Source organism: Synchiropus splendidus, chromosome 10 (assembly GCF_027744825.2).
Source record: "Synchiropus splendidus isolate RoL2022-P1 chromosome 10, RoL_Sspl_1.0, whole genome shotgun sequence".
In the NCBI taxonomy this organism is placed as follows: domain Eukaryota; kingdom Metazoa; phylum Chordata; class Actinopteri; order Syngnathiformes; family Callionymidae; genus Synchiropus; species Synchiropus splendidus.
Window position 1 is genome coordinate 1,233,255 of NC_071343.1, and position 110,718 is coordinate 1,343,972.

The 110,718-nt window shown below is 55.3% G+C and overlaps 4 protein-coding genes and 1 long non-coding RNA gene across 5 annotated transcripts; 2 read left to right on the plus strand and 3 right to left on the minus strand.

Moving 5' to 3' along the window:
• Positions 1-533: 533 nt before the first annotated feature.
• igsf3 (immunoglobulin superfamily, member 3) lies at positions 534-66,671 on the minus strand. Its single transcript, XM_053876147.1, has 9 exons — positions 66,168-66,671; positions 43,291-43,674; positions 27,586-28,005; positions 22,914-23,300; positions 18,789-19,196; positions 15,493-15,912; positions 6,224-6,631; positions 4,856-5,284; positions 534-3,330 (listed from the first exon to the last, which is right to left on the minus strand). The coding sequence occupies exons 1-9, from the start codon at positions 66,205-66,207 to the stop codon at positions 3,080-3,082; spliced, it is 3,147 nt and encodes a 1,048-aa protein (XP_053732122.1). The 5' UTR covers positions 66,208-66,671; the 3' UTR covers positions 534-3,079.
• Positions 66,672-85,525: 18,854 nt separating this feature from the next.
• Positions 85,526-95,679, minus strand: LOC128766158 (immunoglobulin superfamily member 2-like). The gene is given in 9 exon segments (XM_053877571.1): positions 85,526-88,795; positions 90,055-90,441; positions 90,515-90,886; positions 90,953-91,321; positions 91,388-91,750; positions 91,813-92,211; positions 93,452-93,859; positions 93,927-94,301; positions 95,148-95,679. Coding segments are annotated over 9 exon segments (2,904 nt in total). The 5' UTR covers positions 95,203-95,679; the 3' UTR covers positions 85,526-88,619.
• Positions 95,680-96,102: 423 nt separating this feature from the next.
• Positions 96,103-101,765, plus strand: klhl6 (kelch-like family member 6). Its single transcript, XM_053877572.1, has 7 exons — positions 96,103-96,644; positions 96,702-96,867; positions 97,891-98,340; positions 98,423-98,738; positions 98,882-99,084; positions 99,293-99,506; positions 100,688-101,765. The coding sequence occupies exons 1-7, from the start codon at positions 96,424-96,426 to the stop codon at positions 100,711-100,713; spliced, it is 1,596 nt and encodes a 531-aa protein (XP_053733547.1). The 5' UTR covers positions 96,103-96,423; the 3' UTR covers positions 100,714-101,765.
• LOC128766160 (uncharacterized) lies at positions 96,757-103,610 on the minus strand. The gene is made up of 3 exons (XR_008415968.1): positions 103,387-103,610; positions 97,125-101,779; positions 96,757-97,046 (listed from the first exon to the last, which is right to left on the minus strand). It is a non-coding gene; the product is annotated as an uncharacterized LOC128766160 (long non-coding RNA).
• Positions 103,611-104,016: 406 nt separating this feature from the next.
• Positions 104,017-109,203, plus strand: LOC128766050 (uncharacterized). Its single transcript, XM_053877397.1, has 9 exons — positions 104,017-104,255; positions 105,942-106,241; positions 106,564-106,809; positions 106,868-106,966; positions 107,122-107,235; positions 107,877-107,951; positions 108,027-108,272; positions 108,462-108,710; positions 108,785-109,203. The coding sequence occupies exons 1-9, from the start codon at positions 104,210-104,212 to the stop codon at positions 108,898-108,900; spliced, it is 1,491 nt and encodes a 496-aa protein (XP_053733372.1). The 5' UTR covers positions 104,017-104,209; the 3' UTR covers positions 108,901-109,203.
• The last annotated feature ends 1,515 nt before the right edge of the window (positions 109,204-110,718 follow it).

Genomic DNA, 110,718 nt, shown 5'->3' on the forward strand with positions numbered 1-110,718 from the left:
GCTCCCGCCCTGCGCGCTCTGGGCGGGAGGTGGCGCCCCCTGGCGGCCCTCAGAGGAAACAGCAGCAGAACACGTCCTTACCCTCCGCCGAGGCTGGATTCGAACCCGTGACACCGACAGCCATCGACTGGTCACATTGGTCTTAAAAATAGTTGCTCGTGACGACAGATTCATATTTCCCACAGTCACGAGTGAAAAACCGTCTATATCTCCCTCCAGTGTTTCCATAGCAACGGACCTGACTGTGGTCCTCCTCTCCACTAAGATCTGCCTCCAAACTCCAAACCATCTCCCTCTGAGAGTCTCATTTCTGACCTGACGACAGCCTCAGCATCTCTGACTCCTGAGTCTGTGACCATCGGAGCAATAGTTCTGATGACGCTCTGAGGTCACGGTGGCCTCCACCCAGGAGCACTCGTCGCTCCACCTCTCACCTCGGGCTTGGCGCCTCTCCTCCTCCTCCTCGTGTCTGGGACTCAGGAGCGTGTGACAGAGGAGGACCTGGGCGAGGACCTGGGCGAGGACGGGTGCAGCTGCCGACGAACCGCTCTTCCTCCGACAACACACCCCTGTGTCTGTTCCCAGGTCAGAGGTCAGGCTCCATCGCCCGACAGCCTGCAGCGCCACGACCTTGAGCGAGGTCACCATCATGTTTCTGCTGCTATTTTTGTTCCCTCTGAAACATGAGCGGCGATTTAACACACGCCAGCTCTGACTGTGTGTGTGTGTGTGCGGGGGCCAAGTCTTGACCTACTTGTGAGGACGTTTTGGGCCTGTCCCCACAAGGGTTAGAGGGTTAAACACCTCCGTAAAAGTAGAGTCCTGGCTCAGGTGAGTCATGTGTTTTGGATCATCACTTTAGGGGGAGAGGTCCCCACAAAGACAGCAATGTGTGTGCGTACCCTCACTTGTGGGGACCAATTCTTTGACAAAACACTGTCCTTGTGAGGACCTTTTGCCTTTGTGAAAGCATTTGGCCGGACCCCACAAGGCTAAGACTCAACTTGAGGGTTGAACCTTACAAACTAATTGGGTTCCAGTCTGGTCCAGGTGAGCCATGTGTTTAGGGGGAGAGATGAATTGTGGCAATAAAAACGTACAATTCATCTCTGAAAAAAATCACAAAGAAGGATTCTTCTTGAACTGCACTTTCTTGCACATTGTTCTCAGGGTTTCTAAGCTCTTTAGTGTAGATTTTTTATGCACTTTTTATTGTGATATGTTGAGTACAGAGGATGTTACGAACATGTTGGGATTAAGAACGTTTTTCTGAGTCTGGGGAAAGGGTGATGCCATGAGTGGTCCCCACAGAGATACCAACGTGTGTGTGTGTGTGTGGCTAGAGCGGCATCCATGATGGGACAAATGAAAAAAGTGAAATTCTCTCGATAAGGCTGGACACACAGTGAGTTTTGGGCGCGTGAGTCTGAAAATGGACAGGACTCCATCTGAGCTGTGAGTGAACCAAGCCCATCCATCCATCCAGTGCTGCACCTGAAGCTCCAGGTTTCACCTCTGCTCTGCCAGTGAAGCACCAGCCTGTTTTGAAGGTATTTTATTGCAATAAACTGACGATAGCAAAGTGCCTCTTCAATGGTCACAACTATTGGACACAACAGAAGAAGAAAACTGAGTCATGATCATATAAAAATACATCAAACATCACCACAAACTACCGTACAGCTAGTCTGGAGGCGGCACATGCATCATCAGAGTCCGGCAGCCGGCGCCTCCCGGCCGGAGGTTTTCATATCGGCTCTGAGGGCCAGCGTCAGCAGGGAGGAGGCCGCGGGCAGAGCCGCCAGAGCGCCAGGTCCGGACCTGCAGCTCCACTCTGATCACCCCAGGCCCCATGATGCACTGCAGCAGTGGCTCTGACAGACAGTCACACACGTCTGGAATATTCAGATGCTTCAGTGTCTTCAGTCATGCAGGGAGACTTCACGCTCGGACGTCAGCTCTTCACTCCAACGTCTGAGTTGGTCTGGAGACGTGGCTCCTCAGGAGGAGGCACATGACGCCGCCCAGTCTCGGGTCACAGAAACACGCGGTTCAACGCCTCCGACTCGGCGTCTTCTCCACACCGAAGGTAAAATATATTTTGTTGACGTGTTGCACATTTACAAACCGTTACAAACTTCTAAACTACACTGAAGAGCTTCTGAAGTTTGTCTAGTGTTTTTACAAAGTGTGTCTCTAGAGAGACTGGGTTTTTAAGGTCCAGATCTGAGGACCTTCACGCGGCTGCTCCTCATCCAGGGAGTCCAGCAGGTGTCCGAGTCCCCTCAGACTCTCCATGGGGACCAGCTGAGGCTGCGGTGGTTCTGGTCCCAGAGGAGCTCGGCTCCATGTTGAGGACTCTCCTCTTCCTGCAGCTGTGGAGCTCCACATGAGCACAGGAAGGTTGGTGGCCTCTCAGTGTTGAGATGTTTGTTGGAGGTGTGAAGACGACACCACTGAGGAGGTGGAACAAGACAGAATCCAAATCCGCTTGGCGGTCCTTCACCACCATCTTCTCACAAATCCATGTTTTCATGGAGGAGAACCATTCAAACAAAGGTGTGGGAGGTGGAGAGGGAGGACAGGAGGCACCCCCTGCTGGTCTCCTCGTGCTGCAGGGGTCAGCCAGCCTCCTGCCTCTGCCCAGGCCTCCACACCGTCTCATTTACAGTAAGATTTACAGTGTTTGGACACAGACCATCTGAAACTGGCATCTCCACGACGACGTGCAGTTGCCTGGCAACACACATCTCTGACAGCAGGAGAAAAAAAAAAAAAAAACAGTACAAAGCTGCGCAAAGTCGTATAAAACAATAAATAAAAAACCTGGAGAGGAAAGGCTGTTGGTGCCGCGGGTCCAGCCGCTCCTCTCCAGGCCCCAGGGCCCACACCGGCTCCAACACGCTCGGGCCCCCGAGTCTTTTCTCTGGTGAGTCCCGGCGTCGCCATGGCGACCGGCAGAGGAGGCAGGAGGAGGAGCCTGCTGCGGAGGAAAACAGAGGGTGGCAGAGGTGAGAGGTGAGGTGACGCGACCAACACAGAACAGGCAGTCTCCGGGCTCCAGGGGCCCCGGCCGGGTCTAGTCGACCGAGCCGGGGTGCAGGCTGAGGGCGGGGGGGTCCAGGCAGGTGGGGGAGTAGCTGAGGTGCGGCTCCTTGATCCACAGCAGCGGCGCCCCGTTCTTGCCCTCCTGGCTGCGGCTGCTGCTGCGGCTCCTGTAGCGCAGCGTCAGCAGCGCGATGAGCAGGACGGCGAAGATGGGGAAGGGGTAGAAGAAGACGAAGTAGAAGAGGGCCACGTTGGAGCAGACCACCGACTGGACCGTGGGAGCTGCGGGCACAGAGACGGCGGGTCAGCACAGACTCCACGGGACCCTCCTCTGACCGCGGGACGGTCTGGGGAGGGGGAACCAAACCGCTTCTGAGGTACAGCTAAACCTCCGGTGTCCCTCAAGGCTCAGTCCCAGGCCCCATCTTCACGTCTGTCATCAATTCAAAACAGTGTGGAAGAGCCGCAGTGTTAGCATGTATCCAGTTAGTCACAGTTACAGGCAGCTACGGTCCATTCAGCCTGATCTGAAACGCACTTCTGGGGACGCTTACAACCTGGTCAACTCTGGTGAAGATTCAGTCACATGACCTGCTAATGGAGTTCAGAGTGGCTGAAGGTCAGCCATGTTTGTTCAGCGTGATTCCAATGTGTCCAAACAAGTCTGACGGAGGGGTCACATGGACGCGGGCGGCAAGGAGTGAAGGACGCGACGACCTTGAGAGAGGTCACGCCCCTCGTGAGCCCGGCGCCGTTCTCTGGACTTCCCTCGCCACCAATGATGCAACTCCTCATCCCAGCAGAAACGTGTCTCACATCAAACGCTACAAACTCCTCATGAATCATTTCTCAGAGACGCGATGTGCCGAGCAGAAAACAGGTTGAAATAAATCACCGAGAGACGAGAGAGCAACCAGCTCCATCAGGCTGAAGAGAGAAATGCACGTCACTAAGAGACATGAGGAAGAAATTCAGCTCAATACGCCGAGGAAAAACTGATGATCAAACCAAAAGGATTTTTAAAACGGCAACACAAGAAAAAGTTCCGACACAAACAAGTGTCTGCAACTGGAGAGTGAGTCTGGGAGGGGTTTTAAACGGCAGCTTCAGCAGCAGAAGCAACAAACCCGTCCGCAGCTTCCTGGCTGGATCCCAGCCCGGCGGCTGCGGAGGTCAGGCGGCGGCCGAGGCCCCTCCCTCTCTGCCTCCCTGCCTCCCGGCTCTCAGCCGCTTGTTATCCGCCGGCGGAGAGTGAGCGGAGGAACTGGCCGGAACGAGATGTGTCATGTTCTGGCTGGAGCCGGCTTCATCCCGCTGTAAGAACTTGATCCTCTCTGTGAAACACGGGGAGCGTGGTATCATGATTTGGACCGGCCTCGCTGCTCAGGGCCGCCGCGGCTCTAAGTCCTGACCTTAATCCTGCAGACATGCTGCGCAGGGACCTGAAGCAGAACAGGCTGAGCTGGAGCCGTGTCCCCGGGAGGGACGGCCCCAGACGCCCCCAGGGCCCACGCCGACCCGGCGAGCTGAGGAGTGGAGCTTCTGTTGGGAGGACGGCCGCCGCGACCGGGACGCTAGCTCGCCGTCACCAGCGGCTAACGCCGATGTCCAGTGTCGGGCGCGAGTGTCGGTTCTGAACCACTGAGCTGAGAGTGAAACAAAACTGTGCCACAGTAGCACGACCCCAGGGCTCACCAGTGGGAGGAGCTACAACACACATGCTCGAAATACGCCGCGTATTCACAGGAGGACCCGACTCTTTTGGTCACATGACTGACGGAAGCGGAACAAGACAGGAAAGACTCACCCTGCTGCACCACGGTGACGACGGTGAGTCCGGAGTCGTTGGCGGCCAGGCGGTACCAGGCGTTCCTGGGGTTGAGCAGCCACTCCTCCACGTGGCAGTAGTAGCGGCCCGAGTCGGTGGCTCGGGCTCCCTGGAGGGTCAGACTGTACTGGTCCGAGCTCGTCCTCTGGAAGAGCAGCCGGGAGTCGGGACCCGCCTCTTCTCTGGGGCTGCAGTTTCCGTTGCCGAATATGGCGTCGTGTCCGATGGAGAAGACGCACTCGCGCTGGCCGAGCTCCTCGCCGTCGTCCTCGCCGCGCTCCACGTACCAGGACACGGAGAAGCGCGAGTCCCTGGAGGACTGGGAGGGGATGCTGCAGCCCAGCCGGATGGACGCGGCCTCTGCGACCGTCACGTTGGACTCCAGCTCGTCCACCTGCAGCCGCACATCTGCGGCGGGAACATGAGAGACCAGCGTGAGCCACACACTCGCCGACACCCGGGAACACACTCCTCTGCCGTGTGTGGTGCAGCTCGCACACGGCCACAGGACCCCAGGGAGCAGACTCTGCAGCCGGTCACTGCCGAGGGCTGGAGCCGTATCGGCCTGTATCGGCCGCTCCGTCGCTTCAGGGGCCAAACAGCGGCGCGGCCGAGGGCCGGACTTGGTGAGGAAACTGTGACGCGAGTATCTGTCCAGAGCCCTGACCTTCTCGTGTTCTGTCTGGACACTTGCTAGCATGAGTCCAGGAGAGCGACACCTGCTGGCCGTGGGTGGGATATCACCCCAGGAGTCACAGGGGGTTGGCTAGTTTAATGAGTTTCAGTTTTTGAACAATACTTGGTTTTATTGTGTGAGTTTTTGCTCATTGTTTTTGTGTTTTTTTCCCTTCAGTATGGGGACTGAAGATCGAAATGGGTCACAAAAATAGTCATAAGAACTGAACAAAAGACAAAACAAAAGCATCAAGTTGCAAATGCAACTTTTTTTTAAATAAACAAAGACGAAAACGAAGGACAATTTTGCCATCATTTTAGTTTGTTTTGATCAGTTTTGTAAACAGACAATCCAGTTTCAGTTAGTGATTGTTTTATGAAAACTTTTTTCGTTTTTTAATTTTTATTTCACTGAATGACAATGATTTCCAATTCTAGTTTTTCAAAATAAGTGAATGAGTTGCGCACTCTGTTTAAAGAGTGAGCTAAACTTGGGGCATGAATGGTGACTTTTAACCCCTGACGTGACCTTCCAGTTTGAAGCTCAACTGTTTGACACTTCCACCCTTTTGCTTCCTCTCAGCGCTCGACAGCGACGGCGGACCCGGCAGTCGCGCCGCTGGCTCAGGACGTCTGAGGCGCGGAAGTGCCGACCCGGCGTCTCCCACTCACCGGGCCGTTTGACCAGGACTTGAGTGAGGCCCGAGCGCTCCCGGGCCAGGCGATACCAGTCTCCGTCGGGGTCGCTCAGCCACTCCTCCACCAGGCAGTAGTAGGCGCCGGAGTCGCCGCTCTCCGCTCGGTTGAGGGTCAGCACGAAGAGGCGAGGCGAGAGCCGCTCCGCCTGCAGGCGCCGCCGCAGCCGCTCCTCCTCGGCGTAGGCGCCGTACTCGAAGGCGCCGCTGCGCTCGATCCTCAGCAGCAGCTCGTCCTCCGAGCCGCCGGCCCGTCGCACGAACCACAGCACGGCGTGCTGGGAGTCCTTGCTGGTCTGCGAGGAGATGGAGCAGTTGATCCTGACGCGGCTGTCCTCCAGGTGCACCTGCGACTGGTTGCTCTTCTGCACGCGCAGCTTGCTCTCTGCAGGGACAAGAGGAGACGGTGAGACCACCACACAGGGAGGGGGCAGAAGAGCTGGGGTGGAGGGAGAATACGGCGAAGGAACACAGCTTCAGGGATGTGCTGAGATCATGTGGGATGGTGTGCAGAGGAGCTGCAGTGAAGGAGGTGAGGACAGAGGGCAGGACATTAGAAGGAAAGCTGAGAGACCAGGTGGGGTGGGGGGTCAAGGACAGGAGGCTGTGATGGAGGGGTACATCAGGAGCGACCGCCGCCCCCCGAAACACGGGGTCAGCTGGGCAAAACTCCACCCGTCACTCCTCACCTCACCACAGTCACCTGCTCGGCATCAAGTGGACGACCAGTGTCCAGAGCCTCATTTGAGGTGACACCACACCAGAGCATGAGGGCGGCTCAGTGAGTGGCTCACTGTTGGGGCCGGCGTCACATGTCACAACAAAGGGACGCTGTTGAAGTGCGACCATCGCTGAGACACTTGACACGACGATGGAGCTCCACCTCCCGCGGTGCTCCGTGTTTCACTCCACTGTCATCACGCCGCTGATTCCGACTCGCCACGTGGAGTCCGTCTCCATTTGATGGGAAAAGAAGCAAGACAATCTGGAGCCGCCAAGCTCACAGGAGCTCCACACACATCCAGCTCCAGGGTTGAGTCCAGTTAGGAGCTCATGAAAGCCCAGTTTCCCAACATGGCAGCCTCTGCTGCCGATCTTGATGTGAGGTTCCCCCAGGCTCCTCAGCCGGGTCGCTCCTCTTCCCTCCTGCTTGAGATCTCTCCACACGTCAGCATCAGGTCACAGCCACTGAGCACCAGCAGGCTGACCTCCGCGTGGCTGATTCAGAAGTTGTGTCTGAGCTGGAAGGAGAGCATCTGTCCAACCTGCAGCTGAACCTCTCCAGAACGTTCCAGGATCTGCTCCCCAAATCTGTGCCAGTCAACCTGCCAGGATCAACCTCCCTCACCACGTCAACACAGCAGCCGTACTGAGAAGTTCCCGTCATTATTTCAGGCCATTTGCAGGGTTTTCACAGGCTGAAGCTCAGTGGAAGACTGGAGAACACAGGACCAAACCCAGGTGACCTGAAACCCAGGCCTAATGACACGGACGGGCCTCCACATGAGACCCGGGCGGGTCAGCGGGCCCTCTGAACACCTGAGCCAACACGACTCTTCGGAAGTGAGGAGGAAGCGGGTCCAAACTCCACCACCGTCTTCAGCTCCCGACAACATCTCAGAGCGAGAAACCTCAAAGAAGGCGAGCGGTGAGAGAACAACTCCACCAGCAGAGCCGAGCGTCCGATCATCTGAAGTCGGCTGAGCACGTGAGGAATAATTCATGAGGAGAGGAGGCCTGGCGAGGCGCGGCGTCTCCCCGCGGAGCCTTTAACCCCACAAATCCCGAGCAGCCGTTCTCTGTGCCGCAGTTACAGCGTACACAAATCCACACAACACAGCTGCTAATTGGCTGAGAGACGGCGGCTCCCCACGTGTGGCCAATTTGTCTGGTCTAATATCAGGAGGAAGAAAGAGCGGCGAACAACATCGGGGGTTTGATAAGGAAGAAAGAGGGAAAAGTGCACCCCAAACGCGGCGGCGAGGAGCTTCACAGCCGCGCAGAGGAAAACACACACACACACACCCTTGTGAGGATGTCGGGGAACTTCAAAGAGCAGGCGACGCGTCCAAGTCTTCAGAGGAGGATACAGGCGTCTGCCTCAATCAAAGAGTCTTCCTCTTTATTCCTTCACTGAGAAGGAATTCAATCGGCCGCGCTGTTTAAAACCATTTCTCCATGTGGCGCCACCATGCTCCCGGAAGGCCTGGTCGCCTGGGCCAAGCTGCCCTGCCCTGACCGACCGCTCCCGGCCACTTCCTGCGTCCAGGACGGAGCCGCACTGCTGATGGAGTCCATGGCCACTCGGGAGAGACCTGCGTGGACTGAGGAGAATCATTTGGAAGAGCTGGACCTCTCAGAGACAGGTTCCTGAGGAAAGGTCTCCAAAGTGGATCGACTCTAACCGAAGCGTTTCCTTCCATCCATCAACCTTCCTTGGAAGGAGCTTCCTCTGATGCCAGGACGAGGGTGAGGGGAGGTGGTGGAGTCTGCTGCAGACTGTGGCCCTGCCTTCCCTTGGAGACACAGGAGCGCCTCGGGTTTTACAAGTGAAGATGTGGAGACAGATTGACGGCAATATTCCGTCACTCCAGAGGCAGGTGACGTCCTGCTGCTCCGGTGTTGCTGTGACTTTGTGGAGGTGGGAAGGTGTGAGGTGGACCTCTGAAGAACAAGTCCCTCTTCCAGGGCCGTCATGTGAGCGCTGGCCTGAAGGGGGCTCCACCACATTAACAGATGCTTTCACGGTCACCCCCAGCAGCTGCGGCGCTTCAGAAGGAGAGAAGGGGGGCGTGGAGGGAGTGGGGGCGCAGCAGGCGGCCGCTCTGCAGCGCCGGGGACTTATGGTCTTAATGTTGGATGCTTTAGCATTAGCCTAGCCGCGGGGTAATCTGCGGCCCGACCACAGGCGTGTGCCAAGACGGAGCGGCTTAGACACGTCCTGATCTGGAGCGGGCTCGCGCTCAGCGGGAAACTGGGCCAGGACGGGAACAAACAGAGAGTCCAGAGAGAGTGGAGCTCTGGAGGAGGCGTCGCACCGCGGCGGGAAGACGAGCTGAAGGTGAGAGACCAGCAGGAAGATCAAGGCCGAAGCCCAGGCGCGAGCTCGACTGCAGAACCTCTGGCACCGGGCTGGAATCAGAGCACGAACCGGACAGCTGTCACCAGCGAAGCAGCAACGTTGGAACGTAAAGGATTTATGACTCATTTCATTATGTTTATGGACAAAACGTGTGAATAGAAACCATGAGGTGAACACCCATCCAGGACTGGACTTCCTCAGCTCCCCTGCCCTCGGGCAGCAGGGGACGCGCCGGTGCCCGCCCGCCCGCCCGCTCCGGCCTCCTCTGGTCCCGCGCCTGACAGTGACGGGGGCCAGGCGGGTGAGTCCAACTGCCCTCTGCTGGCCGGCGCAGGGGACAGCAGCAGGTGGACGCAGCAGACGCCCGTGCTCCAAAGGTGTCGGCTAACAAGCGTCACACGCTGGGGCTCATTAGAACACTGAGCAGAGCGGAGGTCCAGGAGGCAGCTGGCCAGCGTGTTCTGAAGGCGCCTCCGCTCCGCCACCATTAGCCGCTGATTTACATGGGCGGCAGCGCCACGCCGCTCGCTTTGACTTACGACTTCAATTATAGCAGCTGCTGCAGGAGGCACGCCGCACACACGCTCAGGCTCGCACGCGCATGCGCACGAGCCGCCGAGACACACCGCAGAGGTCCTCATTGTGCCGGCAGATTGGTGGGACACAAACGAGGCCCAAATTGGATTTGACAGAGAAGCGTGCCGGCGCCGGCGTCTGGGAGAATAAGAGGCTTCGCTGGCGAGGGGGAGACTCTTGACCTTGAGATCAAATACAAGCCTTTATCAAATTGTTTTCTGCCTGTCTGCGGCCACGGCAGGCGTCCTGTGCTCCAGCAGGAACACGGGCTGGACCTGCGCCGGGTCACGCACCAGGACCCGGCTGCTGCTCCACTGACTGGGCAGAGGAAACACCAGAGCGATATTGAACCACTCAACTTGGACTTTGACTTGGAACTCTAACACCACCTGGGAACCTACTGGTCCAGCGAGCCAGTACAATCCAGCTGTACATGCACACAGAGGAGGATGTTCCAGCACACCTGCAGTGAGAAGCCCCTCCCCCTCCTCAGCGGATACCCAGGTGTTGTGTGACAGGGTTCTGAGAGCACCATGGCAGAGAAGCTCCTCCTCCTGCTGCTGAAGAGCGAGAGGAAGCTCACCACACAAGGGAGGCTTTGAAGGTCTTCTTCTGTAACCACGTCTGTTTGGGACCAATGGTTCCACAGACCCCTCATGTCAGTCCAGATCCAGGCTTTCATTTTGGCCACACACACATCCTCTCCTGGCCATCACCCTTTCCCCAGCCTCCCCGCTCAACACATGGCTCACCTGAACCAGACTGGAACCCAGTTAGAATCAGGCAGTTATCTTGAAGTTCCAACCCTCAAAGTGCGACTTAACATAGTGAGGAGCAGCCCAAATCTCTCAAACCAGTTCTCACAAAGCACACAGTGGCTTGTCTCTGCGCAAGTTAAAACAGAAGAGAAACTAAACTGCGGCGTGATGTGCAGTAAGGTTTCACGTGACCGAGAACAGAGCCTTGAGGAACCCCACATGAGGTGGACAATGCAGGTGTCCAGTGAGGGGAAAGGTTGATCTGAAGATGAGCAGGATGAAGCATCACCGAAGTGTCTCGGCTGAGGAACCTGGCCAGGAGAAGCCACTGCCTCCTGAAGGTTCCTCAAGAAACAGAGCCTGAGGAACGGACCCGACGGTCACAGGTGAGAAACACAACGTGGAGAGGACCGGAGCGGTCGCCAAGAGTGCGGCGAGATGCTCGTCCACACGCCTGCACCGCTAACAGCAGGAGGCGCTCTGTCGACAGCTGATGTTATGAGGCGGAGGAGGAGAGGAATTATGAAATATTGAAAACGCTCACGAGTGAAGCAGCTGTGGGTGTGGAGCGGGAAAACAGGCTGGAAAGTGAGAGTGAAGGGGAAGAAGACGTCAGCGGGGACGGACGCTGAGAGAGGGAGACGGAGCGAGGACGAGCCTGGAGTCCACACCAGCGACTCACGAGTCCAACCCGACCCACTCCAACACTGCAGCTCAGCCTGCGTTTCCACAGCACTGTACTTGTAGATTCATCTATTGTTATGGTTATTGTGATGAGGAATGCCGGCGGGCAGAGGAGTCTTGCTGCTCGGCTCATTACCGGTTCATTTCACTTATTAAACATGACGCAGTCGGAGGTATGATCAGAGACACCCACCATCACAGTCACGGGAGCTGCAGTTACAGCAGTCCACCAGCAGGGGCAGCTTTGTCTCCACTCATCATTTTCAATAGAAACGGTTTGAGTTGAAGAAACTTGGACCCAATATCAAGTGTATTTCAAGCACCAAGCAAATCAAACCGGAATTCACCGCCCCACTTGAAACTCGAACATTTTTTGTGCCTGGTGTGAGAGAGAAACAGTCCGAAGTGTTCTGCATTCCTTCGACTCGGTGGGCCTCAGCTGCTCCCCACAGCCAGTACAAACAGGAGCGTGTGCAGCACAGGAAGCTCACAGCTCCTGTCAGGCTGCAAAGTGCTTCACAACCGCCTGACCCCAGGTCCAGTTCTGTGGAGGCAACTGGGGAACCACGTTGGTTCGAGCCTGCTCCTGCGTGGACCGGCTCCAGGGAACACGTGCGCACGCACGCACGCAGCTAACAAGCCGCAGTGACGCTCTAATTCAAAGCCAGGAAAGAGGAAGGCGCTGGAGTGAGACACAACATGGTGTGTTTGATCATGTGAGGAGGCAGCGAGCGCTCGCAGGTGAGGGATGATGAAGAGCGGCTCTAAGTGGGACGCCCCCCCATCCCCTCCCTTCCTCTAACCGAGCCAATAACCAGACGGCCTTAATATCCCGCTCCTCCTGCCAGGACCAGCCGCTCTAATGTGCGCCCTGAAATGATGAGAAAAATGTATCCAACTCCCCAAATCATCATTAATCTAAACTGCATTTCCATTAGGGGAGATTCAGCATAATTAGTTTTGTGTGCGCGGGCCAGTGTGTGTGTGTGTGTGGAGCTGCAGTTATGAGAGGATGATATGAGAGCGAGGCTTCCTCCCTGCTGATCTGCCACGCTGAACATGTGTCGGCCATTACTGCGTCTCCGTCAGGAGCAAGTTAATAAAGCTGCGAGCGTGAAGCAGCCGCGCGCCGGACCTGACCCCCAGAGGCAGCGCTCGCTGGTCACATGACCGCAGTGCAGGTTGGCCTCCTCCTCCGCACAAACAAAGTTGCGTGCAGTAACAAGCTCCGGTGACGTGACCCGCGGGAGGCGATCTGCGAGAGGAAGTGGGACAGGCACCTCGCGCGCCTGACCAGCGGCTCCAGCCATCTTTCATCAACATCTGCTCTGCTGAGCCGCAGTCTCTTCCAGGATCCTCTCTCACTGGCTGCATGTTTGTGGGGACAAGAAACAGTCCTCGCCACCTTCGTCATGAAGCCTCCTCCTCCTCATCTCCAACATCTCTCCTGCCTCTGATAGCCTCCATCACACTCGTGTCCTCCCCTTCACTTCTCTTTCTCACACATGTTCTGCAGAGTAGTATCACTATATCATCAGAAAACATCAAGGCCCACGGGGCTAAATCATCCATCAAACTCCACTGACTGGTGAGTGAGGGGTCCTGTGGTTTTCATTGGTCAGTTCGCCTCATATGATGTTGCTGTTTATTGGCATGAACTGACTTAACCCAGTCTGGAGGCGTCCCATCGCGCACTGACGGGCCCACTGGCCTGTTAAAAGCTGCCTCCTGTCCTGACTCTTTCACCCATCTACATGGATGTCACATGGTCATAATGTTAAAATCAAATGTGCGGCAGCCTGTCTATGGTTTTGCACGGAAACAACGGGGCTTCCATTGGAAGGACTTTTCTGGTGTTTTCTAAGCAGCTCACGTTGGAGCAACAGGAGGCCTGTGAGGGCCACTCCCAGGGTAAAATTGGACCTGCAGTGGTGGGCCGCCAAAACATCCATCCGGAGGGCTGCAAATGGCCCACAGGCTGCAGGTTCGAGGCCCCCGATCCTCACCATGAGAGCACTTGGATCCTTCTGAAGTGTATCTGCTCCGACCTTGAGGACGGTGAGATGAAGTGTCCACCTCCTCCCTCGCTCCTCCACTCACCAGCCTCTGACCTTCAGATCCTCGTGTGCCTCTTCTGCGGGACAAGAATGACCACTCCAGGCCTCTTGAGTCTGGAGACAGCAGCAAGGTCGCTGAGGTTCTGGAGAGGTTCTGTGAGTGTCCTTGACTGCTCTGGCTCCGAGGATCAGGATGGCACTTCCAGCCTTCCTCCGGGCACTCGAGTTTCCTCCCACAGTCCAGCCGCCGCTCTGCCCCCGTGGAGCTGGGACTGACTGGTGGGGATGAATTTGAAGCACCTGTTCACACGTGGCTGACTGGAGGAGGAGTCTTCAGGTTCAGCAGGCTTCACTCCCTGGAGGAGGACCAGGCTCCTGCTCAGCGAGCCAAGCGCTGGCACACGTGTGTCGCGGATGTTGAGGAGCCACAGCAGAGCTTCAATGATGCACATGGTCAGATGCCTCACCACACACACCTCCGGCACACGTGCTGATGAGAAGTGTGCGTCATGCTCGGGCTGAAGGAGTCAACTTCCACCCCGAAGGGCCAGTGGAGAGCTCTGCTTCAGTCGAGAAGGTCGCAGAAGAAATCCGAGGAAGAAGCTGCTTCTGTGAGTCGAGTGTGTTCCTCTGTTTACATTTGTCTGAGTTTGGCCGCCGAGTGAGAGGACGGTCATGTGACCACTTCTCTGACGCACTCGTCCTACACAGATCTGCTGTCGATAACAACAACTGGCTCCTGGAAATATCTCCTCCGCCCACCAGAGTCTCCTGCGGCGGAAAAACTCGGAGGAGCCGCTGAAGATGCTCTGTCTCCACTGCTCCTGCTCCCATTCATTCTTCCTTCACCTGAGGTTTGGACAGGATCCATTCAGAGATCGGACCTGGACCACAAACGCGCCAGAGAAATCCATCGTCATCACATTGAACAGTCAGATGTTTCCATCTGGAGCTTCACAGGTCCTCAGGTGTTTTTAACATGAGCCAAAGGGAAGAGCAGCTGAACGCTGGGCAGCTTCAGGAGAAGGTTTATTCACAGGTGAAGCGTGGCAGAGTCGGTTTCATGTTGGGAAGTTTGGAGACGCGACAAGAAGCTTGAGGTTGAGGAGCTCCAACACCTGGCGCTGGCTCCGCTAGCCTCAGTGTTAGCATAGCAGCCACAGGGCAGGTCGACACTCTCTGGTTAAACTCCCAAGTTTCTGAATAAAGTTAAATCCTCAGGAGACTATGTTATCTATGCAGCACAAGAACGACAGATGTGGAGTACAGAGTTGTGCTTTTGATCACCGGCATGACCGGTTGCTAACGTGGAGCTAATGTCGCCTCCCTACATGCTAGCCGAGTCCAGCTACTGGCTACATGTTAGCAGTCAAATTTCTCAACTGTTTGTGTCATCAGGTGGTCTCCAGAAGGACTCATGAATTCCAGAGAAGGTCAGCAGTATTGCTGATAGGGAAACCCATTCTGAAGATGAAAAGCAGCATCTGAGTGAAACAGCCAGCTAACACACCCAGGAGCGTCGCTCCGCAGCAGATACAAGCTCCACCAGTGAGACTCGCACAGCGCCGCCTCTCAGACGCGCAGGAATCACTTCAGCGTCTGTGAAACTGCTTCAGAGAAGCAAGTTCTTTCAACAACGATGCAGAAACTGAAGCTGAGCTGAAACAAGGTGGTGGCAGCAGCGTTTGTCTTGTGTCGTCGTGGGCTGGGATTGTGTGTTTGTTGTCATGGTTTCAGCCGCTAACAAGCCTGTTTGCCTGCCTCTGTGTGTGTGTGTGTGTGTGTGTGTGTGTGCAGGAAGAAAGTTCAAGGACAGATCCGTCTCTTTACTGCCTCACTAAACCAGTGTCTCTTTTCCACCTCTTCCACTTTGTTTGGCTTCCTGTGGGATAGTTAGCCGTCCCTGCTCTGCCCTCCATTAGCAGCCGCACGCGCGCGCACACGCACTCACTCTCACACACACACACACACACACACATGCCAATTAGAGGCCATGGCGCAGACCGTGAGCAATTAGAGCCCCAGACATCCTCCCAGCTCTGGTGTGTGTGCGTGCGTGTGCATGTGTGCGTCGGCGCATCTCTCTCACCTGGCTGCACCACGCTGATGCCCAGCAGGTTGGAGGTGCGGTTGGCGACTCTGCTCCAGCTGTTGTCGTAGTTCCTCCTCCACAGGACGGCGGTGCACTGGTACTTCCCGGCCTCACGCTGCCCGGCCCGGGTCACCGACAGTCGGAAGTTGGTGTTGGAGTGCGAGCGGTCCACGGTGGTGCGGGTGCCCAGGCCCAGCCGCTGCTCCCCCCACTGCAGCGTGCCCTCGCGGGTGAAGGTGACCAGGTCTCGGAACTCGCCCTCCTCCTCCGCGTCCGAGTCGGCCGGCATGAAGCGCCAGGTGACGGAGGCCGGCACTCGAGGGTTGTGCCGCGGCTTGACCAGGCACAACAGGTCGAAGGAGTCTCCGAAGGTGACGGAGGGCGTGCGGGACGAGGCGGACACCATGAAGGACGACTCTGGAGGGAGGAGGAGACGTGAGGATGTTAGAAGACACCTCTGCATTTCAACTCTTCTGCAGCACCGCTGTCAAATTCAAGGCCCGCGGGCCCATTTCAGGCCACCAAGTCATTTTCTGTGGCCTGCAAGTGTTTAACGTGTGACAGACAATGGAACGCATGATGGCACCGTGACCCACAGTGGTCGCCGGCTCAAGCTTCACCAGTGTCAACCACAAATCCAGAAACGGACCATCAAGAAGAGTGTGACTCCTGCTGTGAGGCGCAGTCAACTCCCGTCACACCGAACCCCAGGACTCCAGCCAGGAGGGTTGCTGCACCTCAGGTGGAGGCTGGAGGGACCAGACGACACCAAGATGGCGCTTCCTTCCTTCCAGACATGGCTGATGTTGAAGCCTCTCTTCTCCACACGTTCTCGGGGGATCAGGTGCAGCAGAGCGGTCTGATTCTGGTGGCTTCATGAGACGTCAGCTGGCTTCCATCCTTTCACAGATCAAGATGATCTTCACATCCATCTTGGATCTCTTGCTACACCAGTTGTGAGAGGCCAGCAGGTCGCAGGCCCAGTCCAGTTCTTATGGTGCAATATTGAAGCGTCCAGCAGAGGCATCATATCTGGAGCGGCTCCGCCCCATGGCCTCCCCCCACTGCTCGCCAGGTCCGCTGGACTTCTGGTGTCACGCTGCCTGCCTGCTGGAGCAGTTCTAACCAGAGCTCCTGTGTCTGTGGAAGCACTGAAGAAGCTGCTCACATGTGAGCTACTCAGCCAGCACATCCCACTGCATGACAGCGAGAAAGATGGTGATGGAGCCAACAGCCCTTAGGGGACACGAGGATCGATCCCCCGCTCTGGGACGCCAGAGCCCAGCCTCCATCTGAGGAGAGGCTGCTGAACCACTGTTTCAGGGAGACTTCCTCTGCCTCTGACGGCACAGCTCCTCCTCCATCCATCACCCCGTCTTCCTCCGTCACGGCTGCTGTCCTTCAGCCGCCCGAGCTCCTCATAACTCTCCCCTCACTCTCTGCGCCCCCCCCACGCTACTGTTCAAGGCAGCGTCCGGTACCACGAGAGTGCCGGTCACTCCAGGGAGAGGGGACGGAGGGGTGGAGGGAGGGAACCTCGCAGGACGTCACCTCCCTTCCCCTCCCCCCACAGCTCCCGCTAAGAGGCCATTAGGAGGGAGGCTGTGAAGTGAATTAGGATACAGTAACCATGTGTAGCATCCAGACCATTAGCTCTCTGAGGAGAACCTCATTTCCTGGATCCTCAGCAGGATTTGTGGCCTCCCACATTGTTTCCACATGTCATGGAAACGGTGCATTTACTGGACAGTATTGATATGGTTGGAATTGCTTGGGCTACTAATGACGGAGAAGTGGTGAGTGAAGGTGTAGAGTGCGTGAGAAAGAGAGGAGTTACAGGTGGAGGTCAATGGCGGGAGTCAAGCAGGAAGTGGGGCCTGAGCAGATACGGAACTCATTAGAGGGTCCAGGGTCAGACGGAGGAGGCTGGAAAGTACCATCTCCTCCAGGAAGGAACTGGTCTTTATAAGAGCTACCTGGATCTGGAGGAGGGGCGCGTGCCGTGTGACCGTTGCCATGGTTACGAGGGAGCCCGCGACCGGCACTGGTGTCAATGGCTGAGGACCAATCAGATGAGGACGGAGCCCACGTGGAGAAGACCTCAGATAGGTTTTTGACCAATGCTAAGGCTCAGTCAGGTGCAGCTGCTGAGCCAGAATTCTGTGTGTTAGACTCCTCCGTCAGGGGATACGTTTCCTGGATCTAACTCCTGGAAGTCATTCTCACGTGTGAACGGATGCGCGGAGATACATGGGAGGTGTGTTTCCAACAATGGATACATTCAAAATACTGGAGTGAAAAAGGCGCTTCATCTATTCAGTTGAGCATCGACAGAGAAGAGTGTCTGTCCATCTGTTGTGACGATGAACTCATGGAATCCACCTTGGATCCCTTTAGTTCAGTCTGACTCTCTCTCCTGTTAGCTAGCTAGTCGGCTAACACCCCTGAGCTCTGAATCACAACAAGCATCCTGCTCCAGCTGTTGCCTTCCATTGTGAAGTTGACCAACAACCCACCTCCTCCCCAGCTCCCAGCCCTCTCTCCTGGCAGGAGACAGAGCCACGAGAGTCTGGGCCCGCGGGCCGGATGTGGCTCTGCCAGTCACCACGCCTACTACGAGTCCCATACTGCACTGCCACCAGTGAAGCTCCTGCAGACGCAGACACTGTTGCTCCCACAGGGAACGGAGGCTTTGTTTTTGACTGACAGCTGCGATCCAAATGACCCGAGGCCTCGCCCTCCGTGCTCCACCTCAGTGCTTCAGGGTGAGAGGACGGAATAAACCTGCCAACAGCCAAATTCAATGACGACACTCCAAGACAGTTCGAGCCACGAACAAAAGGCTGGGATGGATGGGACGTCTGAATGTAAAGATTGAATCTAGGGAGCAGTGAGCCACACACACGGCAGCCATGATGAAGCAGTGAGGCAGAGCAGTCGCGGAGTTGAGCTGGTGATGTTCAACTGCGGCTGCCTGGACTTTACAAATGGCCAGTACAAACTGCCTCTTCTCCACTGCAGCAGCGCTCGGAGCCGCTAATCCGCTGTGTGTGTGTGTGTGTGTGTGTGTGTGTGTGTGTGTGTGTGCGTGTGTGGACGGCGGCTCCTCGCTGCTCCGCTCCACTGGCTTCCAAAGGATGTTCTGCTTAGCTCTGACAGCAGAGAAGCTCAGATTGCTGCTGCACTTCCATCCCAACAGCTCTGCAGCCGCCGGTGGGCGTGGCACGAGCACGGCAGCCGTTCGCCTCCCGGGGGCGCTGCATCACACCCCACCCAGGCAGACGCCAACTCACCCACGGTCTTCACGGTGATGCTCTTGGAAGCGGACCTCTCTCCGATGGTCTCCCAGTTGAGTTCGGGCTCAGTACCGGTCTGCAGCCACTCGGTGGCGACGCAGCGGTACTGGCCTTCGTCCGCAGGCAAGGCATTGTAGAGGGAGAGCGTGAAGGTGTCCGGCCTGCTCTTCTCCACCCGCACCTCGCCGTAGCTGGAGCGCTCCCTGTAGGCGGGGCTGTGCCACACGGTGCCGTCCCGCTCCAGCCGGGCCAGCTCCTGAGGCGGGCCGCTCGACGGCTTGTCCCACCACTGCCAGGCCACCGACACGGGACCGGTGGTGCTGTGAACCAGGCAGCTCAGCTGCACCACCTCGCCCTCCACCACCTCGGAGGAGTTGCTGGACAGCAGCACCGTGATGTTGCTCTCTGTGAAGCACAAAGCAGAGATGGAGGTCAGAACCGAAATAGCAGCTCATCCTACCGGAGTGGAGTCAAACGTTGAACTCCCTCATCTGAGAGGGAAGCAGCCACGTGACGCCTTCCCAGGGACGTGACACAATCCTGAGCAAGTGCTTCTGTCGGTCCACTTTCACAAGTCTCCCTCAGACAAGGCCTCAGCAGAGAGTTGACTCAGAGCAGCAAGCAGCTCTCACTTCACATACACAATTGATATAGGGCACGTTCAACAGCGCAGCATGAGAACACCAGGTCTGTCATGTCAAGAGCCGCCCCCTCAGCTCTCGCTGTGCTCCGGCGGTCCGGGTGACAGAGCTGCGAGACGTGACGGGACTGACCCATGCTGAAGCACTGGAGCTGCGAGGTGCAGTCACCTCCAGTTGTTGTGGGGACCGAGTTTGGACCCGTCCCACTGTCTGTTGTGTCGGATGAGACTCGGACACAGTCAAGTCTGGACGCTGAAACACACCGGCCTTTGAGCAGTGAATAAGGGCCTGAGTTGGGAACGTGTGTTTTCCCTGCGCTCGACGTTGGCTACCGTTGAACGCTCGTGAGTCTCATGGTCTATAGCAAGGAGCTGAAGGAGGGAAAAGTATCCAGAAGTTTCAATACAAGTCAAATGACCAATATATCGATGTATCTATTGATTAGATAGCAATATAGCATTGCGGGTGGCATCGTAACATTTGAAAACAAATGAGGAAGATGGTGAAGCACGATTGTGCTCCCTGTTGTTTGACCTCGTCACGACGTCCGTCTGAGGTTTCCTCCGACACAGCAGCGAGATGCTTGTGGAAGGTACTTCCAGGTTTCCAAACACCTCTGAAAACAGACCAGACCAGGCACCAGAGCCGCGGCACGATCAGCTGGCACATGCTTTAGTGGAGTTTGTCCGTTAAGACTTTTCATCAAGTTCTTCAAAGGAGCGGAGAGAAGGCTGACATCACAGGAGCAGCTTGAAAAGTCTTCCCTGCTCAGCCTCACTGACCAGAGGAGACGCGTCTCCGCCACCCTTCATGTCTCCCCTCGGGCGAGGCTCGGCTGCTTCCTCCGCTCACTCTGCCTCCTAACAAGCAGCAGGCTGGGAATACGCCGACTCCTCATCGGATTCAGACGGAGGCCAGCAGAAGCAGCCGCCCTTTCATCCGTCTCTCACTGGTGTCACCAGCCAGAACGCATGTTCTCCTTGCACTCCAGTGGCTGGGCGACAGTCTGGGGACTCCCCTCCACTGGCTTGGTTCCTGATGGTTCTCAGGGCGACTGATGTGTGAGAAGGTTTCTGTCAGCCTGGAGGCTCGGCGGCGCACCCGCACCTCATTACCTGGAGCCCTTCCCCACGCACAGCAGGCTCATGACTGGAGGCAGAGCGCAGGGAAAACACACGTTCCCAACTCAGGCCCTGATTCACTTACACAAAGACGGTTTCAACTTAAAGCTAAATTGTCACCGTTTTAATTAGGAAGGAAGAGATTAGACGGTGAGCGCGGCAGAAGTCACCTCCAGAGCCCCAGAAGTTTGGAATCTCATTAAAAACTAAGAGGGTCAAGAGAAAGCCTGGTAATGGAGGACGAGAGATGGCAGAAACTGGAGAAATTCCATTCAAAAAACGGACAATCCAAAAGCACGGTGGAAGAATTGGACACGGATGCCTGGACTCAGAGGCCGGGACACATGGAGCTCGTGCTGACTGTTGTTAGCGCCATCTGTGGTGGCACGGGAGGATGCAGGACTGCACAAGGGTTGATGGTCTCAGGAGGGTTTGCCCTGTTCCTGAAGGGATCAAACTAGGCAGGACCTCCCACCCCCAAAGGAAAATTGCCTCCTACCACTACAGCGTATTTTAGCATTTCAAATGTTGTTGCTCGCATTTAACATCAGGTCAAATGAGCAGCAGTGATGTGGAAGCCCATGTTCATGGCCTTGATCGACCCGTGACACACGCCACATCCGTCAGAGCGAGCCATGTTTCTGAGGCGGTGAGCGCCGCCTGGAAGCACTTTCACTCCTGGAACTGCAGCAAGAAAACAGCCAGGTGGTACTGACCGCTGCTTTCAGGAAGTAAGAGAGGCTTCAGAAAGAGCAATTAAATGTAAAAGTTATGTTGTCACGCTTTAATTAGCGCTTCAGCTGAGGCAAGGGAACCGAGGGGGGAACTTCAGCTCCCACCTCAGACACCGGGAAAGTTTGGACTCATTAACAAAGGTAAAGTCTTGGAAGTGAGGCGGTGAAAAAACAGATGTTTTGCTGCATCCAAACTCAACATGACGCGGATCCTAGAAGACGGTCAGAGAGGGGCTGGCTTCAGGGACCAACTCGGAGCGGCCCTACGCCGGGTGCGACCCGTCCAACCCAGACTGCCGCCTGCTCGGCAGTGGACACACAGGGGTGACGTTGCTTCTGTCGGTGTCGCCCCCTCCTGGTCAGATCCCCAGCAACCTCTCCCAGAGGTCACGAGCTCCTGACCTCCAAGCCTCTGCTCTCGTGAACTGCAGCGGAGGTTTAAACCGCAGCCCCTCCTGGAGCTTCTCCTCCACAGACCAGAGCCATAATCTCCAGTGGAGCCCATGAGCACACTTCAGCGAAGGTGAAAACAGAATTTCCCACCGAGATTCCCCAGAGAGCTGCAGCGCGGCCATTGTTCCCGGCTAATTTACAGGAGAGGAGGGGTCAGGAGGAGGTCAGACGGGCTGCAGGCGAGCCAGCATCATTAGGATGGTGAGAGCTGGCGACACAGGACCAGGTGGACACGCACCTGCTCCAGGGTTCCTGTCAGAACACCACGCCGTTTGAACTGTGCACTCCCAGGCTCACAGCAGGACGTGAGGATTAGGGTCAACACCTTAGGGCCCGAGGTCAAGGAGCCACACTGGAATCACCAACTCTTCCTCAGCCAGACGGGGGAAGCATCGAGGAGGGCAAGGTGGGGCCCCTACTCTGCATTTATGTGGCCCTCAACACGACTTCATCATTCATAGCTTGGACTCCCCCACTACAGTCACAGGCCGCACTGTGGCCACTCAGCAAACGTCAGCGCCCTCCTGTGGTCTGGAGGCAGAGTCTCGGACAAATGACTGGCCTTTCTGGTGAGCTTGACCTTTCAGTGTCACAGGGTTGAAGCCTTTCGTTCCCTGCTACCACTAGATGGCGCTGTTGCCGGCCATCGCCTTGACTTGGGGATCGATGCCAAGTGTGACGCGAGGAATCACTCGCCCTCAGAAACAAGCCTTGTGATGTTGGTGTTTCAGTAACAGACGGAAGACTGTGACTCGAGATCTGAATGAATACTTCATGGACCCAGCGGTCCCCACAGGAGGCTCCCAGAAGGCTACCTTAATTCAGCCCGGGGACACACTTATTGGAGCCCTGAGAGCCGCCCGCCTTTGTCGGCTCCTTCTTCTATTTCATGGCTGTTAGTTCAGCCTCCTTGAGTCTGGACTCTTGCTCCGCTCCCCCGCTCGGCCGGGGAAATAAGAAGGGCCATAACTCTCCATTACCGATCCTCAGCAGGAGTCACAGCAGCATTATGCTTTCACGACTTACTTACAGCTAACAGTGGCGGCTGCGCTCCAGACAGCGGGCGGAAGCGTGGCGTGACACTCGATACTGGCTGCATCAAGACAAACCCTGCTTTTAGCTCATCCTTCCGGCCGTAACAGACAAGCAAGGACGCGGCCGGCCATCACTCACTCAGAGCCTGGACGGTGATCTGAACGTTCCGGGACCTCTTGCTGCGGTCGATGAAGTCTCCCGTCGGCGTCTTCTCCCGCTCCGTCACGCGGCAGATGTACTTCCCGGCGTCCTCGGGCCGCAGCCGCTGCAGCTTCAGCAGGTACACGTTGACGCTCTCTTTGCGCACGGTCATGTGACCGGCGGCCTCTCTGGCCACGTAGTCCGGGCCCAGGACCGGCACGGCACTTGGGCCCACCACGGCCACCGGTGAGCTGCTGAAGACCCACGACACCGAGAAGAAGCGTTCAGGCACGTTCTGGGCGTCGATGGTGCAGCGAAGTTCCAGCGGCTCACCGGCCGTGAAGGACCGTCGCTCCGTGCTCACCTGGATGCTGAAGTCGCGATCTGAGGACAGAAGAGACGCCGTCAGAGACTCGGCTACAGTTTGGTCCGTTTAGCTACCTGGACAAGCTTGAGGTCATCTGAAGGACCTCGCTCAACTGTAGGGCTCATGCTAATCTCATGCTAACCTCATGCTAGGCCCGCGCCGAGCTAGCTAAAACCCAGGAAACTACACTTGATCAAACACAACTGACTAAATCAGCTTTCATGCGTGTTGTTGCCCCAACTTTGTCAAGACTTGGACGAGGCTAAGCTCACGCCACCCATGAAGAGGATGAAGACTCTTCCACCCCTGAGGCCTGGGTTACAGAGGGAACCTGGTTTCTGACTCAGAGGTCTTGAATCTTGCGGGCTGTTTTATTGATTTAATACGAAACGAGCTGCTAAACTAGCTGTGACTTTACGATCCAGACATGCAGATTATGAGGCTAAAAATAACCCAACATTAAACTTTGTTCATTCAACCCATGAAACGGATGTTATACTTTGAAAATCTGGCGAGGGCTCTCTTCCGAATGTCTGTCTCACACCAGGACGCCTGCGGTAAACGTGCAACACGCATGTTTGTAAACACGACGCCAGTCTTGACACATTAGAGAATCACTTCAAGCCTGTCTTTTGGGGACGTTTCTCACTGTTTTTACAGCATCAATCACGACTTTGGCTTTGGAATACTTCCTAAAGAGGGTTTCAAATTGCCTGGACTGACATCACAGTTGGACGAACGATTTGACTGCAATCTGCAAACACACATTAAAGTCGGACCCAAACGTTTCAAGACGTCATGCAAGTGAAGGACGCTGCCACTGAGCGCTAACACAAGAGTGTGTGTGTGTGTGTGTGTGTGTGGACCTGGTTTAGCTCTACTTATTCTAGGAAACACACTCTTTGCCGGTCCCCACAAGTTTAAGCCTCAATTTGAGAGTCAACACTTCACAACAACTGGGTGATTCTTCCAGCCTGGTCCTGGTTCTGGTGAGAGGCTGGGGAAAGGGTGAGGTCCAGGAGAGGAGGTCCCCACAAGGACAGAGACGCAAGCGTGTGTGTGGTGGCGCCACCGAGGGCGACACGCGGAGGTGAGCGGAAACACAGGTGCGGGTCAGGCAGAGCCGCGCTCCAGTGAAAGGACCTGAGCTCCGGTTCACCTCCACCATAACAAACACACATCTTATTAAAAAGCCCTCCAGCCTCCGACGTCTCCGCTCGTCCTCCACACAACACTTGGAAGCGTGCGCTGTGCGCATGCGTGCGGGTGGGCTGCGCTGCTGTAACTACCGCGCCGTGACACACACACACACACACACACACACACACACACACACACACACACACACACACACACACTTCCTGAGACGCACTCAAGTTCAAAGTCTGCCGTCGCTATCGACTCATTATGCAGGTGGGGAGCGGAGGGGGGGGGTTTCCACGTCCAGTGGAGACGAACCATCGAGTGGTTTGGAAGGCGCACGCGGACGGCAGCGCAGCGCTCCGATGTAAACAGATGTCGTCAGGTAATTGTTGGTGTTGAACAATGCGTTTCACCACACGCTTCATTAACGACGCTTATCTTATCGGGACCAGCATCAGTCCAGAATGAGAGGAAGGAGGTGCGAATGAGAGAGGTTCGCGCTCGGGGCGCGTTCTTTATCAGGTGGGACCTGCGATCAGTCTCTTCTGAGAAGGGCGGGGTGATGGTGGTTTCACTATAGAGGCTTATGACGCTGTTGGAGTTAAAACATATAACGCCCTTGTTCGTTTCTGGGAATTGTTTTCCTTTCTCATGAGTCCCGCTTCAGTGCGAAAGACTTTTAGTCCACTTGAGGCCACCGTAGATCAAGCTACTTCCGCTACTGACCTGAGCTGAAACAGACGAGAAAGACGTTTCGTTTCACTCTCTTTCTTTCTTTTTTCTTTCACTCTCTGGGGTGCAGCGCTGATCTTGACTTCTCAGATCCGTGGTGCGTTCAGGAGTGTTCTGTACCACCGGGGTTACGGTGGCCTGCGGGGGGTGTGTATGGTGCGGAGGGTTGAAAATGAACACCTTCATTCCTTCAAATTCAAGGCATTTTGGCGCTTCATTATTATTAAAACAAATATGAATAAAGTTCTATCATATTTTGTGCCTTTGTCATTTATTTCAGTGAATAATAACCACACGGCACCATCAACCTGACGAAAGTTCGGCATTATCATAATTATTATCTTTATCTTCTTAATAAACAGCAACAAACAAAAATGTAATTTTGCAATGAAAATGATGAAATGAAGGAGTGACATTTAAGCAGGCAGTTTATTGCGTGATATTGATGTGAGGAAAGTTTGGATTTGGAAATGAAGTTGAGAGGACACCACTGTCACGTCGGTCAGACAGAGAACACAGGCGCCACTGGTGACGGGAGGGAGCCGAGTGTGTTTGGGGTCAATCATCGGAGGGAAGGAGAGCGCTGGAGGGGAAGTGTGATGCCACTTCACTTGCCCTCATGACTCAGGAGTCAGAGTCAGGACAGGCGGAGATACTGAGGTTGTCCTTGGGAGACCAGGACCAGTCTATCAGGGAGGACCAAAGGTCTGTGGACAGGGGGCGCTGAGGGCCATCACTGGACCTGTTTGAACTTCACCAGAGGTTTTGGACCTGGAAACCTTCGGTCTTCACCTAATCCTCCTCGTGGTTTCACATCTGAAGCCAGCAGATGGAACCGGGAGCCAGAGGAGTCAGAGTCGAGGCCCTGGTGAGAGGCGCCGGAGCGGCGGCAGCCACGGAGATGATGGAGGGCGGGCGGGCGGGTGTTGGGATCCAGGCCGCGGGTGATGAGCGGCTGACGGGTCTCTCTCGCCCTCCGCTCCATCTCTCTCTAATGGCAACTTTTAGAACCGCCTCTGCGGCCTCTACGTGAAGAGCCCTGTCACAACACGGCGGTCGGCTCCCACCTTGTCCTCCGTAAGTACACAAAAAGACAAATCACACAGAGGCTTTGAGCTGCAGGCTGCTCAACCTCGCAGTATTCTCTTTGTGGTATGACAACACCTCCATCCATTATAGATTACAGGGGAGAGAGAGTGGCGGCGGCGGCGGCAGCGGCGGCTGCCGAGAGCGCCGCTTTTGTGCCGCTCGCTGGAAAGGCAGGATGGCGCCTGACAATCCTGTTTTACATCTCCTCCTCGCCCACCGCAACTATCTGGGACACCATCAAGTTGTCCACAGCAGGAAGCCACAGAGATTCAGGAGCAATGATCTGATGGGAAGAGAGCGCCACCACAGTGACGGCGCTGATGTCAGCCAGCCTGGCGAGCGATATAGATGGAGGACCTGCTGGGCTCCGGTGCCTGAGCCATCAGGGCCGCAGGGTGACAGCAGATTGGATCTGATGATGGGTCATCTTCTCGCCGCCTCTCACACAAGCTTATGACTCATCGTCGGCATCAAACCATGTGAGAGCTGCCGAGCCACAGAATCCAGACCGGACTCGCTCAGAACCGTGGTCCTGTGTCGCATGGCTGTGCATTCTGAGGCGCCGGGGGCGGAGCCTATCCCAGCTACTTGGGGCGACAGGCAGAGGACGTATATAGGGACAAAGACTCAGACCACCACTGAAGCTCAGAACTGTGGGAGGAAACCTGAGTGCCCAGAGGTGTTGCTGCGAGGTGACAGATAACCACGGGGTCACTGAACTATCTGCCTCTTCTATTCTACTTAGATAAATCTAGGGAAAAAACGCATTTATTAGGGCTCAGTTTTAGAAATAATAAACAGATCCTTTCATTAACCCTTTAACTGCCAACTCTACCAAGAAGATAGCAACTTTATCCAAACTTTTCGAGTCAACGCCACCTTTTGGTCAAACTGGATAACACAAATAAATAAATAAACTAACTAACCACTATCTAAATGTAATGAAATAATTGTAACAACAAAACAACAAAATAAATAGATACATAATATTATTATTATTAATAATAATAATAATAATAAAGAACAAATAAAAAGACATAAAATAATGAATTTTAATAATATTAAAAAATAAATGTGTGGTAAATAAGAAATGTTTTTTGTAACTTTTTTAGCATGAATGAATAAAAAAAAGTCAAATCCTTTCATCTCTTATATGAATATGTCAGTCACAGCAAAGACCAACTTCCTGCACACTTGCCACGCCCCCTGGACCTCTGCCTCCTCACACGTCAGGAGCGTGGCTAGCTTGACCTAGCTTTAGCGTCGCGTGATCACGAGGCGATTTAGCGCTGTGAGCGGCTGTGACGTGACAAGGTGACACCGCGACTCCCGACTCACCGGTGGGCTGAATTCGGAGCTGCGTCTTTTCACTTTGCTTGCGCGTCATGGCAAACCAGGCCCCGTCGGGGTCCTGGATCCACTCGGCCGCCTGGCAGTACAGCAGGCCCTGGTCCACGGGCTGGAGCTTGTGGATGGTCAGCCTGTAGGAGGTGGCGCTGGTCTTGTCCAGCCGGAGGTCGCCGGCCGCCATCCTCTGCCGGTACGGCCCACCGGAGCGAAGGACAAAGTCTCGGGACAAGGTGACCAGCTCCTGGGGCGGGGCGGCGGCATCCTCGGGCGCCCGCAGGTACCAGCCCACCGACAGGTGGGTGTGCTGCGTGGTGGCGCGCGCCACTTCACAGTTCAGCTGCAGCGTGTCGCCCTCCACTTTAGACAGCGTCTGCGCCGGAGCCGTCACCGTCAGCGAGTCGGCGATAACTGCAGGGACAAGAGGAACAGAATCACCAAGGTGTCAATAACCAGAGGGCCTCATCCAACACGGGTGGAGAACGGGAACTAAATATTCATCACACGTCACTGCATGAGGTGAGAAGCTTGAACCTTAAACCAGCAGCTGCTAACACTGTTAGCACTTCCTGCTAACCATGGCGAACAACTTCCTCCTCAGTTTAGCCCCAAAATCAAGCGGACAGAAGACGGTGTGGGGCGCTCCGCGCAGCGCCAGCTGGACGATCAGCGGTGTCTTCTACTCTACTGATGTTAGGTGAGTGCAACAGCGCCACCTACAGCCCGGGCATGTGCACTACATGGTTCAACTTCCCCCAGTCGCCATCTTGACCAAGTGCTTTCCTGACTTGATGTTTGAATGAATGAATAACAGCAGAGAATGTTTTGGATTGACTTGATGATGGAGCATCTGAGACAAAAAGGCAGTATTTCCAGTGTAATTTCACATGAAGCTGAGAGTAAAAACACTGGTTTGGGTCATGGTCATGGTCAACTGTCATGGCAGCAGGGCTTCACACGGACCTCCGGGGGGCCTGAAACACGCAGCCAGACTGACCGAACCTGGAGCTGCCGTGACCTCACCAGTAAAACCCAGTGTTCGCCACACGAGTGGCCTCACCACATCAGAACCGGTCGTGAGGAAGGTGTCGGTGCGAGTCTCCCGGCGCCGCCTGGTCGGCCGCGGGCCCCAGCAGCCGCCTTCCCGCCGAACACTTTTGATCACACTCACTGGGTAAACAAACGGCAGCACGGGAGAAAGGAAACACAAACTGCCGCTCACAACACGAGTGAGCGCAGCACGAAGCTTCCAGCCAGATGGCGGCGAGGAGGCGGGCGAGAGCGGGGAGGGAACAGAGGCAAGGTTTTACATGACGGGATCATGCGGGGATACATGGCGGCCGGGGGCACTTCGCGCCGGCACGGAGGAGAGGGGGACACGAGCGGCGGCTCATTGAGACGGGCGGTGATTTGGCGACTGGCGGAGGGTTCATTATCTTGGCGGCTCACGTGTGTGTGCGTACACTCACAGCAAGCGCGCGTCCACTGCTCCGTCACGAGCCGTCGGCCGCAGCCGACAGGCGGTGGGGACGACAGTGAAGCTTCCAGCCTCTTTTTAAGAGCGGAAGTGGAAGGGTCTGTCAAGACGCAGGCTCCCCGGATGGTTCCCCGGACGCTGTGCGCTGTGGTGACGCGGCACTCCTCAGCCTCCGGGTGGCGACCCTGAGCGCCCACACGGCCGAACCTTCAACAGTTTAGTGAAACGTGGAGCCACTGGGTTAATTGGACGACAGCGAGTGCTTCCACATCGTTCAGAGACGCTCGAGAGGCTGGTGAAACTGCAATAATGAGCCCCTGGGCTCCCAAATCCAGGGGCGGGTCGGCGCTTCCAGCAGACAGCAGCGGGCACCATGTCAAGCCACATGAAAGAGAGAGGCAGCGGCTGAGACGTGAGGCCAGAGACGATCTGGGAACCACAGCTTTTCTTCTGTCCGCCTCACTTTTCCTTCGTGATGAGCTGAGCCACAAGGCACCAAAGGAGTCAGAGAGAGAAGCTCAGTCATCCAGAAGAGACTCAGAGGAGAACGTCTGCTCCTCCAGAAGGAGAAATCAGTCTCTAATGCCCGGCTGGGAGGAGGTCCCGGGTCAGATGCAGGGGGATGGAAGGCCGGGCCTTTGTACTGAGCTGCTGCCCCCTCAACCCCAGACACACAGAGGAGGACGGTTGTGATCGTCTGATGGGAACTGGCTCATCAGTTTGAGAGCAACCGTCACGTTTCAAGTCAAAACACCAGAGTGTTTGCAGCCCAAACTCAGAGAAGAGCACGTTTGTCGTGGAACGACTGGCGTGTCAACAGCGGCTGCAGGGCAGAACTCTCGCTGAGGAAAACACATCCACGTCTCTCCACCAGCTGATCCGGAAAACCGCACGGCTGCGCTCCACCGTCACACTTCCAGTTCCTCTCTGAGCAACATGAAATCCCGTGTAACGCTCACAGCCTCCTGACATCATCATCATCATCACGGTGAGTCGGTGCTCAGATGAGTCCGACAGGGAGGCGTTTCACTCGTGGCTCGCAGAATCCTGACGCACACGAGAGCCTCGCAGAAGAGAGGAAATCTGCAGCGTTATGAAACATTCATGGACCTTCCTATGAGATCGTCGTGACGGAAGCCTGTGGACGTGAAGGGGGCGCTGAAGGGCCGAGGATCAGAGCAGGGCCGAACCATGCCGCCTGGTTTAGGAGGTTTAATAAGGACGGAAAGGCTGATAAGACGCACGACAGCCGCGAGGTCAGGTGCCGCGCTGATGAGCTCCGGAGCTCCACTGGCAGAAGAGCAGCCCATCCATCACCGGGACTGAAGGAGCGAGGAGGAATCAAAGCGTGGGACTTGTGCGCAGCGCCGCAGGGGGAGCCTCGCCGCTCACGTGCTGGCTTTATTAGACTTGCACGCTAATGGATCCAGTGCCGGGAGACGCTTCTTCATCGTTACGACTCGCAAATCTCCTGAGGAACCCCGTGATCACATCAGCGTCTGTTTATTTGTGTACTTCCACTACTTCAAGAGGGAAAGTGACACGGAGATAGAAGTAAATAAACGCTGAATTACAGCTCCGTTTTTCAGCCGCCTTCCATCAGCGAGGGCTTCCTGCCTGCGCCTCGGCTGCACAGGACGGTGGCGTTGGGACGTCATTATTTAGACAGAAACAGGTTAGCCATGAAACAAAAACGTACAAAATGAGACGAGGCCCATGGAACATTCCGGATCTACAGTAGCACTAAAACAAGTGGCATTGAAAAAGAAGGTCAGTCTGCAGGAGGCGGGGCCACTGGCAGGCTGGCCCGGCAGCGATGGGCCTGGTGACTCGGCGAGCGACTCTTCGTCTCGCGCTCCAGTAAAAGGCCGAGCTGCCGGGACAATTGAACGCCAAACTGTTTACACACTGTTAAGAGACTGGAGGAGGCGCGGTAATAAGCCCCTGGGCTCCCCAAATTAGGGCAGTGTGTTTCCACGACGAGTCTCCGAGACACACGAAAGAGAGACCAGAGGCTCAGGAGAAATCTCATTTCTTCTCTCCATTTTGTGATTGACTGCATTCGGGCGACTCAGCGGGTCGAAGAAGTCAGGAAAACCTTTCTAGATAATGAAACCTGAGCGGCGGACTCTCGTAAAGCAGCAGCACAAACTTGCCTGGTCCTCTTCCTCACACCCACCACTCATCGCTCCATCGCCATGGCAACCTTCCCACATGATGCCGAGCACGTCAAGGGGTTACTATAGTAACCCCCCCCAAACACTTGCAGCGGCTGACGGGGAGCTGGAGATCGGTCCAGTGCTGAGATCAGCCGTGTGTTTGGGGAGATAAACCCAGCCAGCCTCAGCAGGGCAGCGCTGTAAACACTCCTTCAGCCCCACTGACCTCAATCTGGGCGGATTAGGACGGCAGGAGACGGCGTGGGGGCAAGACGTGGTCTGTCACGGGAGCTCACCTCACAGCCGACCTCAGAAAGGTCCCGCCCCTCAGTTGCCGTCGCTCTTCCGTTAGCTCTGATCACCAGCCTTCTTTCAAAACCGCAGGAGCCGGACCCCCCGCCGGCGCCGCACTTGTCGGATCAGAAGCAAACACGACGCAGCCAGGCCTCGGTGCATCTGTTCCACGCCTGTGTCAGTGAGGCCATGGGCTCCTCAGCAGCTGGAGGAAGGTTGGCCTCACTCGGCCATCTTTCACGAAGTCTCTGCCCTCTCCTCCGCACGTCTGGCGTTCATCTCCGACTCCACCTGCATCCCAGCCTCGTCCTCCCAGCTGCCCTTTCAAGTCCAGGTCTGGTTCTACAGACGCAGATGGTTCTGCATGAGGAGGCTCCTCAGAGTCCAGCACCAAAGCACGTTTCAAATGAAGGCGTGACATGAGGTGCTGAGGAAGTGAGAATAAAAGCAGCTCCACTTCATCATTTATTCATGTCCGGAACACTTATTTTCGACAACACAGTCACTTATTCATGAGGAATAAAGTCAGTGGAGAAAGAAAACAGCGGTCCCAGGCGCACGCTTGCTCTCTTAACAAGACACATGGCTACGAGAGGGATGCACCAGCCAACAGAGTCAGGAGCAGGAGGAGTCGCCAGGGAAGGGCCCGAGTCTCCCTGCTCCAAACCAGAGGAGCAAGGACCGGCCCGTCCTGACGGCTCTTTCCTCCCCTCAGATTTGATTTCTGATAATGTGTTTCCAGTCCATTCCACTTCCTGCTGAGTGACCCAGCGCTGCCGCAACGCTCTGGAGAGCCAGGCAGACGGCGCCACCATGCCACCGCAACAATCCACTGACCAACGCCAGCACAACTGAAGACCAGAACCAGAATCAGAGCACAACCAGAATCTGAACCCGAACCAGGATCAGAGCCAGAACCTGAATCTGAACCTGAACCAGGACCAGGACCAGGACCAGGAGTCTTGACTCTGGTTTCTTGACTCCGCAGGTCAGCAGAAGGTCTGGAGGATTTAGCCCTCACACAAGAGTAAAGCCGGAGAGGAAGTAGCGCAGCGGAGTGAGGCTCATGCAAAAGAGACACTAGCGATGCTTTGTAGTGGAGCGGGAACGTCAGTGCGAGATCTTGATCCACAGCAAGGGGTCCATCCATAATACAACACATGCACGATCAGAGCAGCAACTCATCACCAGTGCGAGCACAACCCCTTCATCTGCTCCTCTGCACCATCCAATCGAAACAGCGCGGCGTGTGGTGCGGCGAGGCTCCCGACACCAGACGGCAGGTGCAGCCCCGGTGACGTCAGAGTCCGTGATGCAGCCACCGGCCACCAGACGGCTTCAAGCTCGATGAGTGGGAGGAACACTAGGGGGCGGAGTGAGATTTGCTGGGGCGACGGGAGCAGTGGGAGGGTTCCACCCACCTGTGAGGACCCGGGTCTGTCACCTTGTACAGGGGGCGGGAGCCAAGGGAGGGGCCCTGATGAGGAAAACAACGAGGCGTCATGCTGCGAGACAAGCTGAGGAGGCTGGAGTCAGGAACTCCTGTGAAGCTCTCCCTGATCCACTCTTTAAGGACAAGAACTGTATTATCTGAAGCCACTTGGACTGTGTGATCCAGCGGGTCGATGGAAGCCAGCCCACTCAGGAGAGCGGGAGATGAAGAGAGAATCAGGTCGGCTCACTTCACTCGGTAACTCGATCCTGCGCTGCGCTCTATTTTTAGAGCCGAAGCCAGAGGAGGATCTGGTGCCGTACGGGCCGAGCGCCGGTCCAGAAGCAGGCTGAGAGAGAGCGCGTGGCGGCGCGACTGTTTGCTAGCACCACAGCAGCGCCGTCATTAGAGAACAGAGATGCTTGTGAAACGCTCGCCACTCTGTTTGCAAAGCTGTCAAATATTTGAAGTCAACAGAGCCGGATCCGGAGCCATTAGCGGCTCCAGCTCGGCTGGAGAGCTCTTCTGCCGCAACCTTGGATTATTCTGGGAATCTGTGGCCCAGGTCCTGCCGAGTGCAGCGCAATTACACTTCAGTGGCGCCTCTTCAGCCAGCGTCCTTTCGAGACTGTCCACTGACACTGTTGCGTCGTGACTCCGGCCCAACTGAGACAACTGAAGTCCACTTCTGCTGGTCTGAAGAAGGGTCGCGGGGGCAGCGTCCTCACCAAAGACGCCCAGACTTCACATGCTTCTGCTTGTTTCAGTGCATCCTGGCCCCGCCCACTTGCAGACCTCACCATCGGCCATGAACTAGCAGCAAGCTGACGCTGCACTCTTCAGCCTGGACTCATGTCTCGCTCACGTTCTCTCATTCTCTCTACAACAGTACGTTTCTGAGACTCTTGTAATTCATTACTGTTGCAGTGCATTATGGCAGAGGTGGGAGTGTTTTTATCCCCACATTCTGAAACAGGCTGAGCTGAACCTGGTGCTGCCACCTGGTGGTGACGTCACACAATGTTACGTGACTCTCTATCGGGTACATCAAAGATAGATCAAAGACATGAATAAAAGGTGGCACTTCCAGATGAAAATGAAAGAGTCTCCTGTGGATGAACCTCGACACAGGAAACCACTCAGCGTGATGTCATCAACAAGCGCCGACCCAGACACAATTCCAGTGTTGTCTTTTTGTGGATATAGTTTCATTTTCAGGAAAAAAACGCTTTCAATAATTTGAAGATGGAAAAAGACATACAGCACAGTGATGTCATCACAAGATGGCCGCCCAGCTACACAGCGCCAACACTGCGCTCAAGCCACTGTATTTCAGCCGACAGAGAGCCGTCCTGGTCCGATGCGCTCCTCCTCCGCTGCATGCTAGCTGGAGCCTTCAACAATGAAAACCTCACCTACTGTATGAGAACGAGTTTAGCGAGCGCTCGTGCCGCTGGGTCGGCGACTCACACACTCGCTCACGCTGATTAAAGCGGGCCCTAATCAGAGCACTCCACGTCCGTCTGGCAGGAATTGTACGGGAGATGAAATATGACTGGGGTCGAGGATGGCGCTGACAGGATATGAAAGATCTGATGAGATTTGGAGTTGGAGGCTGTGAGGTCTGGGCTAATGGGACAGGAAGTCGCTGAGTGAGCGCCGTGAGAGCAGCGTGAGAGCGGCGTGAGAGAGGCGTGAGAGTGGCGCGAGAGTGGCGAGTGAGCGGCGTGAGAGCGGCGAGTGAGCGGCGAGTGAGCGGCGTGAGAGCGGCGAGTCAAAGCAGGCCCGGCAGCAGGTCACGTCCCCTGAAAGCAGGGACTTTCATATCTAAGAGCCGTTCTTCACAAAGTCCTGTTTCTGACTCCAACTCTTCATCTGCTTCCACTGTGGTGTGACAGAGCGGCACATTAGCGCTCTGCTCTGTGTCATCAGGAAAGTTTCCACTCGGCCCAGAAACTCCTCAGTTATCAGACGAGAGCAGACAGACATCTGAAGCCAGAACACTGGACGGTTTTTAATCAGCTTTAGTTCCACCGACGATTCCCTGTATGGCATGATGGGATCTCCTCAGCCTCCATGTTCTCCAGCCCAGCAAGCTTCCTCCAAAAGCACGTGTAAATGGTCAGAGTCCTGCGAGGGTGCATCCCAGCTCAGCCTCTCTTCTCATCGATGCACGAGACTGAGGCACAGGTGGAATACTCCACTACTGCGAACATCTCTAGACCTCCTCTAGACCACACGTCTGAGACGTCCGGTGAAGACCCCAGTATCTGCTCGACCAAGCGGGGGCTTCAGTCCCACTCAGCTGATGTGTCTCACACTCCTCACCTCCTCCAGGTCCTTTCGTGAGAGCCGCCCGTCTACAGGCGCGCGTGAGCCTGGACGTGCACCTGGTCTCTCCACCTCAGCTAGTTCTGCGGCTCCATGGCCTCGAAGACATCGCAGATGATTGGAGGACGGACGCAGCGCAGCTCATAACGGCCTTGAGGAGAACTGTGGACAGGGTCAGTAATGGACTCCCTGGCACATGAAGATGAAACCCGACTGGGAGAAACGAGGCCTGCAGGGGACTGTACCTCCATAATGACCACCTGTCTCCAGCGAGATTGCATCTGCTCCGTCCACTCATATTTCCTGATGCCGGCGTGAGGGGAGGAGACGTCTAAATGAGCCGTCTCCTCTGCTTAAGCTGCCTGACCTGAAGGTCCGCCCGAGGGGACGCTGCTCTCAGACACACGGCCCACCAAACATTGTGTCACCCCTGCTGCTAAACCATGTGCAGCCACGCCTGCTGCCTCGTTGACAGAGCCCAGTCACGGAGCAGAAATTGCTGGCAGAGAGAGCAGCCGCAGGGTCAAGAGGAGGTGTCCGACTCCATCCCGTCAATAAGAGAAGCTTTATCGGCTTCTGAGGGAAAACAATTCCAGAGTGTCTCCGTGATACAGAGAGGCAGCGCTGCAGCTCTCTGCTGCCCCGTGGCTCTCCACTGAGGTCGCTCAGCCTCCCTCACATGGGACCTTGCACCGGCACAGGGGTCTGGTCCCATTGTGACCGTCTCGACGGGTGGTCAGAAGGGCGAACTGAACCTTGACTTGTGTTGGGTGCTTCTGTTGGGAGGGCGCCATCGCCGTGGAACATCGTGTCATGTACCATACATATTGTGTTACAACCCACACAGATGGCGCCGCCACAGGGCTGCTGAGTAGCAACCTTCTGAAGCCGTCCGAGGGGTGGTCCAGTCAAACCTTCCCAACTCTTTTGGCTGGAGCATTCCAGCGCCTTTCTCAGTCCCCCCAACACCAAAGGATCAGGCCTTGAACCTGAGATCAACGGTAGCCCTGGAGCTCAGCAGGTCCACCACAAAGCTACCCCTCAAGTCCTCGCACTCTGCCAACACTGACTCTCCTATGAAAGCCGCCTTGTTTGGACCGACCTCCCGGCTGATCCAGCCCACTGACAGGCCACAGCCGTCGGAATACAGCCCAACAATAAACGCAGCGGGACGAAGGGAGCGGCAGATTCTCTGATCAAAGACCGAGGTGGATTTTGTTATTCTGCCAGCGCTGGGTCCATGATAGACACAGGCACCTGAACAACAGCTATTGTTGTAGCAATCCGCTCCCAGGCCCATTGATCCTGGGATGCCGGGCTTCATCGACAAGCTCCCATCGACTGGCGGCACACCAGGCCATTAATCAAAGCTATTTTGGGATTCAGATATGTGAAGCAAGAAACTTTGTTTCCAGAGTTGCTGTGAGGATTTTCAAGGCGCGGTCACACGTGCGCAACATGGCGCCGGGGGCCGCCTGGCGAGCGCGCGGGGACGACGGAGGAATCCGAAGATGAAACGGCGAGCCGTAAGAGGAGGGGCTCTCGGCGGAGAGGTGGGAGTATGAAAGACAAATCTTCCTAAGAGCATGTGAGAGGGGCTTTATGCAAAGCTAGCGCTGACTGGAACCGTCAAACACGGCCGCATCGCATCTAAACACAGGGCTTTTAATACCACTCCCGTCTTTTAAGGAGAGACAGGGGTCCAAGACTCCCGCCCATCAGCCCAGCCTGTGCCGACGGTAAGCCCTTCCTCGCTGGCTGCCATCATCACGGGGGCTGTTAACACACGTGCCCAGAGTTGCTCATCAGCACACTCTGGACTCGTACACGCACACACCTGGTACCAGCGGCGTTACTCAGGTATATTAAGATGGTAATGTTGGAGGCGGTGCAGGCTGAAAGTAATAAGCCTCATCCCAGCGCTGCACTTAGCCTCTCCCACTCCTTTATTCTCTGCACAACCCTGCGCCGGAGCTCCAACCGTCTCCCTTCAGCCCCAGATGGTAAAGCACTGTGACCAATTAAAGAGCTCCCTGAGGACAGAGCCCGTTCTCGGCTCAGCCATCTGACCACTTCTGAGTGTAAACCTCGCAAAAAACACATGACGGCGCTTTAATCAATGCACCGAGCTCCGTCGCTCCAGAAGAGGAGGAATCTAAAGCTCCATCTTAAGCCTTCTGTGCGCTTCCCGCGCTCACAATGGCGAGCTACAGGGGACGGAGCGGCGCCGTGGCAGCTGGCCAGATGTGGCATTAGCCACCGCATTTCTGTGGAGGGGAAACACGTCGCGGCGGAGGAAGCGGCTCGCGCTCGCGGCAGCACATGAGGGAGCAACTGTCTTTCGGAGCTGCCAACTCAGAGGGGAGCGAGGCATATGCCAGGCCCGCTCCGCCCACTCCATTCCTCCGCCCTGGCAGCCGGGCACAGGTGACGGCTCCTGTCTGTCCTCCACTGGCTCGGATGAAAGAGGCAACCCGCCTGTCTCTCTTCATCTGCCGCCACATGTGAGCGGACGGGAAGTCCCCGACAAGCTCATCCAACTTTTACAAGCTCAAAGTCAACGCCTCCGGGCGACAGCAGACATCCCCGGCTCTGGCACTGATCCATCATTAACACGCCCGTAATGCACTCCCAAAACACACTGCAACATTTGAGGCTCCTAAAACAGTCATGAGATCCACACGTCTCAAAGGAACCTGAGTGACTTTCCGTCACTCTGGGCCACGAGGTGAAGAAGAGCTTCATTCTGAACTCCACCAGGATCAAGGCCACCTCAGCCACTCAGGACCTTCTGCAGCGGGTCCGGGTGTCAGACAGGGTCGGAGCCAGCGGCGGTGTGGTGAGCCCCAGCTGGGGCCCTGGGGTCGGCAACAGCTGCAGCCCTGCCGGCCCCCACTCAGCTGAGAGGGGAAGATGGCTGCCAGCCGACGGTGGCGCTCTCTGAGCGCGGCCCACTCCAGTCTGGGACCCACCCGGTCCGACGGAGACGGGAACAGACTGATGGATCCTGGTTATGGAGCTAAGCACTGCGACGTGTGGGGTCAGTCCAAATCCATTCGAGGCGACGTTCATTCAGCAGATGTTTCCATTCATCGCCACTTACAGTAAGTGCATTACACCACGGGGGTCCGGAGCAGCAGCAAAATAAATCCTAAGCCCTAAATAAACCAGATTACAGGGAACAAGGGCGACATTTTCAAACATGTGACAGAGCGTTTCTTCTGCTCCTGCGTCCAGGCGGCGGGAGTTAGCGACGGTGGAGGAGGCGAGCGCCAGCCCTCGCTGCACATCTGTGCTGGAGCTCCAGGGTCCTGCGTTTAGTTGTGTAAATGAGTTGAACATCCTCCCATTTCCTCCACTTCCACATCAGCACACAGCCGGCAGCGGCGTGGCGCGGCGCGGCGCCACACAAAGAGCCGCGTTTTAAGCAAACGATCGCTAATCATGACGAGCAGATTAGCGCGCTAATGAACAGCGTCAGCCGAGGCATCAGTCTGAACCAGATAACGCCGCGACATCGCCACCAGCCGGAGAACGTGACTCATCTGAGCGGGGCCACCACGCCGCTGGAGAACTGGAGTGAGTCTCCAGTCAGATATGGATGACACGACTCCTCCCACATGAGTCAAGACAGTTTCTGACACTGACTCAAGGTCGTACCAGGCTTCAGGATGATGAGGATGAAGAGGGTGGTGATGATGATGATGAAGATGGAAATGATGACGATGATGAAGATGATGGTGATGAAGATGAAGGTGATGATGGTGATGAAGGTGAAGACAATAATGAAGAGGATGATGAGGATGGTGACGATGATGATGATGAAGAGGGTGGTGATGATGATGATGATGAAGATGTAAATGATGAAGATGATGATGTAGATGGTGATGAAGATGAAGGTGATGATGGTGATGAAGGTGAAGACAATAATGAAGAGGATGATGATGATGATATGATGTGGATGGTGACGATGATGATGAAGATCGTGAAGGAGAAAGTGATGAGGATGATGAAGATGATGGAGATGGTCATGGTGAGGGTGATGATGATGCTAGAACTAGATTCCAAGAGCTTTCAAGGTGAGAATTTGAGACCTTCTCGACTGAACAACAGCTCCACGCCCTCACTGAAGTCTACAGTGGGGTTCTGGAGCATGAGCTGGTTCAGACCCACTTCACCCTTCCATCGGAGGGAGTCCGGTCACTGGCTCAGAGCCGGGTCACAGGAGGTCGCCCGCGCGCCTGAGGAGCCCAGAAGCTGGGACCATGTTCCGGGACATGTTCAGCAGGACTGCATCTGTTTGGGATCTGGAGCCATCAGGACTGAAGACCCAGATTCAGCTCTGACTCCCTCAATTGAGGACAAAGATGACTTTTTAATTCAAAGCAGTGAAAGGAGTCGTCTCTCTGCCGAGGAGGCATGAAAATGAGGACTGTAATTCGCTGTGACAGAGGAAATTGCTGTGACTGGCTCTTGTGTAAATTCCAGCTTCTGTCTGAAACATCTCGTGCACTAATGTCCCCAGTGCTTAATTGCATCTGGGATTTAATTGAGTTAACCTCAGTATCGCAGCAGGCCCAGTTGCCTCGGGGGCGGAACCAGAGCTGCAGAGCCAGGAGGAGGAGCTCATGCTGTCCCGCTTGTTCCTGAAAAGCTTCCACGTGAGAGCGGTGTGTTGGGGTCAGGAGGACCCCGGGGACCTGCTGCTGCCGGGCCCGGCGCCATGGCGTGTGGAGCGAGAGGCCGGTCCAGCGTGTGGGAGGAAGCCAGCTGATGCACACGCTCTCGCAGCCAGAGACCAGTCAGAGCCGGCAGATCTCCCCTGACCTCTGACCCCAGCCGCTTCAGAAAGGCTGCCTACATGCTCCACGTCATCGAGTGCACGGGTGAGACCGGCATCATTCATGCGGTCACGCCGTCCGGAGGCAGCGGTCCTCCAGACCTGACCCAAGAGCGAGTCGGGACCAGGAGCAGAACACGCAGAGGTCAAGTCCAGGGCCGAGACTCAGAGGGTCCAAGTCAAGACCAAGACCGAACTAAGCCAGACCAAACTCCCTGTTGTTGACGTGACGGTGAGGCGCCATCGAGGCCTCCCGGCAGGTCCGGGTGCCAGGCGGAGCCGCTGCTGATCCGCTGCAGAACAAGAGCTGAGCCATGAGCGCAGGCCGCCGCGCTGGAGGGCCACTGAGCCGGTGACCTTTGACCTGATGTGGAGGACATAATCTCCCTCCTCATAAGCAGGATGGAGCCACCTAAGGCATTATGGGTATTAGGCTCCGGAGCAGAGAAGGGTTTTGATTTGATTGAATGACAATAAAAAAAGTCCGGTCCAATCCTGCTAAGTGTTCAACTGAATCTCTTCTGTTGTGCAACCCGGTGCCTCACACTGGTGGAGGAGCCGCCATTGTTCCTGAAACAAACCTCCTCTGTCAAAGGAGGCACATTACAGCCCGAGTCAAGGGACAAAAGATGGAGAGACAAGACGCGCCGGGGGGAGACGGCGGGCGCTGAGGACCCCGGGAGCCAGAGACAGCGCCCCCTGCGTGCACCCCTGACCCGAGAAACTGGGTTAAGAGGTTGGAGTTGGAGAAATGGGATCAGAGTCCTCCAGAATCTGCCTGCGCTCAGGCGCGGCTATAAATAACCCGTCCCATCAGCGGAGCCGCCGCCCGCCGCGGCCTCGCCCTACATTCGGCGCACCCACCGGCCTGCCGCGGCAAACTGTCAACACCAGCGTGCCTCTCCTTCAGATGACCTCCGACCCCGTGAGGCGGGACGGAGCAGCTGCGGCGATGAAGGAGGGACGTCCCGATCAGGACAGCTGCCCGCGCCGCAGACACGGAGACGAACAGGGATACGAGACAGGAAGGGGTGGCAGAGCCCCTTCCTGGCAGAGGGAACACGCACACACACACACACGCTGGTGCTGCAGCAGCAGGTGTGTCGCTGGAACAGCTCCGGGCACAGAGACAAGACATGTTGGAAGAGGAGGAGCGGAATGAGTCAGCGCGCGAGGCGAGCAGATTAGAGCTGGATTCTCTCTCCTCTGAGCCCAAGACCAAGTGGGTAAACAGCAGGATTTTACAGCCGCGACCCTCCACCCTGCCTGCGCCCTCCTCCTCGCCTCCTCACGGCGCATGATGGCACCTCTCCTCGTGACGCCGCATGACAGCTCTGGGCAGGAGATTAGCTCAGCTGTCGGAGCAACCGGCGGCGAGAAGGAGGCGAGCGACGAAAATACCTCGCTAGGCGTGGAGGAGGTCAGCACGTTACGTAAAGAGGATTCCAACACGTCAGGGACGCGAGGGCTCGCCACTGTGGGGCGAGCGAGTGCACGTCATGGCGTCGCTGCTGGATCACGACCCGTTACGTCATGACTCACTGGTGATGCTCACTGGGCTCATTCACGCGCGCCACTCTGGATTAGGAGGCTTTGATCCACCGTGATGCTGAGCTCATCTGACGGTCCGGTCCCGTCGGGGCGGCAGCGATGGCGAGGATCCACCTGCGGCTCACTCAGAACCAGTCCCTGTGGACACGCCACGGCCCGGTGGAGCACCTGACGCTCAGGAGAACCTTCATGAACCCTTTCATCGGTTAGCCACTTTTGGTTCTGGAAGTCCACTTCCTGTTTTGGTTCTGGAAGTCCACTTCCTGTTTTGGTTCTGGAAGTCCACTTCCTGTGTCTCTTTGTTCGTCCCCTCACGTCTGTGCAGTTGCTGTTCATGTCAGGATCATTGTCAATACCGAGTCTTCCGAGACCTCCTCGAGAGGAAAAACCCAACAAGCTGGCAGCGAACCCAAACTGCACGGCAACCATTGCAGCCAGTCCCAGGGAGTCTTCCCCTCCATCACCCGACCGTCCGTCAGTGAGGCTGCGGCACTGACCACTGCCTCGCCGAGCTCACTGCTCATCATCCATGGAGTCCGAAGGAAGGGAGGAGCTCAGCGAGGTCAGAGCCATGTTGATGATGACACGCACGCACGCACGCACGCACGCACGCACGCACGCACGCACGAGCGCGCTCTGAAGCTGAGAGTGAGAGGCCGCTTCACATTAGCATCAGTAAACAAGCCAGCGCCGCCGGCAGGAGATGAGAGGAGACGGAGGGCAGCTAGTAAAGACGGGGGGCGAGGGGCGCCGTTTTAACGTCTCAGCGAGTCCGGCCCCGACTCCTCTCACCGCTGAAGGCTTCACATATGGAAATGAGGCTCTGGCTGGAACCGGAGAAGCAACTTCTGGACACGAACAAGCAGCCGTTGAGGATTCAGGGACGCTCTGAAGCGGCGGGGCAGGAACATGAGCAACTCTGGATGGAGTGCCTCTCAGACACCACGGTGGACGTGGTGAGAGGTGCGTCAGGCTCCTCTGAGTCCAGGGAAACGACCTGGCCGGTTCTGGAGTCTGGAGCCGACACAGGTCAGACAGATCATAAAGAGATCCGGACCCTCAGGGGGACACGTGGCGCTGGACGTAAGGTGGAGGAACAAAGGACACGGGGACGACCGAGTGTGAGGGTCTGAGAGGACCGGGGTGTAAGAAAACAACGCTCAAATATCGCAATATTGCAACGATATTTTCGCTCGATAGTGTGGTAAAGTCTTGAAATTTGATGCCGACTCCATCAATATTGAATACATAGACACTTGGATATGCTTTGTGGCACATTTCACTGAAAGCCGAACTGGACTGACGTCATAACAATGAACTCGTTGTCATGCACATGATATTGGACGGTACGATCTGATTTCCCCCTTAAAAAGATGGTTCTTATTTCAATATATTGCTGAACTCACAGTGTCGCAATATATGGCAATGTATCGTACCGTCACTGCTGTATATGTATCGTATCGCAAGATACCAGCCGATACTCAGCCGATACTCATGCAACACCACGGACTAGCTTAGCTTCACTGTGGTCATTCGGATGACGGCCGAATCATTTGGCTCGGTGGGACGGAAGAAGAGCCACAGGTTCATCACGGCCCAGCCGGAGACTCACCGGTCAGGTTGGTGCGTGCGCTGTAGGAGCCCAGGTATCGGCCGTCGGTGTTGGGAGTGTAGCACTCGAACAGGCCCTGGTCTTTGGCCTGCACCCTGGTGATGTGCAGCACAGACGAGTCGCTGCTCAGCCGCTCCACGTAAATCTCTCTGCTGTTGACCCGCTGCGAGTACACGGCATAGGCGTAGTTGGGCTCTGCTGTGCTGACGATGCGGATCTCCCGCTCCGGCGCCGACGGCAGGTACATGGACCACTCGAAGTCCTGCTCCACGCCCTCCTTGTAGCCCGTCACGTTGCACCAGATGGTCACGTGGGAGCCCTCGGTGCGAACCAGGGGCCCGCTCTGCACCGTCACCACCCGCTGGGCCGCGGCGGAGCCGGCCGCTGCGGAGACAGGAGAAGACCTGGTTACAAAACGGAGGATTAAAGATTCAGCAGGAGGCACCTGCAGCGCCGTGTCGTGTGCAGCTGAGCGTTGCTCAGCCGTGGTCACTGAGGTTTGCTCAGCCAGTGTCTGATGAATATTTCAAACCCTCAACCTTTTAAAGGACCTGTTCGCTGTCGCTGCACCGTGAAACACAGAGTCCTACCTCAACACCTTCCACACGCACCTGAATACCTCAGAGTCCTGCTGACCTCCCTGGATGCTTCGCTCAGTCCCATGCTGTTCCCACGCCAGAGTCAATCACTCTACTCTGAGTCTCAAACAGAGGCCAAAAGCCAAACAATACTTTAACAAGGAGGGCCCTTCCTGGCTAGCATGGTTCCACCAGTGCCTTCTGGCTCAGCTCAGCTGTCCTGAATGTCACGACTGAGACTGAATACCTCAGAGTCCTGCTGACCTCCCTGGATGCTTCGCTCAGTCAAGACTCCCATGCTGTTCCCTTGCCAGAGTCAATCCCTTCAATAGGTCTGGGAACACCTACGGTCATTGCCTAACTAGTCTTCCTGGTGCCTTCTGGCTCAGCTCAGCTGTCCTGAATGTCACGACTGAGACAAACGTGGCCGCTGCTAATCTCCTCCCTACAGAACCAGCGGCAGCGATTCCAAGAGCTGCAGACGTGGATCATCAGAAGAGGAAATCTGAAAAATCAATCGAGGCCGACTTTGATTTGAAGCCGACAGAATGAAGAGACGTTTGTACGTGAGCAGTTCCACTCCACTTTGCTACAAAAGGAGGAGATTTGGAAGCGTGACTATATAGACAGCTATACTCATGGGACTCACAGCAGTACCACAGTGAAAACACAGAAGCCTTGGAGAAGCACCAGAGGAACTAGGCTTGCCGTCTGGGCCGGATCCTGGGTGATGACCGCGAGCGCTGCTTTGGCTCGTCCCGCCGTAGAGATTTGGATTGTTTGTGTTTGTGGTCCGTGACCCTCGGGTGTGTACTTCAGTTACCAGGGGGAAGTTGGCCTGCAGAGAAAGAGTGGCCACTTCCATTCCCAGTACTGCCCCCGCTGGTGGGAGGCTGGTACTGCTCAGCTCACATCGCAGCCCGTATTTTAGGGTTCGACGCTGCAACTGCATCCACATCACACACCAAGGTAACGACAAGTCGGTTCACTGGCTTCCAGCGCCGCGGCACACACTTCCCTCGCTGCAGCCGAGACAAATCAGCTCAAGTGTTTAATCACATGCTAATTGGAATATTCCGGAGCCTTAAAGAGTCAACACGACTGCGACTCGCCTGAGGGACTCACACACGCACTTCCTTGTGTTAGCTCAGGAGAGTGGAGGATGCTAACAGATGGCTACATCAAACACTTTAAAAAGCACGACGCCCACTTCAGCACACCCGTTCCCGCTCCCTGTGTGTGTGTGGGGGGGAGGGGGCACCACCACCTCCAACCTCACCCAGGTGAGGACAGCTAACCTGCTTGTATCAGGAATTACGCAACACTTCTCTCAGCCTGAGACCAGCAGCAACACAAACATCACTGAGCCAGACACAAGTGCTTTTTAAATGGCCACTGCAGCTGTGCGTGTGTGTGTGTGTGTGTGTCTGTGGTCTCTGAGGACACAGAGGACCATTAATAATTTACCAGACAGCGTTTTAACTCCCCCTCCTCCCCCCCCTGCCACTCATCATTATTAATGTCCGTCCATTCATGAGCCTGTGTGGGTGAGCGAGCACACACTCGGGTGTGTGTTACCACGCCGAGCCTCGCTGTCAAGCGATCTGAGTCCAGAGACTTCAGCGGGCGTCACGCTCGCCTTTCGTCCATCCCAACTCGGCGTCGCGGCTCAGGATGAAGCCACGTCTGAAGGTCCCTGCAGTCCACCTCACTTGGACAACAGCCACCAGCACACGGACATGTTCTTATGTCTTGTGGGGACCTCTCCTGGCCATCACCCTTTCCCCAGCCTCTGGGACCAGGACCCAGTTATTTGGAAGTTTTAATCCTCAAATTCAGGCTTCACCTCATGGGGACCAGCAAAGGGTCCTCACTAATAGCAAAAGGTCCCGACATGGAGGTGTTTTTTCAAGAATCGGCCCCCACAAGTAGAGCGATGCAAGTTTGCACACACTCACACAGCGGGTCCGTCATCAAGGAAACGCTTGGTTTCTGCAGCTCAATCCAGCAGCCTCCTCACAGGTGATAACCCTCCAGAACCAGAGGCCTATCGCTCCAGTTTCAGCTCCACCCAGGTTCCTCCCACGTCCACGTGTCTGAACCACCAGAACCTTCAGAGCAGCGTCCTGAGGAGACGTGTGGTGTCGCCACGGGGTTTCTCCTGCGCTCTGAAGAGTCTCCTCGGCCAGACGGAAGTAGGACGCTCCGCATCATCAACAGTTCTCTTCACATGAATATTCAAGAGAGTCCTCATCAGAAATGCGTCTCATTTGAAGGTTTAAGTGCAGAAACGAAGGAGCTACAAGCAGGATTAGCAACGCAACCACTCAACGGTGAGTGGGCCGAGTGTAACACACACACACAGGCGACACCAGCGCATCTGATGGCGGCACCTGTTCCTGGGGGGGCGGAGCTAGGGTTCACGGATCAGTGGTCCTCAAAACTTGGTCCTGGGAAGCTCCGCCCCCTGAAGACCTCACTCGACGTCAGCAGGTGGGAGACTTCTCACCACCCCGAGTTCACCATCCAAGATGGCTGTCAACAGCGAGGAGACCTCCTGCCACATTTCGTATATTCGATTTCTTTTCACTACATTGACCAAACGCATCACATCGATCGACACGTGTATATTAAGGATTCTGCAGTGTCAGTTTAAATATTTGTACCGTAGATGTGGACCATGCTAACACGGCTATCACTAGCCTGGTCAACTTCCGACTTTGGTACGTGCGGAGCTCTTCAGTGAAGTCATATCCCAGCTTCACGCTCCGACTTCCGAGCTGATCTGAACGCACCATGAGACCAGGTGGACCTTTTAGCATGTAGTCGCGACATCACTTTTCACTTCAACGTAAAAGCACTGTGCCATCTTCGGACTAGCAAGCTAGCATTTAGCTAACCAGCTGGGTAACGTCAAACACTTCACACAAGACTAACAAGCCTGGATCATGTCAAACCAAACTCTGAATACCTCCGTTTCCCATCTTCCAGTTCCCGCCATCATGTCTCCCTCAGGGAGGCTCCGGCCGCCCGTCTGCAGGCGTCTTCACACAACTACTGCCTCTCTGTCGGACTCCGGTACTGCATGTTGCTGCACACAGTTTTTTTTTCAGAAAACACGCGGGGTCCGCCCCTCACAGCTCCCCTAACTGTACCCCTCAGTCCGGGGGGTACAGACGCTTTTAAAAAACACAAACATATAGCTGAAAATCACACCAAATGATAGGCATTAAATTCAGTGTCATTCATCTCTGTTACAACATGTGAGACGCTTCTGAGTGAAAGAGTTGGTCCCCCGCCCCCCCACACACATGCGGGATGGTGGGATCCATCCTGGCACGTCCCACTCACAGCTGCCACCACAACAATAACCACGGCTGTGGTGGCTGAGGCGCATTAGCAGAGCAGCTGAGAGCACAGAGGTGAGAGAGCCCACTCCACTCATCATCCTGAAGTTGGAAGTTCATCTCTTCTGGTTCTATACTGCACTTTGATATGAAGTGAGCAACACAAGAGAAGACTGAGGTTTGTTCCTGTCTTTTCTCTCTTTTCAACGTTGTGTTTGTCGGGTGGTACCTGACATCTACACGACCTCTGACACTCAGGTTAGTGTCACCATCTGGTGACACGTGTCTAACGGCGAGTTTGTTTCAAGCCCAACGACGGCGGGTAAATGTCGCAGGTCTTCTCAGGGTTCCGGCCCTGAGGAGGCCTCACTCTGGTGCAGACGCTGACCCTCCTCCAGATGGTGAGGGACGCTGAGGAAGACACCACAGGGTCACGGCAGCAGCGCTGCAGCTCAGCCTTCAGTAGTAAGCAGAGATTTATAAATATTCAGCGCTGACTCATGGTATCTGGCATTTTCATGCTCTCCATCCTCTGCTGACTCCTTGACCCAGATTCAGAGGAACCATATCCATCTCCTCTCCTGCCAACTGAGCACTTGTGAGGCTCTGATGGCAGCGGAAAAACTGAACATCGTGTCCCGTTAAATTTTAATCGAATCACAGGCCGACCGGCGACCGGCGCCTCGACCTCACGCCGAATCACAGACGCCCGCCAAAACAGCGACCGGCACCATGAGAGGCAATTAACTCCAGACACTCTGCCAGAGCCGCCTGGTGGTCCTCACTGACGGATGCAGGAGGAGAGACCACACAGGTGCGCCACCCGGGGTCGTTTGATCTTGTTGCATCGCAAACGTGTGGCCACCTTCCCACCACGACTGACGCCGGCAGCAACATTCATCCAGGACACGCACAAGAACTCCAGCCCCGACAGCAGAGTCCGCAGGCTGACTCCACCACACTGCAGTCCAACTCAGTCTAACCTGCCCAGGGGTGGGCAAACTGCTCCACAAAGGGCCGCCAAGGTGCAGGGTTTTGTTCCAGCCACTCAAGAGGACACTTTTCCACCAGTCCTGTGTCTCAGCAGTTGACTGTCAGTCAGCGGCTGCTCGTTTCAGCTGCGCCTCATTGGTCAAACTGTGTGAGCTTAATGGTTGGAACAAAAACCTGCACCACCCCGGCCCTTTGGGGACCCGATTGCCCACCCCTGAACTAGCCTGTCGCGGCTCACGCTGGCTCAGCTGAGTCACCAAAACACACAGCCAGCATGAGACGCTCCTGTTTCCTGTAAGAACCTGCCACAGAAAACCTACTGCAAAAGAGCACCTACTCTCAACTTAGGTCTACAGCAGTCTTTGGTGGGGCGCGGAGCGATGCACACAAGACCTCAGGAACATGCTTTTTTGCTGGACTAGAATAAAGTGTAATTGTTCATCCACTCATGAAAGTGATGCACTGTGAGTCTGTTACAGACAAAAGCAATGTTAATAAAGTTATCCTTTATAGGAAGTTGCTCTATATTACAGAGAGTTGAGGGCTTATTTTAGTTAGTTTACTTCTTACACGCCCTGCAGAAAATAACTGAGAAGCACTGATCTAATCTGAACCACCAGAAGTATAGAGCGAGGCCGTCCATCAGAGACTCAGAGTGCAGCTGGCTCAGTGTCGTTCCCACGGCACTTGCTAGCTGGGACCACATCGTTGATGTGGGTGTAAATTCCTGGCTGACATTCTGGAGTGTGACTTTTATTCTCCCTGGTGACCCACTCCACAGGGAGGGGGGAGAAAAAGGCCCGTACTTTCTGACTCCACTCCAAAGATGCTGTTTATCTCCGGTCTCCCCACCGCAGCTCAAAGATGCATCACTGCGTCTCGTGTTACAGGTTCACCGAGGAAGTGCGGGAAACACATTAGTCACACGCTTTAAAGAGACACTCATTTGGCTCCAGAAACAACTGGAGAGGATTCTCGTCTTCTGTGTTTCACCGGTTCCTCAGCAACACTTGGAGCCCGCTCGCTCTAAATATACTCTGCTGTTCGCTTCCGTCCTTGTGGTTCTCGTCGGACGAGACTGAAGCTCAGAGAAACTTCAAAGTGGCCGTGGCTGAGTTGGGCCAGCGGACCCTCCTCGCAGTCGAGTCCCTCCTCCCCGCTTTCACCACGCGCCCCTGCTCCTATGATACATCACTCGCAGCCTCCCACACGGCGTGGCGGGTGACGACAAGCTCGATAAGCAACCTTAGCGTTCGTGGGCTGCCAGCACAGTGAGGTGACGGCGACGCACACGCGTCCACACAAAACTGCAAAGAGGATTATGCTAAGTGGTGCGGGGGGGTCTTTGGGGGGGTAATCCAATCATTTGTGGCTGGTGTCTCATTCTCAGAGCAGGCGGCAGCAGCGAGGCCACTCTCACACACTCACACCTCCATGACACTTGATAATTACACACCTTTGAAGAGGTGTGTAGTGAAATACAGCTGGGACCCAGAGACGCCGTCACTCCACCCGGAGACAGCCTGGTGATGGCGTCCCTCTCCCATCAGAGGGGGCATCAGCACCGGTGCTGAGGAGGTGACGCCTCCGAACGCTCACATGACACGCCCAACGCCACCAGCTGCTCTTCATAGAGGGAAGAGTCGCTCCGCTCCGAGTCTCCGAGGATGACAGACCAGCTTTTTGTTCCATACGTAACTGAGTCAACCCCTGATACCACACTATCTGGGCCGGGGTCCGATCTGCGTCCGGTCAACAGGCCACACCCGGCACGGATCGGTTTGCCGGAGCTGAAGTCATCCGTCTGGCGGGTCCTTCCCGGATGAGGAGCACAGACATGTTACGACACGTCTTAACATCGTAATGCTAGGACTGATGCTAATGTAAAATGCACCAAGACTCCACTTTTCTGACAACTCAAACATTCAGAAAAGCAACACATTCTCTCTTGTTATTCATTTATATTTCATAAACAAAATGCAGTTATAAGTGGGGGGTCCCTCAGTCCCAGCGTGAACAGCAGCTGTTAAAAGAAGGGCTGCACTTTTGCCGTGTTAGTGGCGATGATGTCATGTCGCGCTCATCAACACGGACAGATCCGCTGCGCTCCCGAATGTTGACAGCACTCGGTTCAACAGCGACACAACAGCAGCAGAGACAGAGGATCTGCTAGCTCCACACAGAGGGTGAGTCACAGCCTTGTGCTGAGACTCTGACTCCTGCTCGCTTCATTTCCCCGCTCCTCGCTGCCAGGTCTGACTGAACACAAGACATGACGGAGGGAATAAAACCGGCTCTAATCACAACCTCTCGCACGCTCCCTGAACACGCAGCAGCAGGAGCAACACACACACGGCACCGGTTTGACCCCACATCAGAGCAGAAAGTGGCCTGACAGACAGCTGACCTCCACGGCAGGATCAGCTCAGAGTTTCAAGAGTAAAGGTGGAGGAGACGGGCCTGTCTGGACTCTCTGGGAGGCCGAGAGCAGAACTTCTTCTCCTCCAAGAGACGTGTTGCCAGGACGACGAGTGAGGTGGTCAAGTGGGAGGAGCCCCGGGGCAGACCGAGGAGAAGTGACCTCCAGCCACGACCACCACAGGTGGGAGAGAGAGAGAGGGAGAGAGGTGCGATGACGCCGATCGATGGCGGTCACAGGGAGTTGTTGTAAAACAGCAGACCGGAATATTCCGGAGTGGAGTCAAAGACTCAGGAAGCCTGATGTCCCTCGAGCACTCCAGGGTGTCACCTCACTCCGCCGACAGCAGCGTTCCTCTTTGCTTCCCCGCCTCACCGCTCCGGCACTCCCAATATCTGTGGGAGGTGAAGTGGCAGCAGCGACCTCACGGAGGCGCCGCGAACGCAACACATAAATCAATCAGCATGAGCCCACACCACGCCAGGGTGACTTTCCCGACAGTCATGAAGTCGCCCCGAGATGAAGGACAGTCTGGGGTGGCGTCTGAGGCGCAGAGCGACTCAGGACCTCACACAAAGAGGGCGCCGCCGCGTCAGCGTTCGCGACACCCGCTCGGAGATGAAAGTCACGCTCGGTGTTTCATTTACACATCACACACTGCGGCTCAGACGGCGGAGCCAGTGGCGTCTCATGTAGCACAACAATGCATTATTTATTGATCAGCCACCGCTCGCGATCCAAATACCAAGCGCTGACATTCACATGTGCAGTTAGCAAGAGGCGAGGCCTGCCCGCTCCACGTGGGCACTCGAGTGGTTTCACTTCCACGCATGTGTGTGTGTGAGTGTTACGGACCAGGTGACGCATCATCCGCCCCCCTCCAGTGAGTCCGCCCAGGTGAGCTCCTCAGGAACTCTCGGTCCCCTCTGGATCTGAGCTTCTGTCAGACAGGCTGAAGACGGGACTCAAGGTCACGGCCACCAGCCGCCAGTTCAAGTTGCTTCCGTGTGGAAACCATCTCAACTAGACTGAGAACCTGCCGGGTCTGGAGAGAGAGGCGAGGTAGGACATCACATACCGTGGACCCAGCAGGACACAAGTCTTGAAATACAGGTGAACCTGGGATGGTCTGGTGTGGTGTGTCGGTGAGCTGCGCTACAGAGAGGAAGCCATTAAACACCCGGCAGAGGAGCCTGTCACTTCCTGGACAGGAAATCCGTTGCTGGAACTGGAAGTTAGTCATTCACAGGTGCACACATTATATAGCGTAATATCCGGATGAAAAGCAGCTCGTTTTTTCTGGCGGTCTGAGCCCAGCAGCTCATGCAGCAGCGCGGCTAATATATGGATTGTTACAGGCTGAAGTCAGATTAAATCCCAGGCTTTTTATTGACCCTTAAAGCCCTGTTTTCGCCTGCGTGTCCACAGCTCCGTCAACAGAGTGGATCTTCTGGAGGTCAGGAATCCAGAAGCAGCCTCTGAGAGAAATGTAGGTTTTTATCTGATATAATCCAGCATTATTCAATCAATAGTCATTTCAAGCTCCTCCAACATCTTTGACCTGCGCGATGCTTTGCTTCCGATACATGACGGAGTGTACGGGAAACATTTCTCCTCATACTGGTTTCACCTACAGCAGCTTTAGGAGCAGCAGGAGTCAGCTCTTCTGCCCCTCTTAACACTTCAGCTGAACAAGGTTTAGGCAGCGACCGACGTGTGACATCATCATGCGAGAAACATTGGACGTCTTCGGGTTCAGGTTCGGTCTGAGCTGAGCATGTGTGTTACCAACCACCGGTTCCAGCACCGGAAGTCCTGGACCGCCTCGGGCAGGCGGGCCAGATCACGCAGCGACAGAGGCTCGCACGACGCCCGTCCCACGAGGCGTTTAGAAGTGACGGAACGTTTGGTCTACGTGTGGTTTCACTTCAGGATTTGAGAAGCGCCCTTGACTGCGGATGTTCTCTTTAAACCTCGGCTCAGCTGACTGAGTTCTCCAGTCCAAAGCAGCGCGTGTGTGTGCAGCGGCATTATCCCGACTGAAGGACGGCCTCAATGGCATCTGGGAAGCCAAAACATTTTCAAGGAAGACACCATCGGCCGCTTTTATAATCAGAAGCTCTGGCGCTTGAAACTTCTCCACACAAAAAGAAACTTTAGCACGAGGGGAACTGAATTAACTCCAACCAGAGAGACATGAATTAATAATGAACATGCCAGCGCGCTGTTTTTTTAAAAAAGGGACCCAGTTAGTGTCCCATCTTCCCGGGGGAGGAGCAGACTCATCCTGCAGATCTGAAGCGCTGTGAAGACGCTCAGACAGCCGGGCGGGATGGAAGACGGGATGAGGAGAGGAAGAAGGGAGAAGATGCTGAAAAGGAGACGACAGCTGCCGGCGGGTTGCCGAGCAACACAAAGCAGGCAGCGCGCTCGCCTCATGTGTGGCTCATGTATGTGACGGGGGCCCCTTCAGAAGCATCTGCATCTCTGCTGCCCTCGGGGCTGGAGAGGCATCGGACCTGCTAACGTCATTAGCATGGAGCTAAAGCAAGAGAGGGGAGGGAGACCTGCAGGGAGGGAGATGAAAGAGGCCTTTAGAGAGCGCACGCTAGCAGCCGGAACCACGGCGGAAAACGCACGCGGACATGCTTCATCACGGCGTCCTGCGGGGCGGAGCCTACCTGCTGAGCTCCAGCTTCTGTTACAGCGCTCAGTTCTCTCCTCTTCAAAGAGTTAACCGAGGAGACGCCGACGACCTGGCGCCCCCTCGCCGGAGGGAACCACCGAGCCACAGTTTTGGACTTCCCATCCCATCCCATCCTGATACTCTGACTGATGCGAGTTTCTGCCAGTAGCAGAGCTCAGCTGGCTGTTCATGTCACCACTACTGTCGATGGACTTCCTAAGACCGTCTCTGGCCTCTCACCACCGAACAGGAAATCCACTCCACAGTTTGCAGTGACCTGAACAGAGCAGCTGACTGTGAGGAGATTTCAGCAGGAAACATGGAGCTCAGACTCGGGTCTTGGATCGTCATAAGTTGGGATACTGGATCGGACCCATCCCTCATTCTGCTGAGAAGAACGCCGGGACTCATCAACCAAGTGCTGAGCGGCGTTTTACCGTGGCTCGCTCTGTCACACTCTCAGTCTTAAACACCTCTGCACGTCTTTGGACGGTGGGAGGGAACCAGAGTGCCCAGAGGAAGCGCGGGGAGAACAAGCCGGAACTACAGTGAGAGAAATAAAGACAGCTGGAACCTATGAACTGGTCAGAACCCGTTTTCTCAGCGAGCTCATGAGGGCTGAAACATGACGAGCCAAAACATTACGACCAGCAGTTCAAACGGCAGTGCTGTGCGCGGCTGGGACCCAGGCGGACGAAGGCGCCTGGCAGCCAAGCACAGAAACATCTCTGCCGCTCACAGTTACTGACTGAGCTCTGGTCTGGAGCGCGGGAGCCACTTTCTTCCTGTTTGGCAGGCCGCCGCCTCACAGACTCCACTTCAGACTGTTTCCCTGGTCCTCCCAGCAGCTGGAAGACGGCGCCCTCAACATCGCTCTGAATCAGCAGGGGAGCATCTCGGAGCTGCGCAGACAGAGGAGGGAGCGAGATGTTGGCGCGTCGGAGGCGAGGAGCTGGACGCCTGTCAGCGGCCGACAGGTGCGGGAGAAAGAGGTCCAGACGAAGCGCTCAACTGCCATCAGAGTCCCGGCTGACAAAGTGCCCATTACACCCGCGCAGCTTTTACCAGGGTCCGTCTGGAGGACGTGTCATCATTCAGCCATCAGGACCAGGTGCTGTGATTACAGCAAGACAGGAGAGCATCAGAGGGAACGACAGCCCCGACACTCAGTCCAGTCTAAACAAAGCTCCACGCTGCTGGACTTCCTGCTGAGACAGGAGGATAAACCAAGGACGCCTCACTCCCAGGGTGGAACCCACAGCCTCGCTCCATCTAGACTTCACGTGACTCTGAAGTCCAGATGGAAAACCTGAAGGTTGCCTTCGGCGTCAGTATAGGACGCAGAAGTCCACTTTCCCAGCGTCAAAATGTGACGCCGTGGGAGCGAGGATGGGTGGGACGTCACCACTGGACCACTGTCTGCACCAGAAAGAGCAGACGGACGAACCTTCTCAAAGTTTTCTTGAGTTGATTCCACGAAAAAAGCCGCCATTATTCAGTGATGTCACACCCCCAGGTCCACACTCCGTCGACAGGCTGGAGTCGGAGTTGATCTGAGGCCGTGACACACCCATCACCCGGCCAGCTCCGACCTCACATGACTTCCAAGCAGCATGACGAATGCTGGATCACAGAGCGTGTATGTAGATGGAGACAGAGATCCGAATAACTTTGATGACCTGACTGGGAAACGATAAAAACATTCACGGTAAAGTGATGGCCAGACGTGCTTTTGTTGTCTCGATAAAGGCTGGGTGAAAGACCAAAACATCTCCCAGCACAGTACGGGGTGATGCCTCTTACAGCAGGACCCCACCGGGGTGACACGAGCCTGCAGCTGGAGCTCCTGGACCAGGCCCGCTCTCCACTCTCCCAACCATCGGCGGCGTTGGCAGCGGTTTCAGCTGAACAGGTTTCGCTTCCCATCGAGCCGCGGAGACGCGACGTTGAGCTGCGCTCTCCATGTACACTACCGTTGTCATGGCAACTGATGAGATCGCTGGTGTTGACGTTCCCTCACATCCTCCAGTCACAGGGAAACATCTCCATGAAGGTCAGACTTTATTTTTAAATCTCTCCACAAATAACCGGGACGACACAGACCCTTCAAAGGTGCGGACTGCAGACTATTTCTGCCTGTTTGTCTCTGTGTTTACTCGCAGCTTCACAGCCACGCCGCGTTATTTTGGGCTCTTTATTCTCACTTTTGCCTCCATTCCACAGCTGACACAGAAACGAGTCTGTGTTTGGTGCGACAATGCCCCCCCGGGTCCCAGGGCCACGACCCCAACGGTGTGGCCACCACAGTCAGAGGCTTGGACGCAGAGCAGGGGTGAATGGCACGGTGAACCCGAACATCTACCAGGCTCCTGGTGAGCAGCAGCAGAGTCTGCAGATCTCCATGAAGCCACGAAGGATCATGGGACGGCTGTAGAGCACCACTGCACCCACAGACTCACTGCGTGTTCAGGACAACAGTGTCAACCTCTTGTAACGTTCCCTATACGCCGCCTCCATTTTTCCTTTCTCTTCATAGGTCACAGCATTGTTCGACACATGGAAACAGAAACGTTTCTGTCATTTCCAAGGTCCTGCCTCTTCCTCTGGTAACTAGAGCTGACCTCAGCTGTCATCCATTTTTGTAGTCCTAGCTACTCTTACATCCATAAATACTAACATGACGCTGAGCTATTCCACGAGCGAGTCAGATTCACTGAAAGACTAAGCTACACTGTGAAACGCCCCGCACCCACTCAACACTCATTTAAATTCACAGGTTCATACACGGCAGTTAGCGGCTATTTTGACAGCTAGCTAGCTAACTAGCTTCACGAAAAATTGGCTTGGCGTCTACAGGTTGAGCAACACTCAAACCTGTTGGTTGTTTGGCAACATCCTGTGTTTGCCAGACTTCCAAGGTTTTGGGTTGCGCCTGGAGCCGGAGTCATGTCTCCTCTTACTATGGATTAAGAGAGCAATGACATCACGACCTGTTGATGCATGAGGCGGACAGTGACCTATGAAGTTCTTCGAGCTACTGCTGAGTTTACTCAACTTCACTCCTCCTCCTCCTCCTCCTCAGATGATGACGACGTCGCGAGTGAGAAACCCGGCCGCCGCCTGCTTGACCCAGCACCAGCTTGTACGGTTCACGTCAGGCTCATGAAGCCAGAGCGGCGCTCGGACGCGGCTCCTCACTCCAGAGAGCCAGGAACATTCCTCACACAGCTGAACGAGCCTCTCCACGTACAAATAAAGCTGCGAGAGCGATCCATACTAACCATATTAGCGATGAATAATTCACAGAGGTGCGGCTGAGCAGGAGGGTCTCTCTGCCTCGCATCACAGAGGCTGCCCTCAAACATTCACTCCAGTAAATAACCTCCTCCATCACAGCAGAGAAAAGTCACACCAGCACATGGACTGACACCTCGTTGCCATGGCAACCTGCGAAGCTGCAGTCGTCCGCTCAAGGACTGAACCAGAACTGCCGAACAAAAACATGGAAATGTTGCATAACAAAGTCATCTGAGATGAAGCCCGAGGAGAGGAGAGGCCTGTCAGAGCGAGCGCAAGCTGGACGGGTCGGAACAGAACCATCGAACGGGTTTCACACGGCGATGAAGAGCTGAGCCAGGAGACAGAGCTCTCCACTGAGCGCTGGGTTTCTCCTCTCACCTGGAGTGAGAAGCTCAGTCATCCAGGAGAGACTCGGTTTCACAGCGGGTCGCCGTGGAGACGGCGGCATGACGTCAAACAGTGACGCTGCCACCTGGCGGTGGGAGGTCAGTTTCACTCGAGCAGACAGATCTGAAACATCAGCCGACGGCAGGTTCTGCCTTCAGGCCTGAAGTTCCAGGAGGCCTCATCTATAATGCACAGGCTGAAACAACAAACAGGCGAGCTCCGTTACAACACACCAAAACACATTTCAGTGAGGACCTCTGCAGGAGCTCCCTGGCGCCACCTACTCTTCCACTTCCTGCTACAGGCGCCTTCAAACACCCAACCAAGCTGAAGTCTCCTTCTCCTCCTCCTGTTTCACACTGAAACTTCTCACACGCGCAGGCGTCAATCGGGCCTCGCATGAAACACCGGCGTGTTGCAGGGCAGTTCGGACCTTCACCAGCACCACCGTGGCGATGCATTGTCAAATTCACAGTTCCGTTTGCGGCGGCGAGCTTGGTAAACATTTACAGAGTGACAGATGGCCACACAGAGTTTGGGACAGTGATGAATAGAAGATAAAACCCGGGCTGTCAGTGAGGCACATGAAAGTGCCGAGGCTAGCAGTTAAAGATGGCACTCATCCGACGGGCGCCGCGCTCCGCGGTACGGGACACAAAGACGGTGACACGAGGACACAGACGCGGCGCCAGTGTGGCCCAACAACACACACGGCAGGCTCACCGCCGCCTCCTTTGGCCAAACCCATGAGTGAACACCTGCCCCCCCGGACACGCGCACACACACACGCGCGCGCGCAGAGCAATCTGTTCAGCCCACGTCCCACATTATTAAAAACCAAAGTTGCCGTCTCCGTGGCAGCGCACCACAACAAAGTGCCTGTTTGCTCTCACTGCTGTAAAAAGGACGCGCTCTCTCCGTCATGATCCGTCTTTTCCTCACGCACAATTACGCCCGACAGCTGGATCTGCTCCATGTAGCGCGGCTACTGTCGGACGAGCGACTGGCAGCCTGCTATCAGTCCTCAGTTCCAGCAGATGGGAGGAAAGCTAATGAACTATTAATTAGTCGACTTTAGGACGACACGGCTGCCGCTGTCAGTCGCATCGCCTCCTCCCCCAGGGACAGAAATAATAACACGCGCTCATCTATTCTACTTTTTCAACCTCTTTCTTTCTTGACTGGAAACATCCCGGGCCTCAGCACCACAGGAACCTGGGCCACTTCAAGTCCTGCAGAAACTCCCTCTTCACTGGTGAAACACTGACACTGGCTTGTTCTGTTGCCAGGCTGTTGGCACAAACACATGGCAGAAGATGTCTTTGTTTCCCATGTGTCCAGAAAGAGGCGGCAATATGGCAAACTATATCATGGTTCATTGATGTGTTGACTGACTTGAAATCACTGTTTGGATGGGATCACTTCTCTTTTGCATGGTTTGACTGTAGTTTCCAGACAAATCCGTCGCTTCTTTCTCTCTTCACATTTATTTTGTTGTGGATTTAGTTGTTCAGAGCCACCTTTTAAAGCCCAGAGCAAACGTTGACAGTCCATGAGCATCGATACAGTTTGGAAGTGAGGCAGGTCAGGTTAGCCGTTAGCTCTGTTAGCTCTGCGCTGCAGACAGTCTTTGGCCTGGTGGCGGCTTCCACAAGGATCCCTCCCTCCCTCCCTCCATGGTTCTGTGGTGAAAGTGTGTGGTCCAGTTAGAGGCGCATCAGCTTTAAAAACAGCAGGAAGTTGCGCATGTGAGTGGCTTCTTGGCTGCGAGTGTGTGGGAAGAGGAGCGCAGAGCAGCGCTGCTTTGACTGAGGGACGGATCAGCGCATCAACACACTGGAGCTCTACAGTAGAGTGGAGGGAAAGAATGGCAGCCAGTCCATGGGATCATCTCCTCACCTTGGTTGCTCCTCAACACCTTCTCACTGTCATGATATCATAGCATCATATCGCCCGCCTCTGTCTCCGGACACATGAGGTGAAACTGGATCAGTTTCCCACAGCACACCTGACACTCTCTCACCGTGGCACCCCGGGTGAACAATGACATGCGTGGCATGTGGCATGCCCAGATGCTCCAGTGAACCAGCAACCTTCACGAGTGCCGACTCTGGGATGTGGTGGTTCAGACAGGCAGGACTCAGGCCCAGATACAGCTGTGACTCACCAGTGGAGGTGGCTCTGAAGGGACGCCCCAAACCTGAATCTGTTTTGACCTTACAGAGTCCTGCAGAGAAACCTGGACGCCCTGGCAGGTTAGATCGGGTCTGAACCAGGCGCGAGGCTCAGGGGAAACGGGGTTAACGTGTGTTTGCAGGAATCAGCTGTGTGGAAGCTGCAAGAGTGAGAGAAGGGACACGCGAGGCCTGGGGGGGAGATGGCGGGGAGGGAGGAGTCTGTTACCGCTGTGGAGAGGAGGACAAGTGAGAAGTCTCACGCTGCTCCGACAGACGTGTCCAACCACCTCGCTCGGCGTGAGAGGAACCGAGCCACCGTGAGCCGCCGGCTGGACCGGGCCCGGTGTGGAGAAACACCGGGGGGGTTGGAGGGGGCACAGAAACACACAGAGGTGAAACATGGCCCAAGGACCGAAGGAGGAAGAGAAGATGAACCCAGGTTTTCAACCACATCACCAGTGTTCACTGAACACCAGAGCAGTTGCCACCAGCGTCTCCTGTGTTGGAGAAATGGTCCCCAGCAGGAGAAGTGGCTTGGAAGATCCATTTTCTCAGCTGTTCAGGGGACAGGACACCAAGTCCACGAAGGACGAGAGCCAGCGACATGCCATCTTGGCCTGGTGTGTGGTCTGCACACGTGAGAACCGAGTAGTTGGTTGAACCAGACTCGACTTTCCAAACATCTCCAACATCACAGCAGCGTCTCCATAAGAAAGCACACCTCGTGGAGGAAGGCTTCCACCCGACCACGAGTTGGTTCACTGTCAGATCTGCCTTCGATCGACATGAATCACTGGACCTGACAGTTTTCTGGGTCCCAGGGAGGGTACGAAGCTCAGGTTCTGCTCCCTCGGACATGGAATCCAAAGGAGCTGAAAAGGCTTCACTTGTGGACCCCAGCCAGGAGACAGATCAGGTGGTAGAAGACACGTCTCTGGGTGGATGTGGCCTCGCAGACCTGCTCCTGGCTCAGGTGTCCTGCTGAATATGGATCAGCTGGGCACAGGTGAGGCGCCGGCGTGTGTCCCAGCAGCGGGGGGTCCGCCGGGGGGAGGCTGGTCATGGGGGAGGAGTGGATCGATGCCCCGGGGACTGGGCTGCTCTTTCAAGTGAGCAGGAAGGTGCGTGTAAACAGCCTGGCGAAGGAAAGAAACATATCTCTGCCATCGCACCGGAGGGCTCTTTCTAATTAGCGCTCGCTGAAGAGGGTTGTGGGGAGAGGTAAGGGGGGGGTCAGGGGGGGGTCGGGGGGGGAGGGGTCGATCTGAGGTGTGGGGTCAGACACGGAGCTGACCCTCCTCCTCCTCCCTCCTTCATTAGCATCCTGCCTCCTGAATATTCAGGTTCCGTCTGCGCATACGTGCTCCACAGCGGCCAAACAACAGGAGCTATTTTGTCATTAACAGATGGAGAACAAACAGACGCTTGTCATTCAGATGGTGAAGGCGACACGCAAACAGCGGCGCCACGGCAGCAGCAGCAGACACGTCGCACCGAGCTCAGGCGCTGAGGTTTGGGGGGCCACTTCAGACACAGCCACCTAGTGTGGTGGTCAAGACCAGACTGGAGAGTACGGAGACAAGACCCGGGCACTTGGACATTTCAAGCTCAAGACCAAGACCAAGCTCAAGCACACGCAACACACACAAATAACCACCAGACTGTGGGAACCGTGTCTTCTACATGGCTGCGGCAGCTCTGCGAATGGAACTCTAGTTCTAGTTTGGAAGTTTTTTAGAATATGACCATTTTAATTTCAGATCTAGAAGCTAGAAAGAGAGCTTCTTGTAAGGACTTGACTTCCTCAACATTTCACCCGTTCATCCTCCCCCAGGACTCACTGAACAATGGTGAACTAAATGGTGACTATATACTTTGTTTCCCAACACATTCGTCATATAAATCAATGAAATGTGCTGTTTATTTTAACCAAATATGTGTTTAGTATTCACGTTTCACTGTATCAAACCTTTTAAGCCCCAATATTCTCCACATTTCTTAGTTTATTTATTATTGTTGCATCCTCAAACAATCCTGTGCTGAAGTCCACTCCGCAGTTCCAGTAGCCACGTTTCCCATGATGCTCCGGACACACGTTCATGACTGAATGACTTGTGTGTGAGGCAGCACCAGGTCGGGTCGGTAGGACACACGTCAACAGCACGTCACTAGTTCCTCCTGTGAGTTTCCGCAGCTCAGCGTGAAGCGGTGAGTCAGGCCTGTGGCCCGGTGGGCAGGTGTTTACATGACGCACCTCTGCACACGCCCTTCACCTGCTCTCAGAGCGCCTCGGTTTACAGTGAGGCGGGAGAGGAGTCATGTGGACACTGCGGTCCAATCCAAACGCAGCCCAAACACAGCACCCTGCTGCAGACGCCCCGCCCCCGTGAGCTTCCTGTCTGGACTGGACCGACAGCTGAGTGAGGAGGAAGAGCGAGTGGCGGCACGTCGGCCACACACCAGTCAAACGCCCTCGGACCGCAGCTGTCCTTCTTATTTGGGACCAGGATTTTGGAGGTTTGAGATGCTCGAGAGCTGCACCACATTCTTCACTGCTGACCCGCCCATCCCGAGTCAGAGAGTCTCTCAACAGAAGCAGGCACCACGGAGGGAGGAAGAGTGCTGCTCTTCATCGTCTCTCAAGACTACCATCATGTGAATGTTTTTGTGTTTAGCTCCTCATCGGTCAAACAAAACACCTGGTCTGCTGTAAAGGACACCAACACTGAGGCTGCTCCGACCGCGAGTCTCGCTCCTGTGTGGCCGGCTTGGCTCCACTGAAACAGAGTCCAACAGAGGGGCGTGAAGGGGGGGAGCGATCCCCGCGTGAGTCAGGTTACACCGATGAACCAAGCTCAGGAGCCAAGCAGCATTTGCCAAAGACGTTTCACCAGCTTCACAGAGTCGAAACGTCTTGAGAATAATCAAAGAGCTTCGGCTGTTGCAGTGCATTATGGGACTGCAGGGAGCTCCACACAGGCAGGCTGGGGCCTGAGGTGTCTCACTTGCTCAGAAGAACCTTGAACTTCTCACCAGGATCCGGTGACAGGTTTCTCTTGCTGAGGATCAGCAGGCGACTCGATCATTCAGGTCAAGGCCACGTGCGCTGGAGCCGTCTTCCTCTGAGATAAGAGGAAGCTCGCCACAACCCTGCTGGTCTCCGCTCAACCCTCACCACCTCCAGGGTGAAGACACCAGAGACAGGAGGAGAGGAGAAGCCTCCCAGGTCCAGGAACCTGCAGCAGAGCCGCCCAGGTCAGTCGCTCTCAGCCTGATCATTCCACTTGTGACACCATTTGTCACGCGGAGAGGAGCAGCCCTGACCTGAGAGAGAGCTCTGCAGCGTGACCTGGTCCTCCACAGCGCCTGAGGAACGAGTCAGAGCAGCTAATGAAACTCACAAGAGGCCTCCAGTCACATCTCAGCACCTAAAGTTCCTTTCGCTCCGATCGATGGTTCCTCCACAGAAACAAGCTTCAAATCACCGGCGGTCACAAGTGGGACGTGCAGAGAGGACGCGTCCCCCTCTCTTCCCTCCAATTGATTAACAGTGTTTAATCCAGCACACAGCGAGACGCGATTGATAAACAGCAGGGAAGTGAAAATAATCAGCGATGTACTTGTGTATTTTTAGAGTTAAAATATGCATAATCCTCCTCGCCTGGCTTCTGAAGCGGCGGCGGCGGCGGCGCTGAAGAGGCAGCTGTCAATGGGAGGTGTGCGTTTATTGTGCGCGGGAAGGTTAGCGCGCTAACACGCAGGTATTTACAGCTTAATTCTCTCGCCACCAACGGTCAGGGAGAGGCTCCTCTCCAAATGGTATGAAATATGGATGACATCTTTCCCTCCCCCACCAAGATTAGTGGAAATGTATTCACAACATGAGCAGCAGCCAGCGACTAGTTGGAGGTAATGAGGAGCAATGGAAGCCTGGCAGAGTACGTCAACCGGAACCGCTCTCCTGAAGAGGAGCGGGTCGCAGCCACCACCCGGGAGTCGGCCCGGACCTTTGTCACGAGAAGGTCCTCACACCGTCAGTGAGTGAGCGACGTCATCAGCAACATCTGCCGTGCACGAACCCCGGTGTGAGCCGGCGCGACTGCCACTCCACAGTCCTCCAGAAACACACCACTAGCACACAAATCCTCACGTCGACACGCCACCAACAGCTGCGTGAAGTACCCGCAAGGAGGCCACTGCTGTCACACACTTGTTTGTTGCTGGCGAGTGGTAAACACTGTTGACCGCTTTTTCATGTAACACCAGAGTCGCTCTGATCGACGGCGGTCAGGTGAAGATCCGGCAGTAAACTTCACTGTCGGCCATCTTTAACTGCACACCAGGTGAGCCAGGTGAGGCCCCTCTCGTGCAGACGGAACCTCGTCGCATTGCTTGGACAGTTCAGACCCAGACGGGCCGAAGAGGAGCGCTCCAGTTCTAGTACTCACTCCGACCAGCAGGGGGCGCTCTCACCAGAGTACAGCCACAAAGAAGAGAGCTTTTATTTGCCAAACACTGAGAGATGCAGCTGAGAACCGCAGTGCTATGGGGTGTTTCGTCGCTGCCCTGGAAACGGCTTGTTTTGCTCTGGCGCTGACTGATGATGTCACTGACTGTGATGTCCTTCGGGCCGCAGAGACAAGTTCAGTTAAAGACGAGGTTCTTCTCTATTTTGAGTTTAAAAAATACACCTTGTAATGTGACATGGTCAGAAGTGACCGGCACACACGCTGAGTCACACGGCCGCTAAGCTTGAACAGGATATCCTGCGAGGTCCTTCCTCCACAACCAAAGACACAACTTCATCCTTCAGCGATAAGAACCCAGTCCAGGAGGACGTAAGGAAGACTCGGATAATCCCCGCGACAGAGACCTGGGAGGATTGCGGACACGGAGCTTTTCACGTTCCATCAGTGAGAGCGGGAGGAATGCTTGGCTCCCTCTTATCTCTACGTTATCTCGGGCCTCAGACACAGACGCGTGAGAACCAAGGCTTCAGCGTGGTCAGGCATGACTTGTTCTTCTGAGCGTTTGAAATCTGAAGGTCAGAACACTCTGGATTTATCACTAGTTTCCCAGAGAACTCACACGACTGACTAGAGGGCGGAGCCAACGAGGAGCACTTGCTGTGGACCTGGCACAAGTAGCTCTGAGATGGCCGACCAAGAATCCAGACGACACAGCGGCTGCGACTCTGACGTCTGGCCAGCAAGCTGCCGTCCCTCGCGGACAACAACGACGCTGCAGTGTAACACCGACAATGGTTCTATTGTGTCCGGCGTCATGTGAGAGCTGGCCGACACCTCGGGCACACACACACACACGCACAGTCTTCATCCACAGAGACAAATCTGTATCTGTGGGTCGGAAAACTGCACAACGACACACAGAACCATGTTGGGCCACAGGCCTGACTCAACCTCCATCCAGCACTGACGCCGACGCGGTGGAACCGCCCACTAAATTCCCATCCTCCATGTCGAGCGCCGTGACAGGAAGTTCAGCTCATCATTAGCAGAGGAGGACGCGTCTGAAGACGAGAGGATCAAAGAGGCAGCGAGGACAAAAGCCTTCAGTCATTGTTCCAAACCACATGGAGTCATGGCTTTCATGGTTCTGGACTCACGCGAGGCTCCGCCCTCCAGCACTTGTAAGGCAGGATGACTCAGCGTGAGTGAACTGAGCTGTAGACCACATGCAGAAGCACGTCCCTCACGTCTCCTGCATCATCTCATCTGCCTTCCATCCAGTTCACGTCCGCGTCACCTCGGACGCAGCAGCAGCGAGTGGACACTTCGGCGCCGCCACAATTGGAGTCACGGCCGAGCGCGAGTGACAGGAAGCGGGCGGCAGCAGTGGCCCTCGACATCTCAGGAGTCAACCACCAACACAGAGGACAGCGAGCACGCCATGAAAAACACTTGGTCACCAGTGACGGCTGTGCTGACTAGTCAAGACTGCTGGGGCCAAAACATCGAACTCCATCATCATCATCATCATCAAAGGACACTTTCCTTTCACCCACTTCCACGAAGTTTCAGAACAACATTCAACACACTTTCATCTGTACTGTGTTCAGGAAGACACCAGCTCGTGATCTCGCACACGTGACAGGTCACCTGACCGCTAAGGTAGTGGGTGACTGGAGGAGAGCCTGGCGGGTCACAGCAGCAGGTCGTGATCCGGATCAGGTCGGCTCCTTCTGGAGCTCCGGTGTGGGAGGCAGGAGCCAGAGCTCTCCCACACCTTCCTGCACCTGAACACCCCTCACACACACACACACACACACAGGAGGCGTCCTCTTATGTAACAACACCCCGGCAGCTGAACAAGTCGACTCAGGTTCTCGGCGGAGGTGAAGATAAATCACAGGCAGTGAAAGTAGCTGACTGAAGGCTAAGTGATGCGCAGACGGGTAATCCCACCCCCCCTCCCCAGCCGACCCCCCCTGCCCCCAGCAGCCTTCACAGACCTCCCATCCCGGAACAGAGAGGCCATCTGGTGTTTGTTTGAGTCGCGCAGGATGTGTGTGAGTGTGCGTGCGTGAGTCGGCGATGATGCGCCTGTGAGTGTCACATGTGTCATGAGGCGTGCTGGACCTTCACCTGGTCCAGGTGTGTCCCTCGTGACGCAGCTGATCGCTCACAACTCTTTCCCGCTCCGCTCTCGCCACCACATCCTCCCTTCCACCTGCCCAACACAACTCCAACACCCAAACTAGTCAGGTGGCCATTTTGTCAGCTGACCGCAGCGGCTCCGGTGCCGAGCCGAGCTGAAGCGCTGGATCCGCGATCTGATCTGAGAAGATGGAGGGAGAAGGTCGAGCTCCGGAGCTGAGGAACCGTGAGGACGGGCTCGGAACGGCGGCCGCCCCCCCGCGGCAGGGCAGCCGCTGGCTCGTCTACAGCCGATCGTGACATGAACCCAGTTGGGGACAGCTGCTCGGGCACCGCGTCAGTGAGGCGGAGGGAGAAGACGTGAAGGACTTACACAGCAGCAGCAGCAGAAGAAGGAGCGCTCCGGGTGCCATGGTGCCGCCGGCAGGTCCGCCTCCGGTCTCCCCTCCTCGGCTCTTCAGGTCTGAGTCAAATCCCCGCGCCCCGGAGGCTCGTCTCGAGCGGTGACCGGCCGTCCTCTCCTCCGCTCCGGCGGTCGTGTCTCCGTGAGCGCGCGCGCGTGTGGACGCCAGCCGACCCAGCCCACTCCGCGCTCTTCACATCCGAGACTGCGGACTCGCGAGGGCAGCCGTCCGCCGCGCTCTCCGCCTCAGCGATGGGGTGTCTGAGGAGCACGCGCGAGTGCCGGCTGGATCCCGGAGTCGGTGATCGATCACGCCGCAGCTGCGAGGGGCGGCGCTCCGATCCGGAAGGCGAGGCTTTGTGCTCCGGCTCTGATCGATCCGATCCAGAAACGCCGCCGGCCTCCGCCTCGCGCGCGGGGACAAGCACCTGAGCGCGACCACAAGCGGGACCGAGGCGACGTCCTGCGCTGCTTCCTGCTCGCACGCGCACTTTGTTCACTTTGAAAACTTCCCTGCGTGATGCTGCCACAGGCCCCGCCCTCCCCCTCCACCGCCCCGCCCCCGGACTCTGGGCCGCTGGAGCTCGGACAAAGGTCCTGGCGCGGCCCGGTCACCGCCTGCTGCCGGACACCGCCTCACGGCACTGACCACACTAGCGCCCGACCGTCCGGCCCGGATGGAGCCGCGTCCTCCCGGAAGTGGACGCGTTCACACAGGCCGAGGAAACGTTGAACACATGATAAAACTGAGTTAAAATAAATGAATCAGGTTCTACTGAGGGCGAGGTCCTCCGACTGGACAAAGACACTTCGGTCCACATTCAGTGAATCCTCACCGGACATTATGAAAGTCTGTGTTGACCCCAAAAAAGAGAGAGAAAAGGAAAACGGTTCATAATAAACAAAGATGAATTGTTCATGAAGATTGGACAAAGAAATAAAGGGAGAAAAGAGATGGAAGTCAGACAAATCCTCCACACAGAGAGCAAAAACGGACTCTCTACATGCAGAAAAAACGTGTGAACTTTTTTTTTTAATCTGATTTTTTTTGGTGAAGAACTCTATGACCTTCAGGGGAAACCTTTCAGGAAGTGCTCACAGGAAGGAGAGTCAAAAATAGAAACATCTACAGACAGAAATAACAGTTAAAAGAAAGCAGTTGATAAACAACAACAAACCTGGGTAAACAGCTGACCAGCAAGAAAAGTGTCTTAATGGCCATGAGAAAGAATGTAATGTTTGCGGCCACGAAGAAACAAAAACCTTGACTAATAGAGGAAGAGATTCATCTGAATAAGTAAAAAAAAAACACACACCAGACAAAGAACATAATGGAGGTTAGGAAAAGGAATTTGGAAAAAATGAACCAAAAATCTGAACAGAGTTGGCAACAAAACGATATAAAACCTGAATACTGCAGAAACGAAGAGGAAAAACAGACAGAAACAAGAGACTGACAAAATAAAAATAAAAAATAAATAAACAACAAATCAAATCATGACATTTGAATGGCGAGTGAATGAAAGAAAATCAAAATGACTGACTAAAATCAACAATAAAAACATTTAAAATGTAAAAAAAAATCAAGAAGTTTGTTTGAACAACGCAGAAATATATATTTTAAAAGCCCATCAGAAAAATAATTTCAGTTCAGGTACCAATATAGAGGCCAAAAGACTAGAACAAGGAAGAGGCAAGATTTCAAAAATAAATACAAGATAAACAGAAGAAAGTGTGAATCACAAAAATGTCTGCACTGAATCAGAAAAGTTTCTCACAGAGGCTGAGAAAATAAAAAGTCTGCATCACTCCAGAGTCTGTTTCAAAAAGAGATGAACATGAACTGATCCACAGTGACAAATGGAAGCAGGACACTAAAGCAAAGGAAATGTGAACCAGCACATGAGGCGTTGCTGAGTGGAGCAGCGCAGGGCCAAGTGCCACAGCCTGCAGGAATAAATATTTTAAATGGGCCTCTTTACACTCAGTTACATCATGAACAGCATGTTTAGGTGGTCGCCATGATGAAGAGCCCCGGTGACACTGAACCCAAGGTCCGTTTCACGCAGGCAAACTTGGATCCCAGCGGCTTCAGTAGCGCCGTGAAGGAGCTCCTGAGTGACTCACGTTCGCCGACACGTTTGGCGGCCGAGCGCTGGCCTGGCCGTTTGTTGATCTGCTGGACTGCGAGGATGTGGAGGGAGGCTGTGAAGCTCCGTCTGTGGGGAAACGGAGGAGAATCCTCTGGCTCTCAAAGCTTCCTTTCATCAGGAGCGAAGCTAAAATGCACCGCATGAAAGAGCCTGATGGAGCATCAATCATCAGCAGATGTTGCTGTGGCAGTTACAGATTCCTGCTCAGATAAGCTGAGCTGAAGCAAGACTCAGACTCGGTTGGACCCCGAGGCCACAGCGGTGTTGACTGTTATACCCTCTTTACTTCATCTTGTTGAAATGTGCACCACGTCCTGATCAGAACTGGGCATGACCTGTGGTCCACCACAGGCAGGGGGCGCTGTCGTGTCATCACCACGTCCATGGAGGTGGGTCCCAACCTGGTGGTGTGGACCACAGACCGCCGGACCACCAGACGCTTGAGACAAACCTTACCAGTGAGAGGAGATGTTGAGGAACACTGGGGCTCCTCGGGGCACCATCCTCCCTCCATTCCTGTAGGAGACTTCGGGCTCCCTCTGGATCATCTTCAGAAGTTCTGTAACATCCTTAGTGACATCGAATAATGGGACACTCTACAGCGGGACACTACTCAACACCAGCACATGTGGTGGACAACCATCTGTATGGGAAACCTTCAGCCATCATCTCCACAGATGAAAGATTGAAAAGACATCGTGTTCATGAAGACCCAGACCAGAGTCCCCAGAAGTCAGGGTCCTTGACAGTGGGCAGCAGATGCCAGCAGATGTTCTACCACTCTCCTGAGAGCTGGAGAAGACACATGCTGGAGGAGGAGTGGATGGAGAGGACATCTCTCTCTGATGAACGTCTGGGACTTCAGAGGCCCGTAGCTCAGGACCAGAACTTTGTATCAGCAGGTAGAAGACTGTGGGTCCTTCATGAGCCTCACATCTCACCTACATCTAAACAGGAAATGACTGTTGATCTGATGGTTTCTTCTTCTGGAGGCACCCAACCTTGGTGTCTCTGAGCAGAAACTCGCTCCCTAGTCAAATGGCAAGATCCAATCAGGAGGTGTTTGTCGAGCTGTCCTGCGAGGACCGTGGCGAGCACCTGCTCCACACACGGGCGCCGCTAAATTTAGCAGTGGGCTGAGCGAAGCTGCCGCGGGAACATTGTTAGAGCCATCACATCACCTTTGACTCCCTGAGACAGTTGTGGAAGGCAGCGCGAGCGGGAGCAAGTGATTCACAGCAATGTTTGCAAATGAATGCTGCTGATGATGGCAGGTCTCCATGGAAACAGAGCCGCCTGCCCGCTCCCGCTGCCTCAGACACGCCGGCACACTTGCTCTTAATATTTTAGCAGCCTTACATCAGGAGGGGCGCCGGCGTCGCGCGGCGGAGATGTTTGCAAATATGTTTCATCACTTTTCTGTAGCACTAAACAAATAATTTAGCTGTGCGTAGCGCCGCGGAAAGATATAGGTTTAATGAGGTGCGTAATAGACACTCGGCGCCACCGCCAGGGCCGGGGCGGACGCAGCCAGGGCAGCCAGATGATGGAGACGCGTGAACGTGAGCCGGAGCGCAGGAGTCATGGAGCACCGTGCTGCAGCTGAGACTGAGTCAGTGAAGAGCAACGTGAGGGCAGCGACTCAGACGACGCAGCCGTGATCCTGATGTGCAAAGCTCTGCTCAACGCGCCCAGTACAAGTACGCGCTTCTTCCTCCAGACTGGCACCTGCTGATGACATCACGGTGCAGCTTCACATGGGATGTTTTCAGTTTTCATTCCTAAAGGTCACTTCAAATGAGGGTTGTTACTCCACAGGATGAGCCGTGTGCATGAATCAGGAAACCTGTCGCTTGTTGATGACGTCACACTCTGCTTGAGTCCAGTTCCACACAGTACAGTGGATGCAGACGGAGGGGAGGCTCGCGCAGTGCCAGTAGAGTCGGGGGCTGCACCTTCCTGGGCTGAGCAGGTTGGTACCAGTGGAACCATACGGTGGGACCATTGGGTCCGGATCGCCTGTCACCATGGAGACAGAAGAACCACTCCAGAGCGGAGGGTTCTGCTGAGGGAAGCTCCACATATCCATGTTGCTAATAAAAGCAGCGCTGCTTGTTCTGAAAACCTGGAGGTGAACTTCTGTGTCGCACAGCTCTTGTTTTGCTCGGTTTATTGGCGGCTTTCCAACACTGTTGATGTTCCCTCGACGCCCCCTTCACCCCCCCAGAAACATGTCCCCACCACCTGCCAATCAATCAGCCAGCCGAATGCAGCGTGAAGCACTGACGGTCCCAGTGTGAGCACAAGCGAACCAGGCCTGAGTCCACATGGACAGGTGGTCCCGGGCCCCTCGGGCAGGTGTTGGGCCGGGGTCTCACAGACCTGCCGCGGTCCTGACTCGCCGCTGCCGTGACTCATGGCTCCCTCGGGTGCTTCTCCCCCGGGACTTGCTTCACCTCTGCCAGCGGCTGAGTTTGACACTTGCCTTGTTTCTGCTGCAAGTGGGTCAAAGCGCTGCTTATTAGTGACAGTTTTAAATAAGCCTGCTCCCTGGGAACTGCACCTCAGACAAGGCACTTCGCTTCCACTTCCCTCAGAGTCAATCACCTATCGCTTCCAATCACTCGCTGGGAATCACTTCCCTCTGATCCCCGGCTGCTCTTAAGCTGCGGGCGACGACGCTCTGAGCTCTCAGGCAGGAAGATCCAGAACCTCCTGGGGATGCAGGAGCCAGGTGGGAGTGGCTTGTGAGGACCTCAGGAAGGAGGCCGCGATGACCGCTCCGGAGCTCTGGACCTTCAGGGGAAGGTGTCTTCATGCTGAGCTGAAGTTGAAGGCTGCGGGGCCCCCTGCTGGTCACCTGGCCTGGAGAGGTTGTGTGGTGTCAGGGGTCAGGATGGACGGCAGGTGAGGCCGAGCTGAGCCTGAGGCTCCAGTGATGGAAGCAGGGCTGGAGGTCCAGCTCCAAAGTGGCCGGAGCACTGGACAGAGCCCAGGTAACCTGCCAGTCAGGTGAGGTCTGGGTGGAGTGGATGAGAGGCAGCCAGTCAGGAGCGAGAGTTGAAATCCCCTCCTCTGGAGAAGAGACTTCCTTGGTGCTCCTCAACCTCCAGCAGGAGGAGTGGCACCCGTGGGTCGGTCTGAAGATCACCACACCCAGTGGAGAAGCCTGCGGCTGGCCTCTGGAGCTCCAGCCACTCGGCTCTCCGGCCCATGAATGATTCACCATCAGGGCTCTTAATGTGCCGTATCAATATTCCATGACAGTCAGGAAGCTAATTCCTACTTGGCTGCTCCTCTGCAGCCAGGCTTCCTCCCCACTCTCTCTGACAGGTGTGACGGAACCCTGGGTGGCAGGCGGAGGATTGAGGTCAGGCTGATATTCTAGCACCTTCTGTCTTTAGAAACCTGGAAGCCAAATATGCTCGAGAGGCGCCCATCCAGGCTCAGGCCTGCGCTCTGCAGAAGCCCTGTCAGGCCCGCAGAGCTTCAGCGCAGGAGCTGAGCAGGAGACCAGTGGGCCTCCTCCATCGCCAGCGGTCCAGCAGCAGGACGCCAGCGCACCGTTGGCGTGTCGCAGCCAGGGTCACACCAAACACGAGTCTCGTTTCTCTTCACTGCTGGGAGTCAATGGGTCGCTGCTTCCCAGCGTCTCTCAAGAAGCTGCCAAAGTAGCTACACTCTGCCTCCAGCAGGTGGCGATGTTGCGATCACAACACAGGTCCAACCGATCCCTGTGAGTCCTGCGAGGCGCTGGAGTTTTGTCCAATCGCTCCAGTCTCCTTTGGCCCCGCCCCTCTCCGCGGCATGCGCGGCGTCGTACTCCCTCCCTCCTCGATGAGATGAAGCCATGTGACGCCAAACGCTCAGATCTGCCCACAAATCTTGTCGCCAAGAGTCACGACTCGGACGTGAAGGATCCTCAATCCTAAAAGTTCAAATTCCCATGATGGAAATGTAGAATAGAGGGAAGTAAAAAGCGGAAGTGACCAGTCAGCCGAAGACTATATGGGGCAAACGTAAACCAACATGGCTGCCCTCCAGCTGCATCTCTCTCCAGGCTGTTTCTGAGCCTCCATATCCAGAGGCTTCCAAAGTAGCTCCACTCTGCAGCAGGCTCCTCCAGCATCACAACACGGGTCCAACCAATCTTTACCGCCAACTCCACCAGTCACGCCAGTCTCCTTTGGCCCCGCCCTCTGCATGGCATCATATCACACTGTTCCCGTCATGTTGCTCCAGAACCAGAAATCCTCGCAACTTTCAACACATTTTTTCGAAAATTTCGGACGTTTTTTGGCCGTCACAATGACTGACCAAGTGCTGGAGGGAGAGGACGAACGCCTGAGCAGGAAGGGGCGTGTGCAGCGGCAGCGCAGCTCATTTACCTGAAGACACAAGCGCACGGCGCTTTGAAGAACTCGCTCCGCAGTCATTACAAATCCCGAGTGAAAGCCGACGCTTTGATCTTCGGCGTCTCGCAGGTGACAATAGAAAAGCCTTGGTTTTCTCCTCTCTGCCTCTAAACGACTGCGGCGCTTGGCTTGCGCGAGGAGCCGGGAACTTTCATCACCATCAGCTGCCAGATGTTTCCATCCAGTCGGGACGGCGTGTTCCAGTCAGAGCTGCAGGCAGTGCTGGGAAACAGGCCTCTGTTCCGCAGCGCAGCGCTTTGCTTCTGCAGCTGCGGCAGGATGGTCTTCATCTGCAGGTCCTCCTGCGTCATCGTGGACCTCACTGTGGTCCTCCTCTCCTCAAACATCTGTCCTCCCTGACTGTTCCCAAACCCCTCCACATGTCGCTCTGAGAGACTCAGTTCTGGTCTTCACTTTCCTCCACCTCAGTGGCTTCAGAGACTCCAGAGTCTCAGAACGTCTACTGTCGGTGAGGAGTCTCCACCCTGCTGCACTCTCTTCTTCGCCTCCCTCATCTCAGTCCCGGTGGGGGTGATGGAACTCTCCCTGAAGAAGCAGCAGCATGTCCCTGGTTGGACAGAGGTCCAGAGCAGAGCCAGGTTCTCGCTGCTCCTGGCTCCATGATGGTTTCCAGCCACTTCACTGGTCACGGAGACTGTCGTCCTCACGTGAACACAACCGTCCTGCAGGGTTTGGACCAGACACGTGGAGGAAATAAGCGCGTCGTCTCCGTGACAGCTGATGTGACAGCAGCCAAACTGAAGCCGACAAACTCATATACGCCGAGTGAGCGAGCAGAATATTGATGTGAGTGTGTGTGAGTGTGTCGTCCTCCTCTCAGGTGTGTTGTGGACGTGTGAGTCCAGTGGATCAGCTTTGCTTTCAGCCAAGTCGAGGTCAGAGGGTCTGTCCACAGAGGAGGGTCACGTGACCTCGGACCCAGCCAACACACGGCGGCCTGCTCTGACCTCACACCCCTGGCAGCCATCTTTGTTTTTAAGTCAGGAAAAGTGATGGTGAATGCTGAAGAGCAACTTGTTTTCATCCTGGATCCAGGACCATGAAGAGTCTCTTGGACACTAACCTAACCCAGGACTGGAGCCCCAACAATGGGCCATGATGGAGACGCCTGACCGTTCTCCAGCTCCTGGCTACATGCTAGCTGAGTCCAGCTACTGGCTGCATGCTAGCTGAGTCCAGCTACTGGCTATATGCTAGCTGAGTCCAGCTACTGGCTATATGCTAGCTGAGTCCAGCTACTGGCTACATGCTAGCTGAGTCCATCTACTGGCTCCATGCTAGCTGAGTCCAGCTACTGGCTACATGCTAGCTGAGTCCAGCTACTGGCTATATGCTAGCTGAGTCCAGCTACTGGCTATATGCTAGCTGAGTCCAGCTACTGGCTATATGCTAGCTGAGTCCAGCTACTGGCTACATGCTAGCTGAGTCCAGCTACTGGCTGCATGCTAGCTGAGTCCAGCCACTGGCTCCATGCTAGCTGAGTCCAGCTACTGGCTCCATGCTAGCTGAGTCCAGCTACTGGCTATATGCTAGCTGAGTCCAGCTCCTGGCTACATGCTAGCTGAGTCCAGCTACTGGCTCCATGCTAGCTGAGTCCAGCTACTGGCTATATGCTAGCTGAGTCCAGCTACTGGCTACATGCTAGCTGAGTCCATCTACTGGCTCCATGCTAGCTGAGTCCAGCTACTGGCTACATGCTAGCTGAGTCCAGCTACTGGCTGCATGCTAGCTGAGTCCAGCTACTGGCTCCATGCTAGCTGAGTCCAGCTACTGGCTCCATGCTAGCTGAGTCCAGCTACTGGCTCCATGCTAGCTGAGTCCAGCTACTGGCTACATGCTCGCTGAGTCCTGCTACTGGCTACATGCTAGCTTAGCCTAGCCATTAGCCGCATCAGCCAGGTCATGGAGTCCGACTCAGAGACATTCCAGTGTCTCTCCATCAGTCTCAGCTGATCCCGAACTTGGCCGGACGAACACAGTGATTCCGTTTCCTGCGCGTCATGCGGTTAGCAATAGTGCGTTCAGCCAACACAGTGACTGAAGGGGTGTTTTGTGGCTGCTGGTGTTTCAGGCGGCTGGGATTAGTTGTTGTTTAATGCGATGCGGAGAACAAAGTGGCATTGACTTAAAAGCAATATGTTGCAGGACAGTTTTCTGCGTGGTTATCTTCACAACGTTCCCACGTTCTTCCCTCTAACTGGTATTGAATATCAATTACTCCTTTCATCTGTACTTTCCTGAAATGTATTCCTGCCTTTTAGAAGCGTCTTTTATCTGGCGAATTCTGCCCAGAAAGTTGTGTTGAAAGAGCCGTCGCTGGTGTTGAGGCTCGCCTCTGCGCTCTGCTGTTTATTTATTCATCTGCTGATGGAAACATCCGTCTGGTTTACAGAGATGTTTCAGATGTGGGATCAGACCCTCCTGCCTCTCCTCTTGTTGAGCACAAGTCTTCATGTAAGCCGGCAGGGAAGCCAGTCACGTGGCCTCAGAAGCACATCCAGAGCCTGCTGAGGTCTGGCGCTGGGCTCCAGGGCTGCGGAGGGGAAGCCAGTTCTGAGCTGGTCTGGAGCCGGAGCAGGTCCAAACACACCCAGGATCAGCGGACGGGGGGAACGTGACAGAGTGAGCTGAGCCATGAAGCAAGAGAGAGCAGTCAGGACTCATGAATTCTGACGCCAAACAAGCACAGACGAATGAAACACAGGGCTAAACTGAGAGTCAAGCCAGACGCTCTGTTGGTCCTTCAGTAGTTTGTATCTCTGCCGCTGCCTGTGGATAAGGAAGTCGCCGGCGTGAATCAGCTGCGGCGCCGCTGTGTCCGCACGGGAAAACAGGAAAGACCCGATCTTTCCCAGACCTTTATAAAGACACGGCATGTGATCACAACAGCTTCAACCATGAACACACACACCGGTCTGTGTGTGGCGCTGTAACGCTCTCGTGCGGAAATGTTGCGCTGTTCACTGCGGTGTATAGCAAACAACACCGTGTGAAAACACGTCCATGCTGCCCCCACTGATCACATGCTTCTTCATGTTGCTGTTCACCAATGTATCCACCAGGGGGAGCAGCCCACAGTCAAACATTTCACTCCAAAAGCAACATGGCACCTGTGGAGTCAGTGTTGATCTTGTAGCTCTGGCACAGAAGAGCAAACGCGGAGTGAGAGCAGAGCATGTGGACTCAGCTGGTGTGTCTGCGGCGTCACATGACCATGGCCGTCGTGGCGCCACCGTCCAGCGGCTCTTTAGTTCAGTCCCTTATTTATGTCACTCACGATGGAGGCGGCGCTCATTTGCTTCTGTTTAGTTCACAAAGGTTTTCAGTTCATTTTATTTTGGATTGTGTAATCTGCTTTTCTTGTTTTCTCTAATCTGCACTTCTGTGGGATTAATGAAGCGTAATCTCTACTAATCTAATTCCATCTCATTATTTCCAGCCAGTCAGCTTGGCTCCAGTTAGCAACATTCATCCTGACGCCCGCCGCGTCTCTGTCCCGCTGAAGAACAGGTGACGCAGCGGCACGCGACGTGCTGCCGTGTGGCCGAGTGCCACTCTGGACCTGTGACCTCTGAAGGTCGGCTTGTTCTCGCACTGGCTGTCAGTCACGCAACTGAGCTGGACCACGTCTTCAGAGTCTCAGGGGCAACATGCTACTTCCTGTTAGCACCGGCCTGCCACAGGAAAGAGAGGAGGTGGAGGGGGCAGCAGCCACTTGGCCCACGACTGACGGACATCCCGTGTCCGGTGTAACCCAGGTCTGAAGCTCTGCTCAGGAAGGTCAAGGCTCCTGGTCCGACGGGTCACTGGTCACCTCAGGTGACTCCTCTTCTGCCTCTCTCTCTTCCGCCTCTGACATGAGAGCTACAGGAGAGGAGAGCTGGTTCTGTCTGGTCTGCTCAGCTCCTGAATCACCACAACATCTTCATGAGCTCGCGGCAGCTGGAGGGAAGTTGTAGTTCAGTTCCAGCCTCTTCGCCCTCCAGTCTCCGGTGCTTCATTAAGACGGAACAATTACGAGGCATCACAGAAGGCATCATTATGACTTTGAGGCTTCTGAGCCGCGCTCCGACTTCTGAGCCGCGCTCCGGTCGGCCCACATGAGACTGGGGAGTTTACAGATGAAGATTTCCGCGCCACGCTGGTGCGTTGTTTGGCAGCGGCGGAGCCTCGGACTTGAAGAGACGGGTCAGTCCGATCTAATCCCTGCCGCCTGCCAAGCACGAGACACGGCAGCCGCCCGCGCGCCACGGCCCGCTGCCCGCTCCACCCGCCGCAGCACCATCGCACCCAGGCAAAACAACAGTCCGTTTCTTCGCTCCCGGTGACTGGAGGGGCAGGAGGTGGGGAGGAAACCGTGTCACGGCTGGAAGAAAATGGCTTTAATGGCGAGGACGAGCAGAGAGAGCAGGACCCAGCAGCTGCGGCGGGAAACGTATAGATGAAAATAATGAAGTGGAAACGAGTCGAGAGCAGGTCACTGACTTGCTGAGGTGTAATGAAGGAGGAGAACCAGAGGTAGGGAGTCGGTGTTCTAACAGAACTTTGTTCTGGTGTCGGGTCCACTGGGTCCTGAAGAGCTGGTGAAGGAGGACTGGTCCAGTTCCAGCCTCGGGCCGGGGAGCAGAGGTCGGCGCTGAGGCGGAGCAGCGGCATGCATCGCAACATGGCACTGACTGAGAGGCGCCTGTGTGTGTGTGCCGAGTGCCGAGCGTGGAGTGGACCAACCGGACTTCAGAAACAGGATCAAACGCTGGTCCGATCCTGGCTGCTGCAGTGCACATGCTGGCCTGTGGGGGGCACTGCAAGTCTGTCCCCAAGTGGGTGTGGTCTGAGAACGCTCCGGCTCCTCCTCCTGACACCCGTAACACTAGACCCTGGTAGATACCGCGGCAGATTTGACCGTCACATCTCACCGTGTTTGCCTCTCTATTGGTTCCAACACACGGAACCTAAAAAAGACCTGACTGTGGTAAATGACATGGCTAATATATCGAGGCCCATTTTCACCAAATACACAAGTTCTGTAATGATTTGGATGAAAACCCTTGAGTCTCCAGAAGAAACTGTTGCTGTCCAACACAACTGATAGTGTCATGTCCTCTGTCGGCCACCAGGAGGCAGAGGAGCCGCCTCATCTTCTGCCCAAAACGTGTCGAACCTTTGTTTGTCAACATCACCCACCAAACAAGTCTCAAGTCCCCGGGCGCGAGTTTGACCGGGCTCTTCAGTGGCTGTCAGGTCTGTCATGTGACTGTGGCGCCGCTGCAGAGACGGACTGCATGGAACACAAACCTCACCAGCGGAACACGAAGGAAAAGCCCGTCTGAATGTGCCGTCCTGACGGTGTTTACCAGCGCTTTAATGGCGCCGGAGGGAATCGGCGCTCACTCAGTACCTTCGGCGTCAACAAGCAGAGCGTGCAATTAACTGCGGCCCCTGGTGAGGCGGCGCCGAGGTGCCCAGGCGCTGGGTCGACACTCTTCCCGTGACTGGAGGAGGCCTCTGCGTTTGGACCGGGGGCAGCCGCGCCTCCGTCGCTCGGAACACGGCTGATGCGTGGAAATCCAAACAGCCCATTAGCACATCAAAGAGCCGCGCGTTTGTCCAAGTGCAGCGCTGATGTTGACTCGCAGCGTTTAAGAGTCAAATGTTAATTTCTCCTCTCCGCTCTGCGCCGTGTGGCTCAGAGCGCCGGAGCTGACTGGGCACTTTTCATTTATTCATGGCCTCTGGAGGCTGATCTCGCAGAGAACATGGGCCTATCGTGTCTCTGGTCGACCTCAGGTCCAGCTCCTCTCCTCGGCTGCATCCGGAGTCCTGCTGAGCTGCCTGCTGTGGTGGGGGCGTGGGAGGGGCACCGTCCCGGCTTCACAGGACCTGGACTCTTCTCTGACACGCTCCTTCACCGACTCAGTGTTCAGTGACGCAGCATCAACACAGTGTGTCACTGAGTGGAAACGCTTCATGATGCTTCAGTTACCCATCAGTGCTCTCCTGTCGCACCTTCATCATGACCCTTACAGGCTCCCCACCACCCTTGGTCCTTAGGTTCATCCTAACTGCGTCGCCACACGTCCCTCTCATTTGGGATCTTCTTCCACCGACACCATCAGTATCTTCACCTCTGACTCTCCTCACACGGTGACATCACAGTGGCCTCCACCTTGTTGCACTCTCTTCCTCACCTCCATCACCTCTCCAACCCTCCTGGGATGCTGGGTGACCCCAGTGAGGACAGGAGACTCTCGCCTTTACAGCGCCATCTGCTAAATGTAAACATGAAGAGGACCAGGAGGCGGGGCGCAGGACACCGCGCCCCTGTGGGGCTCCTGAAGCTCCGGCCCAACCTCCGTGGAAGCAGAGAATCTTAGCGAGGCACGTCGTGCGTCAGGTGGGAGCTCCTCCCGTCACACGGCCCTGGCTTCCTGGAAACCAGAGCGGTGTCAGGAAGGGGCCCGGCAGGTCCCAGTCTGAGTGGTGAGCCGCCGCAGCGCTGGCTTCAGATCAGCGATGTGGAAAACCGTGGCGTGATTTCCATCAAATATTCATCAGTGTGATCTGAGCAGCAGGGAAAGTTGCGCACGCCTCAGCCTTCGTTCGAGTCTCTTGGACGGAAACAGTGGGAGTCCCGTTTCAGTCAGTCAGGAAAACACTTCAGTCCGTCCCAGTCAGGGAGAGAGGAGACAGTAATAGTCAAGAGGAATAAAGGAGGCGAGAGGACGACAGTATTTACCACTGAGTACAGATGAGTGTGGCTCCAACTATATTCAGATAGGACCATCTTCCAAACACACACACGTGAGCACCTGAGCATTGTGTATGTTACACACACACACACACCCACACGCTTGTGACGTATCACATATTTTGCCCAAATACAACAGCACAGAATGGCCTCAACGCTACATCTGCTGATTCACCACAAGGTGGCGCACAACACACCGAACATTGGTCTGTTGACAACTGTAGACTTTGTTTTATTGTTTGCAACACGGGGCCTCGACATTGCTCGATACAGCGACACACATGAGCTACTGATGTTAGCACAACCAAGCTAGCTGAAGTTAGCTTGCGTGCGCGAACCAAGCTAATTCAAGTCCCGCAGGAGAAGACCTCGGTATCTCAGCTAATGCTCGACTGACAGGATCGACATGACTCACCTACGAAGAAACGCTCAGGCGCCACTTGAGGTTTGCTATTTCGTAACGGCATTTGTCAGCGGTCTGTTCCTCCACTTCTGTTTTCGCTTCAGAGTCAATGTAAACAAAGTAGCGCCACACATCACTGCACAGCTTTCCATCGCGCTCCACGAGTCACTGAGGGCCACAGCCGGGTGGAAGGTGGGCGTGTCCAAACTCGGCCTGACGGATATTGCGAACTACACGTGCAAGAGTGCCACATATTCCCGTGTCTGACGGACCATGAACACACGTGTCGTCTCATCTCGCGATGATAAAAGGCTAAGGAAACATTGTCATCACGGTTGGCACTGGACCCAGAACTTGACCTGCTGTTTGGCACAGCAGAGCGGAGCCTGGCGCCAGGCTGGTGTCGGCTCCCGGAGCAGGACGGCTTCTACTGTGGCGTCTGCTCCGTGACTCCGCAGAAGTCTCCGCCCCTTCATGAGGCAAATCGCTCGTCACAGTCGTCGCCCAAATAAACATGGCAGCCGCCCCCGCTGCTCCAATCAGAGCCGCCAAAGTGGATTACAGTTAGAAGGCAGGGAAGCGGCACCACGCGGTTCTCCATTGCTGCAGTGGCACTGGGTCACTTGCCAAAGTTTCCCGTGGAACGAGCGAGGCTGGCGCTGCCTGAGCTGCCGAGTCTCGCCGGACCGGTTTCATGTCATCAATCCGGAGAGTGATAAAGCATCCGCCCGGAAATGAAGCCCGCAGGACCTGGCTAGGGACCGGCGCGTGACCCGGCGAGGGACCTGGCGCGTGGCCCGGCGAGGGACCCGGCGAGGGACCCGGCGAGGGACCTGGCGCGTGGCCCGGCGCGGGACCCGGCGAGGGACCTGGCGCGTGGCCCGGCGCGGGACCCGGCGAGGGACCCTGGACTCAGGTTCCCCTCCCAGTGACTGCTGGCCTGGGTGTGCACTGAGCAGCGAGCGCGCTGGAGAGGCTCCAGCCTCCTGTTCGTTGTGAAAAGACTGGCTTCTCTTCCTGTGGTGGGGAGGCGTTGCCATGGCAGCCACCTGGTTATTGAGAGTGGGTGGAACTGATGACATATCAAAGATGCTCCTCATACGCGCAGTGTGGCTGTGCAGCGCCTCCGACGGTCACATGACCCGCCGTGCCGCACGTGCCGATCAAGTGTGTTGAAGGAAGGAGTTGAAACGGAGGACAGAGGCGAGGCCTGTCGAGCGGAGTGAGGATGAGGAGCAGGATGAAGATGAAGCAGCCTGTGGTGTGATGCAGATACAGTATCATACAGTGGCACTATAAATATCACCTCTTTTCATGGTCTCTCTATGGTGTGTGTGTGTGTGTGTGCGCCCCTGCTTTAGCTGCGCTTGTGGGGACGTTTTGCCGAACCCCACAAGTTTAAGCTTCGGTTTCAAGGTTCAAACTTCAAACTAACTGGGTTCCAGTCTGGTTCTGAGTCTGAGTCCTGGCTCAGCTTCTGGATGGTTAGGTTCGGGGGGGGAGGCTGGGGGAAGGGTCCCCACAAGGAGAGAGATACAAGTATATGTGTGTGTGGTTTCAGTCATGGACCCTAGTTTGGAGGCAGGTAGATGATTCCCCCCCTCAGTTCCAGCTCCTGGGCTAATGTGAGATGGTCCTCTGGTCTCTTGAGTCTCAGCGCTCAGGTCTGCTGCTGTCCGTCAACTGACCTCTCCATCTTCCTGCCTGACGCCACCGAGCCGGAGGAGGAGGAGAGGTGATGAAGAGGAGGAGAGGTGATGAAGAGGAGGAGAAGAGGTGATGAAGAGGGATGAAGAGGAGGAGGGATGAAGAGGAGGAGGGATGATGAAGAGGAGGAGAGGTGATGAAGAGGAGAAGGAGAGGTGATGAAGAGGAGGAGGGAAGAAGAGGAGGAGGAGAGGTGATGAAGAGGAGGAGGGAAGAAGAGGAGGAGGAGAGGTGATGAAGAGGAGGAGGGATGATGAAGAGGAGGAGGGATGAAGAGGAGGAGGGATGATGAAGAGGAGGAGGGATGAAGAGGAGGAGGGATGATGAAGAGGAGGAGGGATGAAGAGGAGGAGGAGAGGTGATGAAGAGGGATGAAGAGGAGGAGGGATGAAGAGGAGGAGAGGTGATGAAGAGGAGGAGAAGAGGTGATGAAGAGGGATGAAGAGGAGGAGGGATGAAGAGGAGGAGAGGTGATGAAGAGGAGAAGGAGAGGTGATGAAGAGGAGGAGGGATGAAGAGGAGGAGGAGAGGTGATGAAGAGGAGGAGGGATGATGAAGAGGAGGAGGGATGAAGAGGAGGAGGGATGATGAAGAGGAGGAGGGATGAAGAGGAGGAGGGATGAAGAGGAGGAGAGGTGATGAAGAGGAGGAGGGATGAAGAGGAGGAGGAGAGGTGATGAAGAGGAGGAGAGGTGATGAAGAGGAGGAGAAGAGGTGATGAAGAGGGATGAAGAGGAGGAGGGATGAAGAGGAGGAGGGATGATGAAGAGGAGGAGAGGTGATGAAGAGGAGAAGGAGAGGTGATGAAGAGGAGGAGGGAAGAAGAGGAGGAGGAGAGGTGATGAAGAGGAGAAGGAGAGGTGATGAAGAGGAGGAGGGAAGAAGAGGAGGAGGAGAGGTGATGAAGAGGAGGAGGGATGATGAAGAGGAGGAGGGATGAAGAGGAGGAGGGATGATGAAGAGGAGGAGGGATGAAGAGGAGGAGGGATGATGAAGAGGAGGAGGGATGAAGAGGAGGAGGAGAGGTGATGAAGAGGGATGAAGAGGAGGAGGGATGAAGAGGAGGAGAGGTGATGAAGAGGAGGAGAAGAGGTGATGAAGAGGGATGAAGAGGAGGAGGGATGATGAAGAGGAGGAGAGGTGATGAAGAGGAGAAGGAGAGGTGATGAAGAGGAGGAGGGATGAAGAGGAGGAGGAGAGGTGATGAAGAGGAGGAGGGATGATGAAGAGGAGGAGGGATGAAGAGGAGGAGGGATGATGAAGAGGAGGAGGGATGAAGAGGAGGAGGGATGAAGAGGAGGAGAGGTGATGAAGAGGAGGAGGGATGAAGAGGAGGAGGAGAGGTGATGAAGAGGGATGAAGAGGAGGAGAGGTGATGAAGAGGAGGAGAAGAGGTGATGAAGAGGGATGAAGAGGAGGAGGGATGATGAAGAGGAGGAGAGGTGATGAAGAGGAGAAGGAGAGGTGATGAAGAGGAGGAGGGATGAAGAGGAGGAGGAGAGGTGATGAAGAGGAGGAGGGATGATGAAGAGGAGGAGGGATGAAGAGGAGGAGAGGTGATGAAGAGGAGGAGGGATGAAGAAGTCTCCTGATAAGACACGACGCAGCACCACCTCAGTGGGCGCCGCTGCAGCAGCAGCAGCAGCAGCAGCAGCAGCAGCAGCAGCAGCTCTCGTCTGAGTCTCAGATGACGGAGCAGCAACTCCAAGCTTCTGGCTCAGCTCAGTGTCACCAGACGCCTCAGTCACAAGACACAACCTGAGGATGATGTGAACCCAGACGAGCCCCGCCCCCCTGGGCTGTGCCAAGGTCAGAGGTCAGTCAGGAAGCAGCTCACAGCTCTGCTCTTTGCGTCTCTCTCATCCAGAGATGCTGCGTCTCGCTTCTCTGTGTCGCCGTGTGAATGTTGCTGCGGACTCCGCGGCGTTTGTCAGCTAATTAGCGGCGCGAGTGAGGGGCGGCAGCGGCGTCCACGGCGGGACGTCAGCCGCGGCGCTAATGAAGAGGCGGCGGCCGCCACATCCTGAGCGGATCACGGCGGAGTGTGTCCGTCAGAGGCAGCCGGGCGGCGACTCAAACACCGTCCGTCTGGCTGTGTTGGCGCCGGATGCTTCTCTTGTGTGTTCAGCGGATCCAGGCAAACACAGAAATCCACGGCGGCTTTGAAAGCGTCTGTGCAGGCAGCGTCACTTCTTACTCATCCTCCCTCGCCTAATCTGGTTTCCATGGTAACCTCGGCGAGGAGAGAGGAACCAGCACCTCTGACACCGAGTCCCTCAGCAGGTGAGGCTGACGGCAGAGAGGCGGGGCTTCACATGGTGGGAGGAGCCGAGGAGGAAGAGCAGCAGATGGAGATGTGATGTTCCCACTCACGTCTCCATCAGAGCTGGGAAAGGCAAGTCTGGAGGTCCTTCAACAAACCAACTCTGGCTCGGGCTGCTCGTGTGGTGACCAGGAGGAGGCGCCAGAGAGCGGCAGGGACGTGTTCACCTGATCCTGGAGGGACACCTGAGCCTGGCAGGTCCAGAGAGACGCTCCGCTTTTCCACCGGCCTCCAGTGTCGTTCCTCAGCCTCCTCCTGATCTGGAGCTCCGTCGTCGGTCATCTCCTGATCCTTGAACCTGGAGACCAACTCTGTGGGTCCTATTGTTGAATGCATCGTATTTTCATGCACTAATTCTGTGCCTGGCTCTCCATCAGGTCCCTGTGCTCCATCACCCTAAAACTCTTGCATCGGAAAACATGGGCGATGAGGGGGAGGTTCTGATCAGGAGTGAGGGGCGGATGGAGAGACGGGAGGACCGAGCTGAGCCAGAAGACACTGACCTCCTCTCTGGCAGTAGAAGCTGTGCTCCTCCAGCCCTGCTGCCTGACCTCAGACAGCCGGTGGAGCTGCCAGTGACACGCCGCAGATGTGGAGATGACAGAGCTAAAAATGCCTCCTCGCTGCTGAGATAGCGACGTGTGATTTATTCCTGTTAGCAGCCGAGGTTTTCCTTTCATCCCTCAGTGGAAAGTCTTCCTCTCCGCGGGAGCCGTATCTGACTCAGATAAGCAGCGCGCGGTGTTCAACAAGCCGATCATTGTTTCGCCATCTCTCAGTCGGCTAACATCCGCGGCGACTCCCCTTCCCTCCCCCCCACGCCTGGCTCAGGTTACACTGAATTGAATTTCTATGAATCGACGTGTTCCTCGCGGCACCGTCCAAATGAACTCGTCTGTCACGGCAAACGTGGCGACGACGACAGCAGCGCCCGACTCTCCTGACAGCAGCGGCGAGGGCCGTCACGCCGCGTCACGCCATTTCAGCAGCGTTTCTTCCGGCCTCCTCTCTGCAGCCGCGCGTCTCCGGGGATCTGCTCGCGGCTCCTCCCGCCTGCCTGAGACGGCTGTTTTAGGTGAGAACACCTCCGGTTCCAGGCAGCAACATCAGCCGTCACTTTGCCAGAGTGGCGGTGTCAGATTGAGGACAGGGAGGGCGGCGTGTCTTCAGCCGCGGCGGCTTCATTGCGGCGTCTTAGAAGCGGCACGTCAAGGGCCGCGTGATTCCCTTAAATGCTAACGCTCCTCTGCAGAGGTGAGAGTTCTCTCTCTCTCTCTCTCCACATGAATAGTTGATCAAGTTTGAACTCCGAACCCCCACAATCCTGTGCAGCAGCGAGCGCTGTAGATGTGGATTCACTTTCTAGACGCCACTATTTTACCCTGAAGTTGGCGTCGCTACTGAGAAGTTTGGGGCGTCAGGGGAAGCGGACGGACTCGGGGAAATGTTCCAGGCTCCGCCCACTTCCGTCACACCTGCGACAGATCTCCGCCACCCGTTGGCATCGACATGTACCCAAGTCACGAGTCTCCACTCCTCCACACAGGCAGTTGCTCCCCTCTGCTGTGCCCAATTGCTTCAGTTCTCACTGCACCCAGCAGGGGGCAGTGGATGGAGGTTTCTTCTTCTTCTTCTTCTTGTCCTCTCCCCCAGGCTCAGATGTGCTGCTCCACCCCTGGTGACTGATCCCCTTCTGTCACAGCCTCCAGAACTCCAGGATCAACTCCAGCTCCTCTGAACTGGAGGTCAGGGTCTGGAGCCGACCTTGACCCAGGTCCTCTGGTGAGGACTGACTCCTCTTCAGTCAGAGAACACAGTGTCACTCGACCCAGTGAATCAGGAAAGGACCAGAGACAGACTCCCTCAACAAAGAAGTCCACTACACAGTCACAAACCAGGACGTTGGATTGGACTTGTTGAAGACAGAAGTCTGAAACGGATTCGGGAAAGTGAGAATGAGACGAAAACAGAGTGACTCCATGGGCTGAGTTGGACCTGGAGCTGGACTTGCTCACAGATGAGACCAGAAAAGACTTTGGTCTTTGGTGACTGACCCTTGACCGGCCTGGGTCCTGACTCGAGTGACTCGTGGACGGGTTTCCTCTCCTCAGCTCCGTTTTCCAGAGCAGAGTCGGCATCAGGAGCCCAAACGCAACTGAGCCCCAGTGGGAAATAGAGCTTTAGCTTTTGTGGTGATTCTGCCAATGTTGGAGAGGACAGCTCCCTCTAGAAGTCAGTGACAGGGCAAGTCAGAGTCTCAGCTGGAGTGAAAAGGTCGCTGAATCAGGGCAGAAGAGGGTTGGAGACTCCTGCAGCAGAAGGCGACAGTGTTCTCCACTCTCGTGTCGTCGTCTCCTGCAAGGACACGTTAGCCTCTCCTGCAGCAGAGAGCTTGGCTGTGGAGCCTCCGAGTCTTCAGCGCCGACACGCACCAGCGGATCGGGACAAGGACGAGTCATCACCAGTGAGGACCCCAAGGATAGGTGGCAAACAAAACCGCCTGTGGCACCGCTGCACCTGCCCTGGGAGAGACGCACGCTCATGTTTCTCTGACTCAACAAAACGCTCGCCGCGGCCGGATGTGACATCATCACCCCGCGGCAGGTGGGAGCCATTCGACGGACTTGGACTTCATGAAGGCCCCGCCCACTCTCAACTTGCTGTGATTGGTCAGTCCTGCTGCCACTCTGTGAGTCGACCACAGAGTCTGAGCACTTCAGGATCCGTGAAGTCTCAGACAATGACAAGTCAGGTGAGGCGTCACACCGCAGTAACCCTGACAGCACTTGGATGGAAAACGTTCAAGAAAGATATTTAACATGCACCTGTGTGTCAAAAAGGCCACTTTAGATCAATGAAAAGCGACTGATCCAGAATGGCCGTGTCTTCACCGACATCTACTGAAGTGGTGCGAGCGAGGTCCCTCAGGAGAGGAGGCACACTGAGGTGGTGACTGCTCCCAAAACATTTCTCCCCCCCTCTCTGATTCAAGAGCAGCACTTCCACCTGTTCCCCTGCTGGTGGAGCTGGTGTGCTGCAGCACAAGGTTCCGCGCGTCAGAGACTGGACCGCAGAAGTTTCCTGTCTGTCTGTACAGGATGTTTGTGGTGGAGCTGTGTTGCTGCGCGCAGGTTCTTCTCATCCGAGTTGTTGAAGTCTGGTGCCCACGTCACGAGCGCGATGAGGAGCCCTGGAGGCCGATCACTGCTGATCTATTTTGGGTGTCTGGAAGTGAAACCCAGCAGATGGTGTGGAGCTTTCGGGGCCATAAATGTTGCAGCAGTGACAGACTATGAGGCTGAGAACGGTCCTGGTGCTGGTGGTGAGCGAGGCGACTGGACTTCCACGTCTCCCCCGACTCACGCTCCTCCCTGCCCGGGAGCTCTCCGGCGTCAAGACGCCTCGCTGAACCGCCCAGACACAGAATCCACTTGTTTTCTTTGCCGAAAAAACAGATGGGCTGTGAAAGATTGATGGAGTTGATTCAGGGATACGAGGTTAGTGGGCGGGGCTCTTTGCTCGCTCCCGGCTTCAGACCAGCCCCTGGACCTGCTGTTTCTGGGGGTCCACCTGCGGTCCTCTGCCGGGTGATGAGGCCCAGCTGGAGCCAGTCCCCGCATCACCTCAGCAGCTGTGAGCCTTCAGAAGCTTCCTGGCTCCAGTTGGTGGCCTCAGCTCCTCCACGCTCCTGCGCTGGAGAAGTGATCTCTCTCCATCCCCTTGTTTTCTCTGGTGCTTGAGCTTCTCACCAAGAGTGTGGTTTTCACCCTCCACGCTCCTTCTGACCCTCATTCTCTGAGAGTTTTTCCACCACATGATTCTGTTCACTCTTCGTTGTTGTGTGGTGTGTTTAGTTCCGCTGAGGTTTCTCTTCTCCTTTTTCTGTGTTTGTTGCTAACTTCCTGTTTGTTTCAGGTTGTTCTCCTCGGTCGCTGGTTCTTGTTCTCTCTCCTGGTTCAGTCACACACTTGGTTCCTCCTCCTCCGTCTTTGTTTTATTTGGGTCCTGGTTAATAAATATATACACTGTACACTACAAGCATTTGGGTCCAGCACTTCCTGGTTCCGTGACAGATCTGTTTACTCCACCGATTCAAAGCACAGACCCTCAAGTCCTTAAAGTCACTAATGGCTACAGTATAGAAAGTTGTTCTGACCACACGCGGCTCACCACCGCTCACCCCGCCTCAGTCCTCCCGGAGACGTTCCCCTTCAGATGGCGTGCATGACACAGAAAAACTCTTCTCTAAAAGTCTTGTGTGGGTCACGTCTCAGCGCCGGAGCAGACCACACAGACGTCATGAGCCGCTTTGGCAACTCAGCTCACTTCCTGCCTGATTCCTCCTGGCCGCAGCAGCTGAGCTGCCACCAAGCTTCCTGTGGGGCCAGCAGCACCTGAAGCTCTGTGGCCTCCTCCTGCTGCTGAGCTCAGACAAATGATGGAGATGAAGCTTTCTAGAGTTTAATTTGAAAAGTGTCACTGAAAATCACAGAGCATGGAAGGGAAAGAAGCGTGGAGATGAGCGGGGCGAAGGATGGAGCGAGCAGAGACGAAGGTCGAGGCGATGGCGGCTGAGACCGAGTCACCTGACTGGTGAAGGTCCTGCATCGGCAGGTGCTGCGGCAGGCTGAGGCTGGAGAAGGACGGTCCCATCACTCCTTCAGCTTCTGCCCTTCTGCCCACAGAGATTCCGCCGTCTTCTTGGGCGCAGGTTTGCTGCGGCAGCTCTTCACCAGCAGCAGGGCGAGCGCCAGCAGCAGCAGGGCGATGATGCCGACCAGGACTCCCATCCAGAGGCCCGTGTTGGAGCCAGGCTGCACCTGGGCAGCTGAGAGACAGAGCTTTAGCCGGCGCTCGCTGGACTCACTGGACTGTCGCGTGACTCGCTGTGAGCTGGTGCCTGTCCCCTGAGCACAGGCAACATGGCGGAGACGTTTCTCCTGCGGCGGTGGCAGAACACACGCTAGTGAGGCGCAGTGAGCGTCAACAACCACGGCTGAGCCGCCTGTTCCGCAGTGACTCAACCGCCGGCCGTTCAGGGATTTGTGCTGCACTGGCACCAAACAGGGTTGCCAGACCTTGCGAGACACATAAGCCACCGGCCTTTGAAAACAACCGTCTTTTCCGGCTGAGCCCCTGCAGGTTCTCAGCCAGAAAAATAAATTTCCTGCACGTTTTCACGATCTGTTCGGGTGGACTGCGGGCGCGACCTTCGCATCATTGTGGGCAGATGGGTGAACCCAGTGGGCCCTGACCCGAGTCAACACGGCAGGACTGCGTTTCTCACTCCTAGCGTGTTGCATAAGGTCCTCATGGTGACTCGTGTACTGCTTTCGAGTCTTCACCCACCACAGGTGTTTCCTGCCACTCTCTTTCGCCCCTCCACTTTGTCTCAGGGCCAGGCATCGTTGGACACCAACGTGTTTCTGTGTTATCATGAGATAAACTGATCTGAGGATAACTGTTATCTCGGGATAAAGTCATGCCTGCCAATTCCAATACGTCTAGCTTAGCCACATGTGGTATGGTTTTGAGGAGAAGGCACTTGATCAGAGTGTTGAGTGCGCACTGACTTGCAGACAGTGACTGACAACGTTGACCAACAGTTAGGAAGCCACTGGAGACAGTGGTTCCAGGAGGACGTAGACGAAATGCAGTGACGCATGCGCCGACATTTACGATTGTGTCTTGAGATAACTTATCTCAAGATAACTGCTATCTCGGGATAAAAAATAAAGTCACCCATGTCACTTCCAGGGCTGCATCTGTTTCTTCTTACTTCCTAAACAGAAGAGGACGGCTGTGCTCAGCCTCTGCTCTGATTGGCTAGTACTCGTCGCCGTCAGGGCCAGAGCCAATGAGAAGCAGGATGTGGGTGGGGGAGAGGGTCTGCTGCCTCCTCCCTCTGTGGGCGGGTGTGTGAGTGGGGAACGTATTGAACAAAGCACTCGGCGTTTAAATGACACGTCGTGATTTCTGCTGGCCCAAATACGCCAGTACACGTCAGAAATAACCCACGACTACGGATATTCAAAAGCAACTTCTCCAAAAATGACTTGGTAGGAACTCAACTCCTGGTCGACTCACCTGAGACGGAGAGAGCGATGGAGCCGGCGGCAGCAGGTGCTGTCTGCTGCCATCCGCCGTCTCGGCCCAGCTGGTACGGCTCCACGCCACACCAGAAGGTCCCGCTGTCCTCGACTTTGACCGGCTGAATCCTCAGGCTGAAGTTGTGTTCAGTGGGCCGGGAGAGCTGCAGCCTCCCCTGCAGGCCGTGGAGCTCCGAGGTGTTGGGGTACCACAGAAGACCTGTGTGATCCAGCCGTGCCAGCAGGGCCGCGTGGTAGAGCCAGCTGAGGTTGTAGAAGATGGAGGTCCCTGGTGCGAGCGAGTCCAGGACGCAGGTCAAGACCACCTCCTCTCCTTCCACAGCCTCCACCTGCTGCCTGGTGGGACTGACGCGAAGGTCGCTGGCTGGAAGGCCAGAACCGCAGCTGAGAACATGCCAGACTGAGTCCCAGAGGACGGGTTGGTGGAGGGGCCTCACCTGCTTCTGAGAGCGACAGGTTGGTGACGGTGGACGCCGCTGAGAGTCGGAACCATTCCCCTCTGGGATCCTGCAGCCACTCCTCCACGTCACACCGGTACTGCCCGGCATCGCGGCGCCTGACTCCTCGAATGGTCAGCTGGAAACTGGGGCCTGGGGCGCGCCTCATGCTGATCCTGCCGTCAGCCTCGGACGACACCGAGTCCTGGTCCCAACTCATGATGGACACAATCCCGGACGTCCGCTGGAGGGTCCATCTGACGGCGTAGCGAGCGGATGGAGAAGTCACCGAGGCGACCGAGCAGTCCAGCCGGACCTCAGAATCCATGTCGGCAGTCAGTTCCGGAGCGGAGCTCACCGAGAGTCGGCTCTCTGACAGAAGGAACATGTGACGCGCTCAGGAATCCTGTAGCTCAGAGGAGTGGGATGGTCAAGTACCTGGATTCCTCACGGCGACGGTCACAGAGTTGGACGTGTTGAGCTTCTTGTGAACGTTGTCCTGGAAGGCCGACACCTGGCACTGGTAACTCCCGGCCTGCCTCAGGCTCACGCTGTTCACCAGCAGGTAATAGATCTTTCGAGCTCCCTGGTTCTCAACCTTCAGCTGGTACAGGTGCTGCTGGGCCGACCAGCTGATGGAGCCGTCCGAGTGCAGCCGCAGGATGTCGTCTATCACACCCTCATGCTGCAGGATCCAGGTCACGGTCAGCGGCAGCTGAGGTCCTGTGACGATGCAGAGCAACTCCATGCTGTCGCCCACGGTGACCGCGGTCTGCCGACTCAACAGGTTCACTCGCACCAGAGAATCTGCTCGACAGAAAAGATCTCGTCCTCCATCTCCGACCACTCTCCACAGACCTCATCAGGAAGTACCTGTCGAGCGAACTGCGACCGCGGCCTGCTGTGATTGGCTGCTGCTCTTCTCGCTGGTGGTCCGCTCGAACACGGCGCAGATATACTCGCCGGAATCAGCCGGCGTGACCGCGTCCAGCTCCAGCACAAAGACGTCCGACGCCGGCCTCGAAGCCGCCACCAGGCGCTTCACAAAGCTCGGCGCTTTCTCCACAACCCCTTCCTCGCTCAGGCTGATGATGTCATCTGTGGCTGACGAAGGTCGCTGGCGTTTCCAGGTGACGGCCAGCTGCCCGCTGACTCCCTGAACGTGGCAGGTTAGCTTCAGCGTGTCACCTTCATTGACGCTTGTGGGAGCCAGCAGTTGCACCGACAGTCGGCTCTCTGGAATTACAAGTGGAGACCTTGAGATGAGCGCACCAGTGGTGGCCCAACAAAGCGCCCACCTGTGGTGCTGACGGTGATTCGGACGGGTTCTGAGTCTTGCGGTGTTCCCGGTGCCAGGGGAGTGAGGGCGAGCCAGGCTCTGCACCTGTACTCCCCCTGGTCTTCTCATCTCACGGACGTCAGGACCAGCTGGTAGTCTCTCACCCCGACCCTGCTGGCTCCGAGACTCCCGTCTTTCGCGCGGCTTCTGGACTCCGTGGAAACGGACAGAATTCCCGTCGGGCCCATCTCAGCAAGCACCGCGGCGTCTCTGAGCCAAGCGACGGCCACCAACTTCTCCTCCAGGTTCTGGGAGTCCACGTCGCAGCTCAAGGTGAGCGGCTGGCCTTCGTGGAGAGCAGTCCGCTGGACACTCAGTCTCACCGCCAGAGCCGCCGTGTCTGCCCCCGCCGCTCGCGCTGTCGAGGGACAAGCCACACACTGACGTTCAAAAGTGCTTGACGGTGGTTTGCTTAGACAACTGCGTGGAGCGAGGCAGACGTGTGCTATGTGACCGCGTCCTGACAGTTTTGTTGGAATCTCTGCATCAGGCAGGAAACGCCTCGTGTTTCAGGGGCTTTTCACACCGCGGTTTCTGTCTCAGGGGGGCAGGGTCCGAAGCGCCCCCTGCTCTGCAGCCTCGCACCTCAGACCATGTCCTCCTCAGCTGGGGGCGCTCGGCGCAAAATAGCTGGTTTGTGACCCAGGATGAAGCAGGTCTCCAGGAAGTTGTCATCAGCCGCGCGACAACCTGTTTACCACCATGGCCTTGACCTCCTTATTTCTCTGCCACTTCTTAGCTCTACGAGTCGTCCTCACCTCAGATACGAACTGAACTGATGACGGAGCTGAGCCACGGCTGGAACAGAATGTGGCGTTTCACAGCCAAAACTAAACATGAAAGAGTCTTGTCATGTTGGCTTTACAAGGAAACAGCAGAAACACGCTGTGTAATACGGAGCCTCTGGATTGGTCCACGCTGCTCTCACAACACCTTGACCACAGTGAGACAGATGACTGAGGATGGAGAAGGTTTCAGTCCAGATCCAGACGTCAGAGATGATCCATGAATGGTCTGGTGGTAACTCTTTCCTCCTCACTGTCCTCCTCATGCAGTGACAGCTGCAGATGACAGCAGTGAGAACAGTGACTGTAGAGCGCAGCGTGATTCACTGAAGCAACTCTGGCTGTCAGTAACATCAGGTGTTGATCAGCCTAATAAAGGAGAAAACACCTGAGGTATCAAAGCCCCGCACACATCTCCAGTCCTGCGCTCCTGTTCCCCAGCTCCAGTCTCCTGCAGCTGAAGCTGCTCACCTCAGTGTTCAGGGAGTCTGAGAAGTTGTTTCTGAACCATGTCGTGCACCCAGACAGCCATCAGACCCTTCACTGCCCGCCATCCATCATGTTGGTGTGGAGTCGCGCTGGACACCGAGTTTCCAGCGTCTAGCGCCGAGTTGCCTGAGCTCACCACCTTTGGAGAATTTCCCCAGACAAAGTGCAGCCAGCATCATGTCGGCGGCCAAAACCCGACTCGCTTGTGTTCACATCTCGGACTTCAGAACTGAAAGAGCTTTGTCTCGGGACAGAACCTGTTGTTTGAAAGCGCCCTAACAGACTAGCAGGATTGGTTTGAAGTGTGACTGCTGGGATTCGAACCTGTGACATTCACTCTGCTCCCTTGAGTAGCCTTCTGTGCGATGGGGTACCAGGAGCGATCCGGATCTTGGATCCACTCCCGAGCCTGGCAGAAGATCCGGCCCTGATCCGACAGCTCAAGCCGAGCCAGCGCCAGGTTGAAGGAGGCCTCGCCCTCCTTGTCCAGCCGTACGAGCCCGGCCTTGTAGCGGCTCTGGAAGCCTTCGCCGGGCCGCAGTGTGAAGTCTCTGTCCAGAGTCATGATGGGCTGTGCGCTCTCCTCCGAGTCTCTGTGGAGGAACCAGGTCAGAGACAGGTGGGTGTGCTGCACAGTGTCGCTGGAGGCCTGGCATGTCAGCGCCAGCGCGTCGCCCTCGCGCTGGCTCAGCGAGGGGGTGAGCGCAGCCACGCTGAGCGAGTCGTCGATCACTGCCGGAGGAAAACAGAAGTTGAGCAGAGCAGAACCCGAACCAGGAAGACCAGGGATCAGTGTCACCTTTAACGGAGGTCTTGGCGTTGTAGGTCCCGTAGTGGCCAAACTCGGAGTCCACCACACTGCACTCGTACACGCCTTCGTCCTGTTTCTGCAGACTTTTGATCTCAAACAAAACCGAGTTAGGTGTGGTGTGGGTCAGCGTGATCTCCTGTTGCTCAACCCGCCGCCTGTACGCGCTGTAGGAGAAGTCCAGCTCGCTGGTTTTGATGATGTTGTGCTCAAAATTGGGCTTGTCTGGTTTCTGGACGCGGAACTCAAAGACTTTGGTGGTGTGGTTGTTGACAAAGCCGGTGGTTCTGCAGGAGAGGGCGAGCGGCGAGCCGACCACGCGGTACAGAGGACCGGCCTGCGCTTCAGTGTGCACGAGGCTCTGTCCTGGGGGGGGGGGGGGGGGAACACAAATTCAAGACTGCAGGGAATGGCAGCAACACAAACAAGGTGCATGATCCTGACTAGCAGAGGTCAAAGGTCATCAAAATGAAGTGCGAGTCAGCCCTCAACAAAGATCCTTCCCATGACCTCATCAACGGCATCTTCCGTGGGTGAAGACATGTCCAACCTATGCTTTGTACCCGAAAAAGTCTGGTAACACAAAGCGCATCCCTCCCCAGAAAATAGCACAATCATCCAACTACGTCACAAGTTCCTGTTTTCGTAGTCTGGAACCGCACCATCCAGCGACTCCCCCAATTCTGGTTTCAGCATCCAGGGTGAGATGAGGGTTCGAGCGCGACACTAGCTTGGATGACAGTACTCTGGCCAACTAAGCGTGAGGCCTGGCAGGCGTTCTTTTGTCGCGACGCAAGCGCCCGAACAATACCAAGTCCATCTCGGAATCGGACCGATACTAAAAAAGTATTGTGGAAACACTCCCATTTGAATCAAATAAAAAACATCCATTACTTATGAACTTCGTCCTAATTCTCTCCTGGGCTTCAATTCTTTAAAAATGAAAAAGGAAAGACGGCATGACGTATCCACCTTATTTCTCGAATCGGCCTGTGTTTACTTGGTAGTGGATCAATAGTTCAGCTCATCATGTAGAAGTTACAAAGAAGGAGAAACGTTTGACAGCTTGAACTAAATAAAAATAAAACAATTCAGTCAAATGTGCTGAAGGTACTGCACATGTGTGCAAGAGTTCTCATAAGTCACCTGAAAGTCAAGGCAGTGTTTGAGAGGACCAGGTGCTTCCGTGCCTGTCCTGTCCGTGTCACTCACCCTGTTGCACCAGGAACAGCAGGGAGCCCAGAAATAGAGCTCCTCTGCAGGCCATCGTGAAGTTCTGTTGCCTGCACTGGACCGGACCCCCACACACGCTGATGTTGGCTCTCACGTCTGCACTCGACTGATGAGTGTTTTTCCATTCGCTGCATCAGGAGGAAGTCTGCAGAACCGCCGGCCTCGAGACGCAATAGAAACCATGAGAGGTTTGTTTCATGTTCAGTTTCCTGCTTGAGTGAACCAAGCTTCTGACGGAGTTCGGCGCAACACAAGCGCTGCAGGTGGAGTCAGGACTGCAGACTGTGACTTTTACAAGGCCCTTGCTTTTGTAGTCCAGTTTGAACGCGTGTGGAGCTTCCATGAAGGTTCAGCGTCAACAACCCGACAGACGCCTCTCGATGCGATGGAACCAGAAAACTGAGCTGAGCGCGTGTCACGCTGCAGCAGTGCCATCTGCTGGCGGGCCTATTCATCGCCAACTCAACTCAAGGTGGACTTTCTCAGTCGCTTCTGACGTCAGAGGGAGCGAAGGAGTGGCAGGTGGAGATCAAATTCAAAACCAAACACGGTTCATCGCCAGGACACAGTGGGCTTCTTATTTCTACTTTGATAAAAGCTGAGTAAAAAGTAAAAAAAAAAAAAGCTTTGCAAACACCGCCATCGTGTGGAAAATTGCATAACTACATCCTCGTTGCTTGATTATTTTGAATTAGACGGCCTAATTATTAGTCCCACAGTTGGGATGAACTTCATTAAGAGCGAGGGGGGTTTGACGTGATGAAGCACGTGTGTCACACTCGAGGACTGGGGGCCAAATCAGGGACTTAAGGAACAACAGTTGAGGGGCCACTAATGCTGGGCTGGCCAGATGAGGCTCAGGGGCCAGCTGCTGGGGGGCCCGGTCACTCCCAATGACGACCTCAGGGACTCCTCTGGTTCCTGTCTTCTTGTACAGCTGCTGTCTGATCTAACTTGGCTGGACTTGAGAGTTGCTTGTGTTTTGATGGCAGGACTGGGTTCCACTGACCTGTGGCCCTTGGGGCTCTTCATCTGCTCCCTCCACCGGGGAGAGTCCTCCCGACACAGCAGAGGCGCTCCATCACAGTGAAGCTGCTGGGCTGACTGCGGTGAGAACAAGAAGAGGAAGTTTTGAAAAAAGGATGTTGCATTGCTCATGAAAGAGGAATAGGAAGTCAGAGAGGAGAAAAACAAGCCGCCACCTCGGTGACGGCTGCGCTGCGTTAGCTGGTGAGGAGGCCAGGTTCCTGCGGAGATGAGCGAGTGCGTGGAGAACACCAGCGACCACCCCATCCAGGGACCCGCGGACGACGCGGCCGAGTCCTGCTGGGAGGACGCCGGCCTCCCGCTGGAGCTGCAGCGAGGACTGGAGCTCCTGAGGCTGAACGGAGACCTGACCGACGTGGTTCTCAGCGTCCAGGGACAGGACTTCTGCTGCCACCGAGCCGTGCTGGCCGCGGCCAGCCACTACTTCAGGTGAGGTGACCCCCGAGGGGCCGGCGGGAGCTTTGCTCACGGTGGCTCTGTGAGCAGGGCCATGTTCTGCAGCGGCCTGAGGGAGAGCCACGAGGGGCAGGTGGAACTCAGAGGCGTGGACCGGGAGACCATGCAGACGCTGCTGCGCTACACCTACACCAGCAGAGCTGTCTTCACACAGGCCAACGTCCAGAGCATCCTGGAGGCTGCCAGCCAGTTCCAGGTCAGTCCATCAGCATGGCTCCAACCCTCTCACCAGCAGCAGGTCACACCACACCACCCAGCTGGAGACAGCCAGAGCAAGAGACCAGCACAGGAAGGGTTCCATCAGAGTAGCACCACGCTTCCTCCTGGGGCGAGTTGTTTGTTTCAGCCGCCAAGCCACGAGAAGCCTTCATTTGACTGAACCACACAGAGAGCCAGTGAATATGCGACCACAGCGCGACACAAGCCAAACACTCTCAGCTTGTTATGACTCACCACGACGGGCAGGAAGCCAGCGAGATACTAAACATGTCACACACCGCATCAGCTGCGAGGCACATGAGATGACATCATCATGAAGAGGAACTCGCTCGGGCGGTGACGGGGACCTGCGGCTGGACGGTCAATATTCGGCTGATCGTGCAGAACATCGACTGACCTTCGAGGAGACACTGATCCAACGACTGGTCAGACGAAGAGAGTGCAGACAGGGTGAACAGCACGTGGAGAGAACCAAGAGACGACGGAGAGGATCAGTGAGGTTCAAGAGTCCAGTTGAGTGCAGTTGCAGGGTGAACTTTTTGTTCTGCGGTGATAAACGTCGTTCAATTGATAATTTCGGTTTCGGCCCCGAACGTCACTTGAAACTAGACGAGTGCGCAGCAAGTCCTTCTGAAGCAGGAAGTGAAACTTTCGACGGCCCAGGTGCGGCTCCGAAGCTACGATGTTTCCACGTGACAGTAGGGTGGAGCGGAAACATGACTCATCTACGATCACTTGGTCACCAGGACTGACTGAAGAAGGGTTGGAAGCACAGACAGACTCAAGTGAGGACGAGCGTGTGACGTGGGCGAGTGAGCAGAAGGTAGAAGCTCCACTGACGGAGCTTCATGAACCCATCCTTTCACCCACTGGAGGGCGCTCTCTGTTAGATGTTCAAGCGCGCCGCCTCTGAAGCTTTGATGGCGGTGCTTCATGAAGCTCCAGGTCAGGCCTGAACTCCCTTGAAGCCTCACCCTCCTGCGTTGTCTGTCTCCCACAGTTCCTACGTGTGGTGGATGCCTGCGCCGCCTTCCTCAGCAGATCGCTCTGCCTGGAGAGCTGTGTCGAGATCCTGAAGCTGTCCGTCGACCACAACCTCCCGTCTCTGAAGACCAAGGTCCAGGACTACATCTCCGCTCAGTTCTCCCAGGTGGTCCAGCAGCAGGACTTCCTGGATCTTCCTGCCGAGTCCCTGGAGTCCATCCTGGGGAGGAGCGACCTGGACGTGAAGAGCGAGGAGCGCGTTTTCGAGGCGCTGATGCGCTGGATAAGAGCTCGGCCGGACGAGCGCTGTCGGGGGCTGGCCCGGCTGCTCTCGCGTGTCCGGCTGCCACTGATGGACCCGGCTTACTTTGTGGACAACGTGGAGTCTGATGAGCTGATTCGACTCTGCCATGAGACCTTTCCACTGTTGCAAGAGGCGCGGACCTACCACCTGTCCGGCAGAGAGGTCAGTACACGGGTTAGTGGAAACTGGATCCGTCAAGTCTCTTCAGTCCTAGGGTCAGATTTAATCTCCGTTTCTCTTGGAGGTGACGAGGTTCCTCGCCTCCGATCTTCGAGGCCAGACTCTCGCCACGGTCCAACAGAACTCAGTCTTCTTCTTCCAGGTGGTCTCCGAGCGAACGAAGCCTCGCATGAAGCACTTCCTGTCTGAGGTCTTCCTGATCATCGGTGGCTGCACCAAAGAGGAGCGCTTCGTCCCCACGGTCACCTGTCTGGACCCTCTCAGGCGCAGCCGCCTGGAGGTCGCTCTGCTGCCTCTGACGGAGACGGAGGACGAGTCCAAGAGCAGGAAATGGGTGGAGTTTGCCTGCATCACCTTCCGGAACGAGGTGTTCATATCTGGTGAGACAGCTTCATCAGTGAGGCTTCGTTGCGAGTCAGCATGTCCTCTTGTTTCAGCCACTTGTTGTGAGTGAAACTCACTGAAACGTTCCAAGTTGAATCCTAATAACAAGCGGTGTCACGTCATGTTTGTGTGGTCGCAGGAGGCAAAGAGACGCAGAGGGACGTCTGGAAATACAACGGCGCCCTGGACAAGTGGATCCAGATCGAGCCGCTGACCACGGGCCGCTGGAGACACAAGATGGCGGTGCTGGGCGGGAAGGTCTACGCTCTCGGGGGCTTCGATGGACTTCAGAGGCTTGATAGCGTCGAGGCCTATGACCCCTTTCACAACCGCTGGACGGAGGTGAGGATGAACACTGGCCAACGCTGGCGTTAGCTGCTGAGAAACACATGCTGGGGCTGGAAACCCAGGCTTTAGGCAGCAGGTTCGGAAGGTATGTTTTGGGAAAGTGGGTCGAGGCAGATGGTAGATTCAAAAAGAATTCAGTGACGTTGGCTGTATACACTTCAGAAAAGCGCTACAAGAACTCCAGATGTTCCTTCTCCTCCAGGTTGTTCCTCTTGCGGAAGGCGTCAGCTCCTGTGCCGCGGCGACCTTCGACAGATGGATCTATGTGATCGGAGGAGGACCAAACGGCAAGCTGGCCACCGATAAGGTTCAGTGCTGGGAAGCCGGGTCCGACGGCTGGGAGCTGCGAGCGCCAATGCCCATTGAAACCAAGTGCACCAACGCAGTCAGCTTTAAGGACCACATCTACATCGTCGGTAGGTGCCTCACGTCAGTCCCTCTGTCTTCCATCACTCTTCTGAGGTTGGGCCTCAAGGGCAACAGCTTCTCCCTCCAGAAACTACCAGATCTTCTGCAGGTGGTTCAGGTCTACTGAGAGATGTTGTCTCTACGGTGTCTCCTGGGTAGACCTCCCCCGAATTCAACACCTCACTCGTCACCTCAGTGGCTTCTCTTGGAGGAGCAGAGGTTCTCCTCTGAGTCTCTCCTGGATGACTGAGCATCCCTCTCGAGGAGGGAGTCTTGGAGACTGGTGACTACAGGTGAGAGCAGAAGCGTTGTCTTCTGGCTCAGCTCTTGACTGAGATGTTGCTTCCTGACCTCACTCGTGGTCAGGACCCTGAGGTACTTGACCACCTGAGGAGGGTTTCAACTCCCACCAGGACAGAACACTCCATCCATGGTCTCAGACACAGAGGAGCTGCTCCTCATCTCTGAACCTTTTAAGCTGTCAACAAGCAAACGTTTTCATTTGAAATCGTCTCATCCGTGACACGCAGGCGGAGCCATGCATGCCATGTACCGCTACACACCGCTGACTGACTCCTGGTCTCTGGTGACGCGGCTGGGCGAGAGGGCGAGCTGCGCCATTGCTGCCTGCAGCAACAAACTCTTCATCACCGGCGGGCGGGACAACAAGAACCAGGTCATCTCCACCGTGATGTGCTGGGACAGCGACAGAGAGCAGCTGACGGAGGAATGTGTCTTGCCCATGGGCGTGTCGCACCACGGCAGCGTCACGCTCCTGAAGTCCTACACACACATACACAGAGTCACAGCAGGCTCGCAGTGAGGCAGTCGCTGAAATCATTTTCATCCCTCATGGGAGTCATGACTCTCACCGGTGGTGGAATTTTGAAGCCGCTGGCCTTCAGCTGTCATGATGTCACTAAACATATCATTTCGGGCGAGAAATTATTCCCACTCGAGAAGCCAGTCAGAAGCCACGAAGACAGAAGGACCACAGAAGAACGGTGTTGATCTGAGGGTTTTGAGCGCAGGTGTTCCGTGGTCTCCATCCTGGAGCAGACCACAGCAAGAGGTTTGCAGTCTCCCTCACTGAGTTTGGAATAAAACTCTCTGAGAAGACGCAGTGAAAACTTTCTTCTGTTTACTTTGCATTGCTAGAGTGACATGTCGGTGTCGTTCCCTCCACCAGAGCTGTTGTGGTCTGCGCCAGACTGAAATCGCTCCATGCACAGAGCCAGTTTGGAACGAACAATCGGAGACAGAGTTGGAATAACAGCGTTAAACATTCACTCGTCAGAGTTTCGATCGGCAGCTGTGGGAATAGCAGGAATGTTCTGGTCCGATGATGTTAGCGTTCTGTCCCTACACCAAGTCCAACCTTGGCCCAACTAAGGCAACTAATGTCAATAAACCTGTGCCATCATGTAACCGCGTCTCTATCAGTGTGATCACCGCCACGCTGCTCCACAAGGCTCTCACACTGGAGGAATCTTTCCCGCTCTGGGAACCACTTCCAGTCTCTTAAAATGACACGCCTGCATCAGACATTCAGGAGCATTTGCAATAACTTCTTGTATAATCATTAGATGGAGATGCACAACAATGTGGAAACCAGAAGGAAATCGCGATATATATGCATCAATGAAGATCTGTGGAAGAATCTGAAGAAGGTGCAGAGGTGGATCAGGACTGAGACAAACCTGATATCCAGCATCACCATTACACCACAGAAACTCCAGCTCCCACGAACAGACACCAGTCACAGCATCTCTGCTCATCACCTGAGGACACCGCTCAAACCTGTCGGGATGGTCCAGATAATCCTGATCCTCCGTCACTAGTTCCACCATGCTGTTGTTGTTGGACAGCAGGAGGCGCCGGTGTGCTGTGTCTGGGTCTGAGAGAATAAGACACAGACAATCATTGTCCCAGCAAGCGAGGGAAGACCATGACCTCCAGTGGAGATCATGAGCCCACAGGTCCCAAATGTGACGGGTCAGTGTTCTGGATCAGGTCAACAGTCTTCTGAAAATGGGGCCACCTCAACAGAAGAACCAGAGCCTTCAGAGTTTCAGATGCACACCACGTTGGTGACCTGTGTTCTGGGCAGTGACCTGGACTTGATGAAGTTCTGGCAGCGGATCCAAGGGTCACATGATCACACTAGCATCACAGCTGCTCCAGTAGAAGCTGAGTCACAGAGTTCTCAAGAAGCCATAAAAAACAGGCTTGCATTTCTTCAGTTTAGATCTTTAATCTCTGTGGTCCATAGTCGCCCACCCTGGAGGAAGAAAGACAGAGAAGGATGAGCGCAGATCCATGTGACTTCAATTGTATCTCCTGCTGCTCAGTGGTCGGCTCTTTCATGACTGTGTTGATGACAACAAAGATGGATCTCTACACAGCTGCTCAGTCTCCACTGTCTCCTTGGTGCTTCCACTGGTGTCCAGCAGCAGAACATGTCATGTGTATGGATGTTGAGTCGGAAGCTCTTTGGAGCACAGTCAGTGATTCTGCTGCTCTGTCCATACCTGAGAGTCTATTTTTTAAATAACTCAGCTCAATGTGCAAGCTACATTTTTAATAAATCATTGCACTAAATATATGCTAGAAACCAGTGTTACGCAGTTCTGATGCTGCCAAAGGTTGTGATTTGTACATGAAGGATTCCATATTGAAATGTCCAAATTCCCATGATTGAAATGGAGAATGGACGAGACTAAAAAGCGGAGCTGCTTAGTGCAGCGTCACCCGAACACTATACGGGGCGGGCGTAAACAAACATGGAGGCTTTTTCTGACCCTCTACATCCCGACCCTGTGGAACAGATCACCAGCTTCTGTTTTGATGAGCTGCAGAACAATTCCGCTCACACACACACACAAACATTCCCCACCTTTGCCTCTCAGACTCCAGCCGTCCAAACATCCAACGAGCGCTCACTACAAGCTGTCAGCCCAGGTACTACTCATGGAACATCATCATAAAAAAGACCGACTTATTTTAGCTTTGGTTTTATTTTGCATTTACCAGAATGTTTACTTATATATTTTGTTCTTTGCTATTGAAATACTCCAGATAAACCACACCACTCTACGGAGCCCTGGAAGCGACATGCATGTGTTTATTTTTTTGGATGTGACTTTATTTTTTTTAGCCCGAGATAACTGTTATCTCGTGATAATTAGGATCTGGAGATCATTTTCATTTCATCTCAATTTTCATCTCAAGATTACTTCCTGTAACCAACTCCAACGGTTCGTCACCGTTGTCATTCACTGTCTGCAAGTCGGAATATTGCAGACAACAACAACATCACAGTGACAGTTATCTCGAGATAATGTCATATGAAGACACAATCATAAACGTCAGCGCACGCGTAGCTGCCTCTCTGGCAGAGCATTTCGTCTACGTCCTCCTGGAACCACTGTGTCTCCAGTGTTGGTCAACGTTGTCAGTCACTGTCTGCAAGTCAGTGCGCACTCAACACTCTGATCAAGTGCCTTCTCCTCAAAACAATACCACATGTGGCATGCATGACTTTATTTTTTATCTCTCGAGATAACAGTTATCTCGAGATAATTTGTATCTCCGGATAAAAAAAACAGTGACGCATGCGCTGACATTTACGATTGTGTCTTGAGATAACATTATCTCGAGATAACTGTTACTGTTTTCTTGTGGCACTTTTTCAGGCTGACTCGGAGGGACTGACTATATGTGTGTATATATATATATACAGTGAGCCTGTTTAAATGGCAGCGACCATGAGAGACTTTATTAATAATTAGCTACAGAAGCTGGGAGCCATTTCTTTACGCCTTCGTCCCAACGCTGCTTATGACACCCTGCAGGCGTCCAAGTAGGAGAAGAGGCGTCTGTACTCACCGGCACCTCAAGAACATGGCCATATCTCCTCTGATACTGAGAAGAGCTTCGTTTACGTGCATTCAAACGCTCCGCCGACAGGATCCACCTCTGTGACGTCACCAATGCTCGTTTCCGGTTCTCGCATCCGCCTTTCCGGTCTTGGCTTTGACTCACTGAGAATTGATTTACACTGAATTAGTAGTGGAAGTCAGCAGAAACTGATCAGGTTAGATATCAACGTGTCTTCGTGTCACGTCGGCGCCTCCTTCAGACTCTCGCGGGTGTGAAGCGCGCCCCCTACAGTAGAGATGAAAAACACCAGTGAGGGTGAGACACTGTGGTATTGAATGGAGAGTGACACGACGCTTAGTGTAGTAGCCAGAAGAGGCCGCCAGATGGCGCTGCCTGCTGCTTTATCTTTGGCTTGGCTGCGGTGTCCACCAGGAGTGACCTCCTCATTCTGCCACCAGACCTCGATAATCAATGACAGAGTTTACGATGGCAGCCATCACAACAGCTGTGAACAATCGCTCTAGTGAAACCTCACGTCTTTACACCAAGTGCGCCACCTGCTGGAGATCACAAGTACACAGCGTACAGTGTGTACGGCACAGGGAGTTTGTAGCAAAGCATTCCCAGCCTGTTTGAGTGACTTCCTCCTCTGATCTGAGAGCTGAGCTGCTGCGAGCTGGACTTTCACTCGTCTGTGAGCGGCGCGCGACACGCCCACAGCTCACCTGCATACCTGAGCGAGCAGCCGCTGCTCTGGTCTGAGAGCTCCGAGAGCGGAAGGACTGCAGGAAGCATGAGGAGCAGCTGAGGAGTCCAGATCAGTGGAGGGATGGGAGCCCCGCTAGTGTCCTGCCTCTTCTTCACCTTCACTCTCGGTATGTGGCTTTTCTTCCACCGAGGAGGAAGTGACCCAACTTGATCTCTCTGGTGTCGCTCATGTTCTGAGTCCGCGGTGTTCGGGTCGCTCCGGTTCCGCAGCTCCACCTGTCTCAACTGCCAGGAACCAGTCTGCTTTCAGACGTTAGTTCAAACTCCTGCAGCTCTTCGCTCATGGTGTGTGAATGAAGAGCGCCAGTAACTACCGCGTAACTACTGCGGGCCACGCGCGTCATCACAACTGTCTGTCTGGATGTTTGTGCTGCCTTCAGTGACTCCAATTTCCTCCCACCTCAGACACATGTTGACGGGACCTGAGTGAAGACAGGAGACATGTTTAAGAAAAGAATCAAAGTTCATTTTGCAACTATAAAATACTGTATTGATCGCTGACGAGACCAGACCATAAAGCTGGTTACTCATTGCTCAATCATTATGACCACGACTGAAACTAGACCGCAGCGAATACAGAGCCGCACCGAGCTCTTTGTTTCGTCTTCATATTCAGATTTTTTTAAAGTGCAATCTTGAGAATGAGCGCAGGCGGTCAGCAGGTGGCAGCAGCGTTCTCGAACTTGCGCTCACAACACTCAGTGACGTCATCGGCAGGTCCTGAAAGGCCGACCGATGACCACACGACCTCCTCGGTGGAGGTGAGGCGGGGTCACGCCCTGGTTCTGAGGAGCAGATGGAGGGAGAATCTTGAACCCCTGCTGCAACTGCTGTTGGTTTAAATTGTCAATGTAAATTGATAAATACATGTCAACAGTAAGATCCAAAACATGTGCAAGCACATGTATGTTTTTATCGCATAAATGACTTTAATTATAAGTCAAAAGGAATGAATAATAGTGAACGATCACTGTTTGGTCTCATGAGGGCCACATGTGGCCCCGGGGCCGGTCCTGTCCCAGGTTTGTCACACATTTGTCTTGTCTCACAACATGTTAGTGACATTGTTACAACAGGACAGAGAGTTGCTTGTCAGCCGCGTCACCTGAGTCAGCCCCACCCTGCACTGGGACCTGTGCATCTGCCCCGGGCAGCTCTGCAGGAATGGAACACACCAGGAAGTCGTTCAGGAAGTGGCTTCTCTGAGACGGACGTGAAGCTGCAGAAGGGAACGTAAGGCTGACCCCTCGCCTCCAGGTGGGGGGCCGAGAAGGAGCCGAGGCTGAGAGTGCGTCACCGAGTCAAACAAGCTTGTATCCATGGCAACAGTAGAGTAGCTCGTTTCTGCTGCCCAGGTGGGCGTCATGTGACCTCATGAAGGAGAGGATGCATGTGGGTGTCGTGTTTCTGGAGCAGCGTGGAGACGAAAGCTGAACAGACCTTCTGTTGTCTGCAGAGTCACAGTGTGTGCTCAGGCAGCGGTGACTCCCTGCTGGTCTGGGTTGATGATCAACGCATCAGCCACACTCGACCTTTGACCCTGAGACTGAGGTGACGACAGACTGTCTGACTGACAAGTCATTTGAGTTTGTGAATCACTGGTGATTCCAGCGTCGGCACGGAATGAAGCCGGAGCCCTCTCTGTGTCTTAGCTGAGTTTGGGTTTGAGTGTCGGTTCAGAACCAGGTTCCCTGATTCCTCCTCAGCTGCAGACGGACGAGGACGACTGGTTCACAAGTGTCGCAGGTCTGGACTCTACCATCACAACAACTCTTTTCTTGTGTGGTCCTCAGCCGCAGCGCAGGAGACGGGATATTCCCGGGAGGGTGATGAGATCCACATCAAGCCTCCAGACTTTGGTCCTCCAGAGAAGATAGTCTGGAGGCGTAACGGCAAGGAAGTGGTGACGTTTGACGGCAGAGAGCAGCAGGAGTACCGCCCGTACAGGGACAGAGTGCAGCTGGACTGGCTCTCTGCTGAGCTCCGGATCAGAGATGGACAGGTCCAGGACAGTGGGGTGTATGAGCTGGAGCTTTGGTTCAAGAACCGGGAGAACCTGGTTCAAAACATGTTCTACCGCTGGGAGGTCATCGGTGAGTCCATTCTGCTGTCTCCAAACGTCTCCTCTGATAGACTGACCTTCTCCTCATGACCCCCCCGTATCTTCATCTCTGAACACCACGGCAGTGATCCCACCCTGCTGCTCTCTCGCCTTGGCCTCCTCCGTCTCTGTCCATCCCTCAGGATGATGGAGCCCAAACGCTGTCATCTCCACCTCTCCTCCTCATCTAAACTCTTCCTCCTCCCTTCCTTCCCCAGCTTCTCCTTCTCTTCTCAGCCTCCCCTTGTCTGTCCATCACCATAGCAACCGACCCTTCAGAGCGAGTGGAAGTAACCATTTGTGTTTTGGTCCAGATGAAGTCTCCATCACCAGAGTTTCCTGTGAGATGGTTGGTGACCACCAGGCAAAGCTGCTCTGCTCTGCTGATTGCAGTCACCCTGAACTGCTGACCTTTGAATGGAGGTCCAATGGAACTCAGCATCCTGGCCCCAACATGACCCTTCTCCTGGAGGAGCCTGACGACAGGGTGTTCACCTGTCGCGTGAGGAACCCTGTGAGCCAAGACGAAGCCACTCTGGCAGTGAGTCGCTGCTTCCCAGGTGTGTTTGCTGAGCATCTGCTGTGAGTGTGTGGGTTCATGACGACCTTCTCCCTCAGAGACACCAGTGCACCAGTCGGTCGTGCCGATCGTCGTCGTGCTGTTGGTCATCGCTCTGCTTCTGATCCTGGGCTTCGTGTTCCGGAAGAAGCTGAAAGGTGAAGCAACACAAGCAGATACTCAGAGTTCAGTGGTCATCAGCTCCTCACGGGTCTGTGGAAGCATCAGCATCTTCCCTGAAAGAAACCTGAGCTCCTTCTTCATCCACGAGAAGAAAGGTCAACTAAAGATAGCGCTCTCTTCGTCTGTCCAGCGCTGTGTGCAGCAACATCTCCAGCTGACGTGGAAAAACAGGCGGCCAAACAGAGAGAAGCTCCACTCAGACGCGCCCTGAACTTCTTCAGGCTTCCACCTGGGAAAAGTGACGGTAACTCCTCCGATGGTTCTGTCGTGTGTGACTTTGATGGTCGTGAAGAAGTGCTCACCGTCAGGTGTCATCCAGGAGAGCCTCAGAGTAGAGCCCTGCTCCTCCTCACTGTGAGGTCCAGGTGCTCCTCCTGTGGCTGTGCACCGTGGTCCCGGTGCAGACCCACGTGTCAGAGACAGCTGCAGGAGGTTACTGGGGAGAGGAACCTCCGGGCCTCTTTCTCCTGATGCTGCCCCTGCGACTCAACCTTGACTGAACGCTGGGGTGAGGGAGGAGTCTGGTGAATTGGCTCATGAGTTCTTGCGATGTCCTGGGTCTCCTGTGGATGCGACAAGACATAAGATGATGCCATGAGATGGTGTGATTGGGAGAAAGGAGAAGGTCAGGAATGAGTCTATCAGAGGAGAAGTTTGGAGACGCAGTTAAGCTGGACCTCAGGGCCGAGGATGGTGGAGATGAAGGAGGGTGAGGCAACTCGGGAGGTTGACAATGAAGGCGTGACTGGAGGAGGGTGAAGATAGAGGACCTGCTGCGATGATGACCAGCGGACAAGAAGTCAGAACCGGACATATCTTGTTGAGTCAAAGTGTGTTGAACTTAAATGAAGGTCACCGTGACCACGGCGACACTATCCTCCACAGGTTCACCTGGGGAAGAGAACCAGGCCAGAGAAGACCATCACCTCCTGAAGCCTCGCCCCGACTCGGTCCATGCAGGTGCGAGATGATGCCGACACGATGTTGACTCTCAGATGAGGCCGTCTCACGCCGTCATGTGATCTGTCTGTTCAGAGAGCGACCAGGGGGAAGAGGAGAGCCGGTCAGTGAGCAGAGTCCTGACGCTGCCGTCTCACCAGCCTCTGGCTCCTCTGCTCCCCTCAGAGAGTCCCACACCTGGAAGCAGGACGGAGAGGGCTCTGGAGAGGGAGCCCAGGTCAGCCGAGTCAGATGGAGAGAGTGTGGAGGGAGGAGGGCAGGAGAGCAGACCTGTGGAGGCTGAAGCTGGATCTCATGACCTCACCGAGGAGGCTCCAACAGGTGAGATGTTCAGAGGAACAGCACACTGAGTGGAAGTGATGGCAATGAGCTGGCTGGGACAGCAGGTGGCAGTAGTGTTCCAGATCCTGCTCAGACGAGGCTGATCTCCACCAATGTGTCCTCCATCATGACCTTCAGAAAGAAACCAGACTCCCACAAAGGTCATGTTCTCAACACCTGGTCTTTCAGGGTCAGGACTGAACCAAGGAGATGAAAGTGAGAGAAGTGACAACAGTGTCCTCCTCCCGGATGGACCTCAGACCAAGGCCTCCACTGAGAGTCCCACAGCAGGAGACTGTGGTCTGGACTCTGAGGGAACCAGGGAGGAGACAGAGTCCAGGTCGGCAGAGTCAGATGGAGAGAGTGTGGATGGAGGAGGGCAGGAGAGCAGACCTGCGGAAGCTGGATCACATGACCTCACCGAGGAGGCTCCAACAGGTGAGATGTTGAACGCTCCAACTGAAGATCACCCCTCAAACGTGCGTGTGCTTCTCTCAATATCTCTCTTTCAGAGCTGGACACAAATGCAGGCCACAGTGAAGACACAAAGACCTGTGACCCCAACAGAGCCCACCTCCCTGGCGATCCAGAACCAGAGACGGAGTCCAGCTCTGGAGGAGGGAGCTGATCCCAGCAGCAGCAACTGAACCCTCCAACCACAGAAGTCACAGGAGCCGAGGGACGTGCTCATGTCTCCGCTCATGATTCCCTGTACCGGCCCACTGGGGTCTGTCCCAGCTAGTTGGGGACCTAGACACACACACACACACACACACACACACACAGATGTACAGGTTTAGTCCGCTCTGCTGCGGGAGGCAACAGGAGTGCCGAAGGAAACCGACCCCCACAAGTATCCAGGAGACCTTTGAGCGGGCTGCAGCGCGGACCACTGCGCCCCCTGCTGCTCACCTCAAACAGCCTTTTGAAATAAACCATTGTTTATAGATGTTTATGTTGTTTGTGTTTGGATGATTCATCAAACAAAAATTGCTTCACTCACCAACATGGCCGCCATACAAGTCATGCTTCTGAGGAACTTCAGGGGGCGGTCGGCGAAGGACCTGCCCAAACGGACGAAAATGTAGCCCTGCTTTCCTCAGAAGTTTATGACAACAACAAACTCCAAAACCAACATGGCGACTGTGGAGTCAGTGTTGAGCATGTAGCTGTGGCACAGAAGAGGAAACGGAGGCAGCGTTGTAGGAGGCGCTGGTCGGTGAGGACGGTAAATATATGGCCACTGGAGGACGGAGAGTTTCCACCATTGTTATGTCTTTGTTTCTCACTGGAGCTACGTATCGGGGAGGAAGAGCAACAGCGCCCCCTATGGTTTCTGGTGCTCCCTTTGGCACGTAGTTGTTACTATTATTTATCTTTATGGTTTTACCATATTTTGATTCATGTCTTATTTACAACTGACACCTTAAATCTTCCAGTAATGATGAGAGAAGTTGCTCGATTTTTCCCTCTGATAGACGCCACTGAACCTTGTGTTATCTCATTACCTTTTGAAACACAGTCTATTTCAGAGCTGTTATCAAGCCTTCTATATGAGCTCCAAGAGTTTGCATCAGTGTTTTGAGCTTCCCAGCCACCGTCACGTCACATCTGTTCCCACTGCTCCCACTTCCTGCTGTTGCTACAGTCAGAAATGGTCTCTCTCTTATGCAAACATGTCTGAGACCCAGGTTTCCACCCGGAGAGTCGACATGGTCGCTCCAGCGTCAGGAGGTTGGAGAGCCAAACTGGCCCCAGACAGTGAAGACAAGAGGCTTCAGGTTCCCGGGGCTGGAGGTGGGCGTGTCGTGCGAGCGAGTCACGCATGATTGGTTTCACCTCCGAGCCAGCGGGAGCCTGTGATCTGCTCCCACCTGACCCCGGGTTCAGGGCACCAGCCGGGAATGAAGACTCTCAGGTTTCGCTGGTCACAACAAATTCCAGGGGGATTTCAGAGGATTGAATTATTCCTGGCTCCTCAGCTGAGGGTCGCCCTGTGGTCCGCGGTGTTGAGGCCAGCAGGGGAGCTTGTTATGGAGGCGACCCGGGTCAGAGCCCTGCTGAACGCTGGGAGCCCAAACTGAGGGATTGTCTTCAGGAATGGCTCGGAATCTTGGAGGGGTCGTCCACTCAGCAGCCGGAGAGTTGCCGGTTTGAATCCTCCTTCTGTTTGAGTTTGCACCGCATTATCATTGGCTAGGAACGGAAATGGGATGGAGATGCTGGTGCTGAAGCTAAGCTGAGGAACAGAGATGACCAACGTCAACAAAAGCTGCAACACTCCCGGAGTGTGTTTGGAGGACAAGGCCAGCCGTGCTGGAGTCGGCCTTCTAAAGAGTCGTGGATGCTCCTATGAACGTATGTTTAGTTCAGCCCCCGACAACTTTTTGGCTCCTCCTGTGCTGCTGCTGCGGCTGGTCCCAGAATCCAAGCTCCTAAAAACTTG

Bases quoted from the DNA above. Each gene is read 5' to 3' on its own strand.
- klhl6 (XM_053877572.1), top strand. From the start codon at position 96,424: ATGAGCGAGTGCGTGGAGAACACCAGCGACCACCCCATCCAGGGACCC. The intron at 98,341-98,422 runs GTCAGTACACGG...TTTCTCTTGGAG, and splicing joins ACCACCTGTCCGGCAGAGAG to GTGACGAGGTTCCTCGCCTC. The intron at 98,739-98,881 runs GTGAGACAGCTT...GTGTGGTCGCAG, and splicing joins GAACGAGGTGTTCATATCTG to GAGGCAAAGAGACGCAGAGG.
- igsf3 (XM_053876147.1), bottom strand. From the start codon at position 66,207: ATGGCACCCGGAGCGCTCCTTCTTCTGCTGCTGCTGCTGT. The intron at 43,675-66,167 runs GTAAGTCCTTCA...CTGTCTCCGCAG, and splicing joins TCTTCTGCTGCTGCTGCTGT to CGGCCGGCTCCGCCGCGGCC. The intron at 28,006-43,290 runs GTGAGTCTCCGG...TTGTCCCTGCAG, and splicing joins CGCACGCACCAACCTGACCG to TTATCGCCGACTCGCTGACG.
- LOC128766050 (XM_053877397.1), top strand. From the start codon at position 104,210: ATGGGAGCCCCGCTAGTGTCCTGCCTCTTCTTCACCTTCACTCTCG. The intron at 104,256-105,941 runs GTATGTGGCTTT...TGTGGTCCTCAG, and splicing joins CTTCTTCACCTTCACTCTCG to CCGCAGCGCAGGAGACGGGA. The intron at 106,967-107,121 runs GTGAAGCAACAC...TCGTCTGTCCAG, and splicing joins GTTCCGGAAGAAGCTGAAAG to CGCTGTGTGCAGCAACATCT.